At 46.0% G+C, this 144,179-nt stretch overlaps 5 protein-coding genes across 11 annotated transcripts in view; 3 read left to right on the top strand and 2 right to left on the bottom strand.

Moving 5' to 3' along the window:
• Positions 1 to 5,249, bottom strand: part of LOC133351663 (large ribosomal subunit protein eL20-like) — a 12,622-nt gene extending 7,373 nt beyond the window's left edge. Inside the window, exons 1-3 of one of the 4 annotated variants that reach the window (XM_061567040.1) lie at positions 5,189 to 5,226; positions 2,819 to 2,833; positions 1,134 to 1,313 (exon numbers count right to left, since the gene is read on the bottom strand). In XM_061567040.1, the coding sequence (XP_061423024.1) occupies positions 1,134 to 1,313; positions 2,819 to 2,833; positions 5,189 to 5,203 (210 nt within the window). In that variant the 5' untranslated portion in view covers positions 5,204 to 5,226. Of the gene's footprint in view, positions 1 to 1,133; positions 1,314 to 2,818; positions 3,363 to 5,188 lie in introns of those variants that run through there. The other 3 variants (XM_061567039.1, XM_061567041.1, XM_061567038.1) reach the window with 3 other exon arrangements.
• A 5,986-nt stretch (positions 5,250 to 11,235) lies between these two features.
• TBK1 (TANK binding kinase 1) lies at positions 11,236 to 41,024 on the top strand. 3 transcript variants are annotated; one of them, XM_061567293.1, is made up of 21 exons: positions 11,236 to 11,833; positions 14,651 to 14,762; positions 16,531 to 16,671; positions 23,753 to 23,882; positions 24,498 to 24,679; positions 24,823 to 24,983; positions 26,750 to 26,860; positions 28,022 to 28,201; positions 29,174 to 29,370; positions 29,861 to 29,919; positions 30,202 to 30,293; positions 31,099 to 31,200; positions 31,339 to 31,414; positions 32,418 to 32,536; positions 33,699 to 33,775; positions 34,698 to 34,737; positions 35,540 to 35,641; positions 36,075 to 36,171; positions 38,104 to 38,252; positions 38,785 to 38,856; positions 39,367 to 41,024. In XM_061567293.1, exons 2-21 carry the CDS (start codon positions 14,676 to 14,678, stop codon positions 39,422 to 39,424), a joined length of 2,232 nt encoding a protein of 743 aa, XP_061423277.1. In that variant the 5' UTR covers positions 11,236 to 11,833; positions 14,651 to 14,675; the 3' UTR covers positions 39,425 to 41,024. The 3 variants fall into 3 exon arrangements, with proteins under 3 accessions (XP_061423277.1, XP_061423276.1, XP_061423278.1); XM_061567292.1 differs by having other exon boundaries at positions 11,237 to 11,833; positions 14,648 to 14,762; XM_061567294.1 differs by lacking the exon at positions 11,236 to 11,833 and adding an exon at positions 11,864 to 12,043 and having other exon boundaries at positions 14,648 to 14,762.
• A 4,135-nt stretch (positions 41,025 to 45,159) lies between these two features.
• On the top strand, positions 45,160 to 61,962 carry ZMYND10 (zinc finger MYND-type containing 10). Of its 2 annotated transcripts, XM_061566871.1 has the most exons (13): positions 45,160 to 45,382; positions 45,712 to 45,820; positions 46,313 to 46,429; positions 47,210 to 47,263; positions 48,634 to 48,786; positions 49,354 to 49,442; positions 50,266 to 50,369; positions 51,630 to 51,802; positions 52,315 to 52,440; positions 56,642 to 56,763; positions 57,004 to 57,129; positions 58,053 to 58,154; positions 60,874 to 61,962. In XM_061566871.1, the coding sequence occupies exons 1-12, from the start codon at positions 45,285 to 45,287 to the stop codon at positions 58,141 to 58,143; spliced, it is 1,362 nt and encodes a 453-aa protein (XP_061422855.1). In that variant the 5' UTR covers positions 45,160 to 45,284; the 3' UTR covers positions 58,144 to 58,154; positions 60,874 to 61,962. The 2 variants fall into 2 exon arrangements, with proteins under 2 accessions (XP_061422855.1, XP_061422854.1); XM_061566870.1 differs by having other exon boundaries at positions 58,053 to 61,962.
• A 9,762-nt stretch (positions 61,963 to 71,724) lies between these two features.
• LOC133351564 (ras association domain-containing protein 1-like) lies at positions 71,725 to 116,169 on the top strand. Its single transcript, XM_061566865.1, has 7 exons — positions 71,725 to 72,027; positions 76,628 to 77,426; positions 101,076 to 101,186; positions 101,573 to 101,755; positions 102,219 to 102,342; positions 107,142 to 107,257; positions 108,053 to 116,169. Exons 2-7 carry the CDS (start codon positions 77,295 to 77,297, stop codon positions 108,206 to 108,208), a joined length of 822 nt encoding a protein of 273 aa, XP_061422849.1. The 5' UTR covers positions 71,725 to 72,027; positions 76,628 to 77,294; the 3' UTR covers positions 108,209 to 116,169.
• Positions 116,170 to 117,429: 1,260 nt separating this feature from the next.
• GNS (glucosamine (N-acetyl)-6-sulfatase) lies at positions 117,430 to 140,794 on the bottom strand. Its single transcript, XM_061567378.1, has 14 exons — positions 140,595 to 140,794; positions 139,728 to 139,787; positions 136,083 to 136,286; positions 135,723 to 135,788; positions 134,742 to 134,840; positions 133,636 to 133,803; positions 129,397 to 129,479; positions 128,395 to 128,513; positions 127,553 to 127,656; positions 126,706 to 126,807; positions 126,015 to 126,119; positions 124,975 to 125,085; positions 122,478 to 122,638; positions 117,430 to 121,968 (listed from the first exon to the last, which is right to left on the bottom strand). The coding sequence occupies exons 1-14, from the start codon at positions 140,736 to 140,738 to the stop codon at positions 121,899 to 121,901; spliced, it is 1,596 nt and encodes a 531-aa protein (XP_061423362.1). The 5' UTR covers positions 140,739 to 140,794; the 3' UTR covers positions 117,430 to 121,898.
• Positions 140,795 to 144,179: the final 3,385 nt, after the last annotated feature.

Genomic DNA, 144,179 nt, shown 5'->3' with positions numbered 1-144,179 from the left:
TACAGGAGACTAACTATTATGTAGGTATTTGTATGTTTATCTGGCACCAATAAAGTAGATCTGGCCAGGTGGCACAGTGGTTAGAGCGTGTGGCTCGCAAACATTTCCACTCTTAGTCGGGGCTGACTCAATCCTTCATCCCTCTGAGGTCGATAAAATTGGTACCACTTTTAGAAATCAAAAGTGGGTAGATTCTATGGACAGATTAACACCCACAAAAAACATTTTGTAATTTTCACCACTGGTTCAAGGCTGTATTTTTATTTTAGTGGAAAACCACTGACTTTCTGAAGATGGCAAGAGTAAAAAGACTTATCCATACTTAATCTATAGCTTCCCCCACACGCACAATATCTTACACCCTGGCGTGGATAAGAATGTGCTAATCAATTTGCAGCATGTTCAAAATTCGGCTGCTGGGGTGTGAACTGGAACACCTTCTTCACATCATATTATACCCGTTTTGGCCTCCCTGCATGAGCTTCCAGTTTCACGCCGAACACAGTTTAAGATCCTACTGTTAACTTACATAGCAGTGCACCATCGTGCCCCAGCCTCCATCACTGACATGCTGCACCCACGTGCCCCAGCCTACATCACTGACATGCTGCACCCACGTGCCCCAGCCTACATCACTGACATGCTGCACCCACGTGTCCCAGCCTCCATCACTGACATGCTGCACCCACGTGCCCCAGCCTCTGTCACTGACATGCTGCACCCACGTGTCCCCTCGAGGTTCCTAAGATCTGGGGATGCAGATCTTCTCTGTATTCCCAGGTCAAGGTTTCAGTTTATTGGGTGACAGCTGTTTCCCGTCTAGTCCCCAGGATATGGAATGTTCTTCCACGAGATATCAGCGATCTATTTTGAGTCTGTGAACATTTTAAAAATGCGCCTTAAAACCTATTTATATGCTTCCACTTATTCAATTTTTTGTTCTTTTAGTCAATGATTTTTAAAATGTATTTATATACATTTTATGCTGAGTGTCTGCTGCTGCTGTGTCCTGTGCAGCGCTTTAAGATCCTTGATGAAAAGTGCTATATAAATGTAATTATTATTATCATGCATCTGAGCTTACATGATGAATTACCCTCTTTGATTGTATTACCACCACCACCTTTGCTCACCGTCCCACAGTACACCATCTCCCCAGACGACTTCTTGAGCTTGCGCAGCACGGACGCAAAGTACCAAAAGCGGGATTTGGCCACCACGTGGTTGGGTGCGAAGATTCGCATGCGGTACAGAGGGGGCCTCGGCTGCTTGGGTGTCGGCACCCGCCTCCCAATCACCTTGAACTCCTTGAGCTGCACGCTCACACACGCAGGTGATGGTCCCTCATTGAGCGTCACAAGCAACACGTGCACTCGGGACCACGACGCTGCCGATGTCATGACGCCATCGCTTCCTTCATTCTGCCAGATTTTGGAACGAACCTCGAAGAGCTGACCTTTTCAATCCCCATCATCCGAGTTTAGGTTTTCCCCCTGGTCGCCAACCTCTGGGTGCCACCAGTGTTTGTCTTGATAACCTCCCCTCATCTCTCCTGCACACATGCTCTACCCATTGCGACCTCCTCGTCTCTAATACTTCTGCAATGCTTTCCTCTCAAGTTCTATTCCAGACGACAAATTGTTTATCCTACCCCACCACACGTGACCCGCTGTGATGTACCCATTTCTATTGTCAGCTCTGCTGACTTCATGCTATTTAAATCGTGCCTAAAGACACAACTTATTTCTCAGGTATTTTTTCTACTTTTTGAATACTTTGTTTTTGGGTTGGCCGTTATCGGTGTTGAGCCGGCACGCGTCTTCGTGTGTGTCTTGCACAACGCCTCCTTGTGACCTCCGAGTGAAAGGTGCTTTATAGGTGTAAATTATTATTTTAAAAACACGCCTGTTGTTTAAACTGGCGCAGGGAGTTTTAACGAGGAACTTCCGAGCTTGCAAGCCCAGTGTGATAACAATTACACCGTGGCAGCATCCCAAGGAAAATCTACATATACATGTATATGTTATTGAACGATCAGTACTATCCACTTCTTGCGCACATCAACAGAAGCCACTTTCTGCCCACTCAGATCGGCGTGTGGTCGTGCTCCTGGTGAAAATTCCACAATCCTTTGGTGGGGGCTACTCTTGCCATTGAATATATCCACTGTTGGATGAACAGTGCAATAGTCGTGAGCATAAGCTATTTCCATTGTGGTCATTCTTATAAAAATAGGTTATGTTAATAGTGAACTATGGTTGGTAGAACAAATGAATATGTGATGAATGAACAGTGCTGGTTGGACCAACATCATTCGTGCCTGGCCAACTTTTTCTCACTATTTCTCGTATTACCGGCATTCTGCACATATCACCTTGGGGAAGTTCGTACGTCGATCAAACAGCGGCTCGTGTTGGTATTGTGCACGGCCAAGAATCGACGCCTCACACCACTTCACTTAAAATGCGTCCATCTCATCAGATCTCAGAAGCTAAGCAGCGTTAAGCCTGGTTAGCGCTTGGATGGGTGATAACCTTGGATACAAAAAGGCATTGTGGGCAGTAGAGAGCAGCGCAGTTTCCTCTACTCCCCCCACTTGTATCCAACCCGCACGAACCAGTGTGGTGAAGTATGGTCAATATATCCCACATGGCCCGCACTCAGCAGTGGATGGACACATTGACTGTGCACGTACATGGCCAGGAATACAACCTGGGCTAGACAAGACATTTTAAAATGTATTGGTACGGCACAGTAATGCATTCATGAGTGTCTAAATGCACACGCATGTTTTATGCATGTATTTAGAGTAACCCACCTTGCGCTCTTTCCGCTGCGATGGGCCAAGCAGCATTGAAAACAGCAAGCAGTGATTAGCAAGCACGATGCATGCAGCAGCAGCAGCAGCAGCCTTGCCGTGCATTCATTGCCCTGCTCACTCACTCGCACGTCTGCATGGAACACTGAGGAACACTCAGAAAGCCAAGTGACGTTTGCTACCACAAGCAGACTTGCTTCACATACAGTATAATATTTTGCGTCGTCAATACATACAGCATTGTTTCTATGCAAACACACCTGTAGTGAATTATACTGTGCTGTACACACAGTGCTTGTTTATGTACAAACACCTCTGGTGTACTGTACAGATAACATGTGTAATGAATTGGAAAGTGCAGTACTGTATAACGCATCTAAGAACTGTACAACCCGATTTAAAGGCCTCGGTGCAAATCACCTGCAATGTGCCCAGGCTTGCCAGATCTCAGAAGCTCAGCAGAATTAAGCTTAGATAATGACAAATGTTGAATAGGTGACCGACACGCAATTGTACTGCATTTCTATACCCCCCCCCCCCCCGTCTGTGCTCTCCACCTTCACTAACCCGCACCGGCCAGCATGGTGAAGTATGGTAAATATATATACTCCACAACCCGTACAATGTGAGGATGGCCATAATCCAGCAGTGGAATGACAACAGCGTCTCGGCTCGGTTACCAAGGCCTGGACGTATAACAAACAAAAACATTCGGATAAATAAATGCTTTAAATTCGGTCTTTTAATTTCATTCCAAATTCCATCTACTAATAATTAACAATACTATATAGGTTATACTGCCATGCGATGAACATGAATGTGAAGCGGTGCATGCAGGAAGTGCAGGTTAGCCCTGGGTCACTGTTGAAAATGACACCACACGACTGTGTCTTCGTCTCTTGAGTGCTCAGCTGGTAAACTCATGTTTTACATGAAACCGGTGTCTGGATAATAAAGTACATTGACGAGATCTCAAAATTAGTTCTTTGAGAACTCCTTCCGTGGACCGTTCTCTAATATGGGGTGATGCACTGTTCCGCGAACATTCTGGACAGACAGTTCGTCTCAACATGACACCTTTCGGAAAATTTGATTCAAATTGGTCGTTTTTAAGAACTCCAGGATGGTATTGTCTCGTCTCACGTCGCAGGCTACAACGCACGGAACTGCACAAGTTGCTTAGTTCTGTTATACAGATTCTGTGGCTATACAGGAGGGTATATGACTTGATGAAAGCACTAAGAATAAAACGCACAATCTAACTGGTTTGGGCCAAACACCCCAATACTGATAAATGCATGATCTGCATATCACTGTACTCAATTGGGATTACACATAGCAATAAACAAATACAATTAATCGCAGGTATATATTTACAATGTTTGTTGAAGTGTGACTCGGTGTTTTCTCTGCACACAGTATGTGTCACTGGACACCCTTTCAAACGACAGTAGTCCAGGTGACACATAAGTCGTTTGGTCACACGTTGTGCCATCCAGCTTGGCATTAACGTACATTGATGGCATTCGGAGATGTTACTAACGATGTTGAATACTGTATCACACACACTCGGCTACATACAGCAGCCTGCAATGGAGCTGATGTTCGACAGAGTACATGCAGCATGGAGCTGTGGCGCAGTGGTTCTGCGAACCCAGCGAGCGACCTGCAATCGATTCCCAGCCACGGCTGACATCAGTGGCGAGTGATTTCTGATCCATGCAGCTCTAGGACCTCCGTCACCAACACTGACCGGTGTGGTGAAGTATGGTCAAACAACACCCATGACAGACACGGTGTGGAAGGCCTTCATCCAGCAGTGGATTGACAGAGCTGGAATTATTGTATAAACTCAACACATTTGTCAATTACACTACTTTAAATTATACACACAATAGACCAAACAACATAAAACACGCTCATATATAATCACACATTTTAACAGGCAATGCAGCATGCAGTTTCATAGCATCCATCATTGTCAAGGAATATACATAACCCAACAAAACCTGTATTATAGAGATAATATAAATGTTTGGATCGGCAGTATGCCTGATACGCAGCATAGCGAACAGAGCACACGCGTGTGATTGTCACGTTACTGACGCGATTAACACGGCACCAGCATTATCATCATTAGCACGCGGACTGTGTAAGAGGATCAACACTGGCAGTGTTATCCAACAATCAATGTCACCGCATCCTTGCAGAGGGAGGAGCAATGCCCCCATTATGCAACAGTCCCAGATGCAGCCCTCATTAACGCGACATTTATACTCCCCAAACTTACAGATCATGTATTTGTAAAATACAGCTTTATTTATAGCTATTGAGTGTAAAGTTACGTTAATCGGCGATTGTGATATTTACCACTCCTGTGCCCATTCCTACAGCTGCTGCTGCTGCAATGTCCCAAGGATTCTGCAGACAGAGCGCGATGACGTCACAATTTAAATACCTGCGAGCGCGGTGACGCACGTCATACGTACTGACGTCACGCCGCTCTCAGTGACCCGACTCGCACGTGCGCGATGATGTCATGATTCTTAACTCCGCCACGGGCGCGGTGATGTCACCGGTGGCGATGTGCGTACAATGCGTGATGACGTCACGCACGCCACGGTCGGGACCCCACCTGTTAATGACGCATTCGATCGACTCCTGTGCAGCAATGGCGTCACGTTTTGTATTTAGGGGAAATTACGTCGCTGGCGCACTAATGTAAATGTTAATACAGTCTCCGTCATCAGGTGGGACCGTCACAGCCAGATTTGCTGTATCAAGTGAGGCATTCAGCAAATCTGGCTGTGACGGTCCCACCTGATGACGGAGACTTGTGTTGCCTCCGAAACGTTGTGATTTTTTTTATTAATTTTAATTTCATTTTTTACCTACGTGACTTTACCGACAAAACTAAGAGTATACCGCCCTCTGCTGCCCGCCCACCACGTGGCCTCTCAGCCGCCCATCACACCTGGACACGCGCTGCGGTCACCGATCCGAGCTGCTTAGAATTAGTCAAATAGAATCTTGATTTGAAGCTTTCGTTACTGCAGGAATCCATACTCTTAGGTTTTTTCGGTAAAGTCACGTGGGTAGAAAAAACTAAAATAAAATATCACGATGTTTCGATTGCAACACAAGCGGTCGTCCTCAGGCAATTTTTTTTTCGACCTACGTGACTTTACCGAAAGAACCCAAGAGTATAGCCAAATATAAGCAAACATCAAATCTGCTGTCTTATATATACCATCTCGTACAATAATGGATGTAAAGATCACAGATTATATTATTACTCATTTATAGTTTCCCAGCCTAAGAGTGGGTTGGGCAGTGCGCATCTGTTCGAAGTCCAAAGCCAACGGTGGAAATTCCACGATGCCATGACGGGGGCCAATATACAAAATACACTCATGGTAGACTTCTCACGAAGTCGACCCCGGAGGGATAACGAGTTAAGTTGGCCATCCACACACCAACTTGGTACTTTCACTTGCAACACTTGACCACTGGTCTCTTGCGTTATTTACGAAGTAAGATATTGCTCGTAGGAGGAATACGTTGTTCTTTCTGTACAGGAAACCCTTGGTCGAATGAGGCCTGTATTTACTGTACCTATAACCAGGTGAATTGCCATTGCAAGGTGAAATAAGCGATACAAACTACACGCCGCTAACCTTCCCACGTGTAAACAGACGACAAGAGGCAGGGCAGTGAGCATTGAAATCCTCGCCCTGATATATAAAAACTCACCCTTACATTGACCACTCTTGGTAATAAAGACATTCCTTTTGCTTAAACACATACTACTGGTGAACAAACGTCCGTAAAGTGAATTGGCCGATAGACTAAAACATTCTGTTATGTGGAGGTACGGTTGGACTTTGATAGAATTATGCATAATATCTACAATTTGACATGAAATTGGCTTGGGGGGGGGGGGGGGCATTGGTGCCATGAACCCGGAAAGCTGAGTTCGCGTCTCTCCCGCGGCAAATTCCCGAGATGAGTGATGTGGTTGCTGATCAAGCCACACACCTCACCAACCCGCACTGACCAGCCTGATGAAGTAGAGTCAAATAGCTCTCTGTGTCACCAGTAAAGTGTGGGGAGGCCTTCATCCAATAGTAGAGTGACAAATGTGTGTAATTATATTTCTTCATTAATTTGGTCTAAAGATTTGTATTTACTAAAACTCGCCACCTAATTATGCAACACTGCCTTATAACAGAACATCTACTGCAGACGAATGTGTTATGGCAATGGAACATCTGCAGAAGAAACATGACAGCAGCCAGATTGACTGAACTGTCGTGGTAAAAGTCTTATAACTTGAAAACATCATGGGGAAAATTACATTTGGCTAGTTATCAATTGACTTACGAACACATTTTCATGAGCAAATGGATGAGTAGAAAATATGTTATAATGTTTAAACAAGTCAAAGGGGACACATTAAACACGTCAATATCATTTTTGGATTCGATGCTTTTAGCATCGCAAGAATAACTTTGTCGCCTCGTCGAGAAGACAAACGCCTGGCGGCACGAGGTCTGCTTCACTCTCGGCTTCCCGTGTTCGGATTAACTTTGCGTGCAACAAAATAAACATAGACAGCAGGGTATGAAGTAGCCTTGTATGCTCCGCTCCTTTCGTGAGCTACTGCTCACTTGTAACCAATGTAAAACACAGACGACACATTCCACATCTGCCACTCCGTCCCATTCCTCATTCGTGGCAGGTCAGCAATGAATACAGTCGACGTTTGTAAATCCTACTTTACATCCCGTTTCGCATCGCCCGTGCTTTTGTTTAACACTGGCCCTCGAGCACCCCTGCCCATTTCCGCGGATAATCATCAAGAGTTCACTGCAAATGCTTCCTGATGGTTAAGCCCCGTTCAGAACTCAATCTGCGCAGGTGAGGCAACATTTGCATGAACAATGGGCCCCGCTGTTCCCGGCACGGCCGGATTTGCATGAGGTGTCTGCGTGCCACGTGCAGGACTCATGCTGATGCTATATATACACGTGTATACTTTTCGTTGTGATGTATTCTCAAATATTTGTATAACATACAATGCCACTTTCGAAAAAAGTATGGATATTCTAAGAACCGTATGTCAGTGAATTTGACCAGTCCTGTAGTTTGGACTCCGCACGCTTCATTAACCCACAATATACAATTATTATATTTATGTAGCAACGTTGTTTGGAACACTGCAGGCCACGACTGTGCCATTTATAAGTAGCTCGTACCGCCTCTGTCCACCAAGGAGCATAAATGGTTTCACCACAGTCGATTGGCAGGCCACGTGTGGTGGGGCAAAGTGTGGGTGCTCCCACCGCTTTGAAGACGTCTGCCCAGCGTGGAAGAGTCGGCCTGGAGCGAGGCTCTCTAGAGCCCCCTCTAGTGGACGCCTTTTGCCAGCAGATGTGTAAACGACCAATTGCAGAGTAGCACCTTCACCTTTTTACTTGACCAAATAAGCTTTTAGAACTTTTCAGGATTTAGTGGAACGGTTGACCAGCCAAGAGCCGGGTAACTAAACTAAGGAAACCTTTTGATGATTGTATGGACAGTGTGAGAAATGTTCCAAGCTGCACAGTTGCCTTGTTAACATATTTGCCCAGGTGAGTCTCAATGAACCTGCAAATAAAATACTTTCCTATATATGTGAATGCTGGTACCATCACTAGTATATGCAGTACTATATAATATATCACAGCCATTTGTCGCTGCTGGAGGAAGGTCTCCTCATGTCTGTCGGTCACAGTGGTTTGTTTTACCTTCACGCTGGACCATGCGAGTTACTGGGAGGAAGTGAGAGCCAGTTAAGGACCAGTTCAAATATAGTTCACCACTTAATGTTAGCCGTGGACAGAAACTGAAACTCAAGTCGCTGGGGTCATAGCAATGCATTATCTAAAAAGGCAAATAAAAATGAATCACTATTCCAGTATATTGCTTGGTATTGTTGCAAAAAGCATGTAAGCATCAACTTTGACCATTGTGTAACCATTTACAGCTTTGCAATGACTGCTGACGGTAAAACAGTCTGTGCCAATTTGCTCTACAATTGGCACTGGCAAATGTTGACATTGAAGGGCCATTAACCAAATTGTGATTTTTAATTAAGACATTTTTTTACTTATATTTGAATTTCTGATGCAGTCAATCTTAACCTCACATACGAGTGGGATTCAAAAGTTTTCCCTTCACCATGAAGGAATTAATTTGTAACAGTGAAACTCGGTACACGTGTGGCATAGATTAAACTTAGGCATTCGCGTGGGATTAAAAGTGTTCATCCCTTTCTGCACAGGGACCTGCAGTCATTAAAGTGTCAGGCAGAGGGGCTCCATGACTAGGCCAAATTTTTGCCTCACAGCCAAAAGCATGAATTCATATTCCACCATAGCCACACAGCAGTCTAGGCTCAACAGAGCCTAGTCCAAGACAATCCGGATAGCTGGCGCCCATGTACTGTACACATGGACGTGTGGCCGATGGGTAGTGGAGATGTAAAGCAGAGTCTGATCTGAGTTTCAGGCTTTCGGACATCATCTGTAATGATGTCAGAAACTATCGGACTATCCGTAGTTGAATACAACTATTGCAAGCCATTCGAATAAAAGCATTGCAAGTAAAACGATCACTCATCTGTAAAGATCCGGAGTGTTGGCAAATGTGTTACATGTGGCATTTATGCAATTTAACGCTGCACTCTTTTATGACTATGAAGTCCAAACATTGTCGGTGTAATTATCTTTCAGTATGGTTCAAAAATAGATTACTTTATAAAAAGACACAGGTGGTTGCGTAGTGAAATAGTACAGTTACTAGAATTACTTATTCAAATCGATCATAATGAAACTTAGAATCCAGAATGCCACCACGTGACTTCTTACCCACACGGATACATGAGTCAACATCACCAAAATACTATCCTCAGATTCCTCATCTTGCTCTCAATTCAGTTGCTCTCCAAGATTATCCCCCACAATCTTAAAGGTCTTTGATGACGTTATTTCTGACGACCTCTACTCCCTCATCTAACTATATCCCTTCATGTGCTCTCCACTCCAATCGCTTTTGTGAACAATCCTCAGTGAACCTTCACTTCGTGAGAGAGAGATTGCTCTTTCTCAGATGCTGCCCCCATGAAATGTCCTTCCTCTGTCCGACTCATCCCCTTTTCAAGTCAAGGCTCACGATCTTCCTCTTTTCTTCTGCCTATGACTGTCTCTCTCTCTATGAAGGGTCTTTATTCACACTTCCAGCATATATTGTCTCGGTCGCCTTTCTCTCGCCTGCAGCACTGTAATCTGGTTCTCTTTCTGTGCCCAAAAACATTCACAAAAACAGCTCTTATTGAACCTCTTGAGAGGCACACGCTTCCCGATGTGTTAGTCTTTTTGAAATGCAGTCACGCTCACATGTTCTTAGGTTTTTTCCAGTAAAGTCACGTAAACATTTTTTTTAATCACATGCTTTATGAAGCCAACTAGGATTGCACTATATTGACACATTTCATTAGTTAATGGGAAATTATTCAGCTTTTTTGCAAGTGAAATGTTTAATCTTGATAATTGTTTTTTTACCCTTTTTTCTGGCAACAAAACTGACACCTTTTTTTACAAGGAGTCATGTTAGCATTGACCACAATACCTGCGGTCGGAATGCACACAAAAAAACACAACTCTGATAATGTATGCAGTCCTTAAAATTAATTGGTCCACACCCGAGACAGCTTTTCTTAGAGCCTAGTCTCACATGGTGTTGGACCAGATGACGCCGAAAGGCGCACAACTTAAAGACAATGCACCATCAGAGTATGAGAGCTCGGGGTGAAGCATTTACACCATTGGAACCTCTTTTGCCAGTAGCAAAATATGATCATTGGTTTTTTACCCTTTTATCTGGCAATGGTTCTCGCTTTAATGTTATTTGCCGTTTAACGTTCCTACAAACGAAACAATCCAGCAATCTTACATTTTGAACGGTTTCTGCATGACGCAAACATTTAGTTCGAATTTTTTTTTACCGTTTTCGTGTCCTAAACGCTACCTAATGTACCACATTTCAGCTTCCCGTCTTGTCGGGAAGGACCCAAGAGGTTTGTGAGCCGTACACATTAAGAGGGGGAATTCCTTGAATGATTCAGCGTTAACGACACATCCTTGACTTTAGTCAGACACCACAACAGCAGCGAATAATCCCCCAAACCATGGGGGGGACGGGGGACGCCGGCTGTGTGCGTCTGTTGCGACTTCCTGCGCCTCGTCGTGCGAGTGGCGCGCGGGTTCCCGCAATGGTTGGCGGAGCCGAGCTGGAAACTCCGCATTCCTGTCACTCCCGCGCGCCAACGTCGAGATGTCGTTTCGGCAGTTTAGCTTTTCAGGGCACATCCTTTAAAGCTACGGGTCACAATCTAACAGGTCACCATCTTACACAGATTCCCCGTGTATAGTATATATCCTTAACTGTAGGGGCAAGTGCCATTAGCGAGCACCCATGAAGGCCGGAACGGCACACGAGGGCGTGGGTGGCCAGCACCACGCTCGGCCGCCTTTGTCTCCCCAGTGGCGATGTTTACACACCGCACCAGCTACTCGTTAAGGCTGAGACTGCCTAGAGGAGGCCCAGGACCGGTTCAGATACTTGTCACCGGTGTTGGCCGTGAGCGGGAATGGAACTGCCCTCGTCACAGTCCCACGGCTTGAAGTGTCCGCCACTACAAATGCTACGCTTTATAGGCATAGCGACGGTGAGCAGAACGAGAGCGCGCACGTGATTGGCTGCTCGTCCGCCCCACGGCGTTCTTCCCACCAATGGGAGGCCGTGAGACGGAAGGGGCCGCCCGGGCGCGCCTATGTGGGGTGCGGAATGCAAAGAGCGGCGCTGAGTCGTGAAGCGGCGACCTCGTCCCGGCTCTGTGGGTGGCGGTGGAGGCGACGAGGAGGCGAGGAGGGATCTTCTCTTGCGTTTGTGGACGACGACCAGCGGACTCACGTAAGTAGGCGGCAACGCTAAACGCCAGGGAGTCGCGTTCGGGAAGAGAGCCGCGACTGCCGCTCGGTGGGAATGATTCCGCGTCGTGGCCTAGCGCCGCGAGTCCCGCACCCACCGGCCTGGGATTGACGATCGCCCCGAGGCTGCCCGGCTGGGCCTGGGCGCCCCGACCGGTCCCCCTCGGTCGGCTCCCGCCAGGAGCGTTTTCAGGTTTTCTTTGTCGTTCTTAATCTGAAGCGTGCTGCGTTGGTTTATGATGACGTTTAGATATATAAATGTGTTTTTTTTGTTTGTGATAGGATGTGGACTCTTAAGCAGCGCCTGTTGTCTGCTGTGCTATGATGGGACAATACATTACGGTAGTTACACGACTTTGTGCAATATAGTACAGTTTGAATTTATCAGCCTGGATTTCTAACAGCATATACATGCGACCGCATCGCAGAGTGATGTGAAATTCGAAGAGACGTGTCCATGTGGAGAGTTTGCTGAGCGATACTTTTTAGATGTCGGTGTTTTTGAAAGGTCTTTAGAAAGAAACACTGAATGCTACAGTCCATACAGTGACCTGACAGGTCACGGTATGGTGGCAGTGCGAATGAAGACACTTGGCATGGAGAGGCAGTTCTAGGCAGAAGAAGAAGAGAGGATGATGACATTCAGCCTGGAGTAAGGGCTCAGCAATAAGGATGGCGAGAGGGAGGAAGGCGATTGCAGACAGTGGTAGCAGCAGTGGAGGAGGCGACCTCCCACCGAGCAAATGTTTGACAGAAGGCCATTGTTGTTGTTGTTGCTGCTGCTGCTGGGGCGAGAAGGTTGGAGTGAGATGAGTGTGTTGCCTTCATGGGCTCTCGCCCGGGTTTAAAGGTCCAGTGGGAATATTGTGCACTGTTTTTGCATCAGGTCGTGGTGTACGCGCTGTTTTTTGCTGCGAAACGAAAGAGATGTGCAATGTGGAGGCTCAAACGTCAACAAAATTATATTTTTATAGTACGCTATTACAGACGATAATAGCAATGCTGTATGGTGTATAATATATACCATAGTGTTGCTTTCACCCAGCCTCCGTGTGTGTCACAGTCTGCTTAAGTAATTTAACTAGGTACACTAGTTTATCTCGCTACAATATTTAAAGAAACCATAGTTGTTCGATTTCTAACTCAACATAAACCTAATTCCCTCGTTTATTTTAAAGCAACGATTGGCGGTTGTGCGGCGTATCGGGGTAGGTGAGTGTGAGAGACCAGCTTTGTATGACTATTGACACCGAGCACAGGTTCATGTTGTGTTCTTTCCGGAGAGTTCCATAAGCAGTACTATGTATATTCAGTACAGTATATATTAATACTGTACAAAATTATGTACAGTATATGTTATTACAAAATTCTGTACAGTAAGGAAGTGATCACGTTTGATGTGTTGGTGTTAAGTGACTTCCTGGTGTAGTTCACTTCCTGGTACCCGGACTGCTGCTCGCGTTACAATGTGACTTGAGATTTTGACTTTAAACTTTCGTGACTGCAGGAATTTATATTCTTGGTGCCAGTGCGCTCATCGAGGTTAATAACCAGGCTACAGTCTACATTATAGACTGCCAGTACACTCACCCAACTTAATAACCAGGCTACAGTCTACATTATAGACTGCCAGTACACTCACCCAGCTTAACCAGGCTACAGTCTACATTATAGACTGCCAGTACACTCACACAACTTAATAACCAGGCTACAGTCTACATTATAGACTGCCAGTACACTCACCCAGCTTAATAACCAGGCTACAGTCTACATTATAGACTGCCAGTACACTCACCCAACTTAATAGCCAGGCTATAGTTTACATTATAGACTGCCAGTACACTCACCCAGCTTAATAACCAGGCTACAGTCTACATTATAGACTGCCAGTACACTCACCCAGCTTAATAACCAGGCTACAGTCTACATTATAGACTGCCAGTACACTCACCCAGCTTAATAACCAGGCTACAGTCTACATTATAGACTGCCAGTACACTCACCCAACTTAATAACCAGGCTACAGTCTACATTATAGACTGCCAGTACACTCACCCAGCTTAATAACCAGGCTACAGTCTACATTATAGACTGCCAGTACACTCACCCAGCTTAATAACCAGGCTACAGTCTACATTATAGACTGCCAGTACACTCACCCAACTTAATAGCCAGGCTACAGTCTATATTAAAGACTGCCAGTACACTAACCCAACTTAATAGCCAGGCTACAGTCTGCATTATAGACTGCCAGTACACTCACCCAGCTTAATAACCAGGCTATAGTCTACATTATAGACTGCCAGTACACTCACCCAACTTAATAGCCAGGCTACAGTCTACATTATAGACTGCCAGTACACCCCCCCAGCTTAATAACCAGGCTACAGTCTACATTATTGACTGTATAATGTGATATATTTATAATAAATTTTATAATTAGTAATGGAACAAATTACGATTTACTCTTATCAATACTGTCATGGTGTGTATTTTAAAATCTATCAGATTTTCATTCCTCCCATTGCTGCATAAAATTACATCCTTTGCCGTTAAAATTTACAAATCAGCAAGTGAAAACAAATGCTGTGTACATGCATTGTGGGCATCTTGTAAAAGATCAACGTTATCGTGCAGTTTTTTTATGGGGCTGTGTTTTAGTTGCTCTTAAGCTGACAAGTATTTATTGTAATGTATGCATATTTAAGGGAGGTTGGCAGGCCATGAATAATCACACATTGAAATCTTTCCCTTCTACCCACTTAATTACGTCCTCCCTTGCCTGAAAAACCCACAGCAGCTGAACACGTGGTCCGTGACGCAAAATGCAGAGCACGGCCAACTACCTGTGGTGGACCAATGACGTTCTGGGACAGGGGGCCACAGGCAGCGTGTACCGTGGCAGAAACAAGGTTTGTTCCACACGATATCACTATTTATCCACTTATTTATCCATGAAACCTACTCTCAGGCATATGACTGTGTTTCAGGAGGGTCTTGCGTTGGGTTTTTATATTAAGATGTGTTTAGCCAATAATTGAGTTTTTATACAAGTGGGAGGCACCCGGATAAAATCCCCCTACAGATGGAAACAGATGGCTTTAGTCCACTTGCTGTTCTGCCTTTTCCTGTCAAGCCAGGATATGGCACCTCTGTTTCCCACATACTCTGCCAGGGCAAAATCCTACCACCATTAAGATATTTAAACCCTCCCACATCTTAAATCAATGTTATTTTCTTTTTGTTTTTTAATATGTTCTACGCATTAATGCTGAAAGTTAATTTTTAAAAAACATGCTGATGAATGTATCCTTTAAAAGAGCATATATTTTATAACATTTACATCCAAATCTACACAACATAAAAGGATTACAGCTAGCTTGCTTGCTTAAGGTCATGTAGTTTGTTGTATAGCATTCAGAATTAATGCATTCTCTAATTGTGTTTGCGTTAAAAGCGTAGTCGGCAAGTTATCCAAGAGCTTCCCTAAGGCCTCCTGTAGATCAAGTCAGCCTAAAATAAATATGTGATGCCAATATCCGAGTTGAGGACACATGTCTCTTAATAGGTGCTCACGAACACCACGTTTTTCAAAAATCTGCCATTGTGATTGGGCAGATATTGCTCATGTATTAATTCTGTAATTAATTGATGAGTTGTGTTTAAGTAATTTAGTGATTTATTTAAGTAGAATAACAAATATTCATTCCTGAACTTGTACAAACATCCCAATGCATGACCTTACTGAAAAATTATCTTTAAATGTTAAAGATATTCCAAGACTTTCTTGGATTGATAAATTAGTTTTATTTTAAGTAAATGCCAATATCATTGTTCAGTCACTGAAATAGATGAATTTTAAATCTATAGGTCTTCCTGATCTAAATTATTCCATAGCAGTTGATTATTAAAGTAAACTTTGAACCGATATTGTACTCTATTGAATGTCATATTCAAGATATGGACTTGTTAACATTTTTACGAGGTAGTTCCATGCTATAGATAAGAACAGAGCACAAAGTTGATCCCAAAGCTTGATTTACACCAATCCATTGTACAAATAGTCACCGAAGCAGAACACTAATTGCCAAAATACAAATTGAATAATGTGTAAAGTAGTTGCTATTGATTGCATAATTTGAATTATGATAATTTAGTTCATTTGTATTACATTTTTTGCCTTAATGCATTTCATTAAGAGTACTTAATTATATAGATCGACAGTGGCTGCGTTTTGGAGAGAGACTGGCCTGTGTTGTGAGAATGTGGAATACTCACCACCGGTTCAGGTTTCTCAATTTAGAAACGAGTGCTGTGCTCATTTGAGCAGGAAGGCTCTCTTAACACTCACTCATAAATTATTATTCATAGGTCACACTGCTGATTAGATTCAGAAGGTTAAAGACAGTCCAGAGATTTCCTGCTTAAATGATTCCTGTGGAAATCATTGGTGAAGGCCTATAGGCTAATGGATATAAATGTTATTGTATCTTTACTTGGTGGAACAGACACATCTTATCTTGTTTATTATGTGTATTACTATTATTGTATTTGGTTTCACACTCGTACTCTGATAATGTTGTATAATTGTGACTTACATATGTACTTTGAAAGCAAATTAACAAAAAGCACTTAATATTTTCCATATTTTTCTCATTTTGTGTGACTGTCTCTGTGTAGAAATCGGGTGACCTCTTTGCAATAAAGACTTTCAACCAACTCAGTTACATGAGGCCGCAGGATGTTCAGGTGCGGGAGTTTGATGTTCTGCGGAGACTCAACCATAAGAACATCGTGAAGCTCTTCGCAATCGAGGATGAGGCAAGCCCCTGTGCCACTGCAACGATCCCACTCTGCGATTCACATCGCCGCCAGCATTGCTGAATCTACTGCTGAATCCAAGGCTCCTGTAGTCAATGCCACTGCTATTGGTACATTTTCAAGGAAGCCTTTTGGAGCTGCTGTGGTGTAATGGTTATTTGCCTTGCAATCCAGAGGTTGCCGGTTGGATTCCAACTTCCGGCACGGCGTCTGGTCAATGTAGAAGAATAGGCCAAATACCCTCTAGAGTTTACTCTCATGGAGGCCCTTCCAACAACTGTGGTGTAAATATTGAAGCACAGCATATACAGTACTTCAGAGTTGGTGGTTCCATGGCTGAGTGCTTGTCTTTGGGTAGATATGATGAAAGAGTCTGGCCTCTGCCAAAGGCAGGTGGAATTTGCACTTTGCTCAGAGCTTCAAACAGGAAGAGCGCTGCCCCATTGCTCATCTTAGTATGGGGATTTATCAGCTACATGTGTTTAGACACATTGTTTTATTCCTTTAATAGCTGCGGTCATTAAATGTCAAACATGTCTATGCAAATTGTTGCCATGCAACTGAGTTCAAGGCGGAACCATCCTAGGCTCACATAGGAAATTATTAATTGGTGCAGAAGTTCAAGGAAGGCACTTTAATGAATACTAACTTTTATTTTTCTATAGCTCTGCAACTATAGTTTGTAAATGTAAATGTGTGCCCACAATACAGCAGATGTGAAATTTAATTCCACCGAGTGGTGAACCTCTGATGCTGAGCTTGCAATGGGGGTTTTAGTGTCGTGACATCTTGTTTTTTCCATCAGCTGCTCTATTGTGGTATTCCATTGGCGAGAAATGAACAGCTTGTAACGGGCTACTAAACAAACTCCTATTCATGCGAAGTTGACATAAGCTTCTTATAAAACTGCTGTGGTGTTAGGTGTGGCTCGTAGTTGAAGTTAGGAATGGTATTGGAAAGGAAACACGTGTTTCTTTACATATGTATATTTTTGATAGTGAAAAAATATAGTTTCCATGGCTTGGTTCTTTCAATGACACCAATTAAACTTCAAGTCAAGCTAATTGCCTTCTCAAAGGAGCATGTGGTCATGTTTTAATGTCACTAAGTACCATCAACTATTTATCCTTTGTGGAGTAAGTTCTGGCATATTTGGGTGTAAACTTTTTTGTATTTGCTCTTGATGTTTTGCACATTCTTACCTTACATTTCCAATACATATTATTCCATATCATATCAAGCTTGGCTTTTGTGTGTACATTGTAAAATATTTTTTGCATAATTGCCATATTATTTGGTAATTGGATGAAAAGGTACATTCAAGATGTTATTAACTTTTTGCAAGGGTCACTGTAATGACCTTGGAAATATTATTCTGATAAGTCAGAATTGGTCATCCCATAGAGAGATTGGCACTCCCTCCACAACTGACTCAAGGCCACATTCCTCGTTTGAGCATGGTGGCATTTTGACTTGACTTGAATATGCCAGTTGAAGACAGGTTACTAAAGTTCAACCACATATCATTAGTTTTGGCATAACTCTGTTTCTTCATTGTTTATTCATTGTTTATTCATGGCATCAGCCTTCTTCCTCGCGCCAATGCATTTTGATAATTTTTGGTTTTTTTTGGGGGGGGGGAGGATGGGGGAGGGAAAATGATCCAAGCCTGATTGTGGTCTCTGGGAGAGCATGCAGCTAATGCGTTTGGTGCGTGGGGGTTTCCCAGTCACGTGACATGAGCTGTGGTCGCTACGGGAGGTCGCACAGAGTCACGCCTTCCCCTATAAACACTCGTGCGTGCCCTTTCTTGTGCTGCTTTTGTCCGCCTGTTTGTTTTGTTCTTATTGCGCCCAAAGGTCAAACAGTACCTGTGCTTCATAACGAAGCGCTGTTGCTCTGGCCAGTAATAGTGACTCGCACTCATGTTTACTGGAATCAATTATACTGGTAGTCTGTTACAGCAGTTGTCAAGAATGCTTGACTCGCCAACAAAAAGTTGCGAGTTCAATCCCCGGTAGGCATTAACTCAGCCTAACACCACCACCCTGCTGAGAGCCAATTAAAGGAATACAATGGTTTGTGGGGAGTCGACGTTTTCCGTGTTTTTACTGAAATGTGTGGTAGGGTACCGCACGTAGATGAGGGCCGCAATAGTCTCGTTTGAGCAGGGAGATGCATGATTTGAATGGAGGCATCCTGCCCTCTGGATAAGGTGAGCAGCATCTGTAAAGACTGCACTGTACTTTGGTGGCAAGTAAGTGGTTGAGTCATGGAGAGACTCCTTCGCCCCTCGCGAATGTGGAGATGTTGCCTTTATCTCAAGACCAGCAGCAAAGAGGAGCACTCCCAAGAATGCCATTTTAAAGGAAAACAACCAAAAATGCAAATCTCTCTTGGATATTTTCACACACTACCACCTTACACGATTATTTTTTAAGATTCTTTCTCTGACAACTTCAGTACACCTTGAAGGCCAGTTAGCAAAACACCAAGATCTTCCTTTCCACTCAAGTTATCGCGTTAAAAACGTATTTATTATTAATTAACCTTGTGAAATATATCGAGACTATTTGTTCCAATCTGTCCAATGCGAGTTTGAAGTTTTGTTAACAAACTAACAAGACTACAGTTTTGTTGAAACGTGCTATTATATACCTTAGTGATATCACTGCAACATCACTCCCATGCATATGAATTAGTGCATCATAATAACTGAACTTAATAATAGCAAGCAACATACCATGTGCCTAAATATGAACATTTTGTTATTGGTATATGTTGTCTGCTTTAGCATATGGATCAGAAACATGAAAACTGAAAAAGAAAATGGAACAAATATAAAAATGTGTGGAGAGATGCATGCTTGGAATTGCAATCAGAGATTGAAAGAGGAACGCAAGGATTAGAAAACATCTGCAAATGCGTGACATTTTGACTGTTAATAAAAGTAAGTGGGCTTGGTCAGGACACCACTGGAAGGGATGATTGCCGATGGTCAAGACTAACAACAGAGTGGCAGCCAAAGGAGATAGCTCATTTGGCAGCCACTGTCATTATTTCTAACATACCAAGGATATGTTCATTGGGGAGATGGAGTGATGATATCAGCTCACGTGCAGGTGCTAGATGGATTGTTACACTTCAAGACCATAATGGATTGTGATGGTAATTATACCTCGATAGTGATGCCACTTGAGTGGTGTGGTAGTGCAGTTGACCAGACCTTGAAAGTCTCTTCTCATTTATAATTCTAAAAACTTGTGTTAGACAGGCAGGAGACGTGTATAAAAGATTGGTTTTGGGGTGCAATTTGTGCCATGTCTGTTGCCCTTAATCTTTAAACTGTTCATCCCTTCTGCATTCATTGTCAGTAACAAGCACACGCTCACCCAGTGGGAACGATTTGAAAAAGCCAGTTTCGAGATTCTTGTGAGAACATAGTTTGGTCAAGAGTCATTAGTCACCGCTAGCACTCTCATTTCATTGTAATCCGTTTGGGAAATTCCATTGCATAGTAACATTGTAATCCCCCTGTCCGTTGCCCCAAGGCATCTTTTAATTGCTCATTCACATGGCTGGATATAATATTTTAACCTTATGGCGGGACCCCAGGGTCCCATAAGCCCCCGTCTCTCGCATAAACTGCGTTGCGACGTCATTTTATGTCTGTTGAAGGCGAGCGATACGTCAATCTATTCCTCTCGACGAGCTCTACACGATGCGCTAATCAAAGTTTCAAAGTGTTATTTATGACTATGGCAATTTTGGCAATGACGGGTGCTTGGGGAAGAACTAGAGGATTGATTTCTGGTGGGTCGCGGCGTTTATGTGCGCGATGGGACGGAGTCGCCAAAAATAAATAATCAATTGCGGTTTTTACTTCTGTTTATTCAGGACCCCGGGGTCCCGCCATAAGGTTACTTTACTGATTTCCACTCAAACTCCCATCATCATTGAGGCCAAGGTATCCACAATGTTAGGGATATTTTGCCCCATGGTGCTGTGTGCTAATGTGCTTCTCAGTGCCTTAGCACACAGTGATGGATTCATTGTGAAAGTTACATTTGCTGGGTGACATGCATGTCTCCTAGGCATTAGACTTTGAAACAAAAGAGGATGTAGGATAGTGATTATGCAGGCATTCATTTATAAACTCTTGTACTGATAATGGTAGTATGGATAATAGCAGTCTGTATGTTACAGCGTCACGTATTGGTTCATGCACTGCTTGATGAACCAAGAGACCTGAATTCAATTCCCATTCGAGTGATAACTGAACTGACCCTGGGTTGCTGTGACTGTCATAGCTTGGAGAGGCATTCATCCAGCTTTTAATTGACAAAAGGGCTGAAAATGATTATGTTATAAACACAAAGGACCCAAATCCGCCCTTGGCGGCAAGAATAGCTCGGGAAGCTAGTATAGTGTGAAGAGCGCGCCACACCAACCACCTGCAGCAGCACGGAATGGGAGCTAGGACAAATGGCACACCGTACATCATAAAAAATTGTCCCCCAAAAAAATCTAATTTAGAGATTCAATATCCCTAAATACGAATTTAACATAACGTGTATTGAATTTGTTCCATAGTTTCTAAGATCCGTGATCGCACAATTCTGTCTTAAGTTTTTGTATAACGAGGAATGACTATAGTCTCATACTTACTCATGTACAAATATTGTTGCAATTAAGTGATCATTTGTATTCAAAAGTCCAATTTACAGTGTATTGTTACTCAAATGAGCAATGGGGTAGCACTTTAGTGTCGATTCCATGTTCCCATGGTGGGAGCCAGTATGTCGTAGAATTACTCCATTTGATGTCTCCCACAGTGGTACTTATATTATATGCCATGTATGAATGATGGGCTAAGTCAATACCTGACCATTTGAATCTCCAACCTTCCAATTGTGTGTTTGGCATTCTCTTTAAAGTGTTTCTTGGCTAGATTTTTTCCATCTGAGTACTTTAAAACAATAATTTGAAAGTTAACTTTTGTATAGGTGGCATCATTACAGATATTAGGACATTGCAATACTTTGTCCTTCGGGGATATGTAACATCGCATATAAAAATTAATTTTCATAGTTGTGCCTTACTACATTGCCACATGGAGCATGTGTTGTATATGTTGTCTGCATGGGTAGGGGTATCCCAACAGAAGGGGCCATCGCTGCATTACGTGTGTAGTGACATTGCGGGATGTCCGTGTGATGCCGGCCCTAGAGGGGCTCGGTGAGCGCTGACTGACGGTGCTGGATAGCACCACGCTCTGCGTGCAGTGCTGGCCCCTACAGGATAGGGTGCGTGAGTGCCGGACAAGGGAATGGGGTTACTAAGGGCCATGGCACTCTGGTTGACCCCAGAGGACACGTGACCGGTTAAGTCTACAGAGGGCCCCCAAGTGGGGGCTAGGGGTGGTCACGTGTCAGGGTCGAGATCCTACTCGAGGATTCTAGAAGGTGGATATAAGCCGGGTCCCCCAGAGGGACCGGCTGCTGTTGTTCATCCTGAAGAAATCTACGTCCTACGTCCCACAGAGTCTCCAACACGTGGACCTGGACCCAAGCTGCGGTCCGGTCCGTTGTAGCTAGTCACGGTGTAGTTAGTGTAGTAGGCCTGGTGGTCCACCACCATAGGTTGTTATCCTGTAAAGGGGCAGCTACCCCGTATGTTGGTGTTCAGAAATGTGTTGCCTCCAAAGAGTACGTCTGCGACTCAGTTGAACTCACTACACATGCAATGTTTTGTTCCTCAAATACAGTTATTGGGAATGAGAGATTTGTTAGAATGTTACGTGAAATCGTTGCACCTTTAGCTGCTCTTTCACTTGGTTGCTGTGTATTTGAAGCCCTGTAAGTGGTGTGCTCTGGTCTTTTAGAACAGTGACTTAAAACTCTGAATTGTGCTCTCTAGTGGAAAAAGCGCTTGTCCGTTTGAAGGTAGGGCTTGTCAAACTAATAGACCTGACTCTTTGCAGATTTTAGCCGAGAGAAAGAACATGCTGAAGGGGACAACATAAGTGGAGATTGAGCCACATATGTGGGGAATTTTTAGGGATGACAGTTTATAAATTAAAAACTCATTTCTTTAGATCTGCTTTTTGTGATTAGTTGTCTTTCCCCCGCACCTCTGATTAGCACAGTTGGCTACATACGGTGTTTAAGAAGTTCAACATACATACATACATGGTTCTGTTTAATGGCCAAGAGGCAAAGATACAAGATTGGAGATGCTGGATAGGTAATGGATTGTTGGTGGTGAACTATATGCTATTGATAATTTAAGGTTTGTTAAAAAATATATAGTGTTTTTCTGTATTTAAAAGGATATTAGCATTATAACCAAAAACAATTGACCACATATTTTTTACTTAAATATAGAACATTTCAAACTGATTGGTAATATTAGTGTAATGTTCTCTATCAATCCACTGCTGAGTGAATATCATGGGGGTTATCTGACCATACCTCACCACGCAACTTGGTGAAGGGATGCCCATAACCAGCTCAGACATTGCTCAATGCTAATGTTAGCTGTGTTTGGGAATCAAACTCAGGTGGTCAGGTTCATATCAAAAGGCATTAACCGCTGTGCCACGGCTCCCTGTGCATATTGCATGATTACAACAATGCCAGTGTAAAGCTACTATGTATACAAACTCTCTGTTGTGCTTAAGAAGTATTGTGGATCTTTCCATAATGCTGTGCAAACTGAAGATTTAAAGTATCTGTGCATGGAGATGAAATTGGCTTGTTAAGTTAAAGTTGTGGATCGAAGTCTGGACTTCTATTTATAAAAGGTAATGGCTCACAGGTGAGTTTCACATTTCGGGTCATCCTTTGGAGACACTAAACTCACCACCATCATGTGGATGATGAATTTAAAACAATGGCTCAAGGCCACCAACAGAGATGATCGCCGGTAACCGTGCTCAGTTGATCAGGGCGGTAGATAGGCTGTGTGTTTATTATACAGCATGATTGCTTTGGCTGTTGTCTGTCATCTAGGGAAATGAGTTGCATGCATTGTGCCATTGTGCACTCTGACTCATTGCTGGCTGTGTTTGACTTGACAGAACAACACCAAGCAGAAGGTGATTATAATGGAGCTGTGCAGCGGAGGCAGCCTTTACACCATCTTGGACGAGCCTGAGAATGCGTACGGCCTGGCCGAGGGAGAGTTCCTCATCGTGCTTCGTGACGTCGGTGAGTCTCCCTTTGCACCCGCGGTCTCGGCAGCACGGGGAGTTTACCTCGTCTCGCTGTAGTGATGAAAGAGAGCGGGTGTTGGGTTCATGCGCACCGTGTTTTTCGCCATGAACCTTTGCTCCTTTCCTCATCATAAACAATCGGAGAGACTGTAGAGTGTAGAGTGCGCACACAGATCGATTGCTGAGACTCCTGAGGCTGTGATTTAACTTGTCGTTTTGTTGCCCAAGTTGTTCAATCTTTGGGGAACTGCAGATCTAATTTCCCTTGGCTGACAGACAAGAGGCAATTCAATCAGAATTCTGTACCGTTTTGAGATGCAGTTTGCATGAATGATGCTATATCAAGATTAAATATTGTTATACAGGAATCATGCCTCTATAGCTGTCAGCAGAAGGCAGGTGGTGGTGTCTTAAGGTGGGCAGTTCCCCCTTGGGCCCAGAACAGGCGGGATACAGCAAGTGCATAGGGCTCACAACGAGGCTATTCGCATCCCTAAAGGTGTCACGGATTAGAAGAGTTTCAGAGACTTTTGTCTAACAAGCCTCTTGGCCTCACATTGATGCAGTTTCATCCATCTGCCCTCTCGCATCCCGCGCTCCACCTCGGTAGTGTCGGGCATGAACCACCTGCGCGAGAAAGGCATCATCCACCGAGACCTCAAGCCGGGCAACATCATGCGTGTGGTGGGCGAGGATGGACGCTCCGTCTACAAGCTCACCGACTTCGGGGCAGCCCGCCAACTGGAAGATGATGAGCAGTTCATGTCGCTGTACGGCACGGAAGAGTACCTGGTGAGAGTCATGGAACACTCGAAGCTCCGTGTTAGTATCAGCAGTGTTCGTGTATACGTAAAACCCCTTTGTACGACACGGGAGTTTCTCACCTCAAGTCTCACTTACAATGGTCTGATGTTCCACCCACTCTACCCGCGCAGCACCCGGACATGTACGAGCGCGCCGTGCTACGCAAGCCCCACCACAAGATGTACGGTGCTAGCGTGGACCTGTGGAGCATCGGGGTCACCTTCTACCACGTGGCTACAGGCACCCTGCCCTTCCGGCCCTTCGAAGGCCCTCGCAAGAACAAGGAAGTGATGTACGTTACGCACTCCTGCACTCGTTAGTACTATGGTGGGGTAAGTTCTTACGCAGTAGCTTTAGATGTTCGCACATTGAATCAAGCTGCTGACACATTCCTTCTAATTGATTGTGAAATGATTTGGGATTTGTTTTTAAATGAAGCTGATTATAAAAAAAATACATGTACTTGCTTAATAACAGTAACTCTAATTTCCCACTGAAACGGGAGTAACGATCCGGGCAATCCTCGGCTTATGCGCGGGTTACATTCCTGAGACTTGTTCGTAAGTAACACTTTTCATATCTCGCAACTCGATATTTCATTGTACAGTACATATGGTAAGAGGTATAAAATTCGTTATGGTTTAACAAAAATGGAAGCAATGATAAGCTCATAAATAAGAACAAATATGATAATTGGTTCTTTACCCTTCTATCTGGCAACAAAACTGACACCTTTTTGCAAGGAGTCATGTTTGCATAGACCGCAATACCTGCAGTCATAATACAAACAAAAGAACATAACTCTGATAATGTGCACTGTCCTTGAAGTTGATTGGTCCACACCCGAGACAGCTTTCCTTAGTCTCATATGGGTTGGACCAGATGACGCCAAAAGGCGTCATCATATGGGTTGGACCAGATGACGCCTTTTGGCGTCATCTGGTCCAACCCATATGAGACTAAGGAAAGCTGTCTCGGGTGTGGACCAATCAACTTCAAGGACAGTGCACATTATCAGAGTTATGTTCTTTTGTTTGTATTATGACTGCAGGTATTGCGGTCTATGCAAACATGACTCCTTGCAAAAAGGTGTCAGTTTTGTTGCCAGATAGAAGGGTAAAGAACCAATTATCATATTTTTACTGGCAAATGAGGTCCCCATAGTGAAGAACAAATATTGCAAATTTTCATGTAATACTGCAATAAATACTGTATAGTAAATCAAACATAAAATCAACTAACATGAAAATAAACTTACATTTTTACTTACCTTGAGTCCTGATGCTGGCTTACTTGTTGAAAGGGGTGTAATGAGTTCCATCGGGATGCTGGGACTCATTACATCTTACAGAGGATTGCTTCGCCGAACAAAATAATTCCGTGGTTCAGTTCTTAAGTACGACCAAACGTTCGCAAGTCGAATGGTTAAAAATAATAACATTCTTTGGCGGTTTGTTTGTAAGTGCGGATGTTCGTAAGTCAGACATTCGTATCTCGGTGACTGCCTGTAGTGGATTACCGTACTTCTCTGGTACTCTGATATACATTTCAGCTCAGGGTTCTTCAACTGGAGGCCCATGGTCCATAAGTGGCCCACTGAGAGATATGGCTCTCCAACACCTAGAGATTCACATGCGTGAGATGAAAGAGAAACCATGGATAGAGCTGTAGACAAGCGGTAAAGATGAGCGAGTTAAAATCGAGACACATGAGAGGGAGATGAGAGCCCTAGAGACCAGAGATAGACTCATGGGCACAGGTCCGTATGTGAGCGACTTCATAAAACTTGTCTACGTGACGTGGAGTCAGTGGCCCCCACTGAAAAATAAAAACGTAGATCGATAATGCTGCCTTTAATCGAAACCTCTATATCATAGGTGACGATTCTGGCAATGGCCCTTCTTCATAGCACATACAAATGTAGTTATAAAAACCTGTTTAGCTTGTAAACTGTATTGCACTTCCCATCACTGCGCATGCACAATCTCACAATGCAGTAGGTCACAATGGAGAGGTGGCATGTTGAGCTTGGCACTAAAGTTGAGGGTTATCATTCAGGTACCGCATCACAGCAGAGAAGCCTCGTGGCGCCGTGAGCGGGGAGCAGAAGGAAGAGGGCGGCTCCATCGTGTGGAACGAAGAGCTGCCCATCACCTGCCAGCTGTCCAGGCGAGTGCCCTGCACTCAGAAGACCGCCCCCTCAAAGGAAAGACTAAGCAAACGGGTCTCGTCGTGGAGACCCTTACGGAGACGACTTGCCCCGGGCTGTCAACATGAGTTTGACACTGTTCATGCGAAACAAAACTTTATGGGCATAGCTATTGATTACGTCATGGCACTTGACAATTGTCACCATGATGTCACCCCCAACTGTAAATGAAGCGATGATGATTGAGGTTATTACTCAGTATTGATATGTATTCATGAATAAAGCTATTGGTATTCTTGGTTCTTTCGGTAAAGTCACGTAGATAGACATGTCTCGGACCGTGTTCGTGAGCATAAGGCAGATTTGAAACACGGTAGGACCAACACCTCTGCCGTGGCTGATCATTATTTTAATGCGGTTGGCTCGCACGAAATTGATTTCTCTAAGACGATGGTGCTTTGCAAGCCCACTGCCTATCAACAAAGATTTGTTCATGAAACCATCCATTTGTACAGACACGGACACAATTTCAACCGAGATGATGGGTACAAACTCAGCAATCATTGGAAGGACGTCATCAACCACTTTAAGTCGTAACTGGTTGTGATGTTTCCTCCTTGTAGGCTTTATCCCTTTCCTGTCACCTTCTGTGCTTCACCTTGGTGGTTTCTGACCCCAAGGTAGATATGCCCCCCGCCCACTTCGTTCTGTTACCAGGACGCTTGTGCCACGCCCTTTTTAAACCTTTAAAAGCAGCTTGCCTTCTGTGGCCTTCCCCCCTTTTTCCTCCTGATTGACGATCGCTTGTATTGTGATCGAAACGTCGTTTTTATTTACATTTTATTTATTTTTATTTTTTCTATCCACGTGACTTTACCGAAAAAAACAAGAATATGAATTCCTGCAGTCACGAAAGTTTTGAGTCGGAAGCTATTGCTGTGTACTCCTGAATGATGTTTTGGCTGTGTGCTCATGAATGAGGCTATTACTGTGTATTACTGAATAAGGCTATGGCTGCGTGCTCGTGAATGAGGCTATGTCTGTATTCTCACGAATGAGGTTATTGCTCTGTACTCCGACATACGAGGATTATTACTATTGTGCCCATGTCAACATCAATAGGCCAGTACCTTGTGACTAGTGTCGCTCACCAGGCTCTCTGCTGTCTCGTGCTTTTCCAGGGGCCTAAAGATGCTTTTGACACCGCTGTTGGCAAACATCATGGAGGTGAACAAGCAGCACTGCTGGAACTTTGACCAGTTTTTCGCGGCCGCCAACGAGATCCTGACGCGCCACGTGTTCCACATCTTCTCCCTGTCGCAGCTGTCCCTTTTCAAGGTCTACGTCCAAATCGAGCAGCAGTGAGTGGCCCTCCCGATCACAGCTGCGCTTGTTTTCTGGATTAAGCACGGACCTTTGGCCATGTTCTTTGGTGCGGTGATGTGGCTGGGGCCGGTGAGGTGGTCGAGCGGCAGAGTGTTTGCTGCTGGTTTCAGAGGTCCGCGGTTCAAGCTCGGCAGCCGCCCTGGTTAATACTGCGGGTGTATTAACGATGACTCGTGCTGCCTGCTTCTCAGTGTATGCGAAAGATCCCACAACGATATTCTATAAAATAGGCCGTGTATGCCAGCGTCATGGTCCAATATTGCCCACAAGTTACTCAATTGGGCAAAACCACTTTGCAACAGCCCCTCTTCGTGGCAGACTTGACTCACTCCCCTTGGCTAGAATGCCAAAGGGCATCCAGGTGCTTTGGGATTCTAAGGCATTTAAGTGCCAATCCTTATCGTTATATCCATTAAAATTGCAGAGCTGCAGTGGTGTAACGCTGTAAATGCACACGATATGCCTTGCGTCATCTTTGCCCTGTACCCAGGGGCGCACTCCTGTTATTCATTGACTCAGAGGAGGCAGGGTTGGTGGATCATGCGAAAGTTAGGTGAGTCTGCTTGAGATGCTGACCTACAGAACAGCTTTGTGGCTGTGTGAGACAGTACAGCAAGTAGATTCCATGTGTGGGGAGAGCAGTAGTGTGGCGGTGTGCGCACTTCACGATGAACCCGGCGATCCGAGTTTGATTCCCTCTCATGGCCAACACCATTGACCATTATCTGAACTGGTCCTGGGCCTCCCCAAGGTCGATTTTGCCTCAAATGAGCACCTGGTGCAGTGTGTAAATATTGCCATTGGAGTAGACCAAGGCAGCCGGACGTGGTGGCCACCCACCCCCTCTTGTGCCGTGCCGGCCTTCACAGATGCTCGCTCGCAGCGCTTGCCCCAAAAGTACGTTAAGGATATACCTGGGATCTTTGTCTTGGTGTGCACCCCTCCAGATTCAAGTCCCTGCAGGAACTGATCGAGAAGCAGACGGGCATTGCGGCGGCACAGCAAGAGCTTCTGTTTGAGGGGCGCCGGCTGCACTATGCAGGAAACACGCAGCTGTCACAGCTGCCCACCACCTCCGAGGACCTACCCATCATGCTGCTGGGCCCCGACCCCATGAAGATCATTGGCTTCATCTACATGAAGCGTAAGACCAAGCCATCGCATCACCTTCCCCAAGAGCTGCTCAGAATGTTGATATATGGACATTTTTATAAAGACCCCTTTGTCACTGTACTGCTGAATACGAGACTGGAATGAGGAACACAGATTGGAGAACATTGCAACTTAATGACAAACTAAGATTAAAAGTTAGTGGTCTTGGGTGGGACACACCACAGAAGGGATGATGGACAATGGTCAAGGATAATGACAGTGTAGCAGCCAAATAATTGAATGGGTCTGAGAGCACGTCCACAAAGGGCATGGAGGAATGAGATCAGCTCACATGCAGGTGGTGGCTTAGGGAAGCTTTTACCAGTGGATTGATCGTGGCGATGTTGATGATAGATAAGTACCCATCAAACTTTAAATCCATGTATTATTCAGATGAGTTTGACTTTTTGAGTGTGCAATACATTGTGGAACTGCCCATTTGTAATTGCGTGGAATGTTCTGTTCTTGTTGCATTACAACAGCTGAGGTTCCGAAGTTTCATTCTCAGTACAACTTAGTACAGGATGCTTCTCTTGCAAAGGTACGTGTGCCCTTTGGAGATATTACATCAGCTTATTTACGTATTCTGTTGACAAACCTGTACCACAATTGTGCCTTGAGATTATGCCGCTTAGCAAGAAATGACAACTTTATTAAATCCACATACAGAGAAGCAGCATATTGCACTGAGAAATAAATAACAGAAGAGAACTACGGGGACTTCCAATGATTATCTATCTTGTTGATCTCGCCCCTCGTGATCATGAGCAGAGCACATTTATTACTTTGGCTATAACGTACCCTCCGGTTCGTGTCTTCTCAGTCTGTGACGGCCGAGCTGCACCAGGTGCAGAGGATCTCGAGCTCGCTGCTGAGCATTCAGGTGCTCGTGCGGAAAGGAGCAAGGTGGATCCTGTGAGTGGTGTGAGCGAGTGTTCATGCATCTCCCCTCTTTAGTATTCCACACACATAGACGATTCCCAGTGGACCAGTGACTGATGGGCTAAAGCCAGAAACAATGTGCAAAGGGCTTTTTGTAATTGTTCAATGCAATACTTACTTACTCCTCTTCGTTGCCTGTGGGGCATAACACCGCAACAAGCCAATGCCATGCCGGACGGTCTTTATCAGCTTTCTCTCAATGCAATAAAAACAGTTGTTTTTCCCCTACTCTTCTTTCTTTGGATAACAGTTCTAATTTTACAGGTTGTGCACTTATTTTACATTGCAATGTCTTGACAGGCATTATATGGGCATGTTCTAACAAAGGTAAATTTATGTAATTCATATTAAAATACAATTTTAGTAATTTGATCTCACCATTAATCGTCAGATACATGTTTACATGTCCCACCTTTGTCCATAATGCACTTGATATACAAAGTGTAACATAATTTTACTTAGTTGTTTATATCTCGCTGGGCGTAGTGGTGTTTACCTGTGATGCAGCACATTGTGACTTAGGGGTGTGTGATTACATAGAATTGTCAAACTCAAACCTGCTGCACTGTTAGGTAGCCAATAGATGGCAGTGATGCAAACGTGTTCTAAAATTAATGTTGGACAGCCTGGGACACGTGGCTTAATTGCTTATCTGCAAGGTAGTAACTGTCATTAATATTTTAGAGCATTAAGTCTAATGGAACGGTCCTCCTCCAAACATCCCTGCCCTGGCCAAGCAGCACTAAGGTTGCTCCTAACAGCGTCTCCTCCCTCCCAGGAATGTGTGGAGCGATCAGATGAAGGAACTCGACAACCTGAATGAGATTCTGCTGCAGAAGATGAAGGCTGTATCGACCACGTTGAGAATGCTCATGCAGATGTAAGTGCGCAGGTCCCACACGTCCAGACGTTGGCTCGTTACGCGGGCACTGTGCGGCATTTCGGACGTGTGGGTCGAAAAGAAACCATAATCGAAATGAAACGTTGGACGATCTTGTGGGCACGTGTTTCCCTGCAGGAACGACTCCCTGACGCAGATGTCGTCTGGGCATTGGGACTCAACTGTCCTCAACCACCAAGAAGAAATAAAGAAGGTAGGTAGTATACATGGCATGTGACTGTGTCCGGCACTGGACACAATGTGCCCACCTCCGATTAGCAGGGTTTACCTACGTACGGTGCAAAATAAATTCTACATACTTAGTGCCAACAGCAGCGAGACCAGTACCTTATTTACCTCTTAGACCACCAGCATCTTCAATGCCATCACCAGTACCACCATGGCCGTTATCACCACCGCAACCACCAGTATCGGCACTTCCAGAATTTATTACCACAACGACCATCACCACCATTACAATCATGTGCATCACCAAAACGACCACCAACATCGCCATTGCCAGCACCAAAATGACCATCAGCATCACACAATCACCTCTACCATCATGAGTACCGCAACCACCAGCATCATAACTACCACTGACTTCAACATAGTCACTATTGGTGAGGTTATCATCTGTACTTTCCTTTTAAAAATATCCTTCTCTACATCACCACCAATAGCACAGCCCCTGCCTAACATCACATCCATCATATCACCCCACGAACAATTCTGGCCATCAACACCATCTCTAAAGTCACTGGTACCGCTCTCACCATGACCGATATCTTCTGCCTCATCCTTGACATTTTCAACATCCTGAAAACAACTTTGGCATTAACATATCCCCACTGTCATGAGCTAACATCACTGCCATCCAGGCAACTTTCGCTGACGTGACAAAATGGCTCGTAAGAGCAGTGCATCCCTTAATTTTTAAGAACGGTCGACTGAAAGTGAACAGTTACACATAGTAAGAGGACAGCACTTTGTCCTACCTGCTCTGCCATATGTTTTTTTGTGCTGCGACTGGGCTGAGACCATCAACTCTGTACATTGAGAACCTGATTTAAGCACTGGCACCAGCCTGGATTCAAACCCAGCTCATCACTCTGAACTTGTGAGCAATATGGCCACCTCCTGCTGGGGATCCGCTTCCCTTGGCAACTGCGGTGGTGGCGGTCGGGTGACACGATGTGCCGTGGTGTGGCGAGCAGATGCAGATGGTGGTGGACAGCGTGCAGGACTGCCTGGAAGGGATACATCAGGCGCTGCTGCCCGGGAAGCCATTGACGGAGCCTTTGGAGAGGATAGGTTCCACGCCCGCCGAGCGCCAGTGAGTGCACCCGCAGCGGCATGAGCGCAGAGCAGGAAACTTCCACGTTTGAATCGCCTGCTAACCTTGCACACGGTGGGGAAAATTTTACCCATTCACTCCCACTTGGACTGAATCTTGAACGGAGAAAATAATCGCCCTTCGCATCAGTGGCGGATCCCGGGGAGAGGGTGATGGGGGCAATCGTTCCTCCCCATCCTGGCGACCCCAACATTTGGTATTTTTATTTACATTTCCCAGAGAAATACATTTAATTCATTATTATTAATGTAGGGCCCTATTTACAAAGCTTGATATATCAAAACTGTCCCCCATTGGGAAGTTTACAGATCCACCTCTGACATTATTAGGATTGACTATGAAATGATCACCCTTCACATTGAGTTCCATTCAGATTGATCGCCATTGAAGTTCCTTGGCAAAGATTGAGAGAAAATGAAAACCGATTTGAGCTATTGTGTTCTTCATGGGACCACCACTATTGTTTTTCGACAAAGTGGTTCGCATTTGATTCAATTTTGAATGGTGACCAACCGAGTTGACCCACATCCGGGACTTGTACTCATGTTTTTCTGATTATCAATTGGGTGCTTTACCACAACAAGGAGTTGCAACAAAAGCCAACAGTCATATTCCAGTAGCAGCACAATTATTTTTTTATGGACTACATAAACCAATTTTCAACAATAGTAAGGTCAACAGGGTAACTAGAATATAAGCTTATGGCCTCTGAATGCAGTTGCTTATAGGTGATACTTAGCAATTGATTGAAGCCTAGGCCTACCAATATGGGAATTTGGAATAGAAAGTGGCAGGAAACACTTGCAGAAGTGATCAGCAAGGGGAAGTTGTGATGGGTGTATCATCGGTACAGGATGGAGGAGGGATGGTTCCCGAGACAGGATTTGGAGTGGTACCCGAAGGTTGGCAGCCTTGGGGAAGGCCTAGAACCAGATTGTGGGATGCTGCAAAAGAGGACTTTAGAGACCAGCTGTTGATATTGGAACCAAAGGACTTAGCAGATGTAAAGCAGCAATGGTGATTGTGTGGACACCAACATGATCTGTAATGACCACCTCTTGACTATCCAGCCATAAATAGCAATATTTAGTAAATAAACTCATACTGACACTGATGCAATGTTTCTGTGACCTCCGTGTAGGGTGGAGAGGATCGGGGTACTGGTGGACAAAGTTCTGTCCACATACCACCAGTTCAAAAAGGACAAGTTGCAACAAAGTAAGCGCTGCTCGCTCGTCAGCCTTTAAAGTGGAACTTTCGCTTCCGTCAGTCCTGGGCAAATGAGGGCTCTTCCAGTGCCAACGGCCTCCATGCCACCTAAATAGATTTGTTCTTAAATATATAGATTAGAAAGGTAATTCGGAAGTTTGGGTGGGACAGCCATAGATATTTTGTGACGAAATAATTTACTAATCCTGTCTGGTAAAATAAATAGTATCTGCGCTGTGTAACAGAATGTGAGCTCTGTGGTGTTGTGTATAATATTTATATTCACACGCTACGAGGTCGGGTCTACGTGTCTCCGCTCAAATGAGCAATGAGGTGGTGCTTATCTGTTGGCAGCTTTGAGGAAATGGTGAAAATTAAACAATCCTCTCATGGGTTGAGTCTATCCCACGGATAACTCTGGTTAATAACAACAACAACACAGTGGCACTTTAGCATCCTCGGGGTGGGGGTTGTAGGCCCGGTCAACCTGAAACCAGGATTGAAACATTCATCCAAATGTGAGGTCAATCACTTGACCACAGTGCTACCAGGCCATATTCGGTGTTATACACTGCATAGCAGCACAACTTACATTTAGTCCTGTTAAAGGGTCTTGGAACATATTTAACACAGGATATGACATTTGGTGAATATAGATAATTATAGGTCATAGCTGGTTCCTGTAGCTGCACCAGCCAATGCATTCATTTCCTTCCTTTTTAACAACATTCAATGAGACCTCACCCATTTATGCTCATTATTCCATTCTCTGTAAATGTTGATTTCTCACCTGCCAAAAAAAAATATGCAAGTATTTTATTGTTTGGGGTGCAGGTGAGATCCAGTTTGGTTTAAAAGATTGGAGCACTTTGATAATGTGTGAACCCTGCATTGTGATTGATAGATAGTATAATAATATATTTCCTTTTAGGGTTGCAGTATAATGAAGAACAGATTCATAAATTTGAAAAGTAAGTACTTTTAAAAAATGTATCCTTATGGCGGTACCCCGGGGTACCAAATAATACAAAATGGCCGAGGCAATTAAATACTTTATTTCTGGAACACTATTTTTTCGAGGGGTGTACTTAGCTCCGCGACTGGGGTACCAATCAATCCGAAATCAGTGCTACTCCGCGATGTCGAAACGCAGCGAGGACGATTGCGCCGAAACCCTGAACGCTCGCGGTACGCGCCGTGGTGGTGCATCGTGTACAGCTCGTCGAGATGAGTCGATTGCCACATCGCCCACCATCAACAGACTAAAAATGACTGCATCACGGACATTGTGCGAGAGCCAGGGTACTTTGGTACCCCGGGGGACCGCCATAAGGTTCAATTCACCCTTTGGATAAGAATCTGTCTTTGGATGACATTGAATACATTTGTACCGAATTAATGTTGTGCTCTAAATATACATTGGTTAATTGCGCTGCATCTTATATTCATGGTCTTTCGATAGTATGCATAAACCCTAAGATATTTACCACAACAATCAAATAACTTTACCAAATTATATGCATGTATTTAACATGGTGTTTTATTGTGCAGTCTTTGCTGAAACCAGCAGATTTCTAAATTTGAAAATATTGTTGAATAATAAAGAGCAATAGCCTGAATTTAAACAAAGGACTTAAGTTGTGTCAGCTCAATTTTAAGACATGAGCATTATAAATCAATTGAGTTTTGTGTTGTGGTTCCTCTCCTGAAACTATAGTTAAGCTAAGTGAATGGCGCACCGAAGCATCAACTTTGCTTGTGGGCTGTTCACAGACAAAAGCTGGGCACTTATGCAGTGGCAGCAATGTCTTTGCTGACAGACGACTGCCAACCCAAATACCAGGCTGTCCAGCGGACCTACGACGAATGGCTGAGGTACAATTCACATAACCAGACTGGGCGTCAAGACTACGATGTGAATGACTCGCAGAACTAGGGCCATGTATGTGTGTTGAACTTTTTTTGCACCGTACGTAGCCAATGGTGCTAATCAGAGGTGTGGGAATTTCGGGCCCAATTGTGGCAACACTTCCTCCATGGGCACACGAGCAGTTGGAGGCATCGATAGGTACAAATAATGGATAATGTGCAGGGGAAGAGGGAACATTTGGACGATTGAGTATTGAGAGGCACACAGAACACGGGTATTTACAAGGTGACAGGGAGCAAGGGATACATTGGAAATTAGAAGCACCTGTGGAGTTAAGAAGGAGAGGACAGCTACATGGAAGGCGCAGGGATGCTGCACGGCAACACGAGGAACTTATTGGAATCGTGTAAACACGTGAGCCCTGTGCCGTCTTTGCAGGTCAATGTTGGATGTGCGAAATTCGATGGTGGTGTTGGCTGTGGAATGCAACAATCACTGCAAAGTGCTGGACTTGCTGCTGGAGAAACTGAACAAGGTACGATGTTTTTACTGCGTCCAGCCTGCAGCCACTCTTCTGTCTGGAGATTTAATTTTACTGAAAGCGTTAGAATTGGTTGAAGGAAGCCACATGCACAGCAGTGCAAACGTATGTTTTAAAACGTCTCCAAATGCATTCTAACGCTGTTGAGTTCAGATACTGTAGAATAAATCATTCATTAAGCTAATAACATAAAATAAAGGTTAAGAGCAGCATCTCTTCCAACCCCCGCTGGCCAGCGTCTTGAAGAATGGTCAAATACAATCCCAATACTGGCATGGTGAGAGAAGCCTTCATCCAGCAGTGGATTGAAATAATGTTGTAAAATCTATAGTTATTTTATGAACAGCAGTCGAAGAGCAATGGAAAAGGACAATGATTTAAACTTATTCCAAAAACATTTGTTTTTTAATTAAAACGCTGCATGAGCTTTGGGTTTAAAGACTGACACTTGATCCAACATGTGATCTGTGTGCGCCTGGGGTATTAATACTGAAGACCGCTAAGCCGTGTCAGACTGGCTGTGTGCATCTTGGGAATTAGCACTAATGTTACTAAACACTAAGCATTAATGATCAACCTTTAGCATGCTACAGGTGCTTTGTACTATCTACCTATTAAGTGGTCATTACACATTAAAGCATTTGCTGCCTACATTAACATGCTGAGTGTGCAATTCATGGCTACAATCACTAAGTAATGGGACACTTTTCCACGATTGTGTGTGTCTACACAACACTTGACTACTGCACATATTCGTTTGGTCTTTCGGTCTAGTCACGTAGATACTGCACATCCACTTGTTTATATATTTACGAAGTAAAATCAAAGGTCAAAGTGTCTCCTTGACCAAATAAGGAATGGGGTTTGCAATCATCTCCTTCATAGACCCTGAGCCAGTGGTGGTAGTTTCACATTCCCATAGCAGGGGTCAGTCTCTCGTTAAGACAACCACTGTTCGTGCATTTAATGCATTATTTGTTAACTGTGATAGTGGTAAAGGGTGTACAAACAGGTCGTTGTCAGATTGCTGAGGGACTCATCCCATGTCAGAACAGAGTCCTTAATTGAACCAGGCTGTCAAGTGTAGCGACTTGAACGTCTCTCCCTGGTCACCAATGACTGTACAAAATATCATCACATTAAAATTTGGTAGAACTTAATTTGGCATATTTGCAGCTCCTGAGGACTAAACTTGGTTTTATATTCATGTGAAAAACGTCTCGGTCAGTGGTTCCCAAACTGATCTCTGGTGGGTCACAAAGCCATTAGAAATGATTGGCAGACCTGTTTCAGAAACGATTATATTTTTTAACTAGATTTGCTTTCGTGACTGCAGGAATTACTCTTTGGTTCTTTCGGTCAAGGCACGTAGAGAATAAAATCAAATAATAATAAGGCCTCGGCACAGAGTCGTTGTCCTTCTGTTTGTCTTGGTGTGTGTGTCTCGCTCGTTGTGTCTTGGTGTGTCTCTCTCTACATGTGTGTCTACCTATGTTGTTTCCGTGTCTGTGTTTTAGCATTCATTCTTACCTGATGATGGTTGCTTGTGTTGCAACCGAAACGGCGTATTCTATTATTATCTGATTTTATTTTCTACGTGACTTTACCGAAAGAACCAAAGAGATGATATTTTTACAAAACACTATTTTTTACTGCATGGTGATCTGTGAAATATGTTAAGGGTTTGTGGGTTCAGAAGGTTGGGAACCACTGCTCTATATCGTAACATTAGAGAACATGGCATAAGGGTGTATAAGAAGCCAATTGAAGGAATCTTAAAGTAATTCTGTGATGTCATCTTCCAGAGGTTTTTCAATAATATGTACTGCTGCAGTGCTATCTACAATATTTTCAAGTGGATTGTTTTTGGACATGATCCAACATAACCGGACTTGTCCGTGTGCACGTCTGCGTGTCTGCGTGCAGTGGATGCACGAGTCATACCCCTGTGCAGTGAGTGAGATTATGGCACTCTACAACAAGGTCCCAAGCCCTGTGCAGGCCATACAGACGTTCAACTACTCTGACTCCCCCAACCTCGTGCAGCCGCCCATGCTGAAGAACATCTGTGTTGGGTGGGTATCCCATACGGAGATTGTTCAGCCCTTACCACATGGTCAAGGTTAATGGCACAGTTGATGCGATCAAACATCACCATAACTGTTGCAGTCTACGTCCCTTGCAAGAGAACCACTTGCTTCTGCCATTGTTACTGTTCCCATGAATGTTATTGACTCCTCCACCCCTGTTGAAGACTCACTCTACCAGTCTGACCGTTTTGTCTCCTCCATACTGAGTTCAACCACCACAGTGCAGGTCTCGGGGCACTTCTCTTTCTGCTTCTTTCCTCGCACTGCTCGACTTTGGAATTCCCTCCCAACTTGTCTTTTCCTGTATTATTATAACCCTGCTCAATTACAGAAATGTATTAACGCTTACCAGTTGCACCTTCAATCGTACTGTTTGTTAGCTAGGAAGTACCTTTAATTCACTAGGCAATCCAGAGCATTATTAAATGTGTATCATAGGCATGGTTCTGCCATGTACCTGAACAATCGTGTAGCTAACTAAAGCTATGTTTGCCCTGTCACACATTGCTTCTCTTAGCATGAAACAGCTGAAGCTGAATGTGAAAGAAATGTCAGAGGAGCTGCACAAACAGACGGCGATGATTCAGAGGTAAGGAGTCCAGCTAAAGCCATCTCCCTGCTCAAAAGAGCATGGGGGGGGGGGGGTGGTGCCCATATCTGATGCAGAGCCAGCATTGGAAATTCCACATTCCCATGGTGGGGGTTAGTTTCTCCTTAGGTCAATCAGTCTTGTCTTCCTACAAAACTATCCAAATTTTATCGACCCCGAGAAATTATGAGCTGAGTCAACCATTTAATGAGATAAGAATGCAACGAATGATTGTGATTAGAGTGCTTTTGCCACTTGTCATAGGAATGTGGAATTTTAACCACTGATGATGATTGTTGACCATCCTAATTTGAGCACAGAAACGTGCACAGATATTTTATTAAATACAAACCAGATTGGCAGCTGTGATGAATTGGAGAAATATTGCGTGTTAAGACTATAATCCTATATGAATTTGTGAATCAACAATGAGGTATTCATCATTGCCCATGTTCCATTTAATCACTGGTGATGTTTTTTTTTATTAATCGTGATCCTCTCTGTCTACAGGTTGGGAGCATTCTCTGGATCGGTTGATTTTGATGATGAAGAAAATATGTTCGACTGATTGCTGTGAATAATAAATCACAATCATTGGCGAGAGAATGGAATGCATGACCTGCAAATAGCCATTTCTTAAAATATAAACCTTTTGTTCTTTCAAAACAATGGAGTGAAACAGATGTCTGGCATTCCTGAGGTGGGGTTTTTTTGGAGGCATCACATGGGGGGGGGGGGGGGGTCTAAAATAAGAGTGGAAGGGTTGGGGGGAAAGCATCTACCTGCCAACCACAGTGGAACAGGGTTAGTATCTGCCGTTGCTTTGTTGTTGGGCGTGAAGAGGTACAGGGAACAGATGAGGGAGTGTAATTTCAATACCTGTATGACGTGTGAAAAAATACCACTCACAGCTGCATGATTACATCAGGCACCCTCCGACAAATATCCAATGTTGTTTTACTCGGGAAGCGTCTGTGAGTGCAGGTGGCAATAAGTATGAAACTAACACGTGCATGGATCTACCATTCTTTTAAATAGGCTTGAGCTTTTGATTAGCATCTCATTCCCATTTGTATGAATGTTAATAGCACCACATTTTGACAATTTGCATCCGTTTTCAAATATAACATTCAACATGAATTGTATATGGTGTTTCCCACTTTTCGACCACTACATGTTCACATTGTTAAATCATACAAAAAACAATTTATTCATAAACAAAATATATAAATTTATGTATGTCTAGCCACATTTTATGTATTCCCTGGCATTTAATTGAAAGAGCTTCGGTTTGTTACTCTGATTTAGAATTAACCTTTTCTTTTTTTGTATTTGTGTACCACACTTTCACATTTTTAAATTGTATTGCAGTGTTTAGTTTTGAAAATGTTATATTGAGCATCGGTCAAAATTTGAATGTCTGGTTCACGTCACGTAAATACAACGGTCGATGTGATGCTAATCAAGAGACTGGCAAAGTCTTCTAGGGTGTAATTGCACTTCTCTTTAAGGATTTGTCCACGTGCTGACTGCATAAGATATATGTGTTGCATAGACATGGCATGTAAATTGCATTCAGCAGCATGTTTACGATGATATTTTCTTAATCTCGTGGTCACTAGTAAAACGTCAGTGTCTGCTTAAATGAGCAGTGGGATAACACTTGGGACCGGTGTCTTGAGGCAGTTGTGAAAATTCCACATTTCCATAGCAAAGCAGTGTCTCTCATCGACGATTACTGGAAACTTCCCAAATTGTTAAATGTGTTTCAAACTGGGGGAGGGGGGGGATGGTGGGCCGAGCCAATCCCCAAAGTGGGATTTTATTTGTTAGCAAAGCTGCAGGTGTTTGTACAATTTTAGCTGACATTCATTTTCAAATTTGGGATTCGGTAGCTCACACCTTACATAAAATGGCTTACTGTTGAACTGGTATAGTACTTACGGAATGTCTAGTTAATCTCACTATATGAGACCGTATACAGCAATATCCAGGATGCCAAAGTGCTTTTTAAAATGACGTTTACTGTAAATATTTTGCTTGTATTTTGATGTATATACGTATATCTCATGTAAATAACCTGTTAAATTCTGTTCCTTTTCACTTTGCCTCGGAGGATTTAGTTTGTTTCATGAATGGAATTAAAACCATCACATTTTACTTGAGAATGTATCACGGCAGCAAATTTTTGTGTAAAATATACCAGATTTTTGTATGTGCTATTTGAAAAAGGATTGGAACACTGGGTTAATTACAATACAATTTAACCTTACGAGAAACTTTCACATAATGAACGTGTTTTTAAATTTAACATGTTTCATATTTGCAAAACTTGTATTTCTCCATGCGTGATCATTATTTTGGTTATTCGAATGCTGAGAATGACTTATGAAATCCAATGAATGTATAACGAGAAGTCGTGTTAAAATGTATCAAACATTTTGGAGTTGAATTGCTTGACGACAGAACATGTTTAAGTGTGAACAGTCCAGTTCAGATCTATCATTGTATCTTATGATGTACACCGTTACCAGTTTCCTGAAGTCCAAATCACAGCACAAGGACCCCAAGTAAAGTATAATATTACTCTACACACATATACTATGTTTAGTCCAGAAGAAAATGCTTAAAAAAACATCCACTTCATTGAATATATTAACAAATAAAAATAAGGTTTGCTTCTTACACTTCCCCTTTTGCATTTTAAGAGATCAGTTAAAGTGTGTGTTGCTGTAACTTAACGTGCCACAGCATGTGCCATTAGAAGGAGCAGCACTGTCAACCGAGGGGGGCAAGTCCACATGGGCCACCCAAGAGGGTGCCTCGAGGCCTGGGGCAGAATTCCACTTCGGGGGCCCCTTTAACATCTGAGGTCTGGGGCAAACTGACCATCCTCCCTCCCACGGGGCAGCTCTAACAACTATACATTTGAATAGGAACATCAATGTGGGGTCCTTTGTTATGGATTCAGCATACTTCTATGCACGTGTCAGGGGAAGTTGTAAGCATTATATCATGTAAATCTTATGCACAATTAAAAAGCAAATAAAACGTGATGTTGGAGTATAATTGTATTCGCGATATGCCTAATTACACACACTTGATTTGCAGTTGTAAGATGGCTGTAGAAAACGCTTTCGTCTTTAATGCTGCTCTACTGAATTTGCTATCCACGTTAGCCAATGCTTGTTTAACATCATAGACCGTGACAACTCGGTACAGCATTGCCATGCAGTGAATGCGTGTGCTTTAAACGTATGTAAAGTAGCCCAGTATTTAGCACCACTGAGCCTTTCCACACGCGATATTTGTCGACTTAACCCGCTGTCGACATTGTAAGTCGACAAGAAAACGCCACATGGCGGTTAAGTTGACGTCGATGCAGTCCTGCACGAGCGAAAAGGCCATTTTGTCTCACACTGCATGCAAATGTTGCACATTTCATCATAGGGTCCGTGATATATTGTTCGAATGGCGACATGTACTTTTAAATGTGTTTGCTAAAATGTATTCATCCCGTTTGGCAAAATGAAATGTTCATTTAACCTGAGGACGGCTGCTTGCGTTGTGGGCGAAACGTCGTGAGAATTATTTTATGTTTTATTTTTATTATTTTATTACTTCCCTTCTACGTGACTTTACCGAAAGAACCAAGAAGATGAATCCCTGCAGTCACGAAAGCTTTAAATCGAAATTCATTATTTATATTTTAGTTTTATACCAGATTAGCAAGGGGCCGTCCATAAATGACGTCACGCACCGGGGGGGGGGGTCAGACATGTGTGACGAGGGGGGGGGGGAATGTGACGTCACGTGAAAATGCGCAACTTTAAATAAATATAAACAACACGTTCTACTTAATTAAATAGACTTTTAATAAATGTTTTCTCCTACAACAGAGTGCAGCGCCACATTAAATACGCACTACAATGACAATAGTTTAAAGTGTAACATTTTGGAAAAAAAATTTCACGAACATTAATTGTCACGCACAACGAGTCTGTGTGGAAAATGTCAGCTCGATTGGATCACGGGAAGTGGGTTAAAAAACGACCGAAAGATTTGCACGGTCGTAAGCAAGTAAGCGAACTTAATATAAAGGATTTAAAAATCGTCCAAAATCGCGTGACGTCATTTATGGACGCCCCCCAAAAGTGTACAGAGCAGGGTTGATTTAAAAAAAGACATGTCTTATTATTCTTGGTTCTTTCGGTAACGTCACGTAGAAGGGAAATAATAAAATAATAAAAAATAACAGGACCCTGCGGGGTGGGCTGGTAGGAATAATACTAATACCGGTACAGGGATATCGACCGGGTATAGAGGAGTTAAAAAGAAAATGATTTGTGCATGGGGGGTGAGCAATGACGTCAACACCCCCCTCCCCACTGACTCGCGAACCCACAGAGCAATGACGTCTACACTCCCCTCCCCACTGACTCGCGCGCACACAGAGCGATGACGTCAACACCCCCCTCCCCACTGACTCGCGAGTCCACAGAGCAATGACGTCAACACCCCCCTCCCCACTGACTCGCGCGCCCACAGAGCAAGGAATGCAACAGGCGATGTCATTGGCTGCGCCGGATGCGACGGCCATCTTGTTTAGTTCATTTAGTTCACGGATTGCAGGGGGAGCGGGCGGCCATCTTGTCAGACAGACGGACGGCCTCGCGAAGCCTGTCGCAGTAGGCCTCGCGAAGCCTCCTGCACTAGGCCTCGCGAAGCCTTCTGCACTAGGCCTCGCGAAGCCTTCTGCACTAGGCCTCGCGAAGCCTTCCCTGCAGTAGGCCTCGCGAAGCCTTCTGCACTAGGCCTCGCGAAGCCTCCTGCAGTAGGCCTCGCGAAGCCTTCCCTGCAGTAGGCCTCGCGAAGCCTTCTGCACTAGGCCTCGCGAAGCCTTCTCTGCAGTAGGCCTCGCGAAGCCTTCTCTGCAGTAGGCCTCGCGAAGCCTCCTGCAGTAGGCCTCGCGAAGCCTTCCCTGCAGTAGGCCTCGCGAAGCCTTCTGCACTAGGCCTCGCGAAGCCTTCTCTGCAGTAGGCCTCGCGAAGCCTTCTCTGCAGTAGGCCTCGCGAAGCCTCCTGCAGTAGGCCTCGCGAAGCCTTCTCTGCAGTAGGCCTCGCGAAGCCTTTTCCGCAGTAGGCCTCGCAAAGCCTGCCGCACTAGGCCTCGCGCCGTGCTTTTCGTGCACAAATAAGGCGATTAAATGTATCTTGTCTCTGTGTTAATAAATGTATCTTGTCTCTGTGTAAAAAAAAACGTGCTGCGTTTCAGTAAAGTAAATTTGAAGCGAAGTTTATTATTACACTTGTTAAGCCAGGAAAGCCCCACTGAGTCAAAAGGTTTTTTTAGGGTCCTGCCAAGTGTTTGCAGTAGGGGGCGATGTTGCTACACTAAATCGGACGATACGAAGGGAGAGATTGAGGCCTAGTTCTAGGCTTTAGGCCTAGCTGTAGGCTTTAGGGCGCTGAGTTAATTTTTAATTTAAATGTTTTAATGATTTATGTAAAAGCTTTCAATTTAAATGTTTCTATTTAAAAACATGAGGGAATGTAACATTGTTAAACATAACTCTCTTTCACACACGCGGGGGTACGATACGAAGGGAGAGTTTCAGGCCTAGTTCTAGGCTTTAGGCCTAGCTGTAGGCTTTAGGGCGCTGTGAGTTGTTTTTATTTAATTTCAAAGTTTTAATTAAAAGCTATCTCAGGGAATAAGGGAATGTTACATGTGTCATGCCAAGTGTTTGCAGTAGGGAGCGATGTTGATACACGGACGGACAGTCGGACGGACGGACGGACACATTAATCTATTGGTGGTCTGGTCCACTTCGTTCCTACCAGTAAAACAATACATTTCTCACGACGTTTCGATTGCAACACAAGCAATCAACGGATGCAAATTGTCAAAATGTGGTGCGATTAACAAATATTCATACAAATGGGAATGATATGCTAATAAAAATCGAAATGTATTATTGTTTATAACGTGGTTGACACCATAAGTAGATCTCTTGTTTGTAATACCATGTAAGGCCGGTAAAGTATATCATCATCATTATTATTACTATTGTCCTGTGCTGCCTGCCCCAATGGCGATCGCAACGGCGCGTGGTTGCCAGGGTAACGCGCCTGCACGTGGCGCCTGCACGCGGCCTGGCGTGGGGCAACGTGCCAGAGGCGACGTTTCAGGCCAGTTGCCTTCGTCGTGGCATCTACAACAAAAGCACAAAACTACAGTTTGCAGTGGGCGGCTCCACGTCACGTGACTAGCGGTGGGCGGGGCCCGCGCCGTTGCCACGGGAGCAGCGTCCCCGTTGCCGCGGTAACGGCGAGGAACGAGGTGGAGGAGGCCGCGGTTCGAGTGCCGCGCCGGGAGGTCGCTCCCCGTTGCAGCAGCAGGAGGAGGAGGAGGAGGACGAAGAGGCGATGGAGGCAGCGACCGAGTCCGTGGTCACGCTCGGAGAGGCCGAGGGCTTTGTGCAGTCGCTGGAACCATTCCCCATGTTGGAGATCGCCTCCCCCAGGTAACGGGGACCCGGCCCGACTCGCCCCCCACGGGGACTGCGCCGCGCCGCGTGCTCTGCTTCGTTGCCGCTCGGGTGATCTCGATATGAAAGAAGAACACTGAAGTGCAGCCTCACGTGCACCTCATCTGGCTGTGACACGGAGTGTCCAGTGGATGCGATTACTTTCGTCCATGTGTTCAGAATCAGAATGTGTCTACTGGCTGAATCCGATGACCTATAAAGCTCTTTTCACAGATGTCCAGTAGGAATGTGTTGTCCTGCAGCACCTGTCTCGACAGTCTACATTGTCCAATGGTTCATTGTCTTTGTCGTGTGTGCGTGAGTAGGTGGATGATACAGCACACGTATATCGAGAAACTCAATATAGAGGCGATTTTGCAGGCAATCAATAAAGGTGATGAGTTTGTGAAGGAGTTCCTTGTCACATATGAAAAGGTGAGTCTTGCTCACGATGCATCGCTATTCAACTACACACTGCATGCATCCGGATCAAGAGGTCAAGGGATGGCGTCGCGTAACTGCCAAAGCACTAAATGAATAATAACTTTATAACTTAAAATCTTGCATTATGTTCAGAATTTTGTCAGAAAAGGTATGCCATATATAAGAAACATAAGGTGAACAATGATAATTACAATATCACGATATTTTCCCAAACAGACAATATTGTACTATTATGGTGGACCTTAGGACCACATACCACAGTATGTGAAGTGGTTTCATTTATCTGAATGCCTTATGTGAAAGTTTTACTAACTTTTAAAGCACATTGTCAATGTAACCATTATTTATTTTATGTTTAAACTAAATATCCATATATTATACTCTTTGGGTCTTTCGGTAAAGCCATGTAGATAGAAAAATACAAAATAAATTATAAATATATTAATCCATACATTAATCGCTCCTTCATGTTTATCTTTTCAGACCTGCGTCCTTGTCCATGAGGTTTTAGCAATAGAGGTTTGGAAGCGAAAAATATTCCCTATTATTTGTCGTGTGAAAGATTTTGAAACGAAAGCGACATTTCCCATATACATGGTGGTAAGTCACAAAGCACTCTTGTGGGTTTGCTTCTTTTCTCCATTTACACTCACCCTCTTGGTAAACGATTCACTATTTCGGAGCTCTGACATTACCTGTGTGACCCAGAGCACAATCTCTCACTGTCTCGCTGCCATTGCCACCTGGGTGGCCAATAACTACAACTCAATGTGGATACAACTCAGGTGACCACCTTAGCACCTCCCACCCTCCCCCTTATCAGTTCTTTTCCCCTATAACTCTCCAAACTCCACCATTCAGCCGTCCGTGCAGACCAATAAAATATAATAACCACTGCGTCATCTCTCCTTCGTGCTTCATACACGCCACGGCCACATAATTGATGCCTTCCTCTTCCAGAACGTTAGTGAAATTCACATTTTCCTTACAACCTCCATTTGGCACTCCACGCATTAATGCCCTTGTCACCTCATGCTCCAATAATTGATATATCCTTTCTAGTCTCCCATTCTCCCACCTCGCACCTGTTCAATCTGTCCCAACACTGCAGCTAGGACTGTTCACCAATTCCTTTGCTTTAATCCAATCTGCCCCGTCCCTTGTTGCTTTTCACTGGCTTTCTATTCAACTGTTTTCACTTCAAACGCTCTCCAGAGTATACATATCTCCTTTTCTCAGCTGCTGCCTACCTCTACTCTCTGGTCTTCTTGAATAATCTTTGTGAGAGAGAGTACCTCCTTACTTGACTCCTCTTCTGATATATATTATGTTAAATTGCACATGTACAAAATACAGCTCAAACACTTTTATATTTTTCAGATTCGTCATGAGGCAACCATAGTGAACCTGTTTGAAACTGTCTTGTACCATAAGGTATGCGATACATTTTCACGTAATTTCTCTGAAGTTTATTTACACACTTACTACACTGTATGACTTGTATACACAATGTCAGGTTCCCCAAGCACCCTCTTCGGTGCAAATTCAAAAGTGTTCATTGTCGCCAATTATTCTGCATTCACTTCCATCAGTTAATGGTTGGCAGGTGGCTCAGCGGTAGCGTTACAAGTTGGTTTGGGGGGGTTCATGCAGCCCATTATCATCCCTCTGGTGTTGAAAAATGAGGACCACGTTGTAAGGAAATCATCAGTGGTTGTCCAGTAGATAGACTCGCCTCCACCTTAGGAATGTGGAATTTCCACCAGTTTCTCAGGGCTGTAACAGGAGATGAACACCACTACAGTGCTCATTTGAGCACAACATCACTGACTTTTGTTTGGATAGGTGTTGTTATGCTTTAAAAATTAGCAGGACATTAATATTACGTAGCATATCCAGCATCTCAATGCACCGTCTCAATGTACCGTCATGCGGTGTGCAGTAGATCACAGGGTCTTATAGTTCTATTCAATTTCCATCAAGTGTTGGCAGAGTGTCACACGACAAAGGTTTGTGCTATTGATAGCATTTTTAATTGACTGCAGTGACTCAACCTAGCAGGAATAGCAATGAAATAAGATGTCAAAGGACATCTCCCACTGTTCAAATGTCATTATTTGACTACCTTTCCAAATGCAGTTTCGAACTGTAAAGGCAAGTACAGGACTATAATCTTCATATCCTGACACCATCTTTCCATTATCAAAAGTGTCACCCTGCTGAAAGTAGCACGGGGAAGTGCTCATCTCTAATTGTAGCCGTGAGTTCATGGTGCTAATTCCACATTGCTATGACAGGCTATTTACTCTGTGGGACGACTGTTGATATCCCTCAATAATTGTACTAACTTTATGAACCATGCAGATATGATACACTAAGTTGACCCTCGACCCTGATTTGATCTTGCAACCTTCTGACTGTGAGTCAGACATTCTTACCTACTTGCTGTATTGCCACCTTCATCCCATATCTTAGTCCTGTTTGTGGGTATCTTCATCTATAATACACCTTGCCTCCAAAGTTCGGGATGACCTGGCCATATCAACATCCAGTTCGTGTGTGTGCATGCATGCCTACATTGTAGGCAGCAGAGGGCAGTGCTGCAAAATACCTGTCCAGTGTCATACCGTACTTCTATTTTCCCAAATCTATGCTTCCCACCTTCACCAATCCACACTGATTAGCAATCAAATCACCCCGCCAATCTGGACGGTGTCCAGCAGAGCACTGACAAAGGGCTGTTCATTTGCATACCCATGCACGTCTGTTTATAAGTGACACGTGTGAAACTGTGGGTGTTGTAGGACGCAGTGGGGTCTCTGGACGATCAGGCACTAGACCTGCTGGACTACGCGCACAGGAAGGTGACGATGTTGGTGGCGCGGCACCAGCAAGGGCAGTTACAACCAGAGAAGGCGCGTGACAAACCATCGCCCATCCACGCCTCCTCCTTAGAGGTATCCGTGCACGGTTGCCACTACAATAGGACGCACTGTTAAATAACAAGATCGTATGAACACTATAACAAAAAAAATCATGATAAAATTGATATTGTGAACCAGAATCATAACAAATGGTCAATTTTCTCCACCATAGTGAGCTATGGTGGAGCACCTGATTCACTTTAAAGTCTCATTTCTCATGAATAAAGTTCTAACCGTTTGACAGACAGCCCAGCACACGTAGAATGTATCTCGGTATGTTTCTCCAAAAGAACAAATATAAATGTTCTGTGTTGCATCTTCCTTTAATGTTGTAAATTCACAACCCTATTGTACATCTCTTTTTTATAGAAATGTATCTTTTTCTTAAATTGTGATGATGTCTTCTCAATGCAATAATGCAATATGCACTTTAATTTTTAAGTTATTTACTTTAACACCCGGTTCAGTTTAATTTTAGGAAAACCTATCTTTTTCATGGAGACCAGTGTGATTAGTCTGTCCATGAAGTTAATCAAAGCAAGTTTTTCATCTCTGCCATTGTGGGAGTTTTCATTGACATTTGTGTCTTTGTTATGACAGGAGGTGAAGCAGCAGAGCGATGATTTGGAGTTTAATATTTCTCTGAAGTGTGTCTCGATTCTACGGTACTTGATTGATTACCTGGACAGGTGATTAACAGTAACCTTACAGCAGAAATAACACACGTAATTTTAGGAATATTTTACCAGTCTTAAGATATTTAATTGCTTCATACCAAGTGGGGCTAAAGATATTTTCCATAAAAAAAAAATACATAATTTCTCCAGCAGGAGCCAATCTCTAGATAGTACAACCACTGTATACTTTAACATATAATATTTACAGTCAATTGTTATATAGCTACATACCTTAAAAGTATGATTTGTCGACAAACACTTTTTGGGATTTTATGTTTGCATATTTTTTTAAGAAATACTTTTCTTTGGCATTTCCAATTTGCTTAAAAATAAACTCTGCACTTCAGATTAGTAATGTATTTTCCCTCTGAACAAATTACATTGTTGCACTAATTAGTCATACATTAAATATTCTGCCCAAGTGAATGATAATCTTGCATGTGATATATATTTCTACTGTAACTTAAATGGGAATAGATGTTAAGCAACAAAAGTGTATCTCTGCTCAAATGAGCAATGGGTCTATGCTGATGTCTTTTGGGAAAATTGTGGACATTCCACATTTCCATAGTGGGGGTGAGTCTTTCCATAGGATTATCATTGTTAACTTCCCATAAAGTAGAACTAATTTTATCTGCTCTGGAAGGATGATAGGCTGAGTCAACCCCAAATAACTATTTGAACTCACAGCCTTCTATTTGGGAATCGAGTGCTGTAATCGCTGCATCACTTGGCAGATTAAACTGCGGTACCTATGTACACGTGCTGGCTGAGTGGTTCAGTCGAATGAATGTGGCTGTGTAATTAATTATTCTTCCTGTTCCATTGCCCACAGCCTGCCGCTGTCTGTGCACACGCGCATGCTCAACACGCACAACGTGCCGGTGCTGCTGGTGCAATTATTAGAAAATCGCCCCTGGATCCGCACCAACAAAGACGGTTTGTGTTCTCGTGACCATGCCACTAGCAATGAGCGAAGGGTCTACATCCACTTAATTACAAGGGGCGTTGGTCTCGCATGAGGGCACTAGCAATGAGGGATTTTCTTCCAGTTTGGAATCAGACACGGATACCATAATTTAAGAATTCGTGATTACAGGATATTCAATTCCACAAGACTTTATGATTACAGAATTGCAAACACGGAATTGTCTGTGAAATAGATGCTAATTTGTACAATTGATTTGCTCAATAATTCCCGAATTTCCTTTACAATGGATAGGCTATCTCAGAACTGTCTTGACATTGCTAAGCAACTTGAGAACAAGTCTCTCACACACACCACTACACAGTGATCATGAATGTTTCACAAGATTGGATTACGACATATGGATTATCGAAACCATTCCAAAAGACGCCGCTTTTTTCATCGATACAAAGCTCGACTCTATCCCAGGCCATCCTACACGAGTTTCAATCTACATTGTAGAGAACAGACCTTAACGTTATGGTTAGGCACACAATTCTAGTGCTGTACTGACACAATTAAGTCCCTCCAGTATATTTAAATATTTAATTGCTGTGATGTCACCAGAGTTATGACAGAGTGCCTGACCATGATTTAGAAGTATTTTTTCTCATTGATGAAGCATCCCTTAATGTTAGACAATCCAGGACACACTGACTCAGTATGTATCTACAAGATCAGAGCTTCAGTTAACTCTCGATAATTATTTGTGAGAAGATTATCTGGCTTGTGGATTCAAGCGTTCTTGTGAGAAACAATATATGTGTGCATGCACACTTATCCTATTATTTCTGTTCCCCTTTTTCTCGAAGGTCAATAACTCACCCAAATAACCACAAACATGTTGACAAGTGAACTGATAAAAAACACAACATTTCGCATCTCCACCATCAATCTATGATGGTAGATTATGTTTTTTCCAGCCGGTTTTAACGACACATTTATATATTTAGCGATCTAACCCAAAAAAACCTCTATTATGAAATCTACAAATGTTTTGCATTATCCATGTTTTAGTTTTATTCGGGCCACCCCTTCCTTCCCCATTTCCCAAGGTAATCAAGAGTTTACTCTTTTATGGATTCCATATTTCTTTAAACCATCAACTCCCTACAATTGAACATTGTGTTCTAATCACAGATTGCTGCCAATTTTACTTCTCCCGAGGGAGCCTCAGCAGTGCTGCTTCACTATCCTCATCGTTTCATTAACACTGGGACTTGAACAATCAGGTGCTGTGGAACTCTATGTGGACAACGGGTGGCGTGCGCGGAGCAGTGACGAAGTCTTTAAGTTGTCTAAACTCGATGGCCAGCTGTGGATCGCCATCTACAACCTCGTGCTGCACAAGGAGAGCCTGCGCAAGTACGACTGTAATGCCTACAACAAAGGACAGCTGCTCAAGGTGTGTCGATGTTCGTTGCTTTTTACCCGTCTCCTAATTATATTTCAATTACTGGCATCAGCATCACATCATGAGACACATCTGTTTGGAGCACTTGCAGAAAGCAGTGCATCAATATCAACATCTGTGAGGTGGCATCAGTATATCGTTATGACAGAGTTGAACTGCTTTTCGAGAGGCTTTTTTCTCATTAACGAAGTTTCAAACTCTTTGGAGAGCCCAGGACACACCCTTTATATGTTCATTCTGCTGGAGTTGATCATTTTTCTGGAGCCAATAAAATCAGTACCACTTGCCATAAAATGTATAGTGAAGTTATGTGGAGTAACTGGATCTCGCCATGGGATTGTGGAATGTCCATCACTGTTTTTGGCTGTAAGTTGAAGTTGAATGTCATGGGGACATCATTTTTTTTTGTCCCTCCCAAAGTGTACTTGTTACTACGTACTGCAAATCCTTGTCCATGACTGATGTAATGTGAATGGATTTGTGCTGTGTTTTTCTCGTTGTAGCTCCGTGGATTTCTGACGGAAGTGCTGGTCGATCAGTTGCCTTGTCTGATGGACCTACAAAAGTTTCTCAATCACCTGGCCATGGTGGATCCCGCACCTCCCAAGAAAGACCTTATTATTGAGCAGGTAATAACAGCTATGGTTAATTGATCGCCAATCCAGCTTCCAAGTTGCTGGATAATTATCCAGCAACTTGGAAGCTGGATTGGTGGATCACACAACCCACCCGTGTGCGTGAGTCGCCTATAGACTTGTTGTCTGTGGAGGAGAAATATAGGCCGTAGGCTGGTGACCGATGTATGCATAGATTGCACGTGAGTTTTTTCTTCTTCTAGGGACTGCTTTGTTCTGACATTGAAAAAACTTTGAATACTCAGTAATTGTTATGGATTAATAAAGAATTACAGTGCTCTTATTTTTACGATGATGCGAAACGTGACTTAAAATACAAAGAATCTTTCTGGCTTGTGTTTTCCAATTCTTCAAATTACAGTGCAATTTTTCAGTTGTTCCCATGACATCATTTTGTAAATATGAGGCTTAAAAAAGAGTACATTAGCCTATATTATTGCGAGTAGGCTTATATAAATCTTTTTGAAAACTTAACACTTTAAAACTAAGATGAAAATCCAAAGTATATCATCTATAATTTTGTTATTTAAATAAAGTAAGCCTCATTAATTTCTCACTGGTGAAATGTGTGGCTGGGAAATGTGACTTATGCTCAATTTGGCATAAAATTGAGCATTGCTTTGGCCCTTAAGGAATCTGCAAAAAATCTGAACAGCGACAGATGTTAACAAATATGGTCTGTTAAGGAGCCTCTTTAAGAGGCTTTGTACTTGAGGAAAGCTACCCAAGTGCCCAGTTGGATAGTATTTCAATTTCATGATGTAAACGTACCCTTTGAAAAGAATAACCTTATTAGAAAGTCACTATTTTTCTTAGCCTTGTTGTTAATCTCACGTTAACAGTAAGCAAAGTGTAGTTTTCTTTCATGGATTTGTCATTTAGAATTCCAAAAAATTGCCACTAAATATAATGACTGAAAATTGTCATGATTTTATCTGTCTGCCTCTTCAGTGAGAATGAGTCAATTATTTTCTCCAATTGACGCCCAAAAGCAATGGAACATGTTCCGCATTCTCATGGCAGATACCTGTCTTCTATAGGAGACGGTGTAAGGATTCACTTCCCTGGTGATCAATAAATGTTTGTAATTCAGGGTCTTGATTCGATTCAAGAATATTGTGTTTTAACATTGTTGTGAATGTAGTTATTGTGAATTACAATCTACATAAACAGTACACATATGTTAAAATATCAGTTCTTACAGAAAAATGTATTAATACATAATGACACATGTACATTTTATCCATGATGTTCCAGTGGCAACGCATAACGGGTTTGTGCATGCTACTTCTTTATGCTTTCAACAGGGTCCCATAGTTTACGTGGAATGCTCTTGCCAATAGCATCTGGTAATATACCAGCATTAAGTTAACAAGCCTAAATGCTGATGAGACCCAGAATGTGAAAATACTGTAATGTTTCTCTGGAAAGCCAACATCCACTAATATTTTGAGGCAATTTCAAAACTTGTACATAATTGAGTACATTATTGTAATAAAAAATAATGTGAGATCGTTTCACAGAAGATGGCGTTGTGTGCATTTGTCATTGTCCATATTGAAACGAATTATAAACACAGAAATATGGATTCAACACTCTTTACAAAATTTGTTGAGTATCCTGGAGTTGCTTAGACATTTGGCCACACTCATTCTAGATTTCAGTAACTTCCTTATGGCTTTGGATTTTGTTTCAGAAATAGGTTTTCCATGGACTAAGCGTAGTAGTGCACACTAATGTTGTAAGATCGATAATGTAATACTGCAGCCATTTATGCACCAGACATATGCATTTAATCAAATTTAATATTACAAGAAATGCCCATGTCCATGAATACATAATAAAGGTTTTTGGGTTTAGATCGCTTTATATATAAACGTGTCGCAACCCTCCACCACCCGACACGGCCAATCAGTAAAAAATGTGTCATGTTGAAAAAAGACAAATAGTTCACTACTATAGCCCACCGGTGTGTTGAAGAGTGAATCCACAACATTTACAATTTTTGAGTACGACGTTTCGCTGGTAATTACATCCGGCATCATCGGGCAATTTGCCAGAATAGTGAAGCCCTCCACCTGCTCCCGGTCTTAAATAGAACAGCAGGCTGACGTCATCGTTTAACCAAATCAGGTGCAGAGATCAGAGGCTAAAGTAGTGAACTATTTGTCTTTTGTCAACTTGACATTTTTTACTGATTGGCTGTGTTGGATCACATTTATAAATAACGTGATCTAACCCAAAAACCTTTACTATGAATAATATTGGTCGCGAAAGCCTCCATTAATACATTTAGTGTTTACTGACCGAATTGGAAAAAACGTATTTTAGTGTGGCTTATGATACAATAATAATATTAGTTCTTTATTCATCTAACAGCCTCAATGAGTTTCAAGATAATTTATTGGGAGAGTGGTGCTTGGTCATTTGAGCCAATTTCTTGTTAAATATTTGCTTCTTGGAAGAAACCAAAATTCCAGGAGAAACACAAATTTAGGAGGAGATAATACAAACATTGTATGTTGAGTATAAATACAGGAGGAATGCTTGTTATCTGCATTTAATGTGTTATTCCTTGATTTCAGTTATTCCTCTACGTATGTAGAGGTCATGTATGTTTTTCTCTAAAGCACTGGTTGCCAGATGTGAACCTCCACACCGGGCATTAATGCTCTTGTTGGGAGAGAGTGATATATGTTGGTCTCTAGTTGTAATATCTTTGTTTTTAACTACTTTTGACTGTCCTTCACACGTTCAGCACTTTAGTTTAACAGCTGTGGGTTTGTACAAATTTTAATGGGATTCTATCCTTAGTGTGCATTACTTAGTTGCACTGTTACATAATGCAATCAGGCTTTTTGCACTTTGTTTAATGAAACGCAGCTTTTGTGCCGATGTGTCGTGCTAAGTACAAAAGGCTGTACCAGGCTGTACCAGGCTGCCGTGAGTGCATTTTAGACACGCAACCTTTACTTGTGTTGTTGCCGTTTTATATGAAATGTATGTCAGTGTGTTGCGGATTCATATATCTTCAGTCAAGGAATATCAAATGAAAGAGCACATCTAATGGCACTTCTCTTTTTTACCTGCATATTAATAACAGTATTTTTAAAGATGTGACTTGAAAATGTTTAGGGTTTTTGAATACTAATGAAGTCAGTCTCCTAATAATTTCAGTCTTGGAGAAAGTTATCATTTACCATTGTCAAGTAACATATATCTGGTGTGCAAGACGTTCATTATACATACATACAGCACTGAATATAACTTGCCACTTATTGTATTTAGGATTTGCATTTTCTGAGTGCTCAAATGCATGCATTTCAAAGCGATTCCAAGTGTTGTGAGACAAACATTACATAAGGAAACTCAAGGTATAAAAATAACGTCTAGAATAACATTGAGTAGCAACAGGAAATATCAAGAATCGTATGAATTTTTGAATGGATCAAATGAAAAATATACTTTTCCATGAATAATTAAACAAAGAAGTATTTCCATTATGTTTGACCCCACACAAGTGTGCCTTTAAAAATGTAAACTTCTTCTTGGTTCTTTCGGTAAAGTCACGTAGAAGGGAAGTAATAAAATAATAAAAATAAAACATAATAAAATAATTCTCACGACGTTTCGGCCACAACGCAAGCAGCCGTCCTTAGGTGAAGAATGAGGACGGCTGCTTGCGTTGTGGCCGAAACGTCGTGAGAATTATTTTATTATGTTTTATTTTTATTATTTTATTACTTCCCTTCTACGTGACTTTACCGAAAGAACCAAGAAGATGAATCCCTGCAGTCACGAAAGCTTTAAATTGAAAGGTAAACTTGCCTTCTGCTTTTTGGTTAACAGAGTTTCAATACAGGGAATTGGGTTACTGTATTTGCAGGGTGTAATAAGATTATGTGTTGATGGTAATGCGCCATCTTCTCTTATTTCATGTCAAATTAATGAAAACATCTGGATAAGAGTGACTTTAAAGCATAGGGTGGTTTTATGAGCTACAGTAAGGAATCTTAGTTCAATTTCACCAGGAAAGAGGTTGTCAAACTTGCTATTTGGACATGGTTGTGATTGTAATTCTTCAGAGATCCTTTTGTATATTATGCTGTCCGAATAAATATTCCGTAACTTTACATCTGCAATAATTACCAGATATGGACGACAGATAATTTCACTTTTTTTTCTTTTTCAAAAGATCCCGGAAATTCGGGAAAAATTCCTGCGTGAAAATGAAAACAAGTGGAAAGCCATTGCTAAGTACCAGATGAAGAATGCCTTCACGCCATCAGAAGCGGAGCTTCGGCAGCAAGCTCAAAGGTCTACAACCACACTGATTGTACCCACAATATTGCTTTTGTTGGTTAAAGGTAAAGGTGCATCCCTACAATTACTTGCTCATATCACTGCTGGCGGAATAGCCTCCACTAGAGGGCAATTTGCCCGATTCTTCCACACTGGCCAGAATTCTTGGGAGAGTATCTGCACTACCCCACCACACGCAACCTGACGTTTTGTGGGTAGTTTTGTCTTATAATTGTTTCATTGGCTGTAATGCAGGTGGGTGGAGATGTACAAATCGGATGTGATGGAGGCCCTGCTGCCGGAGGAGGCGCGCTGCTGCGTGTGCGGAGCCACGGCCAAGAAGCGCTGCTCGCGCTGCCGCAACGAGTGGTACTGCAGGAGGTAAAGTCACGGCCATGGCTCTCCACGCCAGCTACTAGAGGGGTTCTGTTGTCTGGCAAGGATGAGACTTCACAAAACCACAGAAGAGTGTGGTGAATCGCACTCTACAGGGCTGCCTTTGAGCCCAGCATCTAGGGTTGAGACACTTGACGATGTGCACCAGGTTCTGGGTTGGGTGACGCTAATCCTGAATTTACAAAAATATTTTAATGCATGCCCAACTTTACCAAAACTCTAACCCAACCTATTTATGTGCTGGTTCCAAAATTGCCAGGTTTTCACAGACTTAGATAGCACCATCATATCCCAGCTCTGCTTCCCAATGCTCTGTGAGCCATGAGGCTCTGTGGGTTTGGCTCCTTCTGTTCCAATTGCTCATCTACCCCGACAGCTAGAGGTTAAGGGTCAGAAAGTAGTCTTTAATTAGATGTTTAACAAAAGCATGGGTTAGCTTAGATTTTTTTAATTTGAAAATTAGTTTTGTTATCTTATATTGTGCACAATATTTAGAACACTGATATGGCCAAGAAGTTGAACTGACCTGGTGAGGTCACAGTGCGTACGTATCACTTGGGCGTTGACCCCGTAAAGTCACAATCGGTTCTGGGGATGGCCCAACTCAATGTGCAGTTTGAGAAGCGAGCTTGGAGGCTATATCGGGGAAACGGCTGTTTCAGCTGGGGTGGGCTGCCATGAGAATTCGAGCTCCTAGACCTGGCTTGGTGCCAACATAGAGGCAGCATTGATCGTGGGGACAGCCTGGGCCCCTTGTAGGTGACTTGAAATATGTAAATCTTGTGGCATGTGAACATCTGCACGAGGGAAATCATATATGATGTCGCTCATGTTAAGTGCTTGCAAATAGCATTTTATTCCAATTCAAAGATAATTCTAACGTTGAGATGTTGTCTTTGGTTGTGCAGGGAGTGTCAGGTGCAGCACTGGCCAAAGCACAAGAGCGTGTGTAGTCTGTTGGTTGAGGAGCTCAGTAAGAAGCTCACTCTTGCAGAGTGAGCCACATGCTGGTGAGTAGATTACTGGGCGCATGTTCTGACTGGTAACATGACCCGAAGAGAAAAGTCATCGCATAGTCTGTAAGGCTGAAGTTATCACCATCGGCATCATTAAGAAGCGCTGCTTCATAGATCAACAATAATATTAATATAAACCAATGTTTGGACAATGGCCTTTCAGAGAAAAGACAGTGCTAAAGAGGTCATTGATCAACTGTTATGTTATTTTATATTTCTCAACATTGTCAACAGTGGTTATACAATGGAAAGAATCGCCCTTGCCACAGAAATTTGGAATTGTCACCACTGGATCAGGGGCACAAATAGGTGAAATAAGTGCTGCCCCTAAACTAATTTAAGCAGAGAGGTGATTTGGCATGACAATCGCGGTATTGTATTTATTAATGACAATGGTGGGATCATATGACCAGCTTGTGTTCCCAAAACACTGCCAATGCAGTCCTCAGAATGATATCGTTTCTCCATATGCATTCTTTTGGATGTAATTGTTGCTTTGAGAAACAAAAGCTTTCGACTTTTACAGAATCCACTAAATTACTCTTGATATGGACGATAATTGTAGTTTCTACATAATTAAACACAGTTACCCAGTAAATGTGTTTGCCATTTAGTGTGTACCAAGTGCATAGTACAGACATTGATCAACATTGCAATTATTTAACTCCAATGGCAATTCAATTTATTGATGGTAATTTTTTTATGTAAGTGAATTTGACAATTATAGCTGTTGCAACATAGTCCTAAGACCAGACTATAAGTTGGCCTATGGAAGGCAGTACAGAAAATAGGTTGTTGACCTATTCTGCTTATTTACTATTAACTCGTCATATGGATTAGTTTCATCCGTGAATCTCAATGTACTCTCATCCAAAAAAATATCTCCTAAAGAATTTACCCAACATCTAGGCAAGACCTACCTAAAAATAATCTGGACACTCAGGATTTTCTGGGTAAATAGAATATTTTTATTATTTAATTACATTACTGATTTGCATTTTATGGTTGAAATATAGATTTCAAAAGCCCTTTTTTGGATAATGCAAAAATAAAAGTAATCAGATTTCAAATTCACATTTCAATTAACTCAGAGGAGTGATGCCACGTGAGACATTAATAACGCCATCTCCTTACAGTGCCCGACTGCTGAGAATGATATAAATACGCTCATAGATTACCTCTTCCTGCCCTTGCCTCCGGGGAATTTAAAACCAAGCAGTCGTTAAAAAAACACATTAACATTTCTCCTGACCCTTACATGGAAATGTATAAAATGTAACAGCATAGCGAAAAGTTAACAAAGCACATCTCTAAAAATAACTAAGACTGTGAGATAAGTGAGAAAATTATGTAAATAACATAAATACTAAAGTGCTTTGCTGTTTGTACAAGAGCCTGGATGTAGTTTTTTTCATCACAGTTGCTGAGAACAGGTCCAAAGACCTGAAATGCAAAGCGGCCAGAAACCAAGAGCATTATTGTAGTATAGCATATAGGAACTAACCTACTTCATAAAAAGAGCAAGGTTATACGAGCTGGGCTAGAGAGACGACGGGAGTGAGTTTCGTGGAGCGCATGTGCTTATGGAGACGAAGTGGTGAAAGTCTCCCTATAAATATCTTGGTGCCCCATAATAACAATACCCACGCTTGGTTGTCAACATTGCTGACTCCAGAGGCCTTATTATAGATCTGTGCATTCCGAGTGTTGGTGGATGTTTGTCTCCAACAGTGTGCTTAGTTAATTGACTTGACCCATGTATACATACGTGCATATGGCAGACTAGCAGATTCAAATGTGGGATGTTAAACATACATCATAATATCTCAGTTACCCATAATAACAATAACCACACTTGGCTGTCAACAATCGCTGACTCAGATACATATTTGTCTGCTAACAGTGTGCTAAGTTAATTAACACGACTCGTGTATACATACATATGGCTTCCTAACAGATTCAGATGGGGCATACTAATCGTGTATCATAATAAAAAATAAGGCAAGTGCACGGCGGTTCCCTTATCTGTGTGGCAGTCAAGAGCCAATTGTCGAAGTTCCACATCCCTGTAGCAGGATTCACTCATTGTATGGCACCACCACCATTGGCTTCCTAAAAAGCGGTACGTCCTTTATCCACCCAATGGGGGTGAAGAGCTGAGTTTGATACCCAAATAGAATATGAACTCGCAGATTTTAGTTGTTCAGTTTATTGCTGTGACCACAGAGCCATCTGGCCCGTTAACTGCACAGCTGTGCATAAACATTTTTTAAAATATATATAAGCGTTCTTGCCTTACAGATTTAGAATTTTCATGTTCACCATCTGAATATTTTAAAGTTATCTTAGTGCAATGCTAATGCTATGTATTGGGCTAATTTTTGATGACTTAACGATTAAACCTGTTAAGGATGCTTTATGTGACTGTCACAAGACAAGTCACATGGCTCGGACTATTCCAACATGCCAGTGAATTCATGCACAGTAATGCGTGTACTGTATGTGATTATTGCCCACTTGTCATGCACAGCCACAGCCTTGGAAGACTTGCATACAAACAATTCATTTGTCATGCAATATATCAATTAGAGTGTTATACATTGCATGGAATTTATATATGAACAGACACAATGCACAACACAAGTCATGTTAAGCGTCGACCTAACCAAAAGAGTATAAAATGTCTAATAATAAGTATGTGGCCTTTTTATAGCATTTTCAGAAAACTTTGTGGCGATAGCAGAACATGATTCTTGTTGCCAAGGACTGGGCGACAACCTTGAATGTCAATGCTCGTACGTTTACAGCAGCATCGTGGCCCTAACTGCAGATCAATCTTTAATAGGCGACAGGATACGTTTGTGAACAAGGACAACCAGGGAGGAAAGCTGTAACGTGACTACCGTGCACTCGTCTAGGTTCACGGTGAAAGATTATCCGAATATTGTCAGTCTTAGAGTCACATCTTAATGAAAGCCATTCATTGTTGGCAGAAGTTAAATGTGTTTGTTGACACTTGTCTTGGTGTTACAGTTCATGCGCCTGTAGGGAATATGTCTGGTGGGTTTGAAAATGCTGGCTTCATTTTGTCAGAATTGGTCTCTACTTCGCACTTTACCATGCGTTGGTGTTCTTGAGAAAAATATTTGTTTAAAAAAATATTTGCTGTGTTTGTGAGATGCGAGAAGTCTGTTTTGATTGCTCTATCTGCTGTTTTTGTTTGCTGTATTTGCCGTTATATTTTGTGATGGAAAATTTAAATCCAATTTTCATTGTTACAAGAAAACCCAGTACGTACTGTAGATTGCTTCTATAAAATAACTCTGAACACTGGATAATTCCCAAGTCCACAAAAATTTCATTGTCCACAGCTCATTTGCCATCACCTCTGGTGCTTCATGAAATCCATTTCTGTGCGCAAGGTCACGTTATTAATCATGCAGCTGTGCGTGTTGATGTATTTACTCAGCATGTATCTTGTGCTTGCCTTGGTGACATATATCTGTGTTAAACTGTTGAACATTTATTTTCTGCTTGTTCATTATAAGTGCCTGTCATCAAAGTATAACATATAATCTAATTATAACTGGCAGGTATTGTACATACTGTAGTTCCTAACAACTTAACGCAGCCAGACTGCAATGGAAGCATCTGTTGAAATGTGGAACATGTAGAATCCCACGTCTAATATTATTTCATTGCCTGTGTTGATCATGTTTTTTCTGTTGGTTTTATAGTGCGACACAGTCAAGTGTGTTTAAGCTATACAGTGCATTGCTACAATAAAAACTAGTTTAAAATATTATATGCATGATTTGACTTATTTCTGTGTTTGATTTTTAAATGTTTTCATCGGTAAAATTGTATGAAAGAGTACCTACAGATAAACTCCTCTTACTGCACCTCTCTACTTCTCTCCCTTCCGCTTTATCCCAGCATTGAGCCATGCAACTTCCTGTTATCCGCAACCCAATGGTTCCTGTTATCTGCTAACGTGCTGTCCGGAAGTCGAGGCGAATGTATCCTGTAAAGGGGTTCGCTGCTGGGCTCTGGCCCAATCACACGGCCCGGGGTATTGGGGGGCAGAGCCCAGTATGGGGGCATAGGGGAGGGCCCGCCGTTCACCTCGGGTCCAATCGGAAGCGAGGTGAATGGGGGTGGAGCCAGCAGGGCGCTATGGGAAGGCCGCATCTGATGGTCCGGAAGGGGAGGAGACAGGATCACGTGGTAAAGGGGATATCGGTGGGAGCCCGGAAAGGCTCCGGGTCAGTTGCTGGAGTGAAGAAGCTGGACCACGTTGGGTGGCCGGAGGGGATCCGCGCCATCAGCCACGTGGTTGGAGGAGCTTCGGCACACCGTCGGCCAGCGGTGTGCGGAGTGGGGGGGCGGAAGGACTGACGAGGAAGTGCGTGCAGGGCGCGCGCGAGGAGACGCTGGTGCGCTGTCAGGACCAGCGGGGTGCGAGCAAAAAGCTAAATAAAAGAGCAACGGAAACCAGCAGTGTGTGACGAAGTCTTTTATTACACAATGATTGTAATTGTGTCGCTATTGTCAATAAATGAAAAATTAAGTTTTACAGATAATTATTTGACTGATAAAGGTCAAATCAAGAAAGTATATCGTATCCCCTAGGACATTATGTATGTCATGCATATGTCTGAATGTGTATGTTGGTGATTGCATTAAATATCAATCACGATATTTAAAATATTTATATCGATGACAACTGCATTTCGATTCACTACATGGTAGCATGTGCATAGTTGACCCAGGCATATTTCTAAATATGAAATATAGTTATTGATATTTACTGAAATCACCAACATACATATTGAGACATGCATGAATGTGACATCTGGCCAGCCAGCATATCGCACACCCAGTCCTTGGGAATGGTATTTAAATTAAGATGCTGGGTTTAGATAATTATCATGCGGTGCATGTGGATCAGAGTGTAATTTACATGCAATACAAGCAAATATGCATGCCACTCATCTGCTGCCCTGTGGGAACGTAATTTTTAAAGTTTTTAATTAAGTGGCAGCAAATAGACCTCCGCGGAATCAGATGTGAAATTTAATTGCTCCATATTTTTTTATCTGCAAGCAAGCACTGGTGTTTGAAATATAAATATATATTAACTGTAAATTTTAACAGGGTTTCCGATCAAGGATGGTTTGATCTAATGACTTGAAGCTATTAATGCATATATCCCTGATTTTTTGCAAAATGTAAAAACGAAAATACATGTTATACAAGCTAGAAACAAATTCTATCATGGAATGTTCTATTGCATTCCATGATTGTGAGAGTTTACAGCCCATTCTCAATCCACTTCTAGATAAAGGCCTCCACTGCTGCTGTCAGGCAATGATTGACCATACTTCACTGTGCTGGGTGGGTTGTTGACGGAATAGAGAGCAGTCAAGGACCGATTCAAATATTACTGATATTAGCCATGGCTGGGAATCGAACTCAGGTTCTCAAGCTCACAGCACAGTACACAAGCCACTGCACGAACACTCAAACTGTATTTATTTTATTATTATGTTATAGAAGTATTATATGACACTCAAAAAGTCAAAGTGTAATCCCACTCAAATGAGCACTGGGTGATTTTCAGCTTCACTTGGATGCCCTTGAGTCACTGCACTCATTTTATCCGCCATGGAGGGATGATGAGCTGAGCTGAACACAACTGGGATCTTAACTCAACTTTGCAAATGTCCGATGAGCACTCCAACCACGAGGCCACCTCCTGTGATAATAATCTTCATGTTCTATCCCCATATAATGTCCAAGAGCAATGTGTATGTTTAGTATTCATTTAATTTGAATTGTTGACAACCCATCATCTCTCTAAGGTTGATAAAATGAGGACCACTTTGTGAGAAAGTCAACAGTGGTTTTCCTATGGATATACTCGCCCCCACCATAGGAACGTGGAATATATATATTACTGGCTAAGGGCTGTAGACAGCAGATTTTCTGCTCACTTGAGCAGAAAATCACTGACTAAAATCAAAATTGTGCTGTGAAAAAGTATCACATTGTGAAGGGTGCCTAATAAGTGCAAATTATGATTATGCGTGATTTTTTGCTGCAAATACAAAACGCAAACTGATCAGCAAAAAAATTCAGTTGTGGGCAACATGTTCACAACTAATTTGAGTATCAGTGTGTGATTGGAATCCGTGGTATCTGTCTGGTATCCTGGCTGTAAGAACAGGGATAGGTATGAGACAACAGCTGTGCATTCCTGCCAGAAACATGAAACACATTCCTACAAAAGTGGCAACCACAGTGGCAAAACCCATACCACTTAAAAATCCAATTAAACAGTCTTCCACCAAATTACACGTCTCAATGGCACTGAGATCTGAGTGAGATCGGGAAAATTAAAGTATACGAGTGTTTTTTCATAACTTTCCAAGGAAAATGTTTGGTTCAAATATAGTCAAGTCAAAGCTATAGTGTCTGCCTACTCAAGCGAGCAATGGGGAAACATTCGTATCCTGTATCGGGTGGTGTGGTTGTGCTTTGTATCTCTCCAATGTTTCTGGGTTTTACTGCGTATTTTTCGGTTTCATGTCCAAAGTTTACCTTTAAATGCTGAAGGCTTCTTTAAGAATGCTGTTCAAAAGCTGAACCCTGAAGAAGCTTGCAGAATCTAGAGCGAAACGTTAGACATGCCGAAAAACACGTGGTACAACCTGAACACATCAAATAGTTATCATCTTTGTTGGCAGCCCTAATCCAGCTGGGAAATTTTCTCATTCTGAGGAAGTGCCTCTGTTGATTTGCATGAAAGTGGTACTCATTTGATCATCCTGCAGGTATCCTTGGCTGAGTTAACCTCCGACTAGTAGTTGAACTTGCACACCTTCCTAGTAGGAGTCAAGTGCTCTTACCACATCACTGCACGGCCATTGGGTTTTAGGACTGTGAGAGCTCAGCGAACTTTATAAAAGCGAACTGATAAATCTGTCAAAACAAAAAAATGTCTTTACTCACAATATTTCTCGATAAATAACTTATGGAGTTCATGTTTGTCTCAGTACAATGCATTCTTGCACCCCGTGGCCCTGCAATGCCCTCACTTGGCTTTCAGCCTTTAATAAGCAAACTACGAATGAATATTAACAATTCTCAGAATGAACTGCACAAACAGCATATGCACTGGAGGCCCATTGATCGTTTTCACTATTACCAATTTATTTGACACCATTTTACATGTACACGTTACAACATATTACAGTATTTTATGTTATATACACGAGTATCTGACCACGTGGTGCTGTGATTCGTGTCTAAATGAGTTGGAAAGATGCAAGTTTAAATCCTGGTCAGGTCTCCACAGGATCATCTATCATCCTTCCTGGGTTGCGAAAGTGAGTACCACGTGGTCGGACATCAATAGCGATCATTCTGGAGAAAGTATCGTGGGCCTCGCCATGGAAATGGGGACTTTTCACCTTCAGCTCGGGGCCACAAATGACAATGGTTGCTGCCTCAATATACCTTGGACTATGGAGAAGCTCCGCATTTACCACAAGCACCCACACACACGTACACAGGCACCCCCACACACACGCAGACAGTCACCCACACACACGCACACAGTCACCCACACACACGTAGACAGTCACCCATACACACGTACACAGGCACCCACACACACACGTACACAGTCACCCATACACACGGCTGCATCCGTGTCCAGGGATACTGGCGTGGTGTGATGGTTAGCACGCTGTATGTGCAATCCAGAGATCACCGATTCGATTGATATTTAGTTGCATCTCCTGACAGGGGAAGCATTGAGCAAGTTTCTTAAACCCCCTTGTCTGTTTCCAGCCAGCAGTACAAATGGGTACAACAGCAGCTGTTGATCGGTAGGTCCCGTGTGGTGGGGTAAAGTGCGGCTACCCCCACTTCTTCCAACACGCCTCGTCAGCTTAGAAGTGTCACCGAAGCTACCCTCGAGAGGGGCTGTCCAGCGCTCCCTCGACTGGATGCCCTTCTGCCAGCAGTCGCGTGAGCAGTGCATATCAGGGCTGCACCTTTAGCGTCTTGAGGCTTAAGGATTTCCTGTTGCTGTCGACACGATGTAGCCCAGCCCGGGTGATTGTGCGGCTCTGTCTCGTGACTCCTGCTGCCCTTCTGCTTCGTCTCCTTGCTGCAGTGGCCCCCGTCAGGTCGTGTGACTCAGTCCCTGCCGGCTCTCACAAAGGTCTTTCCGTGACAATTCGTGCCCTTTGTGGTCACGCGGAATGCCACTCGCGAGCCGGCAGCAGCAGCAAACCCTCTTGCTCAGCGGCAATTCACCCACCGGTCGATTAGCCATGAACATGCCTTTATATACCGAGTGCAGGGCAGAACAAAACAATGTAACATTGCAGGCAGCTAAAAAAAACCTACACGTGACCTTTTCAAAAGTCAAAGAACAGCAGACGTTCACAAATAATAATAACACTGCTTCAAGTGTACGAACTGCAGAACATGAACCTTGTGGTGGTACCCCGGGGGTGCCGTAGTGCCCCGGCTCTCGCACGATGCCCGTGACGCAGTCACGTCGAGCCTGTTGATGGTGAGCGACGCGGCAGTCGACTCGTGTGGACGAGCTGTGCACCACGATGCTGCGCCACCACCACCACGTGGTGTACACGATGCACCACCACCACCACGTGGTGTACACGATGCACCACCACCACGTGATGTACACGATGCACCACCACCACCACCACGTGGTGTACACGATGCACCACGTGGTGTACACGATGCACCACCACCACCACGTGGTGTACACGATGCACCACCACCACGTGGTGTACACGATGCACCACCACGTGGTGTACACGATGCACCGCCACCGCCTCTCAGCGCAGTCGTCGTCCTCGCTGCGTGTCGACATCGCGGAGTGGCACCGATGTCGACTGATTGGTGCCCCAGTCGCGGAGCGAAGTCACCCCCTGGGCAAAATTATTGTCCCATAAATAAAGTATTTAATTGCCTCGGTCATTTAGCATTATGTGCTACCCCGGGGTACCGCCATGAGGATCATGTAATTGTTAATCTGGAGGTAGTAATCAAAGCGTATGGGTTGCTTGGGGTGGCACTCGTCTGTTTAAACTGCAAATCGGTGTAAATTCCTGCTCATGAATATTAATGAGGGGGGCTGGTCGAAGTGGCGTGACGTCACGAACGTTAAGGACAGACATTCCTGGGTGCTTATAGTGTTATGGGGATGGATGGCAAAGTGGATATTGCATTAGGTGTCATATGGATATTACTAGTCCCGCCATAGGAATGCGGAATTTCCACCAGTGGCCTGGGGCAATCAACGGAGGCGAACAGCGGTGCCATCCACATTTCGCAGGAAGACGCATTCGGTGAGATGTGGTACAACCCACCTGGTCGGTTTGACTCATTGTTCGTCATGGAGACGTTGATAACACTGGTCAAAAAAAACTAAGTTTTTTTTCTGGCCTGGACTTTTGCAGCTGTTTTAGACTAATTTCAGGGTGCTGATTCCAAATCTGATCTCAGATTTGCTCTATAACATCTCATTTTTATGCTATCGGCATACCCCATTTTCATTGATTTACCCGAAATTAACTCTGTCACTTATGATTGCAAGTTGTTGCGAGTCAGTGACTGCTTTAGTGTTAAAATATGGTGCTGTATTTTTAGGATAGTGTGTTTATAATATCATTTTATGTAGATATTCACATTTATTTAATATTTTTCTTCTGCAGTTTTTATTGAAAATGCAATATTTGATATCTCAAAAACCTGATGTGATAGACAAAAACTGATGCCAGATTTGGAATCAGCACCCAAAATTACCTTACAACCGCTGGAATACCTTATGACAGAAAAAGTGTGTTGACCAGTGTAATTAATTCGGCGAAACAATGAAGCTAAAATCCTGCTTATTCATGTGTTTTGGAATGCTTTCCAACATGCATTTGTCCCCAGAAGTATTTAATTGGCAATAATAACATTAATAACGTTAATTCTAGATAATAACATTACCTTCCAAGATGCACGATGAGATTACCACACACGTGGCGTGATGAGTTACGCAATCATCTTGGTCGACGAGGTTCATCCATCAAGCGCTGATTTAACCCGCAGGTTTTGGGTCACCCCAGACCCCGTGTGGCAGGTTTTCTATCGCGTAAGTCCCGAATAGCAACGCAACTTTATACTCTGGTTAAATGGACAGTATATTGGCTCTTCTGGACGAGAGTTATCGTGACCCCCCGGTACAGAGAGCACGAACGATTCCAGCTATCGTTGGGAAGCGTTAAAAAGGAGCCAAAAGGCACACCGCCCCACGTCTTGTGTTACCTCCTGGTAAAACTCTACGTTTAACCTACTCACGCCGGCTTGTGCCCGCCCTCACAGTCGGGCATATTTGCGGAATACATCACGCCGCCGTTGACCCTGGCCATTGACCGAGCAACCCAACGTTCCTTCCAGCTCCCTCCGCAGGAATGTGTTGATATGTGCAGTGTGTCATTTACTACATAATGAGCCAAGAATGTCTGTGTGTCCCGCGCGTGACGTCACTCCACGTCGACCAGCCCTCCTCATTAATAATCATGAGCGGGTGACGTCACTCCACATGGGGGGGGGGGCGAGGCGCCTCCTCCCCCCTCCTCGGCGTCAACTTACAACCCTCACGACAAAGGCAGAACCCTCACGTCACGTGGTCTCCGTCACGCTGTTGAGACATCGAAGTAAAAAGGACGTCTTGATGAACAAGGGATTATAACCTTTACATGTGTGTCACCGCGCCCTTACACATTGCACACGAATTGATGCAATGAATACCACGTCGCGCTCTGCTTGTCACATTTACTGCAATACACCCGTCCTTGGACGGGCAACAGGCGAGTTACTGATTATGTTCTCAATGTGTGTGTCAAATATATACCGTGTCAGTGCGCTGTGTGTGCAGTTTGTGTGCACGTGTGCATTATTGTTAATGTGCTGTGTCTGCTGTTCCATAATAACATTGCAGTTATTGTAGTTCACGGTGTTGTTGCGTGTTACTGCCATTGGCCACAGGAGGGCTACGCATGGTGAGACATTCCAATAACAAATGAGCGAGATGTTATTTCTTTACCGCATTTACATTGACCATGTTACGGTGCCATTAAGAGGGGCGCGTTAAACGCCTGCCTCTGGCTTCAACCACAACTCCCACCCCTCCTCGCTGTTCAACTCCACACTAAAGTCCATCTCTGCCATGCCTATGACTCATTCATCAATTCTCCCTGCGTAACGGTCTGCATCTCTTGCACGTCCCACTGCCCTTTGTGTGTGTTTCCTGGCCTGCTTGTTCTTGTGCTGTGTTACAATAATCGTCCTGTGTTATGATTTATTCTTTCCCTTCCCCATTATGCTGACTGACCCTTCCTGTCCCTGTAGTGCACAAGCGTTCTTAGTCGCTCTGCACTACACCATTGTCCATGTTGTCCCTTCTACACACAACTCTAATCATTGCAGTAGCGATTGTGATTAATCTGCTAAACACAATAGTATTACGGAAATGACCCAACCCACTGCCCATCCACTGCTAGATGAGGCATCCCCACGTCACGCTTGGGGGTTATTTGCCCATACTTCACCATTCTGGTCAGTGTGGGTTGTCTGCGGGGAGCATAGAAGTACAGTAAAATTGTTTCCCTCCACTGTCATCTGCTTCCAACAAGATAACACCTGCGACTCGTGCGTAATGGTCGCCCATTCAACAACTATCCAGGCTCAACCCCGCTTAGCTTCCCACATCTGGAGAGATCAGGCGCATTCCGTGTGATCTCGGCACAGGTCTGCTCCATGAACACGATTCACCAACACCCTTCTCCTGCACGTAGTCAGCCCATTGAGCTTGATGTACATACACGAAGTGCGAGCTCCAGCAGTCGGCATGGACGTGGTGGGTGGGAAGCCCCTGAGTCGGTGTTGAAAGCTCACCTGGACCCACACAGGCAAATGGGTATAGGGACTTTCCGCCCACCCACTGAGTGACCTTGATGGTTTATTGTACCTCGTTATAATTCTGTATACAGTATAATGCTAAATGAGCTAATGCATTATTCTCCTGCAACAATCCATAAACCACCTCCATTAGCTTATTGTTTATGTCTTGAGATGTAATAACTGCTTACAGTATTTGAAATGCGGATTTATATTGTATGGTTCTACATATGCTGCCTGTGAAATGTCACGTTCCAGTCCAGCCCACCCCACTTGCCCCCAAGACCGACCCTCCCCTCCCTCTCTCCACCAGCCCCCCTTTGAAGCCTTGTACCCCTAATCCCTGTACCCCCCTAATCCCTGTACCCCTAATCCCTGTACCCCAATAATCCCCCAATGACGATAATAAGCACATTCACCTGGCCCACCACCTTACTCATTACCTCTCTCTCTCTCTACACCACCTACCACCACTACGCTATAAATTTCCCAAGGCTTTTCATTGTAAAATATGAAGTGAAACCATTATTACTAACATTGTATTATAACAACCCCTTCATAACTCGCCCTTTAAAGTGAGCTTGACTTTACACCTGACAGATAGAGCCATGCAGATCACGGGGCAGATTGAACTGAGGGGAGTATTTTAGAATGTACCCGTGCTTATAGTTCAACATTCAGCAATGTGGAGAGACTGCGTTGGCACCGGTGCAGGGCGCAAAATCACAAAAAACCCAAACATGTTCGTCAATACCAATACGACCTTAGGGGCCATCCATAAATGACGTCACGCGATTTTGGACGATTTGTGACCCCCCCTTCTCGTCACACGGCGTCACAAAAAGTCAGACCCCCCCCCCCTCAAATATGACGTCACAAAGCTCTGCCCCCCCCCCCAAACCATATTTCCATTTTTAAAATACAACATGCTTCAAATCGCTTTAAACTATTGTCATTGTAGTGCGTATTTAATGTGACGCTGCACTCTGATGTTGTAGGAGGAAACATTTATTATAAAGTCTATTTAATTAAGTAGAACGTGTTGTCTATATTTATTTAAAGTTGCGCATTTCGATGTGACGTCACATTTCTCACCCCCCCCCCCACTCGTCACACATCGTCACAAATGTCTGACCCCCCCCCCCCCCAGGTGCGTGACGTCATTTATGAACGGTCCCTTAAGGGGAAAATATACGGAGTAGACAACGTTTCCGGCAATGGTCCTTCACAACATAATCTCTCTGGTCATTCACTGGCCACTCTATGTGCCGTGAAGAAGTGTCATTGCCCGAAACGTCGCCTGTTATAGACGCTTACTTTTGAGGCCACGAACACCGTCGGAAAAGGTGAATGGTGGGCGGGTCACACGGGAGGGGCGGGTTCTGGGGGAGCCAATGGGCGTAGCCCAGACGCGGTGTCTGGGGCGTGGCTCTAGCCCCGGGGAGCCGCGAGCTGATTGGCTGCCGGGCAGGTGGGGGGAGGCGGCGCCGCGCGGGTCACGTGGCTGCCGCTTCCCTGGCGCGGCGTCACTGGCACGTGCGCGGCGACACGTGCGGCACGCGGCGAGAGGCGCGCGCAGACACGGAGCCCCCCCCCCCCCCCGGCTTACGCAGCCCACGGGGATATGCGACGGCCCCGGGTACGTGCTCAGCATCGGGCGTCTTGCTTGGCCTCTGTACAGCAGGCAGCAGCACAAGCCGGCTAATGCCGAGTGGCCGATACGGTCGTGAGCGCACCAATATTGGTTGTTTGGCTGCTACGGAGACGACTGCTGCTGCTACAATCGACTGCCGCTCTCTCCTCCCATTGCCAAGAGGCTGCGAAGACAAACCTGGGATTCCTTTTCCTGCACCAGGCTCAACGTTTCTGTATGCAGGTGAGTGCGTGATTGATACAGAATTACAACTGAAATTCACGATCCTCGTTTACCATTGCACCTAACACAGCCCGCTAACAATCCACCGCTGGATTAAGTAAATATAATCCACGCAGCGAGCGGTTTCGGCTGGTTATTTGACCATACAGTACTTAACTTCACCTGGTCAGTGTTGGTTAGTGATGATGGTCAAGGCATAGACGTGTGAGCATAGCATAGTATGATAATTGTTTGAGTTGAACTATCCGCCCACCAACCGCCACGTAACCTATACCACATGTTATACAATGGTGGTAATTTCCATGAATATCGTCACAACACCTTCATTGTTGTCAACTTCATGGTGACATCATCGGTGTCACGCCCCGTGCGATGGACTTTAGACACCCAGGTGCTGCTGCAGGTGCGGCGTGTGCACTGACGTCTTCGTCTGTTCACGTCCTACTCGCACGTCGCTGTGTCCTATATCCACGTGGGTTGTGATGGGCTGTTTGGATGATGTGTACATGTGAGTGCCTATTTGTTGTGTTTGTGAAGTTGCAGTGCACGACGAGATTACCACACACCACGGTGGTGGTGGTGCATCGTGTGCAATGTGTAATCGTAGTTTGTGCACATGCAAGTGTGTGTGTATATGTGTGCCCGTGTGCTGTGAATGTGCTGTATGTGTGAATTGAATGTGCACACTCTATACAACACGCTACGTGCTGGGAATGTCTGTGCTGTACGTGTGGGTGCTGTGAATGTGTTTGGTGCCTTCTGTGCTCGTTGTGTTGTGGATGTCCCGTGTGTTGTTCAAGTCTCCACGCGTCTGTTGTTTGTAGTGTGAATCTGCATGTGTTGTACATATGTGAATGGTGTATGTTGTATGTGCTCGCTATGTTGTGAATGTGTTTTACATGTCACTGTTTATGCCCTCTAGATGTACCATATGTGCTTACTGTATGCCCAATATGTGTGATTAATGTAGTTGGTTTGGTACTGTATACCAGGATGGCTGTCAATACATTAAAAGCTGTGTCCATGTGCGCTCTGCACCATTGGCCTGCACGTCTGTTGTCAATGCATGCGCTTCTCTGTGAAGCGATGTGCCTGCTAAATGTGTGTGCTCTGAATGTAATTACTGAAGTGACTTGTAAATGTGCTCAATGCCCATGTGTGCTCTGGTATTGCGTTAAGTCTCCATATGTGGCCGAGTCGTGTGTGTGTGTATACACGTTTGGTCGTTTGCTTTGAATATGACGGATAGATGCATGGGTTGTGCTCTTTGCACTGCTGTAACTTAATGTGTATTGTGTGTGCTGTGTATGTGCTGTGTGCGTGCTGTGTGTGTGCTATGAGTGTGTCTTGTATGTGACATGAATGCGTGTCTCATCTTTGCTGTAAGTAGAACATCATACACTGCATGGCAGAGTATGTGTTGTGTCTACGTGCAGAACATGATGTGCTGGAAACAATGCGAACACACTTTGTGCTGGTGATAGTGGACGACTTGTCCCTCTTCACCTAAATAATATCCTCCACAAAACACTGGTATAGGGACTTCACGACCACCTTACATGTTCAGCAATTTTTAAACATTGTATGTGCTGTATTGTATTTTGCTACGGTGTGTGTGTGTGCCTCCCCTAGGTCGACTTAGCCTCAAATGAGTACATGGTGCAGTTTGTAAACATCGCCACTAGGGAGACAAAGGCGGCCGGGCGTGGTGCTGGCCACCCACCCCCTCGTGTGCCGTGCCGGGCTTCATAGGTGCTACTCGCTAACAGCACTTGCCCCTATTTGTCTAAGTCCAGCATATCCACGTTCATTCCCTTTGTTATTCCACTGCTGCACGATGACCTTCCCATGCCGTGGGTGGTTATTGCCGAAGGTGGTTACCATGGCCATTGGAGCACAGCAGTAGAGTACAACAATGTGTTTGTCTGCAGTGCCTTCTTGCTGTCTCACCACAACGCCTGCTTAGTTTGAGAAATATGATGAGATCGGGTGCATTCCGGGTGCATTCCGGTGATTTGGTCATTTGCTAAAAGTTAATATTTGGAAGTGTTACAACTTACAACATTACAGCCTAAACAGCGTCCAGATCAACGGTCATAACGCTTCGATGAAAGGGATATGGGTCACGCATCGTCAGTGTTGAATCATTACCCGTGTGTCCGGTGCGTTTCAAGGTTAGGTTAGGATGAGGTTTATTGGTGTGTTTTGACAAGTGTCCAGGGCTGGCGTTTATTTTTACGCAAGTCGTGTGCATGGTACTTGTACTCTCTGTCAACATTGAGTCACCTCATTCGTCCATACATCGTAGCGCGTCCTCGTCCAGACACACGCAGGGACAAGTTGGGGAGCACACCACTCGGACGTGGGGGCTGCCACCTCGATTGTTTTCTCAAGGATCGTCCTCTTATTTGGATAGGTGGTCTTGAGATATAATTTGGTAATCTTAGGACATTAGAGTCCCTGCCTGCTATGGTCAGTTGTATAGTTGTAATAATCATGATCGTTGACACACCACTCAAGACGATGCTTTCACACGCAGTGGTCTCCCCTGTTCAGCGATTGTGAGAAAACCTTCGTCCCATAATGTGGCCCAGTTTTTGCTCTGAGTACTGATGCGGCATTTTTGCTTACGACAAAAATTCACAAATGTCAGCAGCATGGGTTGACTTCCCCCAGCACACGAAACCCAGTGACGTCTATACGCCTACGCCTGGTACTCATTTAATTCTGTGCCGAGTTGATTTTTCTACCTTTACCATAAGAATGCCAATTATACTTCTGCAACACACTACTTAGCTGCCCCAAACTGTGTACACAGGGCATTCACAAGCGAAGCCAAGCGCCCTCTCTCCTGGTGAAAAGCACCACCACAGAAGCCACACGGTCACTGGTTACTTGGCAACGTTTGCCATGGGGTGATTGGTTTGTTTACTTGGTAAATTACTGTTTGCTGCTGCGACCGGGTCTCGAACCTAGTTCGGGAGTTAATAGGCCAAGCTGGTCGGACCTGTTGGCTGTCACACTCGATACGCGTTCCCAGGACAAGCGAACGGCGCAGTAATCTGAGCCAAAGTGCAAACCATTCTCTGGCAGCTGTTGCTCTTCAGGTTTCAGAACACTTTGGTGTAAACGGGCTGCACTTGCTGCAGGAAATGCGTTTCCCTGGTGCCAGAAGTCAAGCAGTGTATTTGGTTTGCAAGCCGTGAATGTGCTACAGAAATGTATCGTAAAGAAAATATTAAATAGTTGAAAGCCAAGATGCATTGTGGGTGGATCACGGAGTTAGCCAGACCGTTGGCGCTGCGGTTCGAGTGAGCAACTCAGAGATGGAAGTTTTCTAATTTCAAGGCTTCGTTTGGGGTCTGATCAGCCATGCTTCTCTCCGGGGGCAATAAAACGAACACCTCTATTTGGGGAGTCAACATAGGTCATCATGATTGACCCTCACCAATGTTCTGGGCAAGGCTGCCAATGGAGATACACTGACCCATTGCTTGTTTCAACAGGGAAACACTCTAATGTTTTAATAATATTTCTATGTTGTCATTCATAATATTTATATTGTGATGTACGGTATGTGTGCGTCGCTAGGAATACCAGTTTTTTTTCAAATGCATAACCTAATGCAGTACAGTAGTGCTTTATATTCTGAGTAAATACCTGTCCACAACACACCCAGTTTCGCAAACACACCCATATCCAGAAGAGTCTACAGCCAAGTCTACACACACTCACATTCACACAATACATACAGCATACAATACAAAGATCCCCCATGTAGCCTTAACAGGCTGCTGGGATAAGTGCTGTTAGAGAGCACCTAAGAAGGCTGGAAAGGCACACAAGGGGGTGGGTGGCCAGCGCCACGCTCGGACGTCTTTGTCTCCCTAGTGGCGATGTCTACACATCGCACCAGGTACCCATTTGAGCCTGAGTTGACCTAGGGGAGGCCCAGGACCAGTAAAGATATTCGTCATTGATGTTGGTTGTGAGTGGGAATGGAACTCAGGTCGTCAGTTTTAGAGAGCAATGCGCTAATTGCTGCCCTAGGCTCCCCACACGAACACTCGCTCACAGAAACACCCGGGTGACATATGACGCATTTACCGTAGTTGTGTAGGATGTTGCTTAAGAAGGCGCTATTATTGCAGTTCCGTGGTTGTGCTGTTTAGCTCTCTTGTGTCGTTCAGCACGATGTCCGACGTTTCTCTCCACATGCTGGGAGCTTCCTCAGGAACTCAGTGGAGCAGATCACACCAGCAGGGGCTCCCAGCACATGGAGTGAATCGCGTCATGCCGAACAACATGCGGCACGACACCTGCAAACACAACCACAGAGCTGTGTGTTGGCGGGAGTTGCCGGGGCTGTTCTCCGATGCGACGCTGCGCTCCGTCAACCGTGGGGAATTCCACGATGTCGTTAATATGCCTCACGCCGCGACTCCAATGGCAAAAGCGGGACCTATTTCACTGATAAAACACAAAAACGTCAAAAATACATTACGGGCGTGCAGCAGTTGTTGTAAGGCAGCGGCGTAGTGGCAACGAAGCGCTCCCAAACCCTCTAACACTCTCTCTGACTCTGTCGTTTAATTTGCAGCTCGCCAGGATGTGCAAGAGTGAGAGAACTGCAAGATTGAACTCAAGCAGCCACAATCGAAATGCCTTTGTACGCTCACCTCCCACAAATGACAGCCGATTAATTAAACCGTAGCCATCTCTGCCTTGCGTGATATTGTAGGAAGACCTCGCATCTCCACCTCCGAGAGGGAGCCCTTCAACGTGATTCCCATACCGTTTGCACAACAAGTTCTTCCCGGAAGACACGTGACTCGGTGAGAGTTGAGCACAGTTCTGCTCGTCCTACAAAGGGAACTCCTTGACCCAGACATCCGTACGCAGAAGGAAGGACGTGACATCTACGACTACGGCACCTCGCTACCCGTGTGCTGGATGCTTGGCCAAAGGTAGAGGAATTACCAGCAACTTGCCCGGTGAGAGTGAGTTGGCTTTCGCCCATTCTTTTTTCAACACCCAGTGCCTTAATTCCCAAACTTAAGGCTGGTGCCGCGTTATTGAGCGACGCCGAGACGCACGGGCTCCAGGACGTCTCGCGAGACACGGAGACGGGAGATCGAGAAGCGAGCCGCGGTGGCGCGAGAGCGAGAGGTGTGGGGGCGGCGGTGCTGTTGTGGGAGGGAGTGTGGGGCTGGGGCCTGGAGGCCACCGAGCCTGCTGCCAGTCTCCTATGAGTTGGCGCGGTCGCCATGAGCAGCGGGTATTGCACGCTGGAGGAGGGCCTGGAGATTGAGCAGTTCTACACGGCCAAGGGCACGCTGCCCACGAGCACCAAGAGCTGGGAGCACGCGGCGGTGGAGCAGGCTGGAGCATCTGAAAGAGTGAGTGACTGCGTGTGCATGTGTGTATCCTTGTGCGCTACGAGCCCTGGGAGCCGGGTTCGATTCCCACTCGTGGTCAATACCAGTGACGATTATCCGAATCTGTCCTGGGCAATTATAAGCACGTTGCACATCTGTGCACGTGTGTGGACATTAGTTATCTGTGCTTCCTTACAAATGCTTGCGTGCGTCGATGGAACTGCACAAAGGGGGAGTGGCGACATTGTGTTAGTAGCACACCGCAACTCCTTCCTTCCGCCATGGTTCAATTCCTGGCTATACACTCCAGCTATGGCAGTCACGGCAAAAATACACTTGCCTCTAACCTCCCATAACAAAAAGCTCAACACATTTGTCAATTAAACTGGCCCAAAAGGGGAAAAAATGTTTCATATAAAGTGACATTTCTTGCAAAAACTTATCATTTTTTTGCTATGAACAACATCCCTTGCCAGGAACGTCCCTGCAGGTTGACTCAGCTCCGCACAGGTACCCGGCGTGGCGCATTGACATCAGCCCTTGGAATACCAAGGCAGCCCGGCGCACTGCTGCCTATCGCACCTTCGTGTGTACTGTTCTGGCCTCAATAGGCTCTCAAAAGGTCCTCAATAACAGGGTTTGATCCACCCGTCACCTTGGTCTATAGGGGCTAACGGGGGATCATTGATCGTGGTGACTCTATTCGCCCAGCCGGGGTGCGTGTGGTGCAGCTGCCACTCTTCCCAGGCTTATTGAGCTGAACTCGCATCTGTCCCGTGACCTACTGGAAAACCGCGGCCTACGTGGCCACAGACCGCACCTATCCTGGCACGAGTGCCACGGTGATGTTACTGCAACTTAGTGGTGAATAATGGCAATTGTGCTTGTGTGAGTGTGTCTAACCAATCATAAAAATCAGTGTCAAATGGTATGTGAGTCACTTATTGGCCTCTCCTAGGTTTTCCCAGCCTTAAATGAGTACCTACATTCAATATTGTGTCATCATTCATAACAAAAGTAATTTACAACTCTTTGTCAATCCACCGATGAAGGATCCCCGACACCTTTTATCATTGGGGGTTATTTGACCATACTTCACCTAAATGGTCAGTTGCGGGTTAGTGAAGTGGGCCACTGATGTTAGCAGTGGCCAGGGAGTCAAGGTCAGCTCGTCGGGTTCAGAGTACACCAGCGCTAACCATTGTGCCACCAGTCCACCGATTGTAAACATTAGCAATGGAGAGACCAGGGTGGCTGGGCATGTGACCACATAGCCCTTTCTTGTGCCACTCTGGTCTTAAGATGTGCTCTCCAATAGCACTTGTTACTGGCTGTAGACAGCTGCGTGTGTACGTTGTGTTTGTGTTCCATACGGCTGTGTGTGTGTGTACACATTGTGTATGTGGTCTATGCGGCTGTGTGTGTGCATTGTGTATGTGGTCTATATGGCTGTGTGTGTGTACACATTGTGTATGTGGTCTATGAGGCTGTGTGTGTGTACACGTTGTGTATGTGGTCTATGCGGCTGTGTGTGTGTGTGTACACATTGTGTATGTGTTATATACGGTTGTGTGTGTGTGTACACGTTGTGTATGTGGTCTATGAGGCTGTGTGTGTGTGTACACGTTGTGTATGTGGTCTATGCGGCTGTGTGTGTACACATTGTGTATGTGTTATATACGGCTGTGTGTGTGTGCGTTGTGTATGTGTTCGTGTGCACGGCTCTCTTAACGTTGTGAAATGAATCACTGCGGCTGGGGAAGCGTTGGCTGTGTAGGAGGGACGGCGGCACACCGGCGGTGAGACTGCACACAAATGGCTTTTCTCACTAGCACACCTACGCATGTGCAAAGACAAAGATCCCCCATGTAGCCTTTAACAGACTCGGGGGCAAGTTTTGTGAGCGAGCATCTATGAAGGCCGGCACAGCACATGAGAGGGGGGGGGGGGGGCAGCACCACGCCCGGTCCCCTCTGACTCTATAGTGGTGATGTTTTATACACCGCGCCAGGTAGCACAGAACGCGTACACGGCTGAGTTGACCCAAGGGAGGTCCAGAACCGGTTCAGATAATCGTCACTGGTTGGTTTTGGCCCGCAGAGAGAATCAATCCTGGGTTGCTGGGTTCTAAAGCGCAGTGCGCTAACCACTACGCTACCGCTCCCCGCATACATACACACATGCACACACACACACAAAGACGCTGGCACTCACGATACAGCCTCATAAAAGTGCACGCTTGAGCAATCTCCCATTGCAGCCTCGGTTCTTTTTCTTTTAGAGCAACGCTTTTGCAATTGGACGTGGGAGAGTGCCCTTGCACATCTTGTAATATCTCCCCACTCGTCAAGCCTGATACATTAAAAGAATAATCTTGACGCGCAGCGACGGAACTTGTGCATGCCGCCCCTGGTCCTCTCCCCCCCCCTCGACCCGTCGCCTCTTCTCGTTCGGCGTGGCCGAGTCGTCTCGGCCATATCCATGACGGCCACATCAGCCGTCACGCTTGCAACATACCAGAGTAGCCCTGGGGTAATGTTCTCATGCTTTGATTACCTGTACGGATAGACGGGCGGGTGTTATACGTTAATGTGAAGTCAACATTTTAAAGGGAAATCGAGCACGTGGAGAATGGAGTACAATGCAGGTTGGATCTCATTGGTGGTTTTTGTTTGTGACTTCCATTGTGCGCTAACGAGGCTAATCGTGTTAATGTAATAGGTGGTTTCTTTTGTTTTTATCTTAACCGGTTCTGGGCCTCCACTAGGTCGACTCAGCCTCAAATGAGCACCTGGTGCGGTGTGTAAACATCGCCACTGGGGAGACAAATGCGGTCGGGTGCGGTGTCTGGCCAACAACCCCCTCGTGTGCCGTGCCGGCCTTCATGGGTGCTCACTTTGTGTGTATGTTTGTTGAACCTCTTTCGCACCGTACGTAGCCAACGGTGCTAATCGGAGATACTGGGGAAGGACAACAAAGTAAACACAAAAACCACTTGCCCCAACAGTCTGTTAAGGCTATATACGAGGGATTTTTGTCTTTGGGAGTAGAGAAGACACAGGCTCAATGCGGACGGGCGTTATTGACGTGCATTCCGGTAGCTCTGTGTTTCGGTGCGTTGTGAGTAAACTGTGTGTCGGTGCGTTGTGAGTTAACTGTGTGTCGGTGCGTTGTGAGTTAACTGTGTGTCGGTGCGTTGTGAGTTAACTGTGTGTCGGTGCGTTGTGAGTTAACTGTGTGTCGGTGCGTTGTGAGTAAACTGTGTGTCGGTGCGTTGTGAGTTAACTGTGTGTCGGTGCGTTGTGAGTTAACTGTGTGTCGGTGCGTTGTGAGTTAACTGTGTGTCGGTGCGTTGTGAGTTAACTGTGTGTCGGTGCGTTGTGAGTTAACTGCGTGTCGGTGCATTGTGAGTTAACTGTGTGTCGGTGCGTTGTGAGTTAACTGTGTGTCGGTGCGTTGTGAGTAAACTGTGTGTCGGTGGGTTGTGAGTTAACTGTGTGTCGGTGCGTTGTGAGTTAACTGTGTGTCGGTGCGTTGTGAGTTAACTGAATGTCGGTGCGTTGTGAGTTAACTGTGCGTTGGTGCGTTGTGAGTTAACTGTGTGTCGGTGCGTTGTGAGTTAACTGTGTGTCGGTGCGTTGTGAGTTCACTGTGTGTCGGTGCGTTGTGAGTTCACTGTGTGTCGGTGCGTTGTGAGTTAACTGTGTGTCGGTGCGTTGTGAGTTCACTGTGTGTCGGTGCATTGTGAGTTAACTGTGTGTCGGTGCGTTGTGAGTTCACTGTGTGTCGGTGCGTTGTGAGTTCACTGTGTGTCGGTGCGTTGTGAGTTCACTGTGTGTCGGTGCGTTGTGAGTTAACTGTGTGTCGGTGCGTTGTGAGTTAACGCGGCAAATGTGCGAAATGGAATTTTGGTCCAGAAGGTGAAAGGTGGCTGAGCCCGATGTGGCTGAGATCCTGAGTCTCTGATTAAACGGGGTCCTCACGTTTAATGAGCTGATGGTCTCAGCCTGCTTATGACCACACAGAAGGAGCATCGTATAAAATCAGGTGGTTATTAATTTGGATTATATTACCTTTCAGGAATAAAATGTCACGTTTGATTGCCATATGACAAGCGTGCTCGTCGCCAGAGATCTGACTGGGTTCCACCGCCGTGGATGAGCTCAGTGACCCCAGAGGAGCATCTCTGACCTCTCCTTCTGGGGCCGCTGTGTGGCACACAGTGGTGCACTGCTCACGGCGAGAGTTCCGGATCGACTCCTTACACACGCCTCTTCATATGATGCTGATTTCACACTTGGAATGCACTGTAATTGTGGGGAAAAAATAAAATAATCAAAACCTAAAAGAACAAAACAACACAGTATGTTGATTCCACATTGGCAGCGGTGTACTGTACACACATTTAACAAAAAGGCACTTGCCAGTGACGCTGCCCTACAAGGACAAAATATACAACAGGCGACATTCGAGCATTGGCCCTCTGCTGTGATTTATTTTTAATAAGAGCCGATACAACTGATGAATGAACGACAAAGATTCCCCGTATTGCCTTGACATACTTTTGGGGCAGGAGCACACACACACACGAAGCACACCATACACACGCGTGCACGAGCACACACAACCGAGCAGATTATTCCACGTAACCGCGGCATGGATCGCGCTCACACTTTTTTAAAGGCACTGAATAAACTTATCAGCAGGTGCGTTGAAAATATTTACGAATGTTTCCTTGTGAAGATGACACATCTCCCACTGCGGATCGCGGGAGCCCTGGGGACGCGCGTGAGCGACGCGGCTCCTTTCCCACCGCCTGGCACGGAGCGTCTCCGCGGCGTGCCCTCGCTGGTGTTGATTGAAGGCGCGCTCCTGGAAATTAGCTTCTCACGCGGCGGCTTGGTGTTCTCTGTTTTAGGCCTTGTGCTTCATGTGGAAAGTGAGCCGGGACGATTACCTGCCTCAGCTCTCGAGTCTCGCTTTGAAGTGCTGTCCCCTTCGTTGCCTTTTATTCTAAATGAGCCACGCGTCTCATTCATCTGCGGTTTCTGCGTGGCTGCAAAAAGGAATGTAGAATTTTCACCGCTGATTCAGGAGCGTCGATTTTGCATCTGGCCGGATAGCGCTGTGGCAAAGCATCTCGATTCACAATCAGGAGGCTGTCGGTTCAAACTCTGGCATGGCCAGAACATCCTTTGTTCGTTCTAGTATCGACAAAAACACGTCAACTTTACCAAACTGCCCAATGCCTATTTGACCAGGCCAACTTTAGCGGGCTACACTTGGCTGGTGAGGCTAAAGAAGGTTTACACCGGTTCAGAAATTAGCTGCTTATAAAACCCCAATGCTGTTGGAAAACAGTCTACAAGGCTCATAGCTTGATGGACTGAAATGTGATTTCACGTCATGGAGTGAAACAGACACTATCGTCTCTATTTATTATTCTCGAGGTGTTATATAAAAGCTCCATCTAGGCCCTTCCGCCAGCAATGGCATGGGCAAGCGATTGCAGGGCTTCACCTTTACCGACCCACCAGAGGCCCAGGCCATGGTCACCGTGCCACACACTGCCCTACGTGTTGGTTGAGGCCGGGGCGAGTGCCGGTGCGTGTGCTCGGCGAACCCCCGACTCCCCACCGCTGTTTCACCGGATCGGCCGAGGGCCGCCATCGTTGTTTTTAAGGAGCAGGAAAAGCTGTCGGCCTAAGGGAAGAGTGTTTTTTTTTATTCCTCCCCCAATTGTTTTTGCAAAACAACACAAAGGTTATGCTGGGAGCAAATTACAGAAATGCATAAGAGTGCTTAAGTTCAAGATGTTTGTGCGCAGGCTGCGCAATCACATTATCAAGCAAATCGAGTAACAAGGTGGGCAGACAGTGGTCTGTGTACATTGTGCACTTGGGGTGGTTGTATTCCACGCGTCCACTCGCAGTCATTTTGCAAAGCGGTTCATTTTCCGCACATCCGACAGCGGCACGGAGTTTACAAAGCGCTACGTAGACGCATGCCCAATGTGCCCCTTTGTTTCGTGTGTGTGTGTTTAGTGTGTGCATGTGCACCAGATTAAAGAGTTACCAGCTGCTTTATAGATGATTAACGTATGGCTCGATATGTCAGCGGTTTTAATAAAGTCCACGGGAGGGGACTGTGGGGCCCCGTGCGACCCGCCGTAAAGGTCCTGGGAAAATGAGAAACGAAACTGCTGTAGGCACAGCGGTACATTTGAGCACCCGGCCTCTGACAAGCACGTTGTGCTCCATCGGAGCCCAGCTGCCGTGAGATTGTGTCCACAGCTCCATTGAAGGAGCAAGCCCAGGCCGTGCAGCGGGCGGGCGCCCTCATCTCTGATTGCCACGTGGACCTCTTCGGTGGACGAGTGTCGTGGTCCAGCAATGGAGCGGCGCGTTCTGAGAGACGCCAGCATCAATAATAAATTATAATTTATTATGATAATTGTCATAACCCCCCCCCCCCCCCCGCACTGTGGCAGAGCTCTTGACTCGAAGGTTTGAGTTGAGAGCTTACCTCAGCCCATCATCCCACAAGGGTAGATACAACTTAGTACGTGTGGTGCAATGCAGTGAGGTAGCCTGCTGGCCTCTCCGTGCAGCTCATTAAGCGGTGTTCTTCTTTGCTATACCTGCGTCATTATACTCCGAGCGCTCAAATTTCCTCCCACACTGAAGAAAAGAAGCCAAATACTTGAAAAGGCGCACAGTGAACTTGAGATCCAAAGCAAGGACCCTTGTGAAATTAGCCTCGACAATCCCACCAGGGTTGTGTTTTTGGAGTCGGTGGGGGGGGGGGGGGGGTAAAGATCTTAGATTGCTTCTCTGAAACGCGCGCCACTTACAGAGCGGCGTCTCAGCGCGAGCGTCTTCGCCCTGATGTGCGCAGATGTCGCGCTCGCGACACAGTGGGCCGCACGGTTCCTTACGCTCGCGATACGGGCCCCTCGGGTTGAAGTGTGAGTAATCGTGTGAGTCCTCTCTTCCTGTTGCGCTGCTTGTTTAGAGCGGAAACCGCATTTGCAAAAAACCAAAAAACAACCTCTCAAGCTGTCGCGAGCGATAGGCGCCGTTTCCCATGCTCACTGCGGGGTTTCCTCACTGAGCAGATGCTTCCCCGGAGCTTCCTGCAGCCACGGAGGCCTCCGCCCCTGAGCAGCGTTGACTTGCACGTCGTTTACACCGCGGGCCGCTCGCACTACGCCGACTTGAACCGTCAAGCACGGCATTGACCGTTGTGGTCTCGGTTACTTACTTGGAAAAGCCACGCGGCCTAACCAGCTGGCAGGCTCGTGGAATTAAAGCGACTGTCAGAAGGCTGCAGGAACAATGCAGTCGGTTGGTTGATCTTCGACCTTCACGGAGTGTCTTACAGCCACCTCGACCTGAGCCCAACGAGCGGCATTCGCTTCCAGATTGTTGTGCCGTGGTCCACGCAAGCTGCACACACGGAGCTGTCAAGTCCAATGGCAGTATCGGCAACTCGGGTCTCATTGGAATCGGAGTGACCTCTACGGTCACAGGGCCATGGGACGTTGTATTTGGTCGGTCAGCCTCGGACCGTTGGCGAATGGCAATGTACGATGATGCATGGAGCCATCCACGTGTCAAAGATTACAACAACTCCCTTTGTGTCCCCTACCGTTGTAACATTAAGTCACATCAGCAGATTCACTTTTACTCTTCATTGTTGCTCCACAGAGTGAAAGACAATGGACATTCTGGTAGAATTCAGCCAGAGCGACAGTGCCATGGTCCATTTGAAGTGTCTTCCCTGCCCAAACGAGAGATGAGACGGCAATTAACTCCACCGGTACAAATTCCACATTCCCAGGGCAAGGGTATTACGACTGTTCAATGCCAACGAAGTGCTTCTCATATCAAGTCCAATGAATTTCCACAATTAATATTTTGCGGAATATTGATATATATTTTTAAAATCTAGAATCCATAGCAGCATAATGTTGTATTATCTCTCGGCATGCAAGGTGTTGTCGGCACTGTAGTCTTGGGCTGTGAAGTGGCCATAAGATAGTAGTTCAGCAGTGAATTCTTGAATCTCTCTGTATGACACTTTGTATTTATGGGGTTTCTTTGGATACCTCCCTCAGGAAGCCAAACACTCATTCATAGATTCGGCTAAATGTCCAATTGCAAGACCCTCCTGAATTGTTTTTATTACAATTCCCCTCCGAGGCTTTTATAGGTAAAACAGAGGAAATTATTTCTACAAGCATCACCATAAATAGTAAACGATCGATTCCTACACACGAGTACTTACGGTGAGCATAACAAGCAACGCTGATCAAGGAGTCATTTTCATTGTGACATTTCATCGACCCCACTGGGATGATGAACTGAATCAATCCCCGGTCAGGATTTGAACTCAGAAACCCACCTCCGATGGGAAGTGGGCACTTCCCCCTCTACGGGGCCGCCCAGCTGAGGATGGCCGCACTGTACAGTGTTCCCGAGTGTAACGATAACCTTCGCTTTAGAATCTTTTCAAAGCCCTATAGTGATACACCTGTGTATACATTAATGCATTATTTCACTGTATACATAAGGAAGCGTTACCATGCCGTCAGCAGCAGCAGCAGACACCATGACTGTTCCCCTCCGTTGAGAAACCAGAAACCACCGTGCTGTTGCTATGCGGGACGAGCGGGGGGCATGGCGAGACACGGGTGGAGTTGCCGGGGAGGCGTGCGCCATGGTGGTGTATGGCGGATTACAAGTTGCTGCTGTAGTTGGATTACTCAAGGCGGGTTCTGGGGATCCTGTATCGTTGTTCGGTATGAATTCACCTCCTCCCGCGCCTTTCCCCCGGCCACTCCAGCCAGACGGTGGCAGGTACGCTGCACGCGGCTACCGCCTGTGGTCCAGCACGGTGGAGCGAGGGTTGGTGGATTGCCACACACTAATGTTGTGGAGCTCCGTTCCGTGGGTGTCGAGGGGGTGCCATACCCTGGCTCGTCAGGAGAAGGCAGGACAGCAAGTGGGCTAATGTCCACCACCTGCTCCTTCTAGACGGATAGAGTGTTCCCTCTCGCACCGCTGGGTTCTCTATGCGTCCTACAATTCAGTGTAGCGTTCTTGGATAAACAATATTTATAAATGAATAAATATTGTATTAAGTAGATGACTGATTCAGGACCATGGTTCCAATTGGGGATTAATGCTCAATTGTTGCCGCCTTATTGGTGTTGGTTTGATTACCGTCCTGTTTGTACGATTTGCCGCTCTCTTTGTCTTAAGTGTAATTTGTATACATCGTTAATTTATGATCTCTTGGTTTTGTGCGTAAGCTGCCCGTGTCAGGACTCGTCAATGTTCGATGACCCCTCGATGCGCGGCCATGTTGCTGTGCGCCCTGTGTCCGTTTGTGTCGCCGATCTCCAACACAAGGGGCTGCACTGCTCACTGAAATTTTCCACCAGATTCTGCATCTCGTGACATGACCCCGATATCACGACGTGAAGAAATTGTGGAAAAAAAGTGGATTTTTTGTTGGTGTTGTTAATGACTGACAATCCAGGGTTGTTGCTTAATACACTTGCATTGGCCACGTAAGACATTCGGCACCGCTAACTTTTTGCCACCATACGTTGCACCAATCTCTACTCTCTAAGTGGGTTCATGGTCTTCGAATTAGGCTCAGTGTCAAACCTACAGCTCTGATATTTAAAATCCGGTCTTTGCCGATTGGTTGAATGGTGACCAAGCACCAGTTCAGATATCACTTGCCACTGATTTTAGCTACTGCCAGGAATCAAACTCAGGTTGCTGGGTTCATAGCACATTGGCTGGTTTTTCAAAGTAAACACCGGAGGGGTAGAGAGGGTGGTGGTTATCACGCTGCACTACGAACCCAGACAACTTGCGTGGCAATCAGTGGCAAGAAATACCTGAACTGGACCTGCTCCCGCCATCCCCCACCACCTCCACCGCCCTCCCAACCTTCACCAAAACACAGTGACCGGTACGTGGATGTGTGGTAAAACGAGCCTGCATGACTAGCACGGCATAGGCAAGACCTTCATCGAGCAGTGTATTGAGAAATTCCATAAGAAATATGATTATCGGCAAAGGAATTCTGCCGTTGTGCCACTGCAGTGACTCCGGTTCCATCGCTGCGCGCTGCTCCGGGCCCTGTTTTCTCTCCGGTTCTCGCTCGTTACGTGACCCGCACCGCTGATGTTCGTGTTCCACCGTGCGCAAAGCGCATCACTAACACCGGACTAACCGGAAAGGTGGATTTTGTATTCTTGCGATGTAAAAATTAGGGTTTTACAAAATGAAAATGCACGCTTCATTTATTATTCATTGCAACAAAATCTGAGGAAATGTTTTAATGGCGATGACACTTAGTGTTTATTTAGCTGATTTATGTTTTTCAATCAACTTGTTCCATCGCTGATGATTAGCCATATGCTTATATGATGTTTATGCTCAACATAACAGCTTCAAAATAATTACAGGTTTATTTCTATATTGTCACTGCGAGGAAAGGAAGATGGATTTCTTCAGGAAATAAGATTTCTACCCTTCGTTTTTGTGGGGCACACTGTTGGAAAATACGATTGATCATCAACAAACGTGCCCTTTCCACTGCCTCCCCATGCCAACGCCATCCCTCACAGTTCTGCAATGCCATAATCTATCTCGTGCCTGCACTTGAACTCATCTCATTGCTCCTTCTCCACGATGGTCGTGTTCTCGGATGTGTTCTCTCCTTGGAATGCCATTCCATTGGCAGTCTTGTCCATCAGCTGTCATGCCTTGTAGCCATGTGTCCTGCCCAAAGGCAGCTTATGTTCCTAAGCAGTCAAAATTATGTCTCTTCTGTGAAAAGAACGCTGTCATGTGATGAATTTAGCACGCTCGGGAGACCACTTCCTCTGGGTGTCTATGCTTCTCTGCGGATACATGTAGATGAGAGGAAGAATCCATCAGCAGATGACGGCAGTTTCCACGGATCGACTTGGTGGGCACGGATATTGAGAGTCGAAGATAATAGGGCCCCGGATAATAAGAGAAGCTGCACTGTGCATCGATTACAAAGCAATTGTGTCTGGCCAGGTGGCTCTGTGGACCCAGCCATAGGAGTGTGGAATTTCCACCACTGGCTCAGAGCCATCAGTGAGAATGAGGAGCACCCCACACTTATTTGGGCATGGGAAGACCTTCACTTTGGCTTTGTTCACCATGCATGCACACCCTCTCTTGTTAGATCTTGGTTTGAGCCTGGTTAGGACTTGGATGCCAGGTGTTATAGGCTTGCGGTACTAGGTAGTCAGGAGATAGTGGTACAGCCGTGGATTCTTGACTATCTGTGCGGAGCCTTGAGCACTGCCTCCCTGCACGTGGGTTTTCTCTGCGTGCTCTGATTTCCTCCCACACCACCCAGCACCAGAAATGCAGGGCCTTCATGAAAAAGGTTTGAGATTTAGCGATCCTTTTAGGGGTGATTCAATAATTTTATTTACTCTTTGATAATGCTGTATATTCTTATTCTGTGCTGTAAATACTTAGATTCGACAGTATTTGTGTCCTATAAACACACTACCGTAACAATTACATGTTGGAACTTTGTCAGTCCACTGCAGGATGAAGGCCTCCATGTAACATGTCGATCATGAAGGGGGTTGTTTGACCATACTTCACCACGCTGGTCAGAGTGGGTGGGGGCAGGGATGCGAGGTCACGGGGTTCACAGTGCAGTGTTACGAACTGCCCCACCCCAGTAATTCATCGTAATTAGTGATACATTGTTAAATGTATATTATTGTTATTTAAAAGCGTGAGCAGTACCTGAGAGAATCTGTGCAAGTCACCATTGATCGCATCAAAGATCTCAGAAGTAACCGAGGCATGAAGCTATTTTTATAAAACAGTTCTGACCTTTCAGTGCCCTTTTTTCTGCAAAGCTGTCGTGTTCGCGTACTCCAAGGCTGTGTCGCCAGCCTTGAGCCATCCAATTTCTCTGTGTGGATCGTGAAACGGTGGTGAAACTTGAAAGAGGCGGCTGCGAAGATCACGTGGAGTAGCCCGAGACCTGCGTGTGTAATGGGGCTCCTGTTTTGTCCCCATTTTACTGAATTATTCATGTGGCCTGCATGTCGCCAGGATTATCGTTCTGCATTGTGTTTCCGGGCTGTACCGCGCATTGGGCGCCGTGGTGGTGAGATGTTAACTACCTCACCTGGTATATGGGAGGTCACGAGTCCTCCGGTTTCTCCATCCACATTTAGAATCTACGTACGTTTAGAGCATTTGTCTGCAGTAAATTCATGTGTGATGAGCCACTTTGTTGAGCTATCATTTGTGGCCAAGTCGCTTCTGAAAAGAGTTGTATACTTCAGTGGGCCTTACCTGGTAAAGTAATAAATAGTTTAGTTTAGTTCGGCATTTCGCTCCACGTGCCAGGAACTCCTTCTGGAACGTTCAGTTCCCTCAGGAGCGAAACGTCAGACATCGCGCCAAGTAGCGCGCGATACGACCCGAGACCTCACGCAGTGGAACGTTACTCATCCACTCACCGCGCGGTTCAACTCAGAACCAGCAGCGCCTTCTCCCTGCTGCTACGGTTCAACTCAGAACCAGCAGCGCCTTCTCCCTGCTCCTACAGTTCAACTCAAAACCAGCAGCGCTTTCTCCCGGCTCCTACGAGCAGGGGGGCGGCACTCACATCCATTGATGGTCCTGAGCCAGGACCTTGTGCCTTCCACATTCCCAATATGGGGCCACGAATCTGTAGCTGAGACGAAATGTGTCCTCTTTCATCCACAGCCATTGATTGACTTACAAAACTCACTTTGTCAAGCGTCCTTGACTTTCAGAGGCTCAGTGTCTGCTGTAAAGTGCTTTTTGGCAGAGAAGGCTTGGCTCACAAGGCTGTTGACCACACTTACTGACCAGAAAACATTCTTAAGGAGCGTGTTGACCGCACTCAACCTGTCCGTGGCTCAAGACTACCAACAGACCAGGGTAGCACCCGCCGTACATTGCAGCAGGAAGACATGGCGACTTCTTGTGACTGTATTTAAACCTCACTCGGTCAAACTACCTCATTGTGCAATCACAGCTATGTTCAACTGTAAGATAAAACACTCAATCCAACACACTCACATGTTAGCCCAGGTTGCAGGGTAGAGGAGTTGTATCTACAAGGGCAGCTTCTGTCGTGTCTGGTTCCAAAGCCGCTACACTGAAGTTGCTATTGGCCTGCTACTTGCGGATAATAGGATGAGGTTACCGCTCATAATTGAAGACTTCATATCCGGGAATAACACGCGGATATTGGGACGATTGTCGCAGTTCACAAAAGTTTCCAAGGATCAATTGGGTGGACATTGCTGGTAATTCGTGTGTGGGGGGAATTGATCAAGTGCTTCTCCGCGTGATCTGTGGTGGGCGATGCAGAGGCTGTGACGCCCTTCACAAGAGTGTGCCATTGTGTGGCAGTGGCGAAATGCAAATGTGACATTTAAAATTTTATTAGAAAGAGAAACAATAATCTACTGCCCTTCATCAATCCACTACTGAATGAAGGCCTCCCTACACTGAGTTGGTCATTGGGCTTGTTTGTTCATACTTCACCATACTGGTCAGTGTGGGGCGCCGTGAAGAGTAGAACCCAGAATCGGTTCGAATCGTATAATCACTCGCCACTGATATTCGCCGCGGTCAGGGATCAAACTCAGATTTCTGGGTTCGTAGTGCAGTGCTGGAGAATGAACGATGCAGAGCTGGAGTGATGAGTGAGGGTGCAGGTCCCTTCAAAGTGGTAGGCGTCGTGTGTCTGGATTAGGCCATCCTCCTTCGGTATCCTAACCCCTGGTTTACAGGAATAGCAATCGGGCGGCAAGTGGTACATGGTGCACACCCGGACAAAAATCCCCCGCAATTCTCAGTAAACAGAATAAATATATATTTCGGAGAACATTTAAAACTAAATTCCTGTTGTGGGTGTGAGTGGGCTTTGCGAGGCCACAAATGCGAAACCAACGAATAAAAATGCAAAGACTTTGTTCATTCTTATCCGATCAGTAAGATTTGGATCACCGAAGTGTTAAGCAGTTGCAGGACACCGACTCACAGTTGGAGGTTTTGAGTTAATCATTCAAATCCCATGCAGAGGTCTACCTGACGGTCATTTGTCCACCGTGCCTCTGGGGTCGTTAAAGTGAGTACCACTTCATGGGAAGTCAAAGGTGGATACCCTTTAGAGTGGACGACCCTGCCATGAGAATGTGGAATTTCCACAACGGGCTCGGAGCCGCCAAGGGAGATGAGCGCTGCCCCACAATCTGTGATTTTACTTTTAAAATAATTACGCTGTACAGTTTGTGTCCGGATCCTGCCTTGGCATACTGTCTAAACAATGGAGCAAAATTGTGAAATCATCCACCTGTCCACCCAGCAGTATTAATGGGTCCACCACAGTTGGTAGCTCGGCAGGTCGTGTCTGGCAGCATAAAGTGTGGGGACTCCCACCTCGTCTGAGACCTCTTCTGAGACCTCGTCTGAGACCTCGTCTGGACCTCGTCTGAGACCTCGTCTGGACCTCGTCTGAGACCTCGTCTGAGACCTCCTGGCTAGCATGGAAGAGGAGGCCCAAACCCCTCTGGAGGGGCTCACCTCGCACCCCCTCTCGTAGTGGAGGCCGTTCCGTCAGCAGTGGCCTGAGTCGGCAATAGCCCGGGCTGCACCTTCTACAGTTTACGTGCACATAAAACAAACTCTGTCGCCGTGGTGGTGGTGGTGGTGTTGTCCCTCTGGGTGTGGTTGTATTGACAGGACAGTAGCGTGTTGGGTTTCACGTGGGCTGCACGGTACACGCGTCGTGATCATCGTTGGCTTTACCCGTGGCGTGTTTACCCACGGGGCACGTCATACTACGAGGCTAAAGTGGAGGAAGGTTGCGATGGGTTACCTGCGTTTGCTACATTTGCCTTTAGGGAATTGGTAGAACGTTCACGCGAGGTAATAAGAGACAGCGGTGCGTTTGAAGTGTTCTTTCATTCACGTCCAGGGTCTAAAGACCAAACGAGCCGAGTGCTCGGTCTGCTGAAAGAATAGACGGCAGCCCCTGGTTTTGTTCAGACCTTACCAGGTACCCGTCGGGGTGCTGTCGAGTGGACAGCACTCAACTCACAATTGGCCGGTTCAGAGTTCAAGTCCCAGTCTGAGATTGATCAGCTCATCATAATTATCCCTAAAAGGTTGAAAAAGTACCGATTCTTGGGGAAACAATAATGCCCGGCATCATGTGAAGAGACTGGTTCTTGCCACAGCAATGTGGAATTTCCATCACTTGCTCAGGGCGTCACTCATATGTGCTTGGATATATTTAGTTTGTATGCACATCCTAGCAAAGCCACGTGCTTGAGTTTAGGTGACAGTTTAATCTGCTTAAGGCGTCTGTCTAGAGTCGAGCCGAGGCCGTGTGCTGTGTGTGCTGTGTGTGCTGTGTGTGCCGTGTGTGCGGTGTGTGATGTGTGTGCTGTGTGTGCCGTGTGTGCGGTGTGTGCCATGTGTGCCGTGTGTGCTGTGTGTGCCGTGTGTGCCGTGTGTGCCGTGTGTTATGTGTGTGCTGTGTGTGCTGTGTGTGCCGTGTGTGCCGTGTGTGCGGTGTGTTATGTGTGTGCGGTGTGTGCTGTGTGTGCGGTGTGTGCGGTGTGTGCCGTGTGTGCTGTGTGTTATGTGTGTGCCGTGTGTGCGGTGTGTGCTGTGTGTTATGTGTGTGCCATGTGTGCGGTGTGTGCTGTGTGTTGTGTGTGCTGTGTGATGTGTGTGCTGTGTGTGCCGTGTGTGCCGTGTGTGCCGTGTGTGCGGTGTGTGCTGTGTGTGCTGTGTGTGCCGTGTGTGCGGTGTGTGCTGTGTGTGCGGTGTGCGCTGTGCGCTGTGTGTGCGGTGTGTGCTGTGCGCTGTGTGTGCTGTGTGTGCCGTGTGTGCCGTGTGTGCGGTGTGTGCCGTGTGTGCGGTGTGTGCTGTGTGTGCGGTGTGTGCTGTGTGTGCTGTGTGTGCGGTGTGTGCGGTGTGTTATGTGTGTGCTGTGTGTGCTGTGTGTGCTGTGTGTGCTGTGCGCTGTGTGTGCTGTGCGCTGTGTGTGCCGTGTGTGCCGTGTGTGCCGTGTGTGCCGTGTGTGCCGTGTGTGCCGTGTGTGCTGTGCGCTGTGTGTGCTGTGTGTGCTGTGTGTGCCGTGTGTGCTATGTGTGTGCGGTGTGTGCTGTGTGTGATGTGTGTGCTGTGTGTGCTGTGCGTGGTGTGTGCTGTGTGTGCTGTGTGTGCTGTGTGTGCTGTGTGTGCTGTGTGTGCTGTGTGCTCCACTGCGTCACCCTTGTTGTGTGCTTGACGTTGCCACTGCGAGTGCAGCCTCTGCTGTGATGTCACCGGTACGGGGGATGCAAAGCAAAGACTCTTCCTTCTCGTGCTGTTAGCAAGTGCCTACTATGGCACTTGCTAACAGCACGGCTGTTAGCAAGTGCCTACTATGGCACTTGCTAACAGCACGGCTGTTGAGAAGTGGCACAATCGTGATCACGCTCTGCCCTCGGAGCCCAATGGCCTGGGCTCAGTGCACAACTGTGGCACCGCACGCGATCCTGCAGTGTAAACACGAGGGTGGCGATGGCTTGGGGAGGCATTCATTCAGCAGTGGATTGACCAAAGCGGATGATGACGATGATGCATGACACCGGTGGGAACTGGTGTCTGAACCTGGCTTAGGTGGACTCAGCCGAAAATGACATTCGCACTGGGGAGACAGGCTGGGTGTGGTGCTGGCCACACCACCTCTGAAGTGACGGACTGGGCTAATAGGGGCTCGCTTGCAGAACTTGTCCCAACAATGTGCGCTGCTGAAATCGTGACCTTTATCTTTCATGCTTTTCTGTTGTGCTTGCGTATGCGTGTTTGTTTGTACGTATGTTTGAAGGCTGCTGATCTTCATCTTGGTGAATGATGAATGCGTGCTGTGTGTGTGTTGTGGTGGGGGGGGGGGGGCTGTAGCGTCGTGCTTGGCACGCTGCACTACGAACCTGGCTCCCAAGTTTGAGTCTTTGCCGTGGTCACATTAAGTTTTTATAACGTGAATCGGGCCTGGGCCTCCCCTAGGTCGACCCGGCATGAATGGAGCCCCTGGTGTGGTGTGTAATTATCATCAGGACTGCGAGGCAGGCGGCCGGGCTGGCGCGGTTCTAGCCCCCCCTCCCTCCCCCTCGTGCTCGCTCACAGCACTTGCCCCTGTAATGGCTGCTGCACGGGGACCTTTGTCTGTTCTTTGCGTGCACATCTCTCTGTGTCTGCGACTAGACTCGAACAATAAAATATGTGACAAACAAACACACCTCGACCTTCCTGCTTTTCAGCTGCTAAGCGGCGTGAAGACAACAGCAGAGATTTCCCGATAGGATGCACGTAATGGGGACCTTTGACGGACGTGCGGTGTTGAAAGCTGTCACTGCAATGTCAAAAGCAAATGTTGTTGTGCGGCAGGGCATGTTGGTTCTATTGTACCGATTGTGACCCAAAGATGACCATTACTTGGGCACGGGGCATTGTTGTGTTTGTGTTCATGCTCAGCTATTTTAGTGTATTTTGTTTTGTTCCATTTTTAAAAGGTGATGTGCACGAATTTTTCAAGATAGAAATGGCTTTCCGGTTGTGCCACGTGTTTTGTTCGCGATACAACCCAAATAACTACATGTTGAGTTGCTGAAGAAGCTCCCAACACGTAGAGGGAAACGTGAGACATTGTGCAGAACAGCGCCCGGCACGACCCGACAACATGGGAGAGTCATACAGCAACGTGAATGCAGTGGTAAATGAGGATTTAGAAAAGTTTTTCGAGTCTCAAACTAACATCTTAGAATCTTGAAATCATGTTAAAGAGGTCCAGTTAAAAATGTAACCTTGCTCAAATGAGCAATGGCGCATTGCTCATTTTTGTTGGTTGGCTCTGACGGAAATTCCACGTTCCTATGGCAGACGTGTGAAGTAATGCCGCTCTAAAAATAGTACTGTTCTCCCATTCAGTCAATAGCTCTATAACTCGACAACAGCTCTAACCCTGCTCATTCCATTTTCCCCCATGTATGTTTATGCCAGGCCCTATGACATATACATATACCATACCTCATGAGAACCAAAAGCAATTCCTTCGAATGTAGAATTTTCACGATGATTTCAGGAGCATGAGAAGAGGTGAAGATTGCCCAACGCCCGTTAGAGAGTAGCAGCTGCGATTATGCCACTGAATCGTTCACTCTCCAGTAATAGCCGTGCCTTTCTGCTCTTATTTTATCTCTCTCACACACTGACACACACTCGTGTGCCATTAATTGCCCCTGCATGTTTAGAATTGTCCACACGTATCACGATGGCAGGAATGTGTTTTTCTATCACAGCGAGGTGTCTCGAACAATGAATGTAAAATTGTGACAACTGCATTCCACAGCCAGTAGCGTTAACACGATTCAGCCAGAGCCCCGGTTGGGTCAACAATCACAAACTAGCATTGCGTGGTTTAAATCTATATTTTTTATTTACTGTAATTAAATATTTATTTAAAAGAGATCTTATGCTGGTAAAATGTGTACATCTTACAATAATATACAGCCCGTTGTCAGTCGATTCCTGGATGAAGGCCTCCCACATGCTGTGTGAGTTGTGCAGTGGGGTGGGGGAGGGGATTGACCATACTTCACTATGCTGGTCAGTGCGGGCTGGCGGCACAGAGCCCAGGTCCAGTTCAGTTATCACTGCCACTGATGTGGAAGCTATGGTCACAAGGTGAACCCTGTTCACTTGCTTCATGGTGCGGTATGCTGTTCACTTGGCCAGGAGCAGTCTATCCATTCTCAAAGTCCTAGTTGACTTCCTCCAGAGCGGTCTATGTTATCGTAGCTGTAGGTATGATGGGCAGAACCGACCCCAAACCATCACTTGAGTTTGCAACCTTTGCGATTGCGATCCAACCACGGTGACGGCGGCACCGCCGGGCCGCGCTGCCGTGGTGCTGCCGTGGTGCTGCCGTGGTGCTGCCGTGGCGCTGCCGTGGTGCTGCCGTGGTGCTGCCGTGGTGCTGCCGTGGTGCTGCCGTGGTGCTGCCGTGGTGCTGCTGTGGTGCTGCCGTGAGGAAGGAAGCGCTCTCCGAGACCAAACCACGGCGAGAGCAGCGGTGGCGGCAGGCCACGGTGCGGGTGGCTACAAAGTGCCGGACGTGTCCGGGCCCGGACGGGGGAATTGGCTCCGGGGCTGCCACGGCAGCGGCAGCGTCCTCGTAACCCTCACCGAGGGGTGGCTCCGTACGCCTGCTGAAGGTCCAGAGAGTGTCCCGAGACACCGTGCTGCTTGGTTATGGATAAAGAGGGGACTCACGAGGAAGAGCGCGATGCCCACATCGAAGCACTGAGCCCAGCACCACTGAGATCAGAATTGTAGGCGGCCGGTCTTTGTCGTTTCCGATCGACCTGAACGTAAGCCATCTCATCGCGGCGCGACAGCCTGCCCGTCGCCTGCCACGTCTGTTGCCTGCCGGCTCAAAGGAGCCCTCCAGGACCCCTTCTCCCCGTCGGCATCGCGGCAGTGACCCAGCATTTGGAGAGATATACAGTCCTCTTAATCGGCGAATTAACTTACACACACAGGTAAAGGTGAATTAATCTACACGCAGTCTATCGAGTTGCCGTTGACACTTGAAGTGGTGCCGCTCCCGTGGTGGCATCGTGGTTGTCGTGGATGAAGCGGATCACCGGGGACGCTGGTGGATGGCAGCGAGAGTGGTTCGTGTGAACGCTGTCGCAAGAGGTCACACGGTTAGCGTGACGCTCCTTGCCTAACTATGAGTGATGATTGAGTGATGCAGAGTACAGTATATGCAAATTATATCACGGTTTACTAAAAGTAAGAACAAACAAAAGAACCAAGAAGATGAAACAATGCAACACCTTTGTAAACCCATTACTGAAATGATAGCCTCTGGTCATCGGAGATTATTTGACCATACTTCACCACACTGGTCAGTTTGGGTTAGTGAAGGGTTGGGGGCACAGGACTGGTTCAGATTCCACTCGCGGTTGTTGTTAGCCATGATCGGGAAGCAAACTCGGGCTGCCGTGTTCACAGAGCAATGCGCTAACCACTGCACCTCTGCTCCCCCAGAACAGAAACGATGTGAGCTAGGTTCAAACGACAACAAAAGTGGATTCTTAAACGAAATTGTGACCCTGAATGGTGTCCGTTCATCACATCGTCTCTCATCTCAGACGTGTTGTGCACGCCTGCTGTAAAGACTGCCACGGAATTAATGAACAATCACAATAAAGTTACCTTTTCGGGTGGAAGTGAATAATTTAAGAATTATTACTTGGGCCATTTGAGAAAGGAATCCATGCGCCTCTTGTGGCTTTGGGTTTACGGTGTCGTTATTGGAGCCTTCTAAGGAGCAAAGCAGCTTTCAGGCTGAGCAGCGGGCATCTCAAATCCACTCGGGTCAAACTCGTCATAAAGGCAGCCAGGCAGACCATTTAATTAAACAATCACTCGATCAGCCCTTGTGCCAGTGGATAGGGCAATTCCTCCATTCAGTAGCAGATGTGATCCTATTTTGTTTTTATTTGTACACGAAGTCAACAACGAGCGCGCTTCCCCAGCGCTGTTCACGCTCGGCTCACGGGACCTGCAATCGGGAGGTCGCCGGTTCGCGGTTCGTTCTCCTGGCGCGGCGGCGCAGACGCCTGGGACCCCCCCCCCCCCCTCTGTCCCCTACCGCGCCGCCTCGGTCCACCCAGCGGTGTAAACGGGTTCACCGCCGTCACGCCTTTGGTGAGATGCGTGCGGTGGGGTAAAGTGTCAGTTACCTCTACCATTTCACAGACGTACTATGTTGAACTTTTATCGCACCGTACGTAGCCAACCGGGTTATTCGGAGGTGTGGGGGAAAGACAATAAACTAAACACAAAAAGCAGTTTAAACAAAAATGAGTTTTCAATCTAGATTTTAAAGTGCATAGCTCCAGTGGATTCCTCATATCGGAAGGAAGAGTGTGACAGACAGACGTCTGGCAAGCGTGGAAGAGGAGGCCAAATACCCTTCAGAATGGCTCCCCCGCGCTCCGGTGGAGGTCTCTTCCACGAGCAGTGCCACAAGTGAGCGGTTGCAATGCTGCACCTTTGCCTTCTCCTGACCGTTTAGCGCAGCTCCAGCAGTGCTCCAGCAATGCTCCAGTAATGCTCCAGTAGTGCTCCAGCAATGCTCCAGTAATGCTCCAGCAATGCTCCAGTAATGCTCCAGCAATGCTCCAGTAGTGCTCCAGTAATGCTCTAAGGAAAGAAAAGGTTGGCAAACCTTTGCCTTATTTATTTCTATACAATGTAAAATATCTTATTTTTTATTTGAATGAAATTAATTTGCGAATTAAACATTTACTGAAAGTAGCTGAGGAGGGAGGATATGCAATTTTATTTAAAATAACTTGTAAATTATGAATATCATTCATTCATTATGCACCACCCAGGATTACTTTATTTATTTCTCAACTGTCAAAAAAGGCTATGTTGGTATTGAGGACAACTCGGTTCACAGTACTTTATTTAGCTGACGCAAAGTACGTTGAGAATCATTATTTCCTTCTGCGGGAGACTGGAGTAAACTGGATTAACTCGGGAACAGGTAGTTTTGTCAGTAAATTATCTGTAAGTAATCTAATCTTGGGGATTTATTCAAACGTCTGGCCAGCTGTGATGTGGTTAAAGCTCTCTTTGTACAATCTAAAGGTTGTGAGCTGGCATCGCGGTCCAAATACTCCATGTCAATCGCATCACAAATGAGCGCCACGCATGGCTCAATTTAACCTGGAGACAAAACGTGATGTTAAGACGTCACGTGGCGCTACGCAGTGGCTCACTCTCGCACAGCAACCAGCCAGTGGGTCTCTAATATCCGATCGAGCACAGACAACAGCACTTGCTAATTACACTCCCATGGAAATTACCGGGCGACTGTGGGACTTGAACTGTGAGCCTAATGGCTCGTTAACGAACACGCCAACGAGTTGAGCCGTCTCTCCTTCCTCGGCGACGAAATGCCCCCGCAGAACGGAGCCTGTCGATGCCGATGTGTGAATGGTAGCGACGTGGTCGGTAATCCACGCGGCGTGAACGTGCAACTAATTGCTTGCTTGTGTGAATCGACGTGTACGTAAATGAATGAATTGGGAATAGGGTCGTGCTGTTTACGAGCGATGCAAGAGGTGTGGAGATGAATGGGGATGAATGTTGAATGACACATTTAGTGTGTGCACACAAACTTGTTCTGTGCATGAATCCGAGAGTAAATGATGCCATTGAATACGAATGTGAATTGTATGCCCAGTAAAATCACGGGAATGCATGACATTGAATGTTCTTGGGTGAGTGATTGTAAGTGTATGACGTAGTGAGAGTGCTCACGCGAAATTGATTTCTCTAAGACGATGGTACTTTGCAAGCCTACTGACTATCAACAAAGATTCGTTCATGAAGCCATCCATATATAGAGACACAGACACAATTACAACCGAGAGGATGGTTATAAACTGAGGAATCATTGGAAAGATGTCATCAACCACTTTGGGTCATGACTTGATTTTTGTTTTCTTGTCAACCTCCACCGTCAGCAGTGTGGGTGTGTGGAACGAGGTGCAATGCCCCCCATCTCTACCCCCCCTCTCTTTCCCCCTATCTCTACCCCCCGTCTCTCTCCCCCCCCGACCTTGTCTTCTACATTAACATTAGCTGCCCCGCCCATGCTGCTGACACACTTGGACTACGCCCATCTCTGAACCTTTATCAACAGTTTGCCTTTGGAGGCTAACCCCCCTCTCCTTTTCCTGATGACGACCGCCTTGTGTTGCAATCGAAACGAAGTGGGTTTTTTGTTTTTATTTTCTGTCTACGTGTCTTTACCGAAATAACCAAACAATATCATCAAGTTTAAGGATGAGTCATTTTCATGAGTGACCCGGGACTTTCCTCTGTCAGTAGAGAGCGATGCTTGCCAAGTACAGTCCCAATTGATTAATTTGCGGGTACTGGCGTTTTCAAATTTCCTAAATGTAGCCCTGAAGCTGGCACACAGACGGCCTACTCAGGGATCTCTAAGATCTGCTGTGAAGCAGGCGGCGCGTCGTGTTGTGGTCATAATTAGCGTCGTCACCCGTGATCAATCCACTGCTGGGTGAATGCTTGCCCAAAAATCCATTTCCATCAACCAAAGTCCCGCTACGTGACAATTCCGTCAAGACGTACACAAACATACACCACGCCGATTCCACCTCTCCATCTCCACGGTGGACGTACTGTCGTGCACATTCTCGCCTTTGGTGGCCGCTCATCATCCCCTTCAGCATCGAATCCTGACCAAGCACACTTGCTACCCGTCACAGCCCTGCAATTGCTCGCTCATGATATCCGGCCCACTCTTCAACGCTTGCAAGCCATCTTCGATTTCAGCAGTTGATCTCTACCATTGGAAACAAACGTCTTGTACATGTTACAGGCGATGTGCATTCTTGCACATTTTATGTACAGCCCCGAGCACTAGACCTGTTGACGTGCTGCGTGCCACACGGACAGGGGTCGATCGGCTGACCGGTTTATCGTGCGAACGTCACAGAATGGGAACGTGGAGCCGCCCTCGACGAAAGCGGAGCTGCCTCATGACGAGGCAGAGGAGAAGATCTCATCATTCAACCGCGCTGCACCCCGCAACGCGCACATGACGCTGGTGAGACGCTCCGTGAGCCGCCGACCCGCGCATGCACACACGTGTCGCGTCCGTGTATACAACGACAACAACAACGGTCTCATTCGTTCACAATGTACGTATGTTGAACTTCGTTTGTGCAGTACGTGGCCAACCCTGTCGCAATAGCGACAGCGGTAAGGAGTCATGCGTTCTTGATAGAGCCGCCCTCTTGACCTTGACAAGCACACTGACCTTCACCGCAAGGCATCTTTGGGCAGAGGCAAACCCCCACTCGGAGTGGCAGCCACCCGCGTGGGAGGCAAATGCCAGAGCGCGGCGGCGACCCTGGTGGCGGCCCACCGCGGCTCCACTCACCTGCCGCGTGTCCTTGCTCCCTTTGTTCCGGACCGCCGCACCCTCTCCAGCAACCGGACGGCAGCTTCACGGGATTCATCGAGGTGCAGCTCAAGTTCCGCAGCGTCGACGGCTCTGAGAGGGAAGCTGGAGCTGGCCGGGAGAGCGGCGGCGATGGTGGTGGCGGCGGTGCGACCGGTGCTGCCCGCAAGCTCAAGAGGCGCTCGGCACGTAGTGGAGAGAGCACTAAGCAGGTACGGCGCTGGCGACCACAACGGTTGAATGAGAACAGGGTGGCAAGCGACAAGGCCACGGTCGCTGACAGGGGAGTGGTAAACTGGCACTGACCTATTGAGCCCCAGTCTACCATAGCCCTGACAGCCAGTCCTACCACTTTCGATTACCATGGTTGCTAATCAGCACCTAGCACGAAACTCAACCCCTGACCTTATCCCAGCACCTAACATAACCTCGCTTTTCTCCTCCTGTGGCTGACCGACTCTCCTCTCCGTTTCTCTTCTTCTGTCGCGTGCGATGGCAGTGGCGGTACGTTCAGGAAACTAAATGCCAATGTCGAGGTCTGTCGGCGACGACGAGAGGAGAGAGTTTGTGTCGTGCAGACTCTCTCTGTGCGTGAAGTGTCTTCGTATACCCCATCTCTATTTGTTAATGAACTCTGCACGCTCCCCTCCCCGCGGCGCTGCCGGCACGTCCCAGGTTCACTTGAGCAGCCGGACGAGCGCTCTGGAGGTGTCCGAGGCCCTGGTCGCTCGCTTCCGCAGCGGCAACTCCCTGCAGCCGCGCTTCGCCCTCTTCAAGTGCACACAGCGCGACGGGCAGGGTGAGCTCAGCTTAGCCCGACGCATTCTCTTCGCTCGCGATCTTCGCTCGCTGGAAGGACGCTTCACCAGTTTCCCGCGGTTCTCTGCCGGGGGGAGGGTCCCCCCATCGCCGTGTTCAGCCAAATCGTTGAGAGCCCCGATGGAGGCGATGCCCCCGCTCAGGCGAGCGACGGCACGGCGGCCGACTCCCTCCGGGCCTTGCTCGTCTTTGTCGGAGAATTTAGGCCAGGGGTGGAAATTCCACATTCCCGTAAAGTGGCCCAGTATCCATAGCAAAACCACTGTTGTCTTTGAACGAAGTTGTACTAATTTTATTGAACGATGAGGGATGAGAGGCCGAGTGAACTCCCAGCTGGTCGTGGTGCCACCTGACCAGCTATGCACAGGTGCAGGGCGTGTAGCGATGTATTGATGCATCAAGTGGTATTGATTCGTAAGCTCGCGATACGCACAGGGAACCATCTAAATTGCCGCAATGCATTGCATCGCCAGGGCGATGAAACGGTGCACCCCCTGACTAAGCTCCATCTGTCCCGTCTGTACGGGATAGAGCGTTGCCCCCTCACACACGTATGTATTCTCCAACTGCTCCGGTTTACTCCCACATACATAAACGCTCATAATTAATTGGCTAAAAACATCTTTATAACATATGCACCTCCGTGCATTGCAAATTACGCAGCGCTGTCAGATGCATTTGCGTGAATGGCGGTACTCTATACGAGCTCAAATTTATTAATATATTTACCGTACATTTATTTTTGCGTAAGGTTGAAGCAGCCTCAATTTAATACTATCTGGTGTGGTGTGTAAACATCGCCACTTGGCAGACAAGGGCAGTCAGCTGTGGTGCAGCCCACATCACCCAGCTCTTTTCCAATTCTGGCCTTAATAGGTGCTCCTTAGCAGCACTTTCCCCCGTGGTCTCCGAGGCCAATGGGGGATCTCTGTAAGTAAACTCCGCGTGTGTACAGCCCGAAATCCCTTGGCACAAACAAACCCCTTTATGGCCACGTGGCTTCACACTGCACACAGGTCTCTTAAACCATCTCTCGACACATACAGTGTTTACACTATGGGGACCTCATTTGCCAGTAAAAATATGATAATTGGTTCTTTACCCTTCTATCTGGCAACAAAACTGACACCTTTTTGCAAGGAGTCATGTTTGCATAGACCGCAATACCTGCAGTCATAAATACAAACAAAAGACATAACTCTGATGATGTGCACTGTCCTTGAAGTTGATTGGTCCACACCCGAGACAGCTTTCCTTCGAGCCTAGTCTCATATGGGTTGGACCAGATGACGCCAAAAGGCGCCTTTTGGCGTCATCTGGTCCAACCCATATGAGACTAGGCTCGAAGGAAAGCTGTCTCGGGTGTGGACCAATCAACTTCAAGGACAGTGCACATCATCAGAGTTATGTCTTTTGTTTGTATTTATGACTGCAGGTATTGCGGTCTATGCAAACATGACTCCTTGCAAAAAGGTGTCAGTTTTGTTGCCAGATAGAAGGGTAAAGAACCAATTATCACATACAGTGTTGTTTTAGGGCATGCTAAGCACATTCCCCGTCGTTTAAGGCTTCAGAGTTTAAATCACGCAAAAGAGAAACACGGTGGATTGAAAAAAATAATTCCAAAATATTGAGAGGTTGTGAATGTGAGCGTGTGCCCTTGTCACGTGACGATGCCTGCTGCTGTTGCTGTACAATGGCAGAGGCGTCGTGCCGACTCCACCACGGTTCTGTGGTAGCCTTTGAAGCGCCGGCGCTTTGTGTAGATGTAGATAATTGCGGAGTTAAGTGCAATGTAAAATTGAGTCCAAATCTTTTATACAAATGCAGCTTGATGCATGTATTTCATAATTATTATGAGTGGTATTATTCCTGGGGTTGTGGAAAAAATTATGTAAGTTTTAATCAGTCTGCATACTTGATGACTTCAGTCTTTTCCAACCCCCGGTCTTTTCCACGCTGCACATATGGCAAGAGCATCTGGAATTCCGAGCGCATACTTTTCAGAATTTCCTTGACTCTGATTAAACGCTCTGCATCACACCACCTTGACTTAACGAATCGTAACTAATTACATGAGCCGTCCGTAATGGCATAGCATGCGTGGACAAATAAGCCCACGTGTACACACGCACTCACGCACGCACGCAGTGCTTCCAGCTTCATCGATTGTCAGGCAAGGGCTGTTTGCGAGCAGCTATGAAGGGCAGTACAGGTGGTGTTCAGTGCAATTTATGCCCAGCTGCTTTATCTTCCCACTGCTGATGTTGACACTGATTCATTATCTTAGTTTTAGGGAAAGGGAAGAGAGAGTGCTGACCGAATTTGGGAGACTGGTCACTGCCGTTCCCTGAAGTGCGCAACATTTTTTTCCGACGCGATATTCTCCTTGAGATCAAGAAGTCATCACGGCCAGTGCCACCGATGCTACCACACATTGCCGTCACTTATTTCCTATTTCCAAATCCTACAACTGTCGTACAGTTCATATTTGACCTTCGAGGTCTGCTCAATAAAATTCAACCGTCTGGCTCGAGGTCTACCCCGCGGTCTTCCCCGCTGGGTGCCACCCCAGTCCCTGTCTCGGTGCCCCCCACCGCCACCCTGCACACGTGCCCCACACAAAATACGCTAAGGGGTACTCATTTATCAATCGTGGATGGATGATGGGATATTTTGGTAATTCTATACCGAGTAATTTTACAAGCGAAACTGCTGCAAGAAACCTGCTTGCTGTACTGCCACCTCACAGCCCAAAAGGTTCCAGGTCTCAAGCACAACATGATATCTGCATGATCCACCAGGCGTGTCATGCTTTCCACGTGTTTATTGTGTCAGAGTCGCTTGGGATTAAATGTCATCTTATTTCATGGTAATTGACAATTTTATGGTAGGACATTTTAAAAAAAAAACTCAACAATACCGGTGACCTAATTTAAGTTTGATCAAATGTGTACCAAATGTGAAACTCTGATTTTTATAGTTTTCCATTCGGCGCATGACCTCCAGGGGCCATTGCCACAAATCAAGGTTAAACAGCAGAATTCCACACAGGGAGTTGGAGGCTTTTGTTGAAAATACCTTCACCAAAACTGGTCATTCAAGAGGCTTAGCCCAGGAAAGAGTCAAAAGTAAAATTGAAAGGCTCTCTCGGCTCAAATGTCACAGTGGTCATGGCCCTGAGTCGGTGGTGTTATCTGTAGGACGACCACTGTTGACTTTCCACAAAGTGGTACTTGGTTTACGAACGATAGAAGGATGATGGGCTGATTTTGTCCCCGACTGCATATGAACGTTTCACCTTCCAAATATGAGCCAAGTGCTCTACCTGCAATGCCACCTGAACCAGATGAATAATGAACACTGTTGGTGCGTCTTCCATTGTGAGTATCATCTCCTGCTTCAAGTTTGCGCTCATTATTAAGTGGTGGAAAAGCCTTCTCACATTTTCAAGTCCACGTTTCAGGCACTGTCAACAGACCCCTTGAAATATCAGACGCACCTAAGCTGCGTTACCCACACAGCTGCAATCAGACACGCGGACAATGTCGAACGGCGCTTATCCGGTACCCTCGTTTGCCTTTGGGACTTAGGGCTGCCGCAGATTTCTAAGGACGCTCCTTATTCCCAAAGCTGCCTGATTGGCTGCCTGCCTGACCAGCTGGTGAGGGTTACCACCTCTGCGGTACCAACAAAATGTACACGTATCATGGGATTGAGAATATGTTACGGTACAGAAGGCCACGTAACTGCGAATAATCGCGTTGTCCAGAGTGGCGTAATATCATTGTTGTTATTGTTATGCAACTGACAACAACCGGGACTTTCAGTTCCTCCGGGAAGACTGCAATATTTCTTAGGTCAGCAGCTACCCCAAAACTATTGGCGTCCTGGAAAATCCAGGACAGGTGGGAACCCCCCAGCCGGCCAGCTGGCGGTGCCGGCTGGCTGGGCAGCACGTTGCCTATTTAAGGAAGGCGGCTGGGAGCAGGGAAGGAGCGCGGGCTGAGAACGCCGCCGCTGCATGGAGACGCCAGCCATTCCTGAGCGCCGGCCAGGAGACACGGCGGTGGAGCCGGCCTCAAGTGGCTTCGTTCCGCCGCTCGTTGCGATGCCGAGCCGCGGACGGGCGGGCGGGCGCCTTCATGCGTCCCGCACAGCCCTGCCAGCGATTGCAGAGGGATAGACCGGCCGAAGAGCGACGTAGATGTAATGTAGATGTAATGTAGATGTGATGCGATCGCGATGTCTTGGTGACCTCCGGCCAAAAAGGTGAAGTCCAGGAAGTTGGAGTGTGTGGTGCATATTCCACGTGCGTCGCTCCGACTTGCTGGTGGCTCACCTGAAGATGCTTGACGCAGTTCCAAGTGGCCCGTCATATCCAATTGATAAATTTGGCTGAGAATCATTCCTTCAACTTTTTGGTGAGCTGAAACGACGCTTGACACGTTGAACGCTGTACACGTGGGCATTTCATTTGCGTGGTGGCTATATTGGATGGTGGAGGGTTTCACGGCATAAATTTAGCCAGATCATTACCTGACTTTCCCCAAAAATGAATTATGAATCATGATATCGGCTGTGTTAGCCTATCATGTTAAATAAACAACTTCCTTGCCTATCTGAACCTGACCTGTTCCATTGAGTGCATTAAACTGTGACGCAGTCCCTTTGGCTTCACATCCCGCACGGCTGCATTCGCACGCTCGGAAGAGCCGAACGAGCGTGGTGGGGGTGCGGCGATGCCTCACGGCGCTGCGTCTGCTCTGTGTCTGGCAGGCTGCCACCGCAAGCTGGGCGACGCGGAGCGGCCGCTGCTGGTGAGGCTGCTCGCCGGGCCCGACCCCAACGCGCTCAGCTTCCTGCTGCAAGAGAACGAGACCAGAGAAGTTATTGTGAGTGGGAGAGACTATCCCATCTTTGTTCACCTCGGTTCACAATTACAAAAGCAATACAAATACAGCAGCTTAGCAAATAGCAATCGGACCCAACACAAAAACTGCGTCACTTGACAACTTAAAAATGATGTACGAACACAAATCTAAGTTAAATGTTAAATTCTGTGACTGTGCTTGCATGCCTGTGTGGGGTTGTGCACGTGTGACGGTGTAGGCCTCCTCTAGGTCGATTCGGCCTCAAATGAGTACCTTTTGTAATGTGTTAACATCACTAAGGTGGCCGGGCGTGGTGCTGGCCACCCCTCCCCTTGTGCCGATCCGCTCTTCATAGGTGCTCGCTAACAGCACTTGCCCCAACAGTCTGTTAAGGCTACACGGGGAATCTTTATCTTTTGGTTGTGTGCCTATGACAAAAATCACACGGAATGCGTCCGCTCTCGTCCGATCTGGGAAACTAAGCAGGAGCAGGAATTGAGTGAGCCTGGAGAGTGCCCAGGTGGCCGACGAGCTTGCACAGACAGAGAGAGTTACCATTGGCTGCGAGGGGCTACATGGTGGACAGTGCAGAAAAATCCATTGCTGTGCTGTACTGCTTCCGTCTCTGTGCTTCCCACCAGCACCAACCCACACACGTGCAGATGTGCGCACGTGAACGCTTGTATGGCTCGTGTGCGCACGCGCGCGATCGCGCGATTGTGCGCCCGTGAATACAGGCGCACGCAGAACTCTTTGCACGCACGCGCGGCTTTGCGGGCGCGCGTAACGGTTACGCGCGTGCGTCCGCGTGTGTAGTGGGAAGCGTTCTCCATCCCGGAGCTCAAGAACTTCCTGAGGATCCTGGAGCGCGAGGAGCGGGAGCACGTGCGGCGGGTGGAGGAGAAGTTCTCGCGCTACCGCGGCCTCCTGCGGGACGCAATGGCGGGCGGCGGCGCTCCGCCCCACGCCTGAGCGGCGGCCGCCACCCTCCCGCACGCGCCGTGGGAACGACCGCGCCGTGGGATTGGACCGACTCGGCGGCCGATTTGACGAACGCGGCCTCAAGAGGCGGCGTCGATGAACAGGAGATGAGGAGGCCGTCCCTGTGGGGAGGGTCGGCCTTCCTTTCGAGCCATAGTGGCCCGCGAGGCCCACCGCCCGTGAGCGGCCACGTGGTCTCTGTGGCCTGCACTGACTTCCATGGGTTGGGGCTGTGACGTCATGATGAGCAAATGCGTAAAATGACATAATCACAATCACCAAAAAAAATAAGTTTTTATTTATGCGGAACGAATACAGGTAATGTTACTTTCACAGGTTCATTTGCTTTTTGTTAAGGAGTAAAAATTATTGGAAGGCTTTAATTAAATTAATTATTTGTGTTATTATAATTTCGGATTGTTTGCTTTTGGTACATTTTCTGTGTTGACTCCAAATAATGATGACTTTTTTTTTATGCAGGTAGCTGCTTGTTTGTTGGTGTGAGTCTGTATGTGAAGTGGTGGCCTCGTGGTTAGCACACTGCACTATGATCCTGGTTACCCAGGTTCTATTTCTGGCCCTGAATTTCCCCTTTGGCGAACTCGGCATAGAATTAATACTTAGTGTTATGTGGCCCACGTTAACGAGAGGAAACAAAGGTGGCCAGGAATGTCGCTTGCCACACCTTTGCAAGCTTTGCTGGCCTTAGTGCTTGATAATCGCAATTGCCCTGGCAGTTCATGAGGCTCAACAGAGGATCTTTATCTTGCTGCGTGCGTGGAGAGCGGCAGTGCAGCGGTTATCATGCCGCCTTATGAACCTCGAGACCCGAGCTACATTCCCTTTTACGGCCAACTTCAGGACGAATATCTGAACCGGTCCGGGGCCTCACCTCGGTCAACTCAACCTTATGTGAATACCTGGTGCGGTGTATAAACATCACTACCGGGGTGACAAATGCGGCCGGGTGTGGTGATAGCCACACCACCCCCTCTTATGCTGCATCCGCCTTCATAGGTGCTGCTCTCTAATGGAACTTGCCCCAACAGTCTGTCACGATTGTACGGGGAGTCTTTGTGTGTGCTTGCCCACATAAGCGACCATTTCGTCTTCACCTTGCGATGTCTGTGATCCTGTGAAGTTGCAAGTCGTTTGGTGGGCTCCGTGGGCCTGTCCCAGAAACTCTTCTGTGCTTCTTTGCATCATCTACAACGTTTACCGCTTGCAGATAGCCGCTGACCTCTGCTTCTTCCTACCGAGACAATCTATACCGGTGTCTAAGTGAGTGAGTGTGTGAATGTATGCGAAGTGTGAGTCCTACAGTGGACATGCTAACATTTGACTCGTGACATCGGCTCTCAAGAACGCTCTTCACCGAGTGAGTCTCTATGTGTAGACACAGGCCCGAGCGGAGCGTTGTAGTTGAGCCACACGCTGTAAGGACGGCGATGTGCGGGTGAATGCTTACAAGGAATAGAGCGATATCTTGACTCCAAAGTACTTTCCCCTTGTCCCTGGAATGGGTGCGACTGAGTTGGATGGGGCCTCCACTGCTGAAGCTCAAGCAGATAGTGCTCAGTTTGATGTCACCGATTGGACTCTGGGGGCACAACTGAAGTCAAGCACCGTGATACAATGATGTGGATGTCATTTCCCTGCTCGAAGTAGATGGTTGATAAATTATACTGCCAGGGAATATAATTCATCATAATCATCGTTATCAGACAGTCAATCTACTGTTGGATGAAGGTTTTCCCAAAGGCGTCGCCAACCCCCACGGATATGCGATGTAACAATTCGCTGAGCAGCGGCACACGAGCTCTCTTCATCGCTCTAGATTTGAAGCTCTCTTCATCGCTCCATCTGGGTGGATGTTCTCCTTTCCGAACTACTTATGGAATATTCCTGTGGTGGTGACGAGTCAGGCCACGGTGTCCCGCCGCTGTTGATTCACCACCCAGTTAAGGAGCCTCACGAGGTATGGTGATGATGATGATGAGAAGTCATTCTTCACAGGCAGTCGATACCAATTGCGTCCCGTGATGTTAGCACAGTACTCTACATGAAATCCACGCAACATTTTTCTATTCAAGCAGAGAACAATTGAAATGCCCCCTCCTTCCATCCATCAACCAAATGACCATCAACGGCTCGCATTTTATGAGCAAAGCCATAACCGCATTATTATTATGACTTAAAAAAATATACGTTCTGCTTTCAACTCAAATTACAAAAACACACCCTACGTCGTCTGAGAATTCTACAGTACACGCACTGAATTACACGTTGCATTTCAAACCTAAAGACTCGCTTGCAAGCATTGGCCTACCTCCGGGTATCACGGTGACTCTGCCTATGGGTGAGCAGACTCGGCGGTGGGTGACATGCGTTCGTGGTTGTGCGTATTTGCTAGGAACTTATTCGATATAAACTTTGGTGCTTTCCACTTGACAGCAGCCGATATGGCCTTAGCAGCTATTGCCCTTAGCTTGTCCTTTGCTGGCTTCAAGTTGTGGCACCTGTGCATGTCATTTTCAATGACTTCGTCTCGTGCAGTCGGTCTCTGCTGCTTTCATGAGATCTAGCCCAGTGGCTTTTTAGTTTTCCCAGGGCTTCCTGGGTGGGAAGCGCGGCTTCTGCGTGACCTGCAGTGGTCTCGTGCTTCGTGTCATTGACAGAAACCATTCTGCTTGCGCACGCCCTGCCAGTCTCGCCGTCCGATATTCAGAAGTCGTTCGCGTGTATGGTGGAGAGGGAGTGGGCTTTATTTATTTGCAAATATGAATGCTGGACGTGTTCGTGGAGGTGCGCGCATCTCCTCCCAGCAGAAATAAAGCAGCGCCCTTGAAGGGAAGAGCAAATCTGTTGAGAGTTAGCGATTTAAAGAAGACTGGACAGGGACAGATACTTGTATTGATGACGTGGTGTTGTAGTATTTGCTTTTATCCTGGAACGTGGAGTTGGCACATGCGCTCTTTCTTCTTCAAGAGCAGCCAAGGGATCTTGAATATCCACAGTGAGCAGGTCCTTGTGTCTGAGCCCCTTCGCACGGACAGCGCTTCGTACAGCACGGAGCCCCTGGTATTTGGATATCAAGAGGACTGGCTCAAAAGGGAGTGTCCCCTCTTCTGAGCAACCACCATCACTTTGTTAAGCAACATTTTTTCATCTGCTGATTCTGAGCCAGTGATGGAAATTCCACATTCCTGTGGCGGGGTCAAGTATATCAACATTAAAATGTAATTTAGACACTACCACCAAATCGTGCCGCCTAACAAAGCGGTGTCCGTGTTACCGACCCCAGAGGATGGTAACGGAATGCGATGGCCCTGTCCAGGATTTGAACTTGTCTCATTGTGGGGAGTTCTTCTGCCAACTGAGCTGTATCCCAGCCAAAACCAATGTTTATGGTCACATTTGGCAGCAAATACTACTACAGTTATTAATGATGATAACAGAACGGGTGGTAATTGTGAAGTGGCTTTGCAAGCAGCACCCTGAATGTACATGCCCTCCTCGTTACTGTCATGTCGTAAATACGACCCTGTTCTATTAAGTGTGGTGTTGTTATTTTTATATTTATAGGATGGTTTAAATTGTTAGTCAAGATCAATGTGAACTGTTAAACTTGTGTGTGCATTTTCAGTCAGTCAACTCTTTGTTAGATTTATTTAAAGATATCAGACAATGTAAATAGAATATGGTACAGTGGTTGTCCTATGTAGACTGACCACCGCCATGGAAATGTGGAATTACTACCACTGGCTCAGGGCTGCCAATGGAGATAAGTTTCAGCAATTTTGGCTTTAACTTGAAGTACAGTATATATATATTTTATTGAATATATTGATTTGAATATTAATTTGATTCTTAGGATGAAAAAGGAAGGGATGCTATGAAGCTCCTGATTGGTGCAAACTCGCCAGGTGTGGCGATGTCTGATTTGCTGTTCGGACATGCAGGTAGAGACTTTAATCTAAGCTTCAATGATCTGCTTGGTTCCCTTGTTCTTCAGACAATGCTTTTTGACCAAAGCCAATTTATTGGGTTTAGGTCTCACCAGTGCTGGTGGTATTTAGCTGCCTTGAGTTGGGTGAATGTTTAGAACCTGAGATTTGAAATGAGCAAGGATTTAATACCTGGATGGAGTAAGGCCCCTTCAGTAAAATGTGAGAGTGAGCTTTTACATTTTTTTGTAATTTAAATGTGTTTGATCCATAATTCTGGTTGTAAATTTTCTTGAAATATAAATAAAATGTAAGGCAGTTTTACAAAAAGTCTTAAACGCGGTTTCTTTATGACAAAAAGCAGATGGTTAATTTGAGGAAGTAGATACAATAGGTGACGATGTGAGGAAAGAGTTTGATGTGTGTGAGACAGAGGTGATCTTGCAGTATTGTGAAATATACTCAAGGGGAGGTGATGCAGGTTTAAGGTGTTTGTAAGTTGCAAGATGGTTGGTGGTGGGAGACATTTCGATTGCACTTGGAAAGGGAATTGTGTTGAGAGAAACCGTAACGATGGCTGCATACTGCTGTTTTGAAGAGCCGTGGGCGAGCGGGCATGTGAAGTTGCCCTCCACGGTTATAAGCAGTCGGTACGTTTTAACAAAATCAGTGCTGTGAATTAGACGGCGAGATTTGTCACTGCTCTCAGTTATAGCTGAGATGCACGTTATCACATTTGTGTAATATAAAAGTGATGTATTTAAACGATACATGAGAGATTTGTAATTCAAATGAGAGATATACACACAAGGCTACTGTTTATAAACGGAGAGAGAGCTGGAACTCAGAATTTATCTGCGTGGGTGGACACCAAACAGCCCTGGTGGTGGTGGTGGTGCTTCTGCACCCCACAAACTGCACGTGTCCCTGGCCACTGCGTGGCGGCAGCAGCGGCGGCCTCGCTCGCTACGCCGCCTACCCGCTAAGCCAAGACTGTGAAACCAGTAGTAGTACATATACATAGGCCAAAGGATGTGCAATATGTTTGAATCAAAGGCTATTATTGATGTACTGCTCAAATCCGGTCCTTCGGCTTCTCGCGCGTGTGCGAGTCTTCTCTGCTTTCTTTAACTTATTGTTCATTCTATATCGACTGCATTCGCGCCAGATGTACCAGATGTCGTCGTCGCAGCAGCGTTGATGAGCGGGCACTGCGGTCCCCTTCACTGCGAGTCTTTAAATCGCTTCCTCCTCCTCCCCTGCCGCTGCTGCTGCCGCATGAAATGTCGCCCCGTGTCATCTCGTGTTGGCTGGCTGGAGGTACTGGTGATGGACAATGAAGTTTTATGCTGAAGACTTGTAACGCATTGCTCTGCTTCTTGGAGATGGGGGTTAAAAGCCATCCATCCCTCTGAATGGACAATGCGTGACGATGATAATGTATTGTCGAAAAACCAGGGGTGGATTCGTTAGCTAATGGGAGTGGAGTTTATCTTATGACCTTGGATAACCATGGTAGGATGGGAGTGAGACTTGGACGCTGGCACTTACACATTGCTACGAGCTATGATGCACGTTTGCTGTTAGCAGACAAATAGCTAGGCGATGATACCGAGCGGAGCAATAATAAGAGTACAGTTGTATTGCGCTTATATTTTTTACAAATGCTGCATTGTAGATTCTGGATAGTTGTACTCATGGAGATTAATCAGGGTATTTTAACATCGATGATTCTATAACCGGTTGACGGATGACGGCACGAATAAAAATGCATGTTTTGAGCTGGTACTGTGGTGTCGTTTCACGCGAAAGAGAAACTCGAGTTGTTTACACGAAAAGTGTAAATATGTGGAAGGTGAAACACGTGGCGCTGTTGCTGATGTTATCAACATGTGTGCAGCAAATCGTGTTTCTGGGCATGTGGTAATGATTGAGAAGGATTCCTCGATATGGGTCATCAAATGCGTGCCTGCTACCGGCGGTGATGTTTTCTCATGGCGATTCGTAATGGCCACGTCATGGCAGCGAACGCGGGTCGTTGAGATCCCGATTTCAAATGTGGACCCCAGTTGCCCGTGATCAGACTGGGTTCTCTTGCAGCGAGTTGATGGTGGTCTTAGCCTGGTCACGAATGACGCCACAAAAAAAACTCCCAGAATAATAGTTGGTGTTATTGTTTCACGACATGGTGAATATTCCAGCTGAGGAATACAGAACAGATTTAGGCGCATTACCTTGTGATGAATGCTGTCTGCAGGCCGGATAATAGATGCATCACCTTTTGTGGATCATTACGTACCATTGTCATTTTGTAGGCCATTCTCTAACACAAGGTGAGGTGTAATGCTCGACCCGAGAATTATAATGAATTCATTTGCCTTGTGACGTGATGCTGATAGCACAATCGAATAATTGGAACACGATGGGTATTTAAAGAGTTTTGCCAGGCAATTGCTGGTGTTCAACTAACTTCGCGTTGTCATACGAAGCATATATTTCCACTTTCACGTTTTGCCATTTGGATAGTTTTCTAAGCAGTATCATAATTATTGTATTGATAGAATCAGACTGTGCTAGCATATGACTAACAAAAGCTTTGTTCTGTTCGTCTCATCGCCCCCTTCATTTACAGGCAAAAATCCGTTTAATTTTAAGTTTGTCAGTGTCGTTTTCTGTAGCGTTACATTTCAAATGTAACAGCATTTCTGAAATGTTTAAATAAAAAGAAGAACAATCATCAGATTATCTGGCAATGACTTTCAGTGTAACCGAATGCTCGGCTTCTCAAGTCAGAAATGTGCGGCTGCCTATGTGCTCTGTAAAATGAGCAGTTTGAGAACACGTGGTCATACCTGTCAACCCCTTATCAGTGCCTACTTGTTACAGACCAGTTCAGACCTTATTGGTCAACCCGTGCCCTTATAAATCTTAACGTTCATCACAAGGGAGAAACACAAATAGACAAAACATGACAAAGCTTTCGTGACTGCAGGAATTCATATTCTTTGGGTCTTTCGGTAAAGCCACGTAGATATACAAAAATAAAAAAATAAATATCACGACATTTCAATCGATGTGTTACAGGTGATGACGATTGCTTGTATTTCGATCAAAAAGTCGTGATATTTTTTAAATTATTTCTTCTACCTCTACGTGGCTTTACCGAAAGACCCAAAGAATAGACAAAACATGTTGCTCGTAACGGCTGTATGGACCTGAACTCTCCTGTACACGAATGTGGGTAAACCGTATGGGTTGACATGTGTGCTATGTTGACATGTATGCTATGTTGACATGTATGCTATGTTGAGTGAGCGGTCAAATATATTCTATCCATAAGATTTTTTAATGGCTTAGATCGCGTAAATATAAATGTGTCGTTAAACCCGCCGCCACCCGACACATCCAACTCGTAAGGTTTGTCACGTAAACAGAACGTGCCAATTCGTCACTAGTTCAGCACTAACCGGTGTGTTGGGGAGTAAAACCACAACATTTACAATCAGAGTACGACGTTTCACCGGGTTTAACGATGCATTTATATTACCGCGATCTAACCCAACAAACCTCAATAATATTGGTCGCGAAAGGCGACGTGTTAAACCAATTCTATTCTATGCGGTCGCAATCGACTCGTCTTGGGAAGCTCAAATACGGAGTCCAAAGTGCGGCAGATCAATGTCCTTGCGGTTCTGCAGCTGCTGTTGTTTTGGCTGTTTAACAACGGGCGGACACCGCATTCTCTGGATTTTGAAGATGCTGCCCTGCAAAGTAAGAGATGTACCCCGTAGAGCGTGTGTGATTATAATTTAACACAAATCTGGTCCAGCACACACCGACGCGCCAAAACGCGACGTTAGCCACTGCCGAGAAACACTCAATCCGGTGCTCACATCGTCGTTTCCTGGTTGTGGTATTTTACTAAAGACCAGTACTGACATCACATTGTGCTGACTGATCGCGTGTTACCCGAGCATGTGCGCTCAATAAAGTGCATCGACTGTAGCTCACGCGTTTGACCGCCTCTCGACACACAACGTGGCCGTGAGTCTCCGCGAGGTCTCCGTGTCACATGCGCCGTCGTCGTGCCGCTCGGGAGCTCAGCGCCAGCCACTGACGTGCAACACGCGTATGGACACAGCAGCAGCAGCACGACTACGCGCTACTTCCCCTGCGTTGTGTGCGTCCCAATGCGAGTGGCTAGGAGCAGGACTTTCCTGCCATTGCCGAGCAAAGGTGCCTGGAATGTTGGGTCACTGAATAACCAATGCCGTCATTTGCATGCGGCAGCGTTTCTCCAAATTCTTGTGCATCCATAGGCCAGGTTTAAAACAAAGTTATAATACACAAACCGCCAACGTTAAAATGGATTCTCATCTGAATTCTGCATTCATGTCACCCCGTATTTCAGCAGGGAGATCCATGAACTTGCCCGACAATGCAAGCTCCACATACACATTTTGTCGAGACTTGTGTTAAGCACTGCTTGCAAGCACCGATTAAGAACCATTTAAGATACATAAGTGGGTATAAGTCTGCACCATACCCAGTCTTCTTCGTGCTGGTAATTACAGTGCAGTATAAATGGTACGATATTGTTTTTAGGCTGAGTATATCTAGAAGAGGTCCACGCCAGCTTCCGGCACCGTACTTGCTAGGATTTGAGCCCAGCGCCAGGGCCGTGGGGGGGGGGGGGGGCAGCGCCAGCCGCCGACTGGGACGTGCGCGGGTGCTCATCTCTGCAGCCGTCGGCGCCCTTGGAGACTCGTAACTCCACGGAGTTCAGCACAGATACAGCGTACACTCGCATGTTACCTTACAGTCAAATAGTGTTTGTATATTTAGACTGATTAGTACCAGACTCCCACATGCAATTGCTACACACGGGTTTGCATGTGTACACGAGTTCGGAGAGTGACAAGCTCGATACGACACTGTGTTGCTCGGACAACACAATGGAAGGAATGACAGCCGGTGGGTTTGGAGGCTAAATGATGGAGCTGCGACCAAGGAGGGCAGTGCACCAGGGAGAACGAGTGATGGAATCCGCCAATGTCCAACGGCTATGGATGATGGCATCACAGGACCGTGATGTCAATGTCTCCGTCTTCATCAGCAACTCGCTCACAGCTGATGACGATATTAAACACTGAAGGATTTACAACGCCCTTGAGTGTACTCACGCTCTCTACAAACTCTCGCCAGGTTACAGATGACGACACACGCTCGGTCCGCGTGTCATGAAATGAAATCGTTAGGCGACAGTTCAAGTCAACTTACTTTTTTAATAACATTTCAAAGGAAATTTCAATCGGTGTTCACGGGGCGGTGGTGGGTCGGTTCACGCGAGCGTCACGTGCGTGGCGGAGCAACACTCCTCGACCCAAGGAACCTCTCAAAGACGCCGCCATCAACAATAATGGTCCGATAGCAGAACCGTTGCATTGTACCTGCCGCAGCGGCACACACGTGTGTGTTTAACTTGGCTAAATCACCTTTACAGAGGATAAATGGGTCAATAATCGCGGAAACGCGTGCGCTCTCTGGATGTTTGTCAGTACTGGACCATTACGCTATTATAACCATGGTCTGTGTTTACATGACGAGACTCGTACAAGGTTTTTGGTGTTAACCCAAGTTTTAAATAACACTTCTGCTAACATTTGTAGCAGTTTTAGTAATACAGCTTTTAAAAGTTACTCATAACTTAAACTAAGAATTATCTTTAAATTAACGCAAACTTTATTTCAACTAAGCATTTGCAGAATAAAATGGATCAATGCGAAATAAATCAACATGTAGTACACGATTTAAATAACCTAGAAAACACAAACACACTATTTGTGAACATTTCAGTATTGGCCAATGCACTAAGAAGACATCAACTGCCACCAAATCCAACGAACCCAGAGTTCAGCAGCATGGGCCCCACAGAGAACAGCAGCTCCATCGCGATGTCAAGAAGAGACGCTCCTACGCATAGCTTAGCCACGGTAGACGCCTGAAAGATTGCAACAACACTGCAGCTCTGTCCACGCAAACTAAACAGCGACCAAACCAAATGGAAAAACACAAAGCCATTGGTGCAAGCGGTGCGATTCGGGCGAGTGGGAGGCGAGCAGATTGATATAAAAGTTGAAGGACAGAGTTGGATTGGGTGCTCCACCCCACGCTGCTCCGAGGTTGTAGTTGAGTTACAAAGTGGCATTCCGGTGTGTGCTGGGGCTCGCGCGACGCAAGAGGTCTGGGCCCACTTGGTGCGGGCAGGCAGCGGCGCTATTTGCCTTTCAGCACCGATGATACCTGCCTGCCGGGGGGCTGTTTCTCAACGCTCGCAGCCATTCCCTCGGTCGCTTCATTTTTGGTCACTCCACGTTTGTCCCTGCCCAGGTAGAAAATGGAACGATCTAAATATAGAAATCCAACGCCGTGTGTCAACAGCCACAACCAAACGGGTGCCAAAATGACTACACTCACCTCTCTTGATGGTTTGCCCTTTGATTTGTCTTCTGTTGAGCGATTTTGTTGCCTGTTTCATCTCACAGGGACGTTAAAGATGCTGCGGTCTAAACCACAATTTTCAAAGCTACAATTGCCACTATGTAGTTGCGAGTAGTACAGCACACAGCTTGGTTAAATTAACGAACTTTAAAACTATTGTGGTACCACAGGAAGATGCAGTGCTGGATTTCCTTTTTCATTGTATAAGCCCACGTCGGACTGTTCCATTTTGTGGGGGGGGGGGCGCAGCTGGAGGGAACCCGAGCAGTGGAAGGGCATTCACGGAGACTCACGACTGCCCAACTCTTGCGAGGCAAACGCAACAAACCCGCACGCGCGAGGCACATCGTGCACACAGATTAGGATGCATTTGCACGAGGCGACACAAGTAATAGTGCAGATTCACGCCGTTTTTAAAGAATCGGTGAAAATAGTCGTTAAACTAAAATCAATATGCACCACGATCAATGATCAACTTGGTGATGTTCTTTCGGTTTTTGGTTATAAAATAAAACGAGAGCGTCACTCCTGGCAAGTCACCCGTGGTGTTCGGGTGGAGAGACCGGTCCCGTTTAGAACGTGGAACACCTCCACCGGCTCCCGCCACGTAAACGCTCCCAATGCAGATGGGATGGTGCGTTCCCCAAGCGTGTGGGTAACACGTCTGCGTGTGGATAACACGTCAGTCGATGGCACAGGTGGACTGGTTTACTTGGTGTAGGTAGAGCTATCATTGTATTTATGTAGTCCCAGCTCAGCATCTCGACCTGAATTGTGGTAATCGTGCCACGTCGCCTAGCGGAGCACACGAACTCCCCTCAGGACCTGTAAACCGCGGCAGTGGGCCGCGTGGAGGCACAGCTTTCTCAAGCCTCGGTCCGCGTCCCGCTTCAGTCTCCCTCGGACTGAGCCGCCTCCAGACAATCTCTGAAGCTTGGTATCAAGTGGCTAAAGCGCTGTCCACATGAACATAATACTATGACTTGGACGAGCATATCAACGTCGCTACGTGTTGATTAGTCTGAATACACAGGGGTACAAAATTGGTAAACATTATAGGCGAAGGTTTCGTTAGGCCAAGGACGTTCCCTTAATGTGAGCAAACGTATTTGCTAACTTGCCAAGCACTGGCACATCACAGATTGTCACAACTCGGCAATATTTATGCGAAATAGCAAGTAACACGTCGCTTGTTGTCATTCATACATGCGGCTGGGTGGCGCTATACTCACACCACACTCCGTTTAATTTAAGAAAATGAGAACCACTTTTCTGTGCTGCAGTGGAGACTAAACACCGCAAGTGAATGTGGAATTTCCACCACACTCGCTCAGGGCTACTAATGGCGGAATGCCATCTCATCGCTCATTTGAACAGACAGCTGAGATGCGTAACAGGGCAGTTGTTTGAAGCCAGGAAATGTCAGGTTTTGTTTGGAGCTTGAGAGATTGGCGATCCTTCCTCCGTACTTGAATACACGATTCATTGTCTGAGTGCCTTCACATCACAAGTTCCTGGAAGGCGGCGCTAGTTCACGCGTTATGCGCTTCAATTCCGTCTCAGTTCCTTAGCAAGCCACCTGTCTCAACGGAGGTCATCGAAGTGGGCTTTTACAAAAGTGTAAAGTATGAAACTTTGAATATAGAATCATGCAAATTATTTATAGCATAAGCAGCACCACCACCATTTGCAATGGGGGCAGTCGGTGGGATTTCGATGCTGCAGATGGCAGTCACGAGTCTGCATCGAATACGTGGAGGTGCTGTAGCCCAGGGCATAGTCCACCTTGGCTTGGGTTAACACAAAAGAACGGAGCGTTTGACTACTCACCTTCTATGAGCAGTGTGATTTTTAACTTGAAGAACCCCTTAGTACATTTATATGTTAAGTACTAAATATATTATTTACGAGTAAAATGTATCTTTTATCGTTATAGACTCTAATAATGCTTACTTTTTCCTGTAAAATGTAAGTCAGTTGGGGTCATATCAACCTGTCCACATGGAGTGTTAGTGGGGAGCTCAAGTCTATTGGTTCTACTACAGGCTGCTAAGTCAGAGAGGATATTTCCAATGTGGTGCCAACTATGGATGCCAGGATGTTGCAGTTCACGGCCAAATGTGCAAGATGGATGAGGGCAGGTGACGGACACGAGAGCAGAGGCCGAGATAGGAGAGCAGCAAGGTGCAGACAAACCCAGACACTGGGAGCCGACGAGAGGAGACCTCAAAGGTTCGGGTGGCGACAACAGCTGACGAGTCTCACAGCAAGAAGCCGTGGTGGGTGGGTGGTGTTGGTGGTGGCGGTGGTGTTGGTGGTGTTGGTGGTGGGTGAGTGGTGGTATCGACATCGCTGGCCAGGGCGAGCTCTTGACCTCAACCCATTCTATGGAGCCTAAAACGTGTAACGACGCATTGATTCAAGGACGTAAAGCGAACATTACACTCACAATGCATGCGTTGTGAGTGTAAGAACCAACTATTTTGATGCATGCAAATGATATGCTCATGTTACGTTGAGGCCAATCGAGTGAACACAAAAACTGTACAAATGAGAGGCAGAAAAAGCAACGATACAAACAAGATGGTTAATGGGAGAAGACAAAAATATATTATTGAATCAAATTGCGGCCCCCAAATTGAGAAAACTGATCGATTCACTACACTGTGTGAAACACAACAGAATGTTTAACATCCACAGATTAGAAATAATTTATAAATTAACACCATATATCGGGGCTAATGCTTCTTTTGGCAATGTCTTCTAATACTGCAAAAATAATAACTTGTAACAGAGAGCATCGAATGCCACTTTGAGTGTGACATGACATTGTCTTCGTTGTCACCCAACCAACTGCTGACAAAGCCCGAGCCTGATGATGACGTGTGTCGACATGCCAGCCACAATCTGCTGCAGCTGTGGACCAATTTGGTTTAACTATAACTATAGAACACAGGGCTTCCGATTGACTTATGCCAGTGATTGGCTGGGTGAGATATGGGGAACCATGTGTGGTACTGGCACATGGGGCACAGTTAAAACTAAACATGAATAATATAAAAAACGGGCACACACACCAACAAAACAATCGGCATTCACACCTGTGCATTCGCGTGGGCCCTTAGAGACCACACGGTAGGCATTCCCCCAGTTTAGCATGGACTGGGGAACATTTAGGACAACGCTTAGTGGGCCACTCGTGTCGTGGAGGAGGCGTGAAGGTGGCGACGTCGTCAGGGAAGGAACCGTGCTCTCTGGGCAAAAGGTTTCCCTGGAAAAATGGCTGCTGGGTCGAACTTGAAACTGGAACGAGAACAACAAAACCCACAATCGTTATGAGAATTGTGTGGCTTACGGTACTTTGGTGGCCTTGTTTTAAGATTGATTTTGACTTATGCCGAGGCGATGATCTCTAATTAATTTAAAACTGGCTGCATTTGAAAACAAAAACACCATAATCGGCCATGTTCTATCCACTGCTAAATGGTCTCCCCTCATCCTTCATAATCCTGCAATGCCAGAATTGCGCTCCTGTGCATGAAATGATCTCAATCGAGCTCCTTTGCAAAGGGAGTGTTTTCTCCTTTGGGTGCCATTCTATCAATCAGTCTTGTCAAAATGCTATCATCCTATATCTCCTGGCCAAAGCCCTCTTAGTTTAAAGTCAACAAGATGTCACTAATTTATCCCAAGCCCAGCTAGCTTTATCTTCATCTGTACTGGCTCCATCAACCCAACCAAGACCGGCTCAAAAGTTGTGTGGGAGGCCGACTCCGGTCTGCGGAACGCCACTCGTCGTTGCGAACTCTCACCCCGGGTCGAGCGCCCCGGGCGAGCGGCAACTGGGGCCGTGGCACGACTGAAGCATGATGAGCCGCTGGTTCATGCGCACGAGCACCGAGGGGTCGACGCTCTTGGCGATGTTGGTCAGCTGATCCGGGTCACTGGTCACGTTGTAGACTTCGACAAACTCCTGTGGGGAGGAAGCGAGGAGGTGTAGACTATAGCGCTGGACGCCGTGTGTGTGTGTGGTGTACGGCGCTTATGAGGAAAGGTTGTGGCTTCACACAGGAAGTGATCACCGAAGAGCCATGACAAAGTGAAAGGGTTTTTTTTTTCCTACACGTTTCTCCTGATGTGCAAAACAATCGGTCTATCAGTCTTTTTATACCTGCCAAGGATAACTGTTTGTTTTGCATCTCAATGTATCCATTCATCACACCTTGAAGCACCATGTACTTGGTTCATCAATACTCCCCAGGTTTAATCCGTGCCTGGAAAAAAAACTCTTCCTCTTGCTCTGAAATGCAGCTATCCACAGCATACAAAACACTTTCTCCGAAAGATAATTTATTCACTCTGATAACATTGAAGTTACTTTGAAAGTCTAAAAGTGGGCATCCTATGTTGAGCCTGGCCACTGTTATGGAAATGTTTTAATGTCAATTATTTACTCAGGAAAGCATCGAGTGTGAAGACTTATCCAAAGGTCCTGCATTGGGATGTTTGCACGATCCATTCATGACAATTGGCAAGCGAGAGGAAACAAAGCCCAAGTGTACGAGCGACACGCAACACTGCCATCTCACCTCGCAGCTCCACCGAGCCCCGGTGGTCACTGACCAGGCCTGACCCTGCACAGACTCCGAGACGCAATGAGGTCGGGCACATGCAGCATGACCGTCGTAGACCACGGTGTCACAATGAGCCACACATGGAGATGAAGACCGCTCTATTTAGATTCGAGCAGAGACCCCATTGACAAACGTGAACCTATCAGAATAACAGTACAGTCCGTGCAGCTATAACGAGCAACGCAGCCGAACACGAGCACAGTGTCCCGGCACACGGCGGACACGGCTGGCTGTTCGCCTCGTTCGTTAGTCGCTCCAAAGCCTCTCGTGTGATGACAAGGGCCTTGACGAATGCCGAGGCGAGCACTGCAGCACGCTCTTGAGCACCCATCACGTCTGCAATGAGTGGCCAGGTGCTAATTGATCTGTCCGCAGGTGCCGAGTGGCGGTGGAAACAACAGCGGCGTGGTTCAATACGTTCTGCGATGACTCGCAAGAACACAAGCGCACAGAAGCTGAGAAGCAGCCGGAGCTGTGTTTGGGATTGCCGCATTGCATTAAGTAGCGAGCTCAAAATCTTTACCCACGAAAGCCTCTTGCTTTATGTACATCTCTGCTTGGGAAGTTGGTGGCAATGTGCCAGCTGTGCCCATGTGGTATTTCATGTCATCGTCAAATACCCACATCATTCAAGTTCCATGTCACCTTCCTCAGACCCAAAGTTTCGTGATGTAATTTTTAAAATAAGGTTCCGCTTACAACATTGGGCCAATTGACATTTTTTTTCATTTGAAAGGAATCCAAAGTGCCTGGAGAAAGATCTAACGTGCAAGGGGAGAATCCTTAATCACTAAACTTGTCAACCTTCCTGCTGTACTGCCTCCAAAGGACACATCATTTTCCATGTGGTGCATTAGAAACTTGGAGCATAATGACTTTACAAGTTTAATACAATATTTTTATGTATTCAGAGTTGGTGATCTACAATAAAAATTACTCTTAAAAAGATGTTAAATTACACGGACTGTTAAAAAAGTTGTCATTAATTCCCCATTCAAACCAGCACGGAGCAACTCTCTGTTTTGGTAAACATTGGAGGTGGAAGTTGCGTATCCTTAAAGAACCAGTCACGCCAGGAAAATTCCACTGCATAATTTTATAACATTGTTTTAATTTCATCAGGCCTGGAAGGGATGATGTTCTAAATCTATTTACAACCTTCTAATTGCGATTCAAGAGCAAATAACCGCAGCGCTACCCAACAGATGACAGGGGGACATTGCAGACATATTTTGGCAACAGCAATGAAGGCCACTGCCGTGTCACTGTGGCTTTCTCTATTTGCCAATGCCACACAGATCACACTGCCCTTAGACAGCGTGAGGCTGTCTCGTTATGCCTGTGTGTGGGGAGCGGTGGCGCGGCGGTTATCGCGCTCTGCTACGAACCCGGCGTTCATTCCCACTCATGAACCAAAACCTTGGCGAATATCTGACCGGTCTTGAAGTCTGCCTTAAGTCGACTCAGCCTCAGAGAAGTACCCGGTACAATGTGTAGACATCACCACTGGGGCGTGTTGCTGGCCATCCACCCCCTCATGTGCCATGCCGGCCTTCATTGGGTGCTCGCTAGCACCACTTGCCCCAAACATCTATTATGGCTATATGGGGGATCTTAGTCTTGGATATGTGCCAATGCCTGCCTCAGTTGGGATGAGGGGGGTGCGTTTCATCACCTCTGTGTCGGCAAACTCGCAGTACTGCAGGTTGGCGGAATTGGAGAGGGTGCGCACGCACGCGTACGTGTTGTTGATTGAGTCCTCGCACACGCAGTCCGGGAAGCAGTGCTGGGAATAGAGCAGTGCAATATTACCGCAAGACAAACGCCTGGACTGGCAAAACATTGCAATACATCTCCCTGCCTTATCATCTCATCCATTAATTCTCTAAAAAAGGTTTGATGACCAAATATTTCGAGGTTAAGAGGTACAGCTCCTTACTGTTACTTCCTTGTGCTAGATCTCACAGCTGCTGCACGGTGAGTACATGGTGCACCTCAATATGGTCGGCCCTTTCCTTGCAGTATTTGATTTTGTTCTCAGTTGCCGAGAGCAAAGCCTGAAGATCTATAATGCAATTCAAGCAGCAACCGAGACCACCAATGATAGAACACCACACAGGAGCGAACACGTGTGGTGGTGGTGGTGGTGTTTGGAACGAGACGATGGGGGAGTTCCAAAGTTGGCCAGTGCCGTCCTGCGACTACGGTAGTCAAGCACGAGAGTACGGATGAGAACCGTGATGCTGGCGGAGGTAACAAGGCGTGAAGTCCCAGCAAGATGAAATGGTACGCCATCCTATAATCTAACAAAACCAACGCCCGTCTGAATAACCGGCAATTCTCCATCCAGCACATGTTTTCTTCTCATCCCAATCAATGTCCACTGTTTTCCTGTCACTTTTTATTGCAATATTTCAGGTTGTTTACCCTTTCCTGCTATATACTCCATTTCCCCACTTCCATCTCATCTTCTTGATGAATGGAATGTTATAAATATTTGATTCATATTTAATATATTTATGAATGATGCACTTTTTTCCCCACTGTTTCAATACAGCATCTGGATATGCGGTCGCACCGAGCGCTCTATAAATCCACATTGTTCTTGGCGTTTATGGTTATTATTACAGGGGTGCGTTTGCTAATGCCTTGGGTGATGAAGTATTTTCAGCCCACGCTTCTCTGTAACACTGCCAATGTTTGCCAGGCACTTACAAAGACGCCTGGGCCCAAGTTGGGGCAGTGGGGGTCGCTGTGGGCCCCCTGGCCCTGGTATTCGACGAGCACATCGGTCCTCCACGGTGCCTTGCTCGTCTCGTTCTGCAATCCCACGCAGATTCCCGCAGAGCAGGCAGGCGGGGTCGGGTTAGCGCACTCCCATTGACCGCCACCACATTCCACAGCACGTGGCCCATTAGGCCACATTTGTTGTGCAACCATCAGGGCTCACGGAGATTTAGAAAGAAACTCGGAAGCACGCTGCTGCTGCTTTACGATCGCGTAGTCACTGTGTGTGTGCGCTAATGTATGACGGAAACCATCAACATTCCTTTCTATTCTTCCAAGCGCAGCTCTAAATCCTTCATAGCCACCACTGGTCTCGCACTCCGCCAGTTCGTGACCATGGTGCGCCCCCTCCTGGCTACGATGGGAACGCTATTAATCAGCTTCAACCGTGTGCACAGCCAACACCTGATCATATTTATGAAAATGTAAGCTATTGCGATCACATTTTCGACAATTTTCTTCCATATCTCTAACAGAACACTGACCGCCGAGTTGTAGCTTGTGAAAGAGCCACTTACAACGCAAGGTGAACGATATAACATGTAATCCGCGTGAATGTAGATGCATTCCGAGAGGTCCAAATGTAGTTGACGTTCCGTGACGTCTCTGGGCGTCTCACCAGCAGCGGCAGCAGCGACATCCCGTCAATGTCGGTCTTGGACACGTCGAGGCCTGCCAGCTCCAGCAGGGTGGGGGCTATGTCCACGTTCGCCACCAGTTTCTACAACAAGCGACAACGGGCAGTTACTCTCATCCCCTGCGCAGGGGGAAAAGCTGGGAGCAGGAATCAACTGTTGGATGGACGACAACAGGAGGAACAGCCAGAGGTGACAGTCACGTTCCTGAAGAGCTGTTGGTAACCGAATGGCACTTGGTTTAGATTTCCCAACCCAAAAAGAATGTTGAGTATTAAAATCCTGCTTGGGGGAGTGGTTGAATCAACTCCTCAGTGGCCTATAGAGTGCTGATATGAGGGAAGTGGACAGTGGTTGTCCAATGGAGAGACCGATCCTCATCAAGGGAATATTGAATTCCCACTGCCAACTCAGACGGGTAGAACATGTAGCGCAGCACTGCATTAGTCACTTTTGGAGGCATAACCAGACGTTCAATATCCATAATCTGGCTTCAAATATATAGCAAAGGAAGCAAAAGATGGATAGACAAATGCAATTTACTTCCAATCAGATAGGAGCTCATTGACGGTAGAGGAGTGATGCAGTGGTAAGCGCATTGACTCATCAACCAGGTGACCCGAGTTTGATGCCCAGCCAACATCAGTGGAAAGTGGTGTTTTTATAGCCACCCACCTTTGCCAGGCCAAACTTACGAGCAGTGACTTGAAAACAGGCCGTCAACTACCATTTATATTGATAAAGAGCTCATTAAGATCAAAAGTGCTCCGAGGTCAATTCCAACTGAAGCGGTGAAAGTTAAGCGAAAGTCAACGCGTGCCGCGTACGCACCGAGCACTTCTGGTTGGCCGCGACACCGGGCCCTCTGAGCAACAGCGGAACCCGGATGTCGAACTCGTACAGCTGGGACTTCTCGACGGGTAGCGAGAACTGGCCTGCAAACAACGAGCAGATGTCACGCGCACAAACGTCGTCACAATCCCGCATTAAACTCCGCTGCTCACGTTCACCTCCTGTAGGTCATCTCCCTAGCATGAGGAGCTTTGGGGCAGCGTTTATCTCTGTTTCTGGCCATGAGGAAGTGTTGGAAAATTCCACAAGCTCATCACAGAGACCAGTCTGTCTAAAGGACCACTGTTAACTTCCCATGAAATGACAAGTTCAACTCTGGATTATCCCCGTTTTCTATCTTTAGGCAGATACAAAGAAAACTTTTAAACTTGCACTCTGGTTAATCATTAGCTACTCCCTCAATTGTGACTCAACGTAAACACGTTGGCAAGTAAAACTTACTCCCATTGTACAGGTAAAACAAGAATGATAGTGCTTAACTAATTTGTTTGATTTCCTTTACCCTGCTTGTTTTATCCAGGTCACCCCTCCCCACCATTACCCCAGACAATCAGAGTAAACTGTGTTCCATTTATCAACCCTGAAGGGGTGATGGGCCGAGTCAATCCCAGACTACGATTTGAACCAGGATCCTCGAAATTCAGGACATGATTGCTGCCCCGTTGCTCGTTTGAACAGGGACACACCGCCTCGACTTTTTGGATTTTTATTCATCAACACCAGACGGAGAAGCAAAACCACACAAAATGCCCACTTGCGCCACAGAGTGACCTCCGGGAAGCCAAACGGCGGCTAAATATGTGTTCATGAGACCGGATTACCTGCGTGATAGCCGTTGTCGGACGTGAACAGAATGTAAGTGTTTTTCAGGTCTCCAGTTTCCTCCAGCTTCTTGACCACTTTCTCCACGAGGTCATCAACAGACAGCAGAGTCTGCCACCTGCCGGCAAGCACAGGCAGGGAACACACCCAAGCAGTGGCGTCATCTTAATCATCACCAGCCATGACGGATCCCTTGTTGGATGGTCTCCCCAAACCGTCGCTATTGCTCACGGTAATGCGATGTAACAATCCATCTTGTTCCCGCACGCGAGCCGCTGTGATCCCTTCGTCTCGCCAGTGGACGGCATTTTGGCATCCGCTTCGTCGTTGGTCTTACTCGCTGGGTTCACAGCGGCCATGGAATCGTTCATTCCCACCACAGCACAATGATTCACCAGGATTCAGGGATCGGGACTGGATTCAAGACTATATTATTTAATCAGTCAAATGTTTTATCCTCTAATATATAATTTCTCTACAATTCATCCCATTACCAAAATTATAGCTTATGCACACACAAGTTATGAATTGTAAACAAATGATCAATACCCACCTTCCAATAACTCCCCTTTCTGCATATTGAATCAGTGACACTCAACTCATTTGCCTCAGAGGTGACAGAGCATCTACTTTGTTGGAAGTCAATAGCGAACAACCTCTGCTGACTTTCAAATAAATGTTCAACGCTCAAGAAAAAAAGGGCACCGCCAAGACTGTTTCAAACGTTGGTGTTGTAACGGCATTCAGCGGTCCCCTCTGACAGTTTAACTGCTATAGTCATCCACCACCTGTCTGGCCTAAATTCTCAGAGGACTCCGCTTAATGTTTATAATGACAGTTACTGCTGTAGCAAAACAAGTGCCACACTTCAAAAGATCCACGTGGGACCTCCGGTGTTGCCTCCAAGGTGTTGCACGTAACATGGGGCACCGCAGCTCTTGCACTATGGCAAGGGGGGCTCTGTTTGATGCTCCGCTTGCGAGTACGAGCCGTGACGTTACCTCTTTCTGAAGATCTTGTCCAGGTACGCGATGGATGTGTTCGCCATTGGAGTGCGCGCCTGACGTATCAACCAATGCTTATTCTGAGAACAGCACACCAACCAGCACGTGTACCACAGCAGTGTTATTGTGCGTATAAAGTTACTGAACCATTTAATTGCAATTGCAAACAACCTGATAAAATAAATCACATGGATTTGGCCACCAATCTAGTCAGCCTGTGCTGTGGTAAAGAGAGCGCCTATCTCGCAATCTGAATTCTGCAAGTTAAAATCCTGGTCGGGGTTGAAATTGGCTCATCATCCTTTGAGGTTACTCGAATGCCTCTGTGCAACAGCAAGGTGCACTGATGTCTTCCTGGAGCTCCCCCGTCTATGCAATTCAGCAATGTAGTATATGTAGAGCAGTTGTACCCCAGTCATGTCTCTCAAGGACATTACGATGATGTGCCTGTCACGTTTTCACACCGACATTCCATTAATGAGGCTCAAACAAATTACCACCTGTTTGTTTCTGTGTTGTATATTGCTTTTTTACCTTCTCCTCCCCCCCAATGTCATCCCAATCGCACAGCAGTGCAACTCTTCATGTAGAAAACGGCCACAAATAAGGGGGCAGCACTGTTCCACCTGCTCTGCCACTGACGATAATATTCGTCACATCACAGATCTCGAGCTTACCAAATTTAAGTGCAAATTTTTTTGACTTAAAGCTTTTGCGACTACAGGAATTCATATTATTTTGGTCTTTTGGTAAAGTCACATAGATAGTTCTAGACTTGAAGCTTTCATGACTGCAAGGAATCATATTCTTAGGTGTTTTCGGTGAAGTCACGTAGGTAAAACATCAAAATTAATAAAAATAATAAAATAAAAATAAAGATCACGACGTTTCGGAGGCAACACAAGTCTCCGTCATCAGGTGGGACAGTCACAGCCAGATCAGCTGCATCAAGTGAGGCAATGATTCAAGATGTAATCCCTTAAAAGCGAGTTGAGGGGGGGAGGAGAGGGGGGAGAGGGGCTCATCAGAATGTGGTAGCCAATGAATGGAAAGTATCGGGAGAGAAGGGCCAACAAAAAGGTGGGCGACGGCGTGGAAGCTATTGTGCGCAAGCGACACACTGCTGCCCACGCCAACGCATTGGGCAGAGAGGGGGGAGGGGGGAGGTCTGATACACATGATAGAAAAGAAAAGAAAATGCGTATGTTTATACCAATGCTGGCTAAACAATGAAGAGATTACTGTTAAACACTGGGGAAGTTAACACTCGGTAAAGTGAAGTAAACTAGTGTCTGTCAGATAAGATGGTCAAAAAAGTGTAATTAAGTCTTTTTTGCGTGGTTAATAACATCTTTCCAATGATTACTAAGTTTGATGATGGGTACAAACTTAGTAATCATTGGAAAGATGTTATTAACCACGCAAAAAAGACTTAATTACACTTTTTTGACCATCTTATCTGACAGACACTAGTTTACTTCACTTTACCGAGTGTTAACTTCCCCAGTGTTTAACAGTAATCTCTTCATTGTTTAGCCAGCATTGGTATAAACATACGCATTTTCTTTTCTTTTCTATCATGTGTATCAGACCTCCCCCTCCCCCCTCTCTGCCCAATGCGTTGGCGTGGGCAGCAGTGTGTCGCTTGCGCACAATAGCTTCCACGCCGTCGCCCACCTTTTTGTTGGCCCTTCTCTCCCGATACTTTCCATTCATTGGCTACCACATTCTGATGAGCCCCTCCCCCCCCTCTCCTCCCCCCCTCAACTCGCTTTTAAGGGATTACATCTTGAATCATTGCCTCACTTGATGTAGCTGATCTGGCTGTGACTGTCCCACCTGATGACGGAGACTTGTGTTGCCTCCGAAACGTCGTGATCTTTATTTTAATTTTATTATTTTTATTAATTTTGATGTTTTACCTACGTGACTTTACCGAAAACACCTAAGAATCACGTAGATAGGTTTCAAAGAAAATAACAAAAACTACGACGTTTCGATCGCAACACAAGCGGTCGTCATCAGGAAAAGGGGGTTATAGCCTCTCAAGGCAAACTGTTTATAAAGGTTTAAAATGGGCGTAGCCCAAGTGTCAGCAGCATGGGCGGAGCAGCTAATGTTAATGTAGGTGATGGGCAGTGACGGCGCTGGTGGTGGGTTTCCACCAAATAAAGGGCTGCCAGGTAAAAACTAGCATGTTAATGTAAGATCGGAGAGCGGCCTCCACGGCGAGCGAGCTGAGGTGGCTGTGTTAATGTGAGAGATTAGCGTGTTAATGTGAGATATTAGCATGTTAATGTGAGAGATTAGCGTGTTAATGTGAGACATTATCGTGGTAATGTGAGAGATTAGCATGTTAATGTGAGACATTATCGTGGTAATGTGAGAGATTAGCGTGTTAATGTGAGAGATTAGCGTGTTAATGTGAGATATTAGCATGTTAATGTGAGAGATTAGCGTGTTAATGTGAGAGATTAGCATGTTAATGTGAGACATTATCGTGGTAATGTGAGAGATTAGCGTGTTAATGTGAGAGATTAGCATGTTAATGTGAGACATTATCGTGGTAATGTGAGAGATTAGCGTGTTAATGTGAGATATTAGCATGTTAATGTGAGACATTATCGTGGTAATGTGAGAGATTAGCATGTTAATGTGAGACATTATCGTGGTAATGTGAGAGATTAGCGTGTTAATGTGAGAGATTAGCGTGTTAATGTGAGATATTAGCATGTTAATGTGAGAGATTAGCGTGTTAATGTGAGAGATTAGCATGTTAATGTGAGACATTATCGTGGTAATGTGAGAGATTAGCGTGTTAATGTGAGAGATTAGCGTGTTAATGTGAGATATTAGCATGTTAATGTGAGAGATTAGCGTGTTAATGTGAGAGATTAGCATGTTAATGTGAGAGATTAGCGTGTTAATTTGAGAGATTAGCGTGTTAATGTGAGATTATCGTGATAATGTGAGAGATTATCATGTTAATGTGAGAGATTAGCATGTTAATTTGAGAGATTATCATGTTAATGTGAGAGATTATCATGTTAATGTGAGAGATTAGCATGTTAATGTAAGATCGCAGAGCCACCGCCACATCGAGGTCAGAGCGCGGAGGTGGCCGTGTTGGTGTGAGAAATTGAACCTGTTAATGTAAAATCTGAGACAGACGCCATCCAGGCATCCACTCTACGTCCGTCTTTGTGGAAGAGGTACGTAGATGACACGTTCGTCATCTGGCCACATGGCCGACCAGCTCTGAACCAATTCCTCAACCACACCAATTCCATACACCCAGCCATCACATTCACCATGGAGGTGGAAAAGGATGGCAAGCTACCATTCTTGGATGTTTTAATCGAAAAGAGACCAGCTGACTCCCACCACCATCCATCCCAGAAGAATTCCCTCATTAAAACTCGACACCATAGAGCTCAATGTATTTCCGACCAACTGAAACATGTACACCAAGCTCCCAAGATGAATGGATATTCAGACTACACAATCCGTAAAGCTATCACCCCAACCGTTGGGAAAGAACCATCTGAGGACCCAACCAAAACCATCACCTTGCCATACATAGCAGGGGGTCACCAAAAATATTTCCTAAATCATGAGCAAACACAAGATCCACGTTCGATTTAACACAGTACATAAAATTCGTGATCCGATCCATCTGTGAAGGATATGATCCCTGACCTGCAATTCCCCGGCATCTACAAACTAAGCTGTCTGTGGCAGTAGTTACATTGGGGAAATTAAGTGACATGTCTCGGACCGTGTTCGTGAACATAAGGCAGATGTGAAACACTGTAGGACCAATACCTCGGCCGTTGCTGATCATTGTTTTAATGCGGTGGGCTCACAGTTAATAGATTTCTCTAAGACGAGGGTGCTTTGCAAACCCACTGGCAGCAACAAAGATTAGTTCATGAAGTCATCCATATTTACAGACACAATTTCAACCGAGATGGGTGCAAACTTAGAAATCATTGGAAGGACGTTATCAACCAGTTTAAGTCATAACTGTCTGTGATATTCCCATCCTGCCACCTTCCTATGTTCGTTGTTATTGTTAGCCCTCCGATTTTACATTAACAGGGTCAATTTCTCACACCAACACAGCCACCTGGATTCAAACCCAGGGTCTCAGCGGTGCCAGCTCGGACCTCTGATCCCCCCAGGGTCGCTCAGCACCATCCTTCAAGGAAAGCGAGCGGACGAGCGTGGGCACACCTTGCCGTGCACGTTGAAGCTTTTGGTGCGCGGTGCCCGCGTGTCGGGGAAGCTGTTGGCGTACTGCGGCGCCACATCCCACGGCTCGTGGGGGGCGGGCGGAGAGATCATCATGAAGAAGGGACTCACGCGCCACCGGTCCTCCAGGAACTCCAGCGACCTGTTCGTCTGCCGCCCCACGCACACGCACAGACCAGCTCGGTGAGCGTTGGCATCATCAGATTACCCAGCGATGCTTTACGGCAGTTTTGGTTCGCAGCGCATCCTTCTGGGCCCCGTGTGTTGTACGTGTGCCTTTCGAGAAATTCTTAAATGCAATGGCTGCTCAATAGATAATTTTTACATTATATATGTTAAGATTCATATTAGAATCACCTCTGTGTAACCGCCTATGTTTCTTCGTAGAGAAGGGAGTGACCACAGACTTGGTGTAAACTGCCACTGTAACCATGTATTACAATCATAAAAGACCTTTAGGAGGATCCTTAAGAGGAGAGATGACAAGCCACAAGTACATGCTCATAGTGATGAAGAGAAATGAGTGGATGGATTATTCTTTGCAAGGCAATGAAGTGAGGGTGATATTTGTTTGAATAGAATAATATAACTCCAAAATACAGAGGTATTTTTTGGCACAGTAAAGTTTTTTTCTTAGGTACTCGTTGTTGTAATGTTTGTCCAGCAAGCATACTTCTGTGTGTCCTTGTGATGTCTGTCTGCTTGTATGTCTGTCTATAGTTTTCTAGTTAGATTTTTGTTGCTATTTCTTTTATGCCTGATGATGATTGCTTGTGTTGCAATCGAAACGTCGTAATATGCTATTATTTAATTTATTATTTTATCTTTAGACGTGACTTAACCGAAAGAACCAAAGAATACATACTTTAATACTTGGGATGAGAATACACCAATAGATTAATGTACAATTCTATACAATTACACAACTGTGAATGGTATTATGTAAGCGGGCAATGTGCTAAATAATTGTCTAATGCAACAGATGGGCTATTTCAGAATACAGCGAAGCTGAAGCTGCAACTCTGCGCATTATGCAAATGCATAAAACTTAGAATGGAGGCTGTGTGTGAGGAAAGTGAACCACTCACTATTAAGTCCGTTAAATAGTCCATCGTGTAGTTCTGCCCATGGAATTCTTCCTTGCCATTGTTAGACACGGTGTAGTTATAGTACTTGGAATTCTTCACCTGTGCAACCGAAAGAAAATGCGTACAGAACATGACTCTTACTCGATTTCAGTGAGACGAGACATCAATCCCTAAACACCGACTCCATCCCAGCTGCGTTCCCACACTCCTCCTCTTGAAGCCTTGAGCAGTGGTGCAGAGTTTGATTCCAGACTCGGAGGGGCCTTTTCGTGTGGAGTTGGTATGTTCTCTCCGTTCGGCATGGGTTTACTCCAGGTTTTCTGGTTTCTTCCCATTGCAAAAAATAAACTTTATGCAATATTATCAGTATTGGCCAAAATATCAAAATGCTTAAAAAATTAGCACTTCATGTGATATGGCAAAGGCAATGCGGATGCATGCACGGTGCTTGCCTTACCACTACCCTTGCAATGCCATGCAACCTTTAAGAGATGTTCATTAACAGCCCTTATCTAATTTTTCTATGCGACTACACTGGACCCATGATACACTGGACAGTTTAGAGTTTGTGTGTGTAATGTCTATTTGCAAGTATAGCAAAAACAAAGCCATCAATTTACTTCTCAAATGAATACTGGATAGACACATATCAGTTAATGTACCTGATAGAGGTAAAGAATCCACATTCCCATGACCGGGGCCAGTATATGCATAACAACAGGGATCAGCAAACTGTGGCTCTTTAAATACTGCTTTGTGACGTTCTCGTATTCACATTGCGGCTCTTGAAAGAGTTTTTTTTACCGAATTCGAAAAAAATGTCTCTTCCTGTTATTTTGGTTGCCGACCCCTGCCCTAGGCGTTTCATAGATTAGCTGTGGTACAAACTACAACAAAGGGAGATTAATCTGATAGCAGAGACATTGGGCAACCAGACCTGCAGTGGCCCCGCCTCGTGATTCCCATTGTGTTCACACTCACCAAGCCCAGCCAATCATCCCAGCCTGGGGGCACGTACGAGGGGCCACCCACTTCAGCAGATCCGTACTGCGCACGTACGCACAGGGGCAGAGAGCAGAGTCACCTTCTGTAACTTAGTTTCTGAGAAATATTTCACTGGTTACACATTTGTAATTAAAATATATCACCAACTTTAATCCAATAAAAAATTATGGATGGGCGGGAGGGTGACAGGCAGAAAGGAAGGCAGACATTCAGAAAGGCAGACTGACAGACCAACAGATGTGCAGACCAAAAGACCCATAGACGAGAGACAGAGGCAGACCGCCATCCAGCCAATCAATTCACCGACCAGCCAGAGAGACCAACAGGCAGCCCTACCTGGTTCAGGTACTTCCCAGCGAAGAAAGTCTGGTACCCAGCGGTGCGCAGGCGCATGGGCAGGGCGTGCGGCTCCTCGCGCTTCTGCCACGTTGCTCCGCTGCAATTGCCCTGCAGGGAGTTGTTGGTGACGCCGTGGTTGTGCGGGTACTTGCCCGTCAGCAGGCTGCTGCGGCTGGGGCAGCACAGTGGGCTCGACACAAACTGGCGCAGCATACAACCACAATTAGTTATCATCCCCCATCCACAGAGAATACGGGTCAGCCACAGTCTGTCTCACCGAGCAAGTGATACATACAAGTTCTAATTAAGTGGATGTTCGAGAAGATGTTTTATAATTCTGGCATGAACACAGTTGAGCCTACGCTTAGAATTATAGAAACTCAAATACTCAAGTTTTAAGTTGAGCCATCAACAATGATGGCTCAGGGGTTGATAGCTTTCATTCATATGGCACGGTCAGTTTAAAGTTCTAAATTAACATATGTAAGTAATGAATAGATAATAATACAAATAAGATATCCATTATCAGTCATTTATCTCCTGTGGCACTAAAGTTGATGAAAATAAAACTGTTGTGCACTCAACCACATCGTCTTTTCCACTTAAAGTGAATTTTCTCACTGGCTGATTTGGAAGGGATGATGTTTGATTACTGATTATGCAAGATTTTAGATGTAACATTTTCCAATGGTAACCCCCCCCCCCCCCCTCTTTAGTAATGCAACTTTACTGCTTGATTTTGAGAGTACTTTGTTCAAGTTTTGCACGTTACTTACATTTAAACTTGGAAAGAACAGCATTGATTCAAAAGTGTGACAATCCAACAATGGGCTCTGTAATTAAGTACTTCGGGCAGCATGTTATTATTGGTACTGTACCATGCATCAGAAAACATGAATAACGAAAACTGAGACGAGCATGGACTTTCCTGAGTAAGGGACGACAATGTGAGTGTTGTAAAGTTTGCTTTTTAATGAAAAACACTTTTCATTTTGCCACGGAGAAAGAATAGAAATAATTTGACCCATGCATATGCCTCAAAGGGTCACTGAGCAAGACACTTACCTTCATAGTTTCAACCATACACAAAGTGACTACATTACGCATAGACGTTCTTGTGTTACAAGTATGATGAACAATATTACAGCCACCAGACTTGCTTTAGTATATTTACTTCAGAGCGTAACACTGCAGTGTCCTTGTTTTTAATTGAACAAGTAATGCAAGCCACCAATTCTGCTGTCTGCTGCATCACTGTGTTGTGCAGTCTTCTCTCACACTCATTCAGCTGTTTTAGAGGAAGTGATACATTCAAAATGGATTGCCTTAAATGTTTTACATCACTGTTTTGGGAGAACGTTTGCTTGACATCTGGTGAGTGTTAATTAAAAAAATAAACTTTCATGAACCCCTTTGTTCAACTGTGGCTTGCAGGTGAGGTATACGTTCTCCAAAGGCACTTAAACAAAAGGAATTCTTGTGGGGGGGGGGGCATTGCATAAGCTCAAGCATGTGAGTCATCAGGCAATGTCCATTGGGTGAGTCGTCAACTACGCTGGTCTGAACAGTTACTTGCCAGTGAGGAATCCAACATCAGATTGTTTTCACCGATAATAAATCTGTTTGCGAGTGCCATCCACTTTACAACATATCTGTCCTAAACATTAATTTAATTTCCGCAGTCTGGGCATCGTTATTTTATAGGACTGCCATCACTTCCCAGTTTAAAGTTTCACTGTGTTTTGGGAAAGATAAGGCAAGCAGCTGGTACAGTGAGGGCAGGCAATGATCTCATTTTATCACATGTCTTGTCAACCATCTCTCGTGTGTTGTTGTTCAAGGCGATTTCGAAACACCTCACCAAGACAAGCTCTGCCCAAGCATTTTTTCCCTTAATGAACGTGGTAATATCTTGGATTCATATTTATCTCCAATCCCAATATTTTCCTTATAATTTGGGCACCAAGCAAACATTCTTTGAAAACACATGTGTAGGCATGTACGGTCTATATTATATTGGAAGTGATATCACAATTTGTTCCAGTAGTGACCTAAAGTTGATAGGTGCTCACTAACATCACTAACATTACAAGCCTACGTAGAATGGGGCATCTACATCAGGGATATTGTAAATGTGTACCACGTGATGATGTATACATCTATCATACCTAGTCCGCAAGGGGAATGACGATTTATCTGACCTTGGGGTAAGAAGAAAGGCTATTGGCCAAAACGACACCGATTTTATATATTTTTAAGGCCATGTTGTTTAAGGGGGGATGTAAGGGTAACTCCAGACGAGTATATTTTTCAACGTGAGGGCGCCTATTATTGTTTAGTAAAGCAGTAGTATAGTAAAGCAGTAGTATAGTGAAGGCTATAACAGTGTATTTAAGACAATACCCCCCCCCCCCCGACTGCATTGTGGAAGCCAGGTAGAGGTCCTCCCCCCATGGCCTCACCTTTCATTTATCGAGGTTGAAAACTCTTTTCTTTAGAACTGATTTTTGTGTTTAGTTTGTTGTCCTTCCCCTGCACCTCCGATGAGCAAGGTGGGATACGTAAGGTGCGAAATAAGTTAAATACACTGTACATGTCTTTGCAAGCCCCTTGTTGATTACCAGTAACTTCCTATGGGTCTGCAGACCCCTGTTCTAACACATCAGCTCTAGAATGCCGGTCTATAAAGACTACAAGCTTGGCAGCACAGCACATACTCGCAACAGATGGGGGGGGGGGGGGGGGTAGGTGGCACATTTACTATTTATGACTATGGGAGACAAACAGAGGAAGAGCTTATTGGTCTACTTCAAAAGGCAACAACACGTTTAAAAAACATGACAATGGAACTACATGTTGACACGTTTACAAATCATATACCCATTGCTGTGAATATACAAATTTCCCTTCTAAACTTGGCCCAGATATTTGGAGACGAAGATAAAGTATACACCAAGTCCTGAAACACGACTTTTTCTTTGCTACAAGTGCTCAGGCTGACAGATTCAGGTTGTGTGAGAGTGAGTATTGTAATAAAAGGGAATGGTGCTAAATTTCACGATAAACACAAATGGAAACTAGTCATATCGTACTACTCTTGGCAGTTCAATTAAATATTCATTTCAACAGGGTTTATACACAAATATCATATCTGAAAGTAAATTGAAGCTCATAACCATTGCTATACATCTTAAGAGTAAATTCAAACTGGACAATACCCTTAAACTTCACTCCTCTGGAAATATATTTGCTGAAACATGTTTCATTGGGAATCATTATTTTTAACATAACAAAAAGCACCTACGCATTGTACATACATTTTCCTGGATTACATTACTTCATTTAAAGACAAAACTACAGTACTGTACTTTTTTTACTGGAATTCTATACTTGGGTATATTAACATATAATTAAATTACGTTTATTTATCCAAGAAAGCATAATTGAGTCTCAAATCGCTGTGTGCATTGCTTTAATGTGAAATTCTGAGCAATGGCTCTCGGATGCCAATCAACACCAGTGCCACAAAATACTCCTCTAGGAACACAAACACAGGCTGTGGAAAAAACATTCAGACTGGACAGAGTTGGCAGCATAGATGACTGGGGAAAGGAGGTCCAGAAATATCCTGCACGAGTTTACCATGTTGGTGAATGTGAAGCCTGCATCTCCAATAAGCTTCTGTGTCTTGCTTAGCGGTGTCTGTAAAACAAACACAACAGTTAAGCTGCACTCTCAATTCACAGCACAGGCGGAAACCAAATAGAGTATGCAGTTTGGTGCTTTGCTGTTCCAACTAAAATGGTGCGCAGGGCTCAAGTCGAGACCAATCGATAACCATAATAAGCATCTCATCCAAACATTGTTACACATTTACATTTCATATAATACTATGGATGGGACACGATCTGATTTTCTGTAAAGAAATCGTATGGGGCAGCCAGGGGCAACCTCGGTGTTTTCAGACGTAATTGTCATCTAGGTTATGTGCAACCGACTTACACCTCACTGTGTGTGGAGTTATAGGTGCAGGGTTATAGGTGCGGAGCGATGGCGCAGTGGCTAACGCACTGCGCAATGAACCCTACGACCTGCGCTAGATTTCCAGCCACGTCTAGCGGCGAACAGGAACTGCCCACAACACGACCCCACCGCTTCGCCACCCCGCAATGAACAGCGTGGTGAAGTATGGTCGAACCCACATAACGCACAGAGCGTGCGAGGGCTTAATCCAGCAGCAAACGGACAAAGGGCCGCACGCAATAACATCGCGATCTACGACCTTACAAACAGCATCGGTTACATTCTACGTCTGGCAATGCACGACATATTAAAAGCTTGGATGATCATTAAATCAAGTATATCGCAGTGTCCGTGCTAACGCATTCTCGACACCGACCCCTGCAGGCCTACATCTACCAACGGAGTGAGCGCCCGCTCCCGCCGCAGGGGAACTAGTCGAGACGGGGTCCCTCTAAACGCGCGGAGCGTCAACAAACAGCGCCGTACCATTCCGCCCAGCGAGACATCCTGGTCGTCGGTGAGGATCAGCACGAGGTTCGGTCTGGCCTCGCAGCGCACCGCGTTTTGAAATGCGGCGGCCGCGACGAGGAGGAGGAGGAGGAGAGACCGCGTCGACGACGAGGGCGACATGTTCACGGCGCGCGCAGCGACGACGTCCGATCTCGTCTTTACCGGAAGTGGGCAAGGAAGGTGGGGCGGGTCTTGTGGGACAAGGGGAGGGGCTTGTAGGTATGTGGGCGGAGCTGTGAGTGAGTGGGCGGGGCTTAGCGCCGTGGAGACCTGTCGTGTGGGCGGGGCTTGTGTAGAGGTGGGCGGAGCTGTGAGTAAGTGGGCGGGGCTTAGCGGCGTGGAGACCTGTCGTGTGGGCGGGGCTTGTGTGGAGGTGGGCGGAGCTGTGAGTGAGTGGGCGGGGCTTAGCGCCGTGGATACCTGTCGTGTGGGCGGGGCTTGTGTGGAGGTGGGCGGAGCTGTGAGTGAGTGGGCGGGGCTTAGCGCCGTGGAAGACCTGTCGTGTGGGCGGGGCTTGTGTGGAGGTGGGCGGGGCTGTGAGTGAGTGGGCGGGGCTTGTGTGGAGGTGGGCGGGGCTTAGCGCGATGGGACTGAGCACGCGGACAGCCGCGTCTGTCTGCGGGGCTGATGATGATGATGGCTCCCTCGGGGTGGTGGTGGTGGTTCGCGCGCTGGATTTGAAATGTAGAACATCGTTGTTGGTCCGCGCAGCAGTGGACATGAAAAACGCAACACATTCGTGAATAATATTGTGGCCTTAAAATTACAAATATATAATAGGCCACGTTTCGGCGAACAGTCCCTATCCATAGCAGCAGTATAATACTACTACTCCATGGGTAGACCACAGGCAGTCGATCTGCGGGCAGGTGGGGGTGGAGAGCGCCCTCTCATGCACAGCCCTGTCTCTCGATTTAAAGCTTTCGTGACTGCAGGGATTCATCTTCTTGGTTCTTTCGGTATATTGTATTATTTTATTATATTATTTTATATTATATTATTTTTATTATTTTATTACCTCCCTTCTACGTGACTTTACCGAAAGAACCAAGAAGATGAAGCCCTGTCTCTCTTCACTGCGATCTGTCACCGCATGACGCGCTCGGTGGCCCAGGTCACTTGCAAATGGCACGAGCCTGGCCTTGAGTTCCCACCTGATAAAACTCCGTATAAAAATTGACCTACTAAATAAGTAAGTTATGCGTGAGGTCCCAGACACCAGATTATCTACATAATATGGCGACATGGTCAGGAGTGATACATGATTGATCGTGATTTCAAAGTCTCCCCCCCCCCCCCCCCCTCCATTGACGAAGCTACAAACTCCTCTCGGACAGTCCGGAACACAGCCCAAGGCATCTTACAAGACAACAATGATAGTGTGTAATTACTATCTTACGTTCGAGCGCGATTCAATATTTATTTATTTTAAAACCAAGCTTTGTCCATAGTATAGGTTTTTGGGTTAGATCGCGTAAATATATAAATGTGTCGTTAAACCCGCCACCACCCGACACAGCCAACTAGCAAAGCTTGCCACGTAAACAGAACGTGCCAATTCGTTACGAGTACAGCACACCGGTGGGTTGGAGAGAAAATCCACAACATTTGCAATCTGAGTACGACTTTCGCCACTAATTACAACAAGCTGTGTCTGGTGGTGGTGGCGGATTTAACAACACATTCATATTTACGCGAGCTAACCCAAAACAACATGTATTATTGATGATATTGGTCGCGAAAGCCGACTACATGTTGAACAAACAGCTTCGTATTTGCTCCTTCACAATGATTATAGGATCACAGAGCTTAGGCAATTGTTGGCGCCGGTTCTGGCTACCGACCCGCTTCCCTGTGGTATCCTTGTGTTCTCAGACCCAACTTTGCAAGAGTAACGCAAAACACACACACACAGCATCTCACAGCTTATAACAGCAGCCCATGTGCACTCTCACGTGGAACGAACTCGTCACTCTCCCACGTGCTTCACAATCGGCCATTGTCAGGCGGTAAATGACGCATTCACAGAGGTCGCCGAGCAGGTTTAAAAACCCGAACAACAGCAATTGATCTAGAGGGCCCTGCATTGATATGTCGTGGCTGTGTGTGGGAGGAATCCAGAGTCCCCGGAGAAAACGCACGCATACGAGGGGGGTAGCCCTTGCACGTATGCAGGGACAAGTTCACAGCCCACTTGCTGTACTGCCATCCTGGCCTCCTCGCAGCCCAACAGGTTGGGGAGTTTCAGGAACGTACGTGATCCACCAACCCTTGCCTGCAAAGTGCCGGACTGCAGGTGTGTTGCTGAGATGGCGTTATTCCCTGTGACTGCTAAACTGTGTTTGTCGTGGGATAAATGTGCATACGCCGGGGAGTGGCGGTGCAATGGTTAGCGTATTGCGCCCTGAGTTTGAGTGCACCTAATCCGTGCCGAATATCAGAACTGATGCCGGTCCTTGGGCCTCCCCGAGGTCGATTCGGCCTTACGTCATGGTCTGGGCGAGGTTTAAACATAGCTATTGGGGAGACAAAGGCGGCCGGGCGTGGTTCTGGCCACACCATCCCGTCGTGCGCTCACACCGACTTTTTTTAATACTTTCGGTCGGACTTGGCTCTCACTCGACCATGAGGTGCACGCAGTTGGTAGTTGGATACATCTCTCTTGGGGGCGGTATAGCCTCGTCAATGGGTACCACATCCACCCACTATACCGTGACTACGCCTCATGGACTATTCAAAGCTTACCCGTGTTGAAGCGAGCGTGTGTTAACTCTCATGGGCGACCGAGCCATTGGTGGAAATTACACATTCCTGTGACGGTGCCAGGTCGTCCCTTGAACACGCAAGTGTTAATTGTCCGATGTAACAAAGTGTGAACTGTTGCATATTTCGGGAAACGTGGTGGGATATATCTTCGTACAACGAGTCCTACGATATATGATTTCGGTTATGCAATTATGGCACATATTCGAAGACCTTGTAATTCTACAGGTGAATATTTGAAATGATTGGTTTCAGTTTTATAGTACCACTGTGGCATAAATAAATAAATGTATCTCCTTTATTTCAACGAGGTGTGAGAACCCATTGAGTATACGCGCCTTGTTTTAAAGGGAACGCTGTTTCCCAGATAAAGACGTGGAGAACAACAAGTTATTGAGAGCCCTTGAATGAGAGAAGTAGGTGGTGCAGTGGTTGGCACACTGCGCTATGAACCTGGCCAACCTGAGTTCAGTGCCCGGCCACGTCTTGCAGAACGTTCCCCCCACGTTACTCTTTCCCGACCCTTGACCAGCCCACATCTCGCCAACATAAAGTATGGTGATTCCCCCACCACCCACCACGATACCATCATCCAGCAGTGGATTAACAAAGGGGCTGTGAATTTATTGTACAGTACTGCACCGTATTATGAATTATACAAAACAGGACTGCATGAATATTCTGCGCCAGTTATTTTATCGCCATGAGGAGTGTTCAATGGCTAATCCCGCAGCCGGTGTTGCCCAAAGACGCACACGGTATTGACATGACACACGATGGGGCTGATCACACGCCTCC

Source organism: Lethenteron reissneri, chromosome 38, assembly GCF_015708825.2.
Source record: "Lethenteron reissneri isolate LAM-NWPU_2019-01 chromosome 38, ASM1570882v1, whole genome shotgun sequence".
NCBI classification, from domain to species: Eukaryota; Metazoa; Chordata; class Hyperoartia; order Petromyzontiformes; family Petromyzontidae; genus Lethenteron; species Lethenteron reissneri.
The sequence above is the reverse complement of the archived record's forward strand: the minus strand, read 5'-3'. Positions and strand labels throughout refer to the sequence as shown.

What these genes read in the sequence shown, in the direction of transcription:
- TBK1 (XM_061567293.1), top strand. Translation starts at nt 14,676, where the DNA reads ATGCAGAGCACGGCCAACTACCTGTGGTGGACCAATGACGTTCTGGGA. An exon ending in TGGCTTCATCTACATGAAGC is followed by an intron (nt 29,371 to 29,860) that starts GTAAGACCAAGC and finishes GCATTACAACAG; the next exon opens with CTGAGGTTCCGAAGTTTCAT. An exon ending in CTGAAGAACATCTGTGTTGG is followed by an intron (nt 38,253 to 38,784) that starts GTGGGTATCCCA and finishes TGCTTCTCTTAG; the next exon opens with CATGAAACAGCTGAAGCTGA.
- ZMYND10 (XM_061566871.1), top strand. Translation starts at nt 45,285, where the DNA reads ATGGAGGCAGCGACCGAGTCCGTGGTCACGCTCGGAGAGGCCGAGGGC. An exon ending in TCCTTGTCACATATGAAAAG is followed by an intron (nt 45,821 to 46,312) that starts GTGAGTCTTGCT and finishes TTATCTTTTCAG; the next exon opens with ACCTGCGTCCTTGTCCATGA. An exon ending in ACAAAGGACAGCTGCTCAAG is followed by an intron (nt 51,803 to 52,314) that starts GTGTGTCGATGT and finishes TTCTCGTTGTAG; the next exon opens with CTCCGTGGATTTCTGACGGA.
- LOC133351564 (XM_061566865.1), top strand. Translation starts at nt 77,295, where the DNA reads ATGAGCAGCGGGTATTGCACGCTGGAGGAGGGCCTGGAGATTGAGCAG. An exon ending in GCAACGCGCACATGACGCTG is followed by an intron (nt 101,187 to 101,572) that starts GTGAGACGCTCC and finishes CACCCTCTCCAG; the next exon opens with CAACCGGACGGCAGCTTCAC. An exon ending in CACACAGCGCGACGGGCAGG is followed by an intron (nt 102,343 to 107,141) that starts GTGAGCTCAGCT and finishes TGTGTCTGGCAG; the next exon opens with GCTGCCACCGCAAGCTGGGC.
- GNS (XM_061567378.1), bottom strand. Translation starts at nt 140,738, where the DNA reads ATGTCGCCCTCGTCGTCGACGCGGTCTCTCCTCCTCCTCCTCCTCGTC. An exon ending in GGGATGATTGGCTGGGCTTG is followed by an intron (nt 134,841 to 135,722) that starts GTGAGTGTGAAC and finishes TCGGTTGCACAG; the next exon opens with GTGAAGAATTCCAAGTACTA. An exon ending in CCCGGGGCGCTCGACCCGGG is followed by an intron (nt 121,969 to 122,477) that starts GTGAGAGTTCGC and finishes TTCTCGTTCCAG; the next exon opens with TTTCAAGTTCGACCCAGCAG.